The sequence below is a fragment of the Macrotis lagotis genome, chromosome 1, assembly GCF_037893015.1.
Source record: "Macrotis lagotis isolate mMagLag1 chromosome 1, bilby.v1.9.chrom.fasta, whole genome shotgun sequence".
NCBI classification, from domain to species: Eukaryota; Metazoa; Chordata; class Mammalia; order Peramelemorphia; family Peramelidae; genus Macrotis; species Macrotis lagotis.
Genome location: NC_133658.1, coordinates 365620364 through 365764542, shown reverse-complemented (window position 1 = coordinate 365764542; position 144179 = coordinate 365620364). Strand labels below are relative to the sequence as shown.

At 37.7% G+C, this 144179-nt stretch overlaps 1 protein-coding gene across 2 annotated transcripts; it reads left to right on the top strand.

The window, feature by feature from the left end:
- The first annotated feature begins 60204 nt into the window (after positions 1 to 60204).
- SPDYE4 (speedy/RINGO cell cycle regulator family member E4) lies at positions 60205 to 98676 on the top strand. Of its 2 annotated transcripts, XM_074212359.1 has the most exons (10): positions 60205 to 60330; positions 60438 to 60507; positions 67145 to 67333; positions 67664 to 67722; positions 68266 to 68351; positions 69563 to 69731; positions 69892 to 72481; positions 74539 to 74635; positions 75899 to 76032; positions 96796 to 98676. In XM_074212359.1, the coding sequence occupies exons 2-7, from the start codon at positions 60477 to 60479 to the stop codon at positions 69949 to 69951; spliced, it is 594 nt and encodes a 197-aa protein (XP_074068460.1). In that variant the 5' UTR covers positions 60205 to 60330; positions 60438 to 60476; the 3' UTR covers positions 69952 to 72481; positions 74539 to 74635; positions 75899 to 76032; positions 96796 to 98676. The 2 variants fall into 2 exon arrangements, with proteins under 2 accessions (XP_074068460.1, XP_074068459.1); XM_074212358.1 differs by lacking the exon at positions 60205 to 60330 and having other exon boundaries at positions 60399 to 60507.
- The last annotated feature ends 45503 nt before the right edge of the window (positions 98677 to 144179 follow it).

Genomic DNA, 144179 nt, shown 5'->3' with positions numbered 1-144179 from the left:
TGAGAAAAGAAAATTAAATGAGAATCTTTAATGCACAAACCACTTTCTGATATCAAACTTTAGACTAGAAATGACCTTAGAAATCAACTAATTCAGCTTTGTCTTTTCTGTAGGGGAGGGAACATTGGAAAAGGCTATTTGGGAGGAGTGAAGAGCTCCTTGTCACAGGCAGTGTTTAAATAGAAGTTAAAATGAGCACTTGGAGGTGATATAGCAAAGCAGATTCCTGTACTGGTTAAAAGGAGGATTAGGCAACTTCTAATATCCCTTCTCATACTGAGATTTCATGTTTGTGTAATGGTAATGGTGCTGTTGTCCTCTAAACTTCCTCATAAAACTTACTTTTCTTATCTTTAAAGTACTTAATTTATGCTTTTAAAAAACCCATCATTAGTATTTCTCAATGTCTCTCTACTTCTCAATACTTCTTCTAGCAATAGTACTATCATTCATAATAAATTAGTACAGAAAACAAAGAAACAATAAGAGCAACAAAATCCCAAACAAATCAACACATTGACCATATCTTAAAATATTTGTCTTATTTCTCACTGATTGCCCACAATCTGTGGAGAGGTAGCAGACTTGCTTCACTATCAATCTTCTGAAGTCACAAATTATTGCCATTAACACAGCCATTGCTGAAGATTGTTTTTCAGCCAATCAACATCAAATCTTTACTTCACTTTAACCTGTTTTTATTAGGAGTTAAAGAAGGCAGTAATTTAAAGCTCTGCTATTTTGTATTTTGAAGCAGATTTTAATTCCTCCAGTTTTGGTGAATTTCTATGACTAATGAAAATTCACTACTCACTCTGTGGGCAGCTTTTCTGTGATGAGCCTTTTTATAATCAAGTAGGCAGGTACCTCAATTACAAGCATATGTTACTTTAATAATGCTTTCTGCAATAGTAAGACCAGGCCAAAAATTTGGACACACCCCTAGACAGAGCATCTAGGGCCACCTCTTTGACACAATGAGGCAATAGAGGAACTCTTTACTTAAAGTGGAGAAACGTATTAAAATTTAAAATCAGAGTTACTAGTTCTAGGATAAGACATAAGTCTCTTGGAGAAATATGATGAGTAAGAGATATAAATATGAAACAGAAACATATACATTTCATGTCACCCATATACTTTGTGTCCCTCTGTTTAACATTCGAACTGATGAATAAAAATGAATCATTGGTGTGGAATAGAGAATATGTGAGCAATTATGGATGTCTTTGAGGATGAGGGTTACAAGTATACCATGTCAGACCTGACAGAGTTCTTGGAATCCCTTGATGTTATGGATGAAAAAATGAACATTGAGAATTTGAGTGACTTGTTCAAAGGCAACATAATTGTTGACTCTGAAAGGAATATGCCCATTATCCTGTCTAAAATACATTTATAAATTATATATATATATGTATATGTATATGTATATGTATATGTATATGTATATGTATATGTATATATATATATATATATATATATATATATATATATATATAAACAACTTTTCGAAGTATCTAATTAATTCTATTCCCATGGAAGCAGAGGCCCAAAGAGCTGAAGGGACTTGTCTATGTGTGACTCTATTGATAGAGGTGAAATGGTATCCTGGAAGGACCACTTGGTTTAAATCTTGGTTTTGATCCTCACACATTTAAAGTTTTAGATACTTCTCAATTTCCTTATCTATATAATGGTCATACCAGTACATAGAGAGAAAGGAAAGAGAGGAATGTGAATCATCTGACTAGGAGATTTGCTGGTATATCCCTATCTGCTGGTTGGAATATGATTTAAGGACATGGAACAAAGGTTTGTCACTTCTTACTCTCATATATCATTTAAGAATAAGTTTTGGGGCAGCTTGGTGGTGCAGTGGATAGAGCACCGACCCTGGAGTCAGGAGGACCTGAGTTCAAATCTGGCCTCAGAAACCTTATAGTTGCCTAGCTGTATGACCTGGTTAAGTCACTTAACCCCATTGCCTTAGATAAATAAAATTTAATAAAAGAATTTTTCCATTGCTTTAACCACTGAACTCTTTCCCACACTCAATCCTGCTCCTCTTAATTCTCTTCCTTTGCAATTGATGTCTGTATACTTAACAGTGCTGCAGAAGGCACATTTATTGGAATATGTTTTCCCATCAGATTCACACATTGGTTTATACTCAAAAGTGCATAGATTGGACTTTTCTGGTGACAATCTTTCATAACTTTTGCAGTCAACCTGAAAAATCAATAATGTGCATTCTCTCTCTCTCGGGTCATAGAATTTTTTTCAAACTCTAAAGTTTCTAGAAGTTTTGTGGTGCTTACGTCTTTGGGTCTAAAAAGAAAAATGGTCAAGAGATACTTCAATGGTGAATCAGTGAAATAGACTAGGTGCAAAAGCAGGAAATGATTATAGTAATCTGCTGTTTGATAAACCCAAAGAGTCCAGCTATTGGGATAAAAACTCTCTCGTCGATAAAAACTGTTGGGAAAATTGGAAGTTAGAGTATGGTAGAAATTTGGATTAGACTAACACCTCATACCCTATACCGAGATAAGATCAAAATGAATACAAGATTTAGACATAAAAAACAATATTATAAGCAAACTAGGAGATCAAGGAATAGTTTGTCAGATCTATGGAAAGGGAAGCAGTTAGAGATAAACAGCATCATTAAAAACAAACTAGATAATTTTGATTATCTTGGTTTTAAAAATCTTTTGAACAGATGTAACCTCTGTAACCAAGATCAAAAGAAATGTAGTAAATTGGGATAAAAGTTTTACAAATAGTACTTCTGACAAAGGACTCATTTCTAAAATATACAGAAAACTGAGTCAAATTTTTTAAATAAAACAAGCCATTCCCCAATTGACAAATGGTCAAAGGTTATGCAAAGGCAAATTACAGATGAAGAAATCAAAGTGATCCATAGTCATATGAAGAATTGCTCTAAATCACTACTTTTTAGAGAAATGCAAATTAAAGCATCTCTGAGCTACGACCTCACATTGTCTCAGACTGGCCAATCTGACTAAAAAGGACAATTATCAATGCTGGAAGGGATGTAGGAAATCTGGTACACTAATACATTGTTGGTGGAGCTGTGAACTCATCCAACCTTTCTGGAGAGCAATTTGGAATTATGCCCAAAAGGCAACAAAAATGTGCATATCCTTTGATCCAGCAATACCACTACTGGGTCTATACCATGAAGAGATTCCTGCACATGGACTCAAAAAGGCTGGGTTCATTTTCACTCAGGCATGTTTTCTTATTTCTGATCCTGAATAACCTGTCCTATAAAATAGAAATAATACTATTCCTGTTATCTTTTCATGGAGCTAAAGTGATAAGAATGCTTTGGAATTCTTAAATTCTACATTATGTGGACTAATTTCTTTTTATCATATTATCCTTCACTGGTTCTATGATCTCATGTTTGATGTTCATACTTCATTGATGTATCTTAAAAATTCTACCCACCTGTTTGATTAATGAGTTTTGGTTTTGATTCACTCCTACAAAAAGACACACACACCAATTTAAATGATTGATAATGAATTTATTAGACACTGAAGCAAAATTATAATAATTTACGTGGGATAGAACACTTTCTAAAAGCACAGCATAAGCATACAAATAGCAATGAAAATCCCACTACAATAATTAAGGTAACTATAAGCATAGAAGAGAAAGAAAGAGAAAACATCACCAATCGGGGGAGCACCAGCATCTGAATCAACAGTGGCTGGGGAGTTCTGGGGTACAGCCTTCAGAGTCTCAATTGGGGAAATATCCTAGGCAAAGCGTCCTTTCCATGGGTGAAACTCTGAGGGGCTGGCCAATGTTAGGGACTTTTAAGGGGTCCCAGACAAAGGTGACACATTGCCAATAGGCTTATATAAGCTTTTTTGGGCACTTAACCAGGACATGTGAAGAGTACACACATTACCTGGGAAGACCTGCAGCCAAGGTTCTGAAATTAATTAAAAATTGAACCACTGTGGGTAGCAAACCCTCCCAACATTCAACTTCCAGGAATGGCTAGTTCCTAGAGGGAGTATCTGGAACACGCAAACCAAGTTCATGCAACAGTGATGGGGGACCTTGGGTGGGGGAATCAGCATATGGCCTTGACCATGATCAGAATGGGTATTATTAACCCTTCATTTGGACTTGATACTAGAAAGGGCACATGCAGTTCTCACTAATGGAGAAGCATTATGAAAAATTCTTATCTTAACATACATGTAGCAATTACATATAAACAAGAAAATTAATACTAATAATAACAAAAATATAGGAAGAGCTATAGCATTAAAATATCTAGTGGCAATAGGAGAGGAAAACAAGAAATATCAATGATGATTAGTATCAATAGTTACAAGGTGAAAGGTCTCAAGTAGTTTACCAGCAACTATGTGGGTCTGTATTCTATATTCATTAAGAGCTCTTTCATTTTTCTCCAATAGTTGCTTTAGAGAATCAGAATCACTTAATATTTGTATAAGAGGTTCTAAAGGCAAATATATATGGAAGAGGTAAAGATTTGGGTACCCAGTTAAGAGTTACTTCATTCATTTGGTCAGGGGAAAAGTAAAAGAAAATCATTACCCTACCAGTGGAGACATGAACTTCATCCACTTGGTCAGGGGAAAGGTAAAAGAAAATCACCACCCTACCAGTGAAGATATGAAATGTTGAACAGGCAGCCTGAAGAAGGGGCAGTCTGGCCAACAGAAGATGGATCAATTTGAATATTAGAGGTTATACTTCATATAACACAGAGAAATTAGACTGAAGGTATATTGTCGAATCACAGAGATTAGAGGAATGGTCCAAAAGACAGGACTCCATCTGCCATGTAACCATTCCACATACTTCCTGAATTATACACAATACAATCAGCTAGACTATGAATGAAAAGTGATCATATAGCACAAAAGGAATAACATGAAAATTACACATGATTATAGGAGCATTGACCTTAAAATAAGTAATAGTGCCTATACAGGAAGTATAAGTACAATGAGGAGAGGTTACAGATGTTACAATCCAAGGATCTCTACGAAGATAGTTCCTAAAAGCATTTTCCCACAATTTGGCATTTCCTGATTGTAGTAATCATTGAGCATTTTCCTTTTGCAACAGCATGTACATGTCTTCCAGGGAACATCAAGTCCAGTTGAATAGGGCAGAGATATTAGCATCAATATGCAAGTTAACTAAGGTAGAAGCATTAAAAACAGTTAAAAATTGCTTCTCATATCTTAGGGTTAGTTGGTGGAGTAGCACTGTTGTGGTCAACCATTAAGCATTAATTTTCAAAGCCTGAGTGACATCCTGTCCAGCACTGTGCAGTCTGCTGGCCAGGGCCTCAAGATCTACTGATTTTACTAAGCCCAAACCAGTTCCAGCCCTACCAAGTAGGGTATCATACCAAGCATGTTTTTCCCTTTTGCTAGTACAAATCTTTAGTATGGGGAAAGTGATATAATATAAAAAAATTCTGGGAACTTTGAGAACATTAACACAGCTATGGGGAAACTCTAATAATTAAAAGAGGACTTTGTAATGGCTTTTGCCACTATAATAATTTAACATATTCTACATATAGATATCAATTTATAATGTTGGTAGAATTAGTATACACAAGATATTCGTCCTGGTCCTTGGTGAGACTGAATGACAAAATAGTTTCATGGGTAATTACCCATCTAGAACAGTTTTGTATGGCAGTGTCAGTGTGGGGAAATCTAGTCTGTGGGGTAGTAAATTTAACAGCCTTAAGGCAACATGAGGTATTTACCCAATAACGTTATAGGGTTATTGCTTATCAATACAATTCACACAGGGGAAGGTGATTGTCAGAAAGTACAATAGTCCAATTAACAATGTTGCATGGTTGATTGGAAGGACAGGTGAAGTTATCTTGTCTGGAAGATGTGGAGTTCCTCTACCACAAATGGACATGGGTGTGATTGAATCTCAGCAGGGCTCTAGGAGGCCATGAGGCTGATCCATCTAGAAGAAATCACAACAGGAGGCATTCTAAAAAGCACTTCATTCAAGTAAAAACACTTGAGTTAATGGAACAGTATACAATTTATCACTCCCTAAATAACAGATTACAACAGTAATTATCTTTGCCTTTAAATAAGACCCATTATCACTCTGTATTTGCATAGGAGAACCATAATATAAAGTTATAACATCTAATGTTTTACAGGTGTTCTTTTGAGTAGCTCTTCTGTAGGGGCAGGCTATGAGTAGTCCAGAATAGGTGTCCACACAGGTGCAGGCATATTGACATCCTTGACTAAAAGGTAAAGGCCCAATAGAATCAATTTGCCAAATTTGGGCAGGCAGAGTGCCTCTTCCTATTTCCCCAGTAATAGTGTTGGGAATTGGTCTTTCTTTAAATAATTGACATTGGGTACATTGATCAGTAACTTGTCTTAACAGTGAAAAGGGAAATGATATGCTCTGAGCAAGGTCCCACCTGTGAGAGGCTTGGGGTCCTAGATGTCCTGCAGCTACGTCGAGCTGTCTGGCTAAATTCAATAAATCTTCAGGTTCCTCAGTTTCTTTAGGAGCAATGGCAAGATTCCAAACTTTGCCAATCCATCTACATATGCATTGTATTCACATTCCAGAGTGTTCACAATGGCATGGGCATCTATATGAAAGACTGAGACATTAGTATACTGGACGCAAATACATATGTCTTTCCATATTTCATGACCCCAAATTTGTTTCCCATGAAAATTCCAACTTTTTGCATGCCACATAGGCATCTAAGTGGCTAGGTCATTTGTTACTGCCTAGGTGTCTGTAAAAAATATGACATTGTCTCCCCTTCTCCTGTTTCAATACTTGATATACAGCCATCAGTTCTGTTCACCGACTGCTTTCCTGTTCTTTTTAAAACATTATTTGCTACAGCCTTCCAATGTCTAATTTGTCCTAAATATTTAGCAGAGCCATCCATGAACCAAGTATGTTTCTTTTGTTCAGGACTCAAGGCATCAAATCTTTGATTTCATTTGACTGGTGAAACTGCCTTCTGAGGGGTAGTGGTCAGTGGAAATTGCACTGAGTTTATTTCAGATACTTTGTCAAGCAGGGGAGAGATGCAGATTTTCCTGGCTTAACTCTGTTCTGTATGTACCATTTCCATTTAATTATACTGGACTTCTGTGCATGTCCTATCTTATGAAAGACCAGAGTCCCCCATTTATTCAGGTCATAATAGGCATTTGGGGCCTTAACAAAACTTCATGTTTTAAAGGGAGCTGTTCAGTTTCTACTAATGCCCAATATGCAGCTAGCAATTGTTCAAAAGGAGTATAGTTCTCTCCTACAGGTAGCAGTTGAATGTTAAATTTTTAAAATTGCCCCAATCATTTTTAAGAACACATCTCAATTTAGTACAAATCTGGGTTGTACAATCCCAGAAGAAATTCCATAACTTATTAGTTGATTCAGAGCTCTCTATATTTTTTCCTACTTTACACTGATTTTAAATCAATTTTCAAAACTTCCAAAACTAATATCTTATTTAGACAGTCAAACTTGCTCATACGTTCATTCTACATGCTTTAGCTTCCATAAATTTGATATACTTCCAAAAAAAATAAAAGCCAACCTTTTCTATGCCTCTTCATTTTTCCTTGCAACCCTTTCATTATTCTCTTCACAGGTCCTTAAATCCAGTATTCAAAATGCACAACTTGCATTTTCTTTTAACATACTATTTAAACATATTTCAGATTTTATTCAGCCCCCCTTTATTCTTCTTTGATTTTAACACATACTGTTATTGACCAGATCTAATGACTTGTTTAAAATCTTACTTTTACAGCTAAATAGGCATATTTACATGTTCTTGGCAAGATTTTTCTATGTCCCTGATTCCATTGTATACTTAAAATTTTACAGATTGTGATAATCCTTCTACTTTAGCAAGAATAATTTCTCATCAGGAAAATTTAGAGTCATCCCCCCTAAAATGTACTAATATGTACTCTGGGAGAAGGGGAAAAATCATCACTGAGTACCCCTTTTTGGGTAATAACTTGTTTTACCTAAATTTCTTTTCCTTCCAAGCCTGTAATTTTAACAGACATTTCATTTCTAAATATACTAGGATTGCCATACCTCAAAGAGGTCTCACTCTAGTATCAAAACAAAACAAAGCAAACAAACTTTAGTAACAGTTGTGTGTCCCATTTTTCCAATTTATAATTAATTAACCTTATGAGAAGGCCGATAATTCCTCTATCTGATCTCTCTTAATGGGGTTTAGTTCCTATTATTCTCCTTTAAGACAGGTCAAATATGAGAAAAGGGAGGGTGCCAATGGAGTGGCCCTAATTTCTACTTTCTTGTCCTTTCTTCTCCTTATTCATCCTGAACAAGTCAGGAATAGGGAGTCCATCAGTCTTATTCCCATCCACTCCTGCTTGTAGCAGGACAATAAAATCTTTTTGGAACATTCTATTTTTGTATTTATCTTGAGACTGACCAGCAGCATGTTCACCACTCCTATATCAAGTTATTGCCATACTTGCAGTTGCCTGAGTTCTCTAATCAGGTGATTTTGTTCAAAACTTCTGCCAGAGGCTTCCCTGCTTCACTAAACAGCAATGTAATTATCAAATTTTTGTATCCAGAGGGACCCTCTGGCCTAAGGTATTATAGCAGGCCACTCCAACCAAAACCAAATCATATGTATCTACATACCCCACCATAGTGTGAACTTTCTTTCTTTTTTTTTTTTTATCAATTTTCCCTTTTTTCTTCCTATATTTAAACTATGACATTCTAATGGCAGCTTTTTCAGCTACACTCTGATAATTGCATAACTGATCTCCTAAAATAAAGTTCTGACATTGGAGAGTTTCTTCCACAGCCTTATCTCTCTCTGATCCCACCCCCCCCTTCTACAGACTCTTGTCATTCCTTTGCCTTCTTCCACAGTTATTTGCTTCAAACATTCAGTTACTTCTGTGGGAGACCCTTGTTTCATATGGCTTCCCCTATCTTCACATGGCCCCGTGCTATATGCCCATTCTCTAGCAAGGGATGAATATTGTAAATCTTCCCAACCCTGTATATAAATATCTCTTTCTTTTTTCTACATTTTTCTTAAAAAACCCCCAGCATTTTGTAGAGCGATCCTGTTCATGATGCCAATTATGTTTGATTAAGCAGTTTTGGTTTCGATTCACTCCTACAAAATAGCACACACCAATTTAAATGATTGATAATGAATTTATTAAAGACACTGAAGCAAAATCATAATAACATACATGGGATAAAACACTTTCTAAAAGCACAGTAAACATACAAATAGCAACAACAATCCCATTATGATAATTAAGGTAATTATAAGCATAGAGGAGAAAGAAAGAGAAAACACCAATCGGGGACCACCAACATCTGAATCAACAGTGGCTGGGGAGTTCTGGGGTACAGCCTTCAGAGTCACAATTGGGAAACATCCCAGGAAAAGTGTCCTTTCTGTGGGCAAAACTCTGAGGGGCTGGCCAATGTTAGGGACTTTTAAGGGGTCCCAGACAAAGGTGGCACATTGCCAATAGGCTTATATAAGCTTTTTTGGCACTTAACCAGGACATGTGAAGAGTACATGCATGACTATGTGAAGAGTATGTGCATAGCCTGGGAAGACCCACGGCCAAGGTTCTGAAATTAATTAAACATTGAACCTCTGGGGTGGGTAGCCAACCCTCCCAAGATCCAACCTCCAGGAATTTCTAGTTCACATGCAAAGACAACCAAGTTTATGAAAGGTGACGGGGGACCTTGGGTGGGGGAACCAGCTTATGGCCTTGACCATGATCAGAATCTGTATTAACCCTTCACCACCTCATCCAGAGTGATTCCTATCTCAGTAATTTGGAAATCCTCTTTGGGCAATTCACCCAGCAGGCAAGAAATTTCTTTTGATTCTTTAATCATATTCAGGGATCAGTATGTAAGATTTGATCTGAGAGGAGACTATTTCTTATTTTTACTTCATGGTTTACCTCTTCCTTTTCTGATGATAGTTCCCTTTATGTAGATTATGGTCCAAATGGAAGCCATGTTCCATAGATGATAGGTATCATAATTATTTTTAGTGACTATAAAGATGCATCTTTCTTTTTAATTTGTGAAAGAATACTAAATGATGCCTCTATAGTTTTAACAGTTTGTCTCTATTCCACAAATGTTTGGCAAGCATTTATTTGATGAAAAACCATATGTGAGTTTTTTATGCTAAATAGAGAAACAAATAAGTTAATCTTGCCCTCAGAGAATTCTTAATGTTTTTGGGTGAATCTATCCATGGATATGCATAATTTTAAAACGGGGTAGAGGTTGATAAGTTCCTTGATATATCCAGAGGGTATAAGGGAGTTAAGAAAGAGAAAGAAAAGGAGAAAGAGAGATAATACATTTAACCAGCAGTGACAAATCTTCCTAGAGAAGGAAGAATGAACATAATGACTTAGGAAGGACTCTGGACCAGTAATCAGAAAGCATGTATTAGATGAAAAATCATTTGTGAGTTTTTATGATAAATAGCAAAACAAATAAATGAATCTTCTTGCCTTCAGAGAACCCACAAATATTTTGGAAGACAAGTGATTCAACTCATGGATATTCACAATTTTAAAACTGGATAGAGAACGATAAGTGCTCTGACAGATCCAAAGGGTTATAATGGTTCAGAAGAAAGAGAAAGAAAAAGAGAAAGAGAGAATATATTTGACAAATGTAATAGAGAAAATATTAGAGAAAAATGTTATACCAGATATTATTTCCTTCTGTGCTGTCCTTGGGTATCCTGTGGGTATCTGGTTTGCATACCATTGTTATCTAGAATTACTCAGGTACAATGAAAACTAACCTACTAGAAAGGGAGATTAACATGTCATTCCCATCTGGTATCTTTTGATATTCAGATAAAGATATTTGATAAAGATACTGCCAAAGGATATCCCATTAAAATGGGGCATTGAGATGAAAAATAGCTCAACTCTTTTCCAAACTCTCTTCTAAGACTATCACATCAAAAGGGGTACTGAGATGTAAATGTCCAATTCCTTCCCTGTTGTCATTTCAAAGGCTATTCATGAAGAGGGATAAATATCTCATCTCTTTTCCCCATATTGAGATGTAAATCCACTGCAATTATATGAACTCCCTCCCTTAAACTCTGTCCAAGAATAAACAAAATATCTTTTCTTTTTTCTTAAGAATTGACATTCCCTCTTAGTTTTGCTGGATTTTCTTAATAGATCTCCCCCTTATTACTCCTTAATTCACTAAATTCTTTGTGACTTTTAAGCTACTGTAATATGTAATAAAATTTCATGTCTTTGTATTTCTGAGTCAAGAATCTATGTGTGAAGTTCTTTTTGACTTACCAAAGAAACTAGTAATTTTTCTCACCCTCATCACTTGCAGTGACAAATCTCCTTAAAGAAGGAAGTGATGAAGAGGGAACCAATTGAAGAAACTTAAAAATGAGGTTTACAAATATTTTGGAAAATGTTTTTAGGGTGGTCAGGTTTTCAGTTGGAATGTGATGAATTCATGAAAGTACCAGCTTGGACCCACATGCATTTAGGGAAAAAGGTTTAAGTATTGATTGGTTAGAAGAAGCTGATGGAGAGAGAGAGAGAGAGAGAGAGAGAGAGAGAGAGAGAGAGAGAGAGAGAAGCAGGGGCTTGAATGAGGGAATAAGCAGTAAGGAAAGATATGGGACCATGAAAGTTTAGTTTGGGGAATCACACTCCCTTAGAGCAGACTAACTTCACCAAGGAAATTGAGTCACACAAATAATTACTGGGTGAGCATCTAAAGGGGTAGGAAGATGATGTAATTAGGTATATGTAGATGGGAGAGCAGTAGCTCAGAGAATACAGATGAGGTAATGAGGGATATGTAGGTGAGGGACTTAAAAGACTTAATCTTTTCAGTTTAAGGCTGGAATCTATTGTTTTGTTAATAGGGGCTTCTCTTGTGCCTGGGGCTGGGGGGTGGTGGTGTAAGGTTTAGTTAGAATCTTTGCCAGAGTGCAAGGTATTTTACTAAAAGTTCATTGACCTCAACATATATGTTTCCTTGATCACTGGGATAGAGGTCAGTGTTAAATGAGAGATATATGATTAGTGCCAAGGGAACATATCAATTATAGAACATATTTCTCTCAACATTTCCTCTACTTCAGAAGGACCAATAATCAAAAGGCCTGGATTCAATTTTTTTTCTCTAATATTTGATTATCATATGACTTGAAACTCTCTAAGTTCATGGTTTCTGCTTAGTTTTTTTTGTAAAATTTCCATATTCGGAGAAATATATATTTATATTTATATTTATATCTTTATCTATTCTTTAGAAGTCCCATTTAGAAGATATAACTGCTTCTTTTTTAATCTCTAATTTCTCTGGCAGTTTTATCAGTTTTATTTTACCTTTTGAGTTTCTTTTAGATTTATTCATTACTGAAACAGGATCATTGATATATCAAGAAATGGTGTCTATTTCTTCTTGCTTTTTTCCTTTATAAGTTAAGTTGTTAAGGCATTTACAGCATATAAATTTAATATTAATGTTTGTAGAAACCAAGTATCTTAAGAAGAACTCTGAACAACTATTAGTGAAGCACAGAGGATCTATTTATTATTATTATTATTATTATTATTATTATTATTATTATTATTATTTTCTTAAGGTCACTGTACTTCTGTCCAAGATGGTGGAGAGAAGCTTTCCCTCAGAAATAATATGAAAGAAACCTCTTAACAGAAATTCGATTGACAAAACCCAGAAAAAGAAGATAGGAGAATAATGTCTGTCTCAGGAGAGTGTAGGTGAGCTGGGGGCAAAGAGCAGAGAACCAGCCTGGGGCGGTGGGGTGAAGCCAGAGGACAACCTAAGCCACAGAGGTTTTGGCTGTGGGAGCAGTGGTCTGAGGAGCCCCAATGGGGTTGCAGCTGGACATCAATCTGCTTGGCTCTGGGCCATGAGCTCCATACTTTGAACAGAGACTTCCTCTCAGAACAAATACATTAATAGCCCCGCCCCCCCAGCCCCAGGCTCAGGTGGGGGCAACAGAGCTACCTCAGCTGAATAGGGAGATTAACTACCTTGCTCCAGGACTCAGTCCACATTGTTCAAGGATAGCAGTATCCAGCTGTGCCCCCCACCCCCTCCAGACCAAGGGAGTGGACCTCAAATCAAGGTCACAGACACTCCAGAGAAAGCAACCAGCACCCCCTACTGGCCAGCCCATTTGAAGTTATTAAATCCAGTGAGCAAAGCCTCTAGGATTTTCAACACCAAAGATCTGTAAACCAGCCCTTCCCACCAACACAAGATCTTAGGAAAATGAAGAAAGGCCATTAGCAAGGGGGGCCCATTGAAAACTACCTTGAAGGCAAAGATCACAACCTAAGGTGACAGATCTAGAACTTCTGAGGAGAATATGAATTGCTCTTCAGCCCAGAAAGACTTCCTAGAAGAAATCAGGAAGGAACTTAAAAATCAATTGGAAAAATTGGGAAAATAAACTCAAGAGAAACTTGCAAGAGAAAATTAACATCTCACAAAAAGAAAATAAATCCTTGGAAAATACAATTGGACAAATGCAAAAAGAAAATAATTTTCTCAAAATCTCAATTGGGAAAATGCAAAAAAGAAAATAACTCTCTAAACCTCAATTAGGCAAAAGGAAAACTTCAGAAATAGAATTGACCAATTGGAAAAGGAGTTGAAAAAAGTAAATGAAGAAAATTCTTCTCTAAAAAAAGAATGGAATCTGTGGAAACTAATGACATCATGGTTCAAAAAGAATCTGTTAAACAATACCAAAAAATTGAAAGATTAGAAGAAAATGTAAAATACCTCATCAGCAAAACCACTGACCTTGAGAACAGACTCAGGAGAGACAATGTAAGAATCATTGAACTTCCTGAAAACATTGAAAAGAAAAAAAAGCCTGGACTCAATATAGGATTTAGAGAAGGAAAATTGCCCTGATATCATGGACTAGAGGGCAAAATAGTTATTGAAAGAATACACTGATCCCCTCTGGAAAGAGATACTAAAATGAGAACGCCAATGAATATTGTGGCCAAATTCCAGAACTATCAGATAAAAGAGAAAATCCTGTAAGCAGTCAGAAAGAAACAATTCAGATATGAAGCAGCCTAAGGATTACATAGGACCTGGCTGCATCAACATTGAGGGATCTGAAGGACTGGGAATGTGATATTCTAAAGAGCAAGGGATCATGGAATGCAGCCAAGAATTCATTATCTGGCAAAAATTGAGCATTCTCTTCCAGGGGAATAGATAGACATTTGCCGAAATAGGAGACTTCCAATTTTTCATGATGAAAAGATCAGAACTAACTAGAACATTTGGACTTCAGACAGGAGATTCAAGAGATATGTGAAAAGGTTAACAAAAAGATAAAGAAAAAAACTGCTATCCAATAAGATGAAACTGGCTGCCTACCTGTGAGAAAGATTCTCATAACTCTCAAGAACTGTAACTCTATTAGAGAGAATATACTTAGCCAGAAGTAATGTACACTCATGATTTATCCGTGACTCTGATAGAATGATTTTAAAACAATATCTCCTTAAAAAGGGGGGACAGTAAAGAGATGGGAACATGGAAGGGGCAGAGCCAAGCTGGCAGCTTCAAGGCAGCATTTCTGGGGAACTCCTTCCCCCCAAAACTCCAAAAGTTGTCAAATTATGACTCTAACCAAAATTTAGAGGGGTAGAGCCCACAGAAAGACTGAGTCTTAGCTTTTGTCAGTCTAAGATAGCTTAGAAGTTTCACAAGAAAGCTGTGTTTCACAAGGACTGGGAGTTGGAAAAAGCCCTGGTTGCAGTACAGCCCTGGATCAGCTTGAAGGGATGGGGAGAGAATTCTGCTACATCAAAATGAGTGTGGATTTGGATTGAGGGAACACTGGCCATAGAACCTGCAGTGAGAATCTGGAGAAAGAAGCCTGCACCTTTGGAGTCCAGACCACAGATGGTAAAGGGGTCAGGGAGACTGCAGAAATTTCTCTGCTCTCCCTTGGGGCAAGACTTTGTTGTTTGCCCACACACAGATCCAGGTTGCAGTTTGGGCTTCCATAGTAGGATAGCTGAGCAGGACTCCTCCTTGCTGCTCCAGGGCAGAGGGAAGTGCTGTGGTCATCTACACATGAAAGCACAGGCAAGAGAGCATAAGACCTTTGAAGAATAAAGGTCCCGGGTGGCTAGGTGGCATAGTGGATAAAGCACCAACCTTGGAGCCAGGAGTACCTGGGCTCAAATCCGGTCTCAGACACTTAATAATTACCTAGCTGTGTGGCCTTGGGCAAGCCACTTAACCCCATTAGTCTTTCAAAAAAACCTAAAAAAAAAGAATAAAGGTCCCAGTGTCGTTTCCCCTGCCCCCCAAAAAACCCAAAGTCTTAGAAGTGCTGTAAATTAGTGTTGGGCTAAGGAAATGAGTAAACAACAGAAAAAGAAGAATCTGAACATAGAGACTTACTTTAGCCTCATGGAAGATCTAAACACATACTCAGATGATGACAAAATTGAAGCTTCCATATCCAAAACCTTCAAGAGAAATAGAAAATGGGCTCAGACTATGAATGAGCTCATAAAAGACTTTGAAAAGCAATTAAGGGAGGTAGAGGAAAAATTGGGAGGAGAAATGAGAATGATGTAGAAAAATCATGAAAACCAAATCAAAAGCTTGGTGAAAGAAATACAAAAAAATACTGAAGAATATAATATATTGAAAACCAGTTTAGGCCTAATGGGAAAAGCAAAACAAAGGTCAAATGAGAAGAATGCCTTAAAAAGCAGAATTGATCAGCTGGAAAAGGAGATAAAAAAGCTCTTTGAAGAAAATAACTCCTTCAAATGCAGAAGAATGGAACTAAAGGAAGCTGATGACTTTGAAAGAAACCAGGAAGAAATAAAACTCTTTCAAAAAAGCCAAAAATTAGAAGAAAATGTGAAATCTCATTGGAAAAACAACTAATTTTGAAAACAAATACAGAAGAAATAATTTAAAAATTATTGGACTACCTGAAAGCCATAAACAGGAAAAGAGCCTAGATTTCATTTTTCAAGAAATAATACAGCAAAATTGCCCTGAGATCCTAGAAGCAGAGGGTAAAGTAGAAATTGAGGGAATTCACTGGTCACCCCCTGAAAGAGATCCCAAAAGAAAAACTTCCAGGAATATTATAGCCAAATTCCCAAACTCCCAAATCAAAGAGAAAATTCTAAAAGCTGCCAAAAACAAACAATTCAACTACTGAGGCTCCATAGTCAGGATTACACAGGATCTGGCAGCATCTACACTAAGGGCTCGTTGGGATTGGAATATGATATTCTAGAAGGCAAAAAATCTTGGTTTACACAGAGAATCAACTATCCAGAAAAACTGAATATGCTTTTTCAGGGGAAAAGATGGACTTTCAATGAAACAGGGGACTTTCAAACTTTCCTATTGAAACAACCAGAGCTGAACAGAAAGTTTGATTTCCAAGTACAGGACTCTGGTGAACCATAGAGGGGGTGGATGAGGACTAACTATGAGAAACTTAATGATATTAAACTGTTTGTATTCCTGCATGGGAAGAAGGTTGAGCTAATGTAATAAAAATGACAATTCTGCCTAAATTAAACTACTTATTTAGTGCCTTACCAATAAAAATTCCAAAAATTACTTTAATGTGTTAGAAAAAATTGTAAGTAAATTCATTTGGAGAAATAAAAAGTCAAGAATTTCCAGGGACTTAATAGAAAAAAGTGCAAAAGAAGATGGTTTAGCCCACCATATCTAAAATTATATTTTAAAGCATCAGTCATCAAAACTGTCTTGTATTGGATAAGAAATAGATAAGTGGAATAGACTAGTTGCGAAAGAGATAGCAGGATATGATTATTGTAATCTGCTTTTTGATTAAACAACTAGTCCAGCTCCTGGGATAAAAACTTTCTCTTCGATAAAAGCTGTTGGGAAAATTGGAATGGCAGAAACTTGGATTAGACCAACATCTCACACCCTTTACCAAGATAAGATCAAAATGGGTACAGGATTTAGACATAAAAATAATATTATAAGCAAACTAGGAGATCAAGGAATAGTTTACCTGGAAAGCAAAGCAGTCTCTGACCAAGGAAGAGATGGAGAACATCATTAAAAACAAATTAGAGGGGCGGCTAGGTAGCACATTGCATAAAGCACAGGCCCTGGAGTCAGGAATACCTGGGTTCAAATCTGGTCTCAGATACTTAATAATTACCTAGCTGTGTGGCCTTGGGTAAGCCACTTAACCCCATTTGCCTTGCAAAAACCTAAAAACAAAACAAAACAAAACCAAATTATATAATTTTGATTACATTAAATGAAAAGGTTTTTGCACAAACAAAACCACTTAACCAAAATCAAAAGAAATGTAGTAAACTGGGAAACAATTTTTACAACTAGTATTTCTGACAAAGGACTCAATTCTAAAATATATAGAGAGCTGAGTCAAATTTATAAAAAATAAGCCACTCCACAATTGACAAATGGTCAAAGGATATGCAAAGGCAATTTACAGAGGAGGAAATCAAAGTGATCCATAGGCTTATGAAAAATTGCTCTAAATCATTAATGGAAATTAAAGCATCTCTGAGGTACCACCTCACACCACCTCACACTGGTTAATATGAGCCAAAAAGATAATGATCAATATTGGAAGGGATGTGTGAATCTGGGACACTTATACATGGTTGGTGGAGCTGTGAACTCATCCAAACTGCTGGAGAACAATTTGAAATTAACGCCCAAATGGCAATAAAAGTCCTTTGATCCAGCAATACCACTACTAGGTCTATACCCTGAAGAGATTATGAAAAATGGTAAAACTATCACTTGTACAAATATATTCATAGCAGCCTTGTTTTTGGTGGGAACTAATTGGAAATTGAGTGAATGTCTAATAACTGGGGAATGGCTTAATAAACTGTGGAATATGCAAGCAATGAAACTATTAGAAACCAGGAGGGATGTGAATTCAGAGAAGCCTGTAAGGAATTGCATGAACCGATGCTGAGCAAGATGAGCAGAAGCAGAAGGACATTGTACAACCTAACAGCAACATGAGGTTGATGATCAATCTTAATGGACTGGCTCATTTCATCAATGTAACAATCGGGGACAATTTTAGGTTAACTGTGATGGAGAATACCATCTGCATCCAAAGAAAGAATTGTGGAGTTTAAACAAAGACCAAAGAAAGACTATTAGCTTTAATTTAAAAAAAGTTTATTATTTAATTTTGCAATCTCTTATGTTTTATTTTTTCTGAAGGATATGATTTCTCTCTCAATGCATCCAATTTTGATCAATGTATAGCATGGAAACAATGTAAAGACTATCAGACTGCCTTCTGTGGAGGGTGGGAGGAAGGAAGCAAGACTGGGGGGACAATTGTAAAATTCAAAAAACAATGAAAAAGAAAAAAAGAATATGTGACTCTAAAAACAGGGTACATCCTTGGAGCATGAAAGCATAGCCTTTTATCCCTTGTCTGGAAACACAAGTCCCTCCTAAGTCCCTGAATGACTGGATAATATAGAGATCAAAGCTTCTTCAAAGTGTCCAATTCCTTCCCCATGTGGGGCCCCATTCCTTATCAAACCTTGTCTTCCCAATAATTTGGCAAGCCATGTTCTTAGGCTCTTCTGCCATTATTTGGATGTATAACATAGTCATGTGGGATCTCACATCTAGACTGCTACCAGTTTATTACTTAATTCACCTAACATTCTAATTTTATAGTTTCTTGCATTCCTGTAAGTTTACCCACTTCATATGTGAGTTTACCTACTTTTTTTTGAATGATTTGGTTAATAGTTTTTTTAATTATAAAGATTTTATTTATTCGGAGTTTTACAATTTTCCCCCTAATCTTACTTCCACCCCCCCCCCCCCACAGAAGGCAATTTGTCAGTCTTTAAATTGTTTCCAGGATATATATTGATACAAACTGAATGTGATGAGAGCTCATATCCTTAAGGAAGAAACATAAAATATAAGAGAAATCAAGATCAGACAATAAGATATCAGTTTTTTCCCCTAAATTAAAGGTAATAGTCCTTGGTCTTTGTTCAAACTCCACAGTCATTTCTCTGGATACAGATGGTATTCTCCATTGTAGACAGCCCCAAATTGTCCCTGATTGTTGTACTGATGGAATGAGTGAGTCCATTAAGGTTGATCATCACCCCCATGTTGCTGTTAGGCTGTACAGTGTTTTTCTGGTTCTGCTCATCTCACTCAGCATCAGTTCATGCAAATCCCTCCAGGCTTCCCTGAATTCCCATCCCTCCTGGTTTCTAATAGCTCTCCAGAAAGGTTGGATGAGTTCACAGCTCCACCAAAAATCTAATAGAGTCCCAGATTTCCCATATCCCTTCCAACAAGGATCATTGTCCTTCCTGGGAGTTTACCTAATTCTTATCAGTAGAAGTAGATTACTTTGTTTTTTTTTAAATTTATTTTTAGTAAAGATATTATTTGAGTTTTACAATTTTCCCCTCAATCTTACTCCCCTCCCCCCATGTAACCCCATGGAAAGCAAACTGTCAGTCTTTACTTTGCTTCCATTTTGTACCTTGATCAAAATTGGGTGTGATAAGAGAGAAATCATATCTTTAAAGAAGAGACAAGAAGCCTAAGAGGTAACAAGATCAGACAATGAGATATCTGTTTTTTTTTTTTAAATTAAAGGGAATAGTCCTTGAACTTTGTTCCAACTCCACAGCTCCTTATCTGGATATAGATGGCACTCTCCTTTGCAGACAGCCCAAAATTGTTCCCCATTGTTGCACTGATGGAATGAGCGAGTCCTTCAAGGTTGATCATCACTCCCATGTTTCTGTGAAGGTATACAGTGTTTTTCTGGTTCTGCTCATCTCACTCAGCATCAGTTCATGCAAATCCCTCCACGCTTCCCTGAAATCCTGTCCCTCCTGGTTTTTTTTTTTTTTTTTTAGTTTTTTTGCAAGGCAATGGAGTTAAGTGGCTTGCCCAAGGCCACACAGCTATCCCTCCTGGTTTCTAATAGAACAATAGTATTCCATGACATACACATACCACAGTTTGCTAAGCCATTCCCCAATTGAAGGACATTTACTGGATTTCCAATTCTTTGCCACCACAAACAGGGCTGCTCTAAATATTTTTGCACAAGTGATGTTTTTATCCTTTTTCATCATCTCTTCAGGGTATATACCCAGTAGTGGTATTGCTGGGTCAAAGGGTATGCACATTTTTGTTGCCCTTTGGGCATAGTTCCAAATTTCTCTCCAGAAGGGTTGGATGAGTTTACAGCTCCACCAACAGTGTAATAGTGTTCCCAGATTTCCCATAACCCTTCCAACAATGTTCATTATCCTTTCTGGTATATTGGTCAATCTGAGAGGTGTGAGGTGGTACCTCAGAGAAGCTTTAATTTGCATTTCTCTAATAATTAATGATTTAGAGCATTTTTTTCATATGGCTATGGATTGCTTTGATTTTCTCATCTCTCAATTGCCTTCACATATCCTATGACCATTTGTCAATTGGGGAATGGCTTCTTGTTTTAAAAATATGACTCAGTTCTCTGTATATTTTAGAAATGAGTCCTTTGTCAGAATAATTAGTTGTAAAGATTATTTCCCAATTTACTACATTTCTTTTGATCTTGGTTACATTGGTTTTACCTGTGCAAAAGCTTTTTAATTTAATGTAATCAAATTCATCTAATTAGTTTTTGGTGATGTTCTCCAACTCTTCCTTAGTCATGAACTGCTCCCCTTCCCATAGATCTGACAGGTAGACTAGTCCTTGAACTTCTAATTTGCTTATAGTATTGTTTTTTTTTATGTCTAAGTCCTGTAACCATTTGGATCTTATCTTGGTAAAGGGTGTGAGGTGTTGGTCTAATCTAAGTTTCTTCCATACTAACTTCCAATTAACCCAGCAGTTTTTTATCAAAGAGGGAGTTTTTATCCCAATGGCTGGACTCTTTTGGGTTTATCAAACAGCAGATTACTATAATCATTTCCTGCTTTTAGACCTAGACTATTGCACTGGTCCACCACTCTATTTCTTAGCCAATACCAAACAGTTTTGATGACTGATGATATATAATATAATTTTAGATCAGGTAGGGCTAAGCCACCTTCTTTTGCACTTTTTTTCATTAAGCTCCTGGCAATTCTTGACTTTTTCTTTCTCCATATGAAATTACTTACAATTTTTTTCTAAATCATTAAAGTAATTTTTTGGAATTTTGATAGGTAGGGCACTAAGCAGATAGTTTAGTTTTGGTAGAATTGTCATTTTTATTATATTAGCTCTACCTATCCATGAGCAGTTGATATTTGCCCAGTTACTAAAATCTGATTTAATTTGTGAAGTGTTAATTTGATTTAATTTGAGAAGTGTTTTATAATTGTTTTCAAAAAGATTTTGAGTCTGTCTTGGCAAATAGACTCCCAAGTATTTTATATTGTCTGAGGTTACTTTGAATGGGATTTCTCTTTCTAGCTCTTCCTGCTGTTTCTTGTTAGACATATATAGAAAAGTTGAGGATTTATGAGGGTTTATTTTGTAACCTGCAACTTTGCTAGAATTACTAATTGTTTCCAATAGTTTTTTGGATGATTGCTTGGGATTCTCTAGGTAGACCATTATGTCATCTGCAAAGAGTGAGAATTTTGTCTCTTTCTTCCCAGTTCTAATTCAATTTCTTTTTCTTCTCTAATTGCTGATGCTAACATTTCTAATACAATATTGAATAGTAGTGGTGATAATGGGCACCCTTGTTTGACTCCTGATCTTATTGGGAATGCCTCTAGCCTCTCTCCATTGAATATAATGCTTGTTGATGGTTTCAGATTGGTACTGCTAATTATTTTAAGGAACAGTCCATTTATTCCTACACTCTCTAGTGTTTTTAATAGGTATGGATGCTATATTTTGTCAAAAGCTTTTTCAGCATCTATTGATATGATCATATGATTTCTGAGAGGTTTGTTGTTGATATAATTGAGTATACTAACAGTTTTCCTAATATTGAACCATCCCTGCATTCCTGGAATAAATCCTACTTGACCATAATGTATTATCATAATGATAACTTGTTCTAATCATTTTGCTAAGATTTTATTTAACATTTTTGCATCTATATTCATCAGGGAAATAGGTGTATAATTTTCTTTTTCTCTTTTAACTCTTCCTGGTTTAAGTAACAGTACCATATTGGTTTCATAGAAAGAGTTAGGCAGAGTTCCATCTTTCTCTATTTTTCCAAAGAGTTTATATAGAATTGGAACCAATTTTTCCTTGTATGTTTGGTAGAATTCACTTGTGAATCCATCAGGCCCTGGAGATTTTTTCTTAGGGAGTTCAATGATGGCTTGTTGAATTTCTTTTTCTGAGATAGGGTTGTTTAGGTATTTAATCTTTTCTTCATTTAACCTGGGCAACTTATATTTTTTAAATATTCATCCATTTCACTTAGATTATCAAATTTATTGGCATAGAGTTGGGCAAAATAGTTTCAAATTTTTACTTTAATTTCCTCCTCATTGGTGGTGAGTTCACTTTTTTCATTTATGATACTAGCAATTTGGTTTTCGTCTTTCTTTTTTTAATCAAATTGACCAGAGGGTTATTAATTTTATTGTTTTTTTCCTAATACTAACTTTTCATTTCATTTATTAATTCAATAGTTTTTTTGCTTTTGCTTTTATTAATTTCTCGTTTAATTTTTGAATTTCTAATTTGGTATTTATTTGGGGATTTCTGATTTGTTCTTTCTATAATTTTTTTAGCTGTATGTTTAGTTCGTTGATTTCCTCTTTCTCCAATTTATTCATGTAAGCATTTAGAGCTATATACCCTCTGAGCTATATACCCTCTGAGAGTCACTTTGAATGAATCCTATAGGTTTTGGCATGTTGTTTCTTTATTGTCATTATCTAGGATAAAATGGTTAATTATTTCTATAGTTTGTTTTTTGGTCCACTCATTTTTTAAAATGAGGTTATTCAATTTCTAATTTGTTCTGTATCTATATCTCCTTGGCCCAATATTGCATATGACTTTTATTGCATTGTGATCTGAGAAAGATGTATTATCTATTTCTGCCTTTCTGCAGTTGATCCTTAGGTTTTTATGTCCTAATACATGATCAATTTTTGTATAAGTTCCATGTACTGCAGAGAAAAAGGTATAATCCTTTCTATCCCCATTCAGTTTCCTCTGTAAGTCTATCATATCTAATTTTTCTATCAATCTATTTACCTCCTTAACTTCTTTCTTAAAAGTTTTTTTTTTTATGATTCAATTTATCTAGATCTGGGAGCGGGAGGTTGAAGTCTCCCACTAGTAGAGTTTTGCCGTCTATGTCTTCCTGTAGTTCTTTCAGCTTCTCCTCTAAGAATTTGGGTGCTGTCCCACTGGGTGTATATATATTCAGTATTGAAATGACTTTATTGTCTATGGTACCTTTAAGGAGGATAAAGTTTCCTTCCTTATCTCTTTTAACACTATCTATTTTGCTGCTGCTTTGTCTGAGATAAGGAGTGCTACCCCTGCTTTTTTTACTTCAGCTGAAGCAAAATATATTTTGCTCCAACCTTTTACCTTTACTCTATATGTATCTCTCTGCTTCAGATGAGTTTCTTGTAAGCAGCATATTATAGCATTCTGGTTTTTTAATCCAATCTGCTATTTGCTTACATTTTAAGGGAGAGTTCATCTTATTCACATTCAAAGTTATGATTACTAGTTCTTTATTGCCCTCCGTGCCATTTTCCCTCTGTCTGTATTTTACTCCTTTCTCCCCCTTTATCCATATTCCCCAGTATTTTGTTTCTGAATACCACCCCTTTCAGTGTGTTTATCCTCCTATATCACCTCCTCCTCTTTCTTTCCCCTTTCCCTTTTTCCCTTTTTTCCTTCCCTTCATTTTGTTATTTCCCCTTCCCCCCAAAGTCCCCCTCCCTTTCTCCATCCCCCCTCCCATTTTCCCCTTTTAATACTTGAAAGGGTAGATGTTTTATAATTTAACTGAGTATGTGTAGGTTGACTTTAAGCCAAATCTGATGACAAGAAGATTCAGGTGTTTCTCCTCTGCTCCCTTCTTCCCCTCTATTACCATAGTTTTTTTTTGTACCTCTTAGTGTAATGAGATTTACCGCATTCAATCCCCTCCCTCCTCCTGTCTCTTTCCTGTCCCCCTTTTTAAGGAGGTAGTGTTTTTTAGATCATTCTGTCTAAGTCATAGAAAATTCTGAGTGTCTGTCCCTTCTAGTTCAATGTATTCTATCGAATAGAGTTAAAATTCTTGAGAGTTATTAGAGTCTTTCTCCCAAATGTGGTTAAAGCCAGTTATATTTCTTTAAATAGCAGTCTCATGGGTAGGTTATGAATGTTCACCATTTCTGGTTAGGTATATTCTCTCTGTTAGAGTTACAATTCTCAAGATTCATGAGAATCATTTTCCCCATGCTGGCATATAGCCAGTTTCAACTTACTGGATAGCAGTTTTTTTCCTTTTACCGCCCCCCCTTTTGTTTTTAAACTTTTCATGTGTCTTTTGAACCTCCTGTTTGATGTCCAAATTTTCTATTTAGCTCTGGTCTTTTCATCAGGAAATTTTGGAATTCTTCCATTTCATTAAATGTCCATCTTTTCCCCTGGAAGCGAAGGCTGAGCTTTGCAGGAAAGGAGATTCTTGGCTGCATTCCAAGCTCCCTCACGCTTCAAAATATCTTATTCCAGGCCCTTCCATCCCTTAAAGTTGATGCAGCCAGGTCCTGGGTGATCCTTACTGTCGCTCCTTGATATTTAAATTGTTTCTTTCTGGCTGCTTGTAGGATTTTTTCTTTTATCTGATACTTCCGGAATTTGGCCACAACATTCCTTGGTGTTTTCATTTTAGGATCTTTTTTCTGGAGGGGATTTGTGTATTCTATCAATAACTACTTTGCCCTCCAATTCCATGATATCAGGGCAGTTTTCCATCACTAAATCCTGTAATATTAAGTCCAGGTATTTTTTTCTCTTCAATCTTTCCAGGAAGTCCTATCATTTTCAGGTTGTCCCTCCTCAATCTATTCTTGAGGTCAGTGGTTTTGTTGATGAGGTATTTTACATTTTCTTCTATTTTTTATATTTTTTGATTTTGTTTAACTAACTCTTGCTGTCTCTTGGAGTCATTAGTTTCTGTAGACTCCATTCTTTTTTTTTGGGGGGGGGGAAGGAATTTTCTTCATTAACCTTTTGCATCTCCTTTTTCCAATTGGTCAATTCTACTTTTGAAAGAGCTTTCCATTTGACCAACTGAGGTTTTGAGAGAATTATTCTCATTTTGTAATTGTCCAATTGAGGATCTGAGAGATTTATTCTCCTTTTGTATTTGTCCAATGGTACTTTCTAAGGATTTGTTTTCTTGTTGCAAGGTTTTAATTGTCTCTCCTAAATTTTTAAGCTCCTTCCTTATTTCTTCAAGGAAGTCTTTGTGTGCTGACCAGATTGTATTCTCTTCAGAGGTTCTAGGTCTTTCTAAGTTAGGTTCTTTCCCCTCTAAGAATTTTTCTATGGATCCACCTTTCTGCTGTTCCTTCTTCATTTTGCTAAGACCTTGAGTTGGGGAGGGGCTGGTTCACAGGGGCTTGGGATCCTTAGAGGCTTTATTCACTGAATGGAATTTCTCTGGCTGTCCAGTAGGAGGTGTTGGTTGCTTTCTCTGGATTGTCTTTCACCTTGATTGAGGCCTTCTCCCTTTGCTTGAAGGGAGGAGTTGGAGCTAGTGAATTCTTTTGCCTTCAATCAGTGGTGCTATTTACCCTGGCCTGAGGTCAGTTGTCAGCTGGGCTTGTTCTTCTGCTCATACACCTGGGCCTGAGGCAGAATTAGTTTGCAATTGTTTGTTCTGGGAAGAGGTCTGAGCTGTAATGGAGGGTGGAGTCTGTGTTCCTCAGACCAGAGGAGCCCAGTTATGGTGTCCGCAGAACTCCTGCACCAGAACTACCCCCCAGCCCTGTTTGCCAGCTCCCAGGGGACAGCACCAACACCAGTGCCTCTACTCCCTAGTTGACTCAAGCCCCTGCCATCTAGCCCCACCGCTGATCCAGCAGGTCGGGCTCTCCGGTCCTCAGACTCCTAGTTCCAATTCAGCTGTTAATTTGGTTGATCGGGGCTGATCCTCCCTCTGAGCCCAGACTCACCTGCCCAAATTTGTCCAGTGCTGCTGGGGGAGACAAATCCTGAGGTAGATGTTCTTTCTTCTGGCTTTTCTTTATGGCTTTTGTGGGTCGGATTTCTTTTAAGAGGTTTGTTTCATATGATAGATGGGTAAAAATCAGGAGACTTTAGAACTGTGCCTGTCTTCTCTCTGCCATCTTGGCTGAAGTCCCCTAGATTACTTTCTTTATGATTTCTCCCATCCTCTCTGTTTTGCATTAACTTATTTTATATTTTTCTCCATCCTCCCTAGCTGTTTATCTGTAAGACATAGACTCCTTTCCTCAGTTCCTCATAATTGATATAGAAATGAAAACTAATCATTTATAACAATATTCATTTATTGACTATAATTCATTTAGACATAAGGTGTTTTCCTTGTTTATTCTTTTTTATTTTGCTTTACATTTTCTGATAACATGAAAGCAACTTTTACTTCTTTGATTAATTAGATGGAAAATAAATATTTTTTGAGCTTTATTTTTAATTTATTTCTTGCAAGGAACAGATAGTGGAGTTTTTTCCAATTTATCATTCTGTTTTTATTTTCTTGGATTGTTTAATCCATTGATATTTAAAATTATGAGTTGTTTATATTATCTTCAGCTATCTTAAATGTATATATGTATATATATACATATATATATATATATAAACATATATGTATATATTTCCCAATCAAAGACATCTTGCTATGTCTCTTTGGTTATTTTATCTTAATGTGATCACTTTTTCACAGGCTCTTTTCCTCTCATCCTGGACATCTGCCTCTCTTTTCTGTCCCCCTCCCCTGCAATCCACCATCTTCTTCCCCCTTGTTCCTTCTTTCCTCTTTGTTACTTCATCCCTTGGGAATTTTGAGAACTAGCTCTTTTTTTCCTCCATTATTTCTCTATTAAATTATTATCCCCCTACTCCCTCCCAGTTTAGTATTCTAATAGAATCCCCCTTCATATAATTTTGTTTTTATTATTTAAAATGTCGTTTTCTGTCTTTTTCTTTTACAAATGATTCCTTTCACTTCTTATGGGAAATACCATCCACATCCAGAGAAAGAACTATAGAATCTGAATGCAGACTTAAGTATTCTATTTTCACTTTTTGAAACTTATTTTTTTCCCATCTCATGCTCTTTTCCCCTTTGTTCTGATTCTTTTTTGACCAATGATTAATGTCTAATATGGCAATTATGTTTAATATAGTTGTATATATGTAACCTAGTTTTGATTACTTACTGCCAAGGATAGGGGAGAGGGAAAGGAGGAAGGGAGAAAAATGTGGAGCTCAAAATCTTACAAAATATGAATGCTGAAAACTATCTTTACATGTAATTGGAAAAAAATAAAATAAAAAAAGATGAAAAAATCCAAATAATTCCTTTCCTTCATTTTCTTAACTCCTCTTGCTGTCTATTCCAGACTTTTATTCTTTGATTCATGTTCTCTATGCTCATTTAGTCCTTCTTAAGCCTACATATTCCTCATGGAATTCAGGTTTCTAACACACTTGGATTCTTTATTTTAATTTGGTTCTGTTACTCTTTTTTATACTATAACCCAGAATCCTTAATTTTATCTTGTTCCTCACTCATAGAACTAACATCTCCTCTAAAAGATGAAAAGATATTGCCCCAAGGTAGAAATTTTCTATTGCTTTTGATTATATAGTTCACCACTGACCTTTGCCTTTTCTTTGGTCATTTTTTCTCTCTCATTGCTTCCAGATTTCCTCCCAAGGGTCATGTTATCCTAGTCCAATCTGGATGTGAGGTGCCCCCAGGGGCTCTGATTTCCCTTCTTCTGAGGCAGGACGAAATGGTTTCTCTTAAGTATAAAATCTAGATCTCCATCTTGCTTTCTAGAATATTTCTTTTCTCTCATAGGATCATTTATTAGTGGTGCCCTATCTCACCAATGAAAAAAAATTCCATTTCTTTTCTGGCTTTTTCTAGTCCTCCTTTTTATGTTTTCCTAATTTTTTAGGCTATACTTTTCCTGAGAGACAGAAGGAGTTATTCTTCCCTTAACTTAATTAACACACATCATGTATTCCCTTCTGTGTACTTGTCCCATCCCTCCCTTTCTTTCTCCCTCCCTTCCTTTAATTTAGCCTTATCAAAAATAAAAACAATAATACTGACTTTTCTATAGTCAGGGTGTATTGAGATCCAGTGTGAGTCAATTTCTCCACCACAACTTTTTTATTTTGGTTTTCATTCTTAACTCCTCTTGTATATTTAGAAAGAAATCTCAGAATTGTTTCCATTTTTTCAATTGCTGATCTTGGTGGAATCAATTTAACCTTCCTGTATTTCTCTTTTTAGGGGTGTTTGGGAAGGAAAAAATTTTCTCCTGGTCTAGTCTAGTTTTCTTTCTATGAGTATTTTGAATGTCTCTTCTTTAATGAGCATTCATCTTTTTTCATATTTTTAATCTCATATTTAGAGGGTAGGTTCTTTTGGACATAACCCTGAGTTCTTGTGTACTTCCTTCTCTTTTTCTAGCAGGGTCAAGTTTTGTGCCCTGCCAGAAGGGCACAAATTCATGTGTGTGTCAGGAATTTACCTGACTATTGTTCATTTTTAAGATTTTTTTCCTTTGTAGGCTTATTACTGTTACCATGTCCCAAAGACCATTGGGATGATACTCTCTCTCCTAATTGATGCAGGATAATGCTTTGTAGCTGTAAAAGAGACCAAAACTTGCATATAAATATTAGGGTCCTATTTTGCTTCTCCCAACAATGAACAATGATATGAAATTTAGCCTTATCCTGAAAACCACATTCCTTACACTAATATTTAGGGGAACAAATTGTTCCAATTCTGGATTGGTACCTCCTTTCTTTGAAGAGATAATTATGCAGGGAACCACGGGCATAGGGAGTGTTGAGACCAGATGGAAACAAATTTTGTCTCTTGGCATCCAGATCAATTCATTATTGGATTGGGTCAAATAGACTGCTCCTCCCTCAAGAGTCTTCTCGGCTTACTTGGACTATGAGGGTAAGGGTTCCAGTTCCAGGCTTCTAGTGGGTCTTCCAACTTCTCAACTCTCTTGAGATCATAATCTAGCCTATTCTGACTCCTACACTCATTTGCCTAAGAATAGGAAAGAATAAAATCAGAGATGGGAAAATCAGCAATGCCAAGCTTCATGTGACCTTTGTGGAGACATAATAATTGTATCACCTGCTACTTTTCTCCTATCTTGAGATGTATCTAACTCTTCATGATCTCATTTGGGGTTTTCTTGGCAATGATACTGGAATAGTTGTCCATTTCCTTCTACAATTCATTTTACAGATGAAATAACTGAGGCAAATTATGACTTGCACAGGGACACACTTGTCTGAGGTCATATTAGATCTTAGTAATATGAATCTTCTTGACTCCAGACCTGGTGCTCTATGTACTATGGTACCACTCAGCCCCTGGCAGCTATTTTCTTCTCCCTTGCTAGTACCGTGTTCCAAGGGGAAAAAATCTTTACTACATAGGGGAGAGCTCTGCTTGGGAAAGCATCAAGAGCCAAGAATCCGGGGCACTGTCCACAAAGAGACAAATCACACATCCTGAGTGAAGCCCTGAGAGCTTTGACTGATACCCTTGATTGCTTTCAGTTGTTGTCTAGTGCACATAAAAGCTAGGTCAAGGGCATGTTTGTTGAAACATTTAAATAGGTTCCTACTGCCATGGTCATTCACTGGTGTAACTTCTAATATTATTGTTAACTTTAAATAATTAAAAAAAATCCCAGACAATAAACTCTGCAAGGACCAGGACCATGTGTCAAGCTATACTTTCTATCTTCCCTTGTAACTTTTAACTGGCATTGTACTCACATAGTAGGCACTTGGTAAATGTTGGTTGAACATGTTGAACAAAAATTGAACAACATGAACAGTTGAACAAAACGGGGACACTATAGGCTCTTCAGCCTATTGGAGCCCAGGTTCCATTTTCTTTCTTTCTTTCTTTTTTTCTTTCTTTCTGTCTTTCTCTCTCTCTCTCTCTCTCTCTCTCTCTCTCTCTCTCTCTCTCTCTCTCTCTCTCTCTCTCTCTCTCTTTCTTTCTTTCTTTCCAGGGCAATGGGGTTAAGTGACTTGCCCAAAGTCACACAATTAGGCAATTATTAAGTGTCTGAGGCCAGATTTGAACTCAAGTACTCCTGACTCCAGGGTCGGTGCTCTATCCACTGTGCCACCTAGCTGCCCCAGGTTCCATTTTCAAATAAAAAAAAAATGAAGATGCAAAGTATCTTTATTGAAAAATCTAGTGCGGAGCAGAGAACATGCCATTCACACAGCTGCCCTCAAGGAATAGAATGCGATGAAAAAATGAGCTCTTCAGGGGTGGGGGAAACATCACCATATCCTTACCCTTCAGTTTAACTGAAGAAGGAATTTTATTCATGTAGGTTCTTATTGAATACTGATTGAAGGATGAGGGTGATGACAGCAATAGTGAAAAGCAAAATGGTGTACCGGAAAGGTATAGCCTTGGAATCATAATGTTGCCACTGGGACCTGGGGGTTACCAGATAAGCATAGGAATTTAGGGGCCATTGAAAAGCAAAGGAATTTGCACACTTCCTCTGGGATGTTAAAACTGTTCAGGATTTTCTTATGAAATATAACAAGGTAGGTAGGTAAAAAAAACCCCAAAAACTTTTCCTCCTGGTAGAGACAGTGAGAGGGAGATAAGGAAAGACAGAGAGAGAGAGAGCTGATTGGACCAGAGAGAGCAAGAGCTGGCCCTAAGTAGAGGTTCAGTTCAGGTTTTATAGCCTTACCCTTTATTTGGGCACTGATGGCAAAAGAGGAAACCAGTTGGCTAGGCGTTGGGAATGAGGAGACAGGATACAAATTTTAAATTATACAATTAAACAATGGAAGTCAATTTACATCTCAAGAGCAAGGAACTTCTACCCATTTAACAAGCTTTAACAGCATTAAGATTACAGAATTTGTTTCTGACAGTAAATTTTTTACATTCATAATTCTCTATATCATAAAACCATGGAATTTACAGCTGGAAGGACTTTCAGTGATTATCTAGTTCTGAATCCCTCATTTCAGTGAGATAAACTTTGGTTCTGAAAGGCGAAATTAGTTGCCAAATATCACACAGTTGGTGAGCAGTAGAACCAGTTGCAGGCCAAGTGACTCCAAATCCTGTATTCTTTCAGTCACTCTGACTCAGGAGACCTTGATGACTATGGGAATTTCACGTCTTTTCTCTTAACCTCAGTTTTCTCATCTGTAAAATGGGGATGTCTTACAAACTTCTTGTAAAGGAAGTTCTGTCTGAATCTTAGAGAACTATAAAAAGAGGATCTAAAATTTTATTGTGCTGATTAAAAGAGGGAGAAATTTACAACTGTTTCTTTCCTGTGTCCTAATAATATAAAGGAAACATTGATGGCCTTTCTCTTTAACTTCCCATGTAAGGTGTGGCAATTTCCTTTATTGTGAAGACCAAGTTTTCCTTTACTTTTCCTGAAAAGAAAAATAGGGAGAGGGGAAATTTCAATAATTGTACAATCATGTGTTTTTAGAAACATCATCTACAGTATTAGGCCAATTATCCTTCTAATTGATCTTCCTACCTCAAATCTATCTCCTAGCTGTTAAAGTGATTTTCCCAGTGTTTGGCCAAATTATATTGCCTCTGATTCAATAAACTACAGTGACTCCATATTACTTCTAGGATCAAATATAAAATGCTCTGTCATTAAAAGCCCAGAACAACGTGGTCCCTTCTTATCATTGCATGTCTCTCAAATATGTGCCTTTCTCTTCTTTGTCACTGTCACCATTCTAGTGCAGATTTTCTTCACCTCACACCTGAATTATTGTAGTAACCTACTAGTGGGTCTACCTGTTTCAAGTTTCTCCCAATTCCAGTCTCTCTTCCATTCAGCTACTAAAGTTGTTTTTCTAAAGTACAAGCTTGACCAAGTAACTCACCTGTACAATAAGCTCTAGCTAGAACTTGCCTCCAGCAGGCAAACCTTTTGTTTAATATTCAAAACTAAATAAGACACTCTGTCTCCTGGCTCTGGACATTTTTTCCATTTGTGGCCCATACCTGGAATGCTCTCCTTCATCATTTCAAGCAACTACCTTCTATAAGTTCCTTCAAGTTCAAACTAAAACCTCATCTTCTACAGGGAACCTTTGCCAACCTCTCAAATCCAGTACCTTCCCTGTATTATTTTATATTTATCCTTTGTATTTTGCAATGTATATAATTGTTTTGCATATTGTCTCCAATAGATTATAAACTCTTTGAGGGCAGATACTGTCTTTTGTCTCTTTTTGTATCTCTGGTGCTTAGTACAGTGTCTGACCTTTAGCAAGCATTTAAAGTTTATTGATTGACTGTTAGAATGGAGGCTCTATGATTGGTTGGGGAGACATTCAAAAAGGCCTATTGCCTTCAGCTACTTCCTCTTTGCCTCGTTTGGAAGTTTTGGCATATCTGCCTATGAATTTGTTGATACCAAGACTTTTTAGGGACTGAACTAAGTTCAGTCTACTCTTCCTAGAGATTGTTTGCATAGAGGACAGTGTGACCCCAGTGTTAGAGGTGGGAAGAGAGGGATGTTTATAATTCAAACTTGCTATTTGTTTGAAGTAAATATCCTTTTGTAAAAGCCAATATATAGTAAGATGTTAATTAGAACTGAGGACCTAGTCAGGAGCCTGTTAGCAATGGATAGAACATAGCTAGAACAGACTTAAACCAATGGCAGTAGAGAAGAAACACTCCCAAATCCTCAGGTTACTCTCTGGACCCCTAAGGAGCAGATTTAACAGCCTTGCTTGGGGACTGGGAACCAGAGCATACTCTCTAAACTTTAAGGAAAGAAAAACAATTCAACCAGTGAACCAATCAGCTCCCAGGCAGAGACAAGAGAAATCACTGACATAACCTATAGCAAGTTCTGAAAATGGTGCCACTCATGAGTTGCAGTCTTTTACACACATAGCCTCTGAGGGTTATCCACAACATTCAGCATGGTATTATGGAAGGAGAGCTAGTATTAGTCGCTGTCTTTAAATATTTGAAAAATTCTCTTGCCCCAAATTGATGAGATTTGTTCTGTTTGGGTACAGAGAGCAAAATAAGGAGCAGTGTGCAAGGAAGATTTTGCACAAGGACAAGGAAACATTTTTGATAATTAGTATTAATCAGCTGGTGTCAGCTGTTTCTGTAAATAATGGCCTCATAAGGTTCATAGACTTACACCTGAAAAGGACTTCAGACGTTATTGAATTCATTCCCCTCATTATTTTATCAAGGAAGAAACTAAAGTACAGAGAGGGTTATTGACTTGCCTAAGACTTCACAAGGAATAAGTAGAAGAGCTAAGATTCAAAAAGAGGTCCTCTTACTTCAAATATATATGATGTTCTTTCCTTGACTTCATGCTCTCTATCATTGAATATTATCAAATGAGTTGTCAGGATTTAGAAATAAGAGAGACCTAAGAACCCACTAATCAAACTACTTCAAACCACCCAGGAAGTCAAGGCCCAGAGAAAACTTACAGGATCTTATGTTTAGTGCTGGAAAGAACCATCTACCCCTAGTTTATTATTTTGCAAATGAAGGTGGTGTGAGTTGTCCAGAGTCACAGAAATAGCAAGTAGTTAGGGCTAGAATTTGGTACTAAGTCTACTGATGTCATATTATCTTCCTTCAGAAAGTGAATTTGAACACCCATCAAAGAGCCTGTCTCAGATAGGAAGCTGGCCTTGAAAGACTTTGAGGTGCTTTTCAGGTTTATTTTTTTTCTTCAGTGTTTATTGGCTTCAGCTGCTTTCTCTTTGCTTTCCTTCTTCTAGAGCTTACCCCCTTACCTGATCTTAATACACAGTTGACATGGGTTTTCATAGCTTATTCTATCAGTGTCACACATTGGGAAAGAGATCAGATCACAGTACCTCACCTGGAATGGATGGAGTGTATTATACCTCTTACAATCCAGCTGTAAAAAAAGGCATTGGATATTTCTGGCAGTCTCTCATTTTTGACTAAGAAACCATAACAAAATGGCACCACCTGCTGGTTGTCTATTCATCCTTAGTTGCTTTAATGAAAAAAGGAAAGGCATTTGATGATTTCTATAATGGACTTGATTCCTATTGACTCATCAGTAAAAAAAAAAACACAACATTTTCCAAGGACTTAACCATACACAAAATAATATTCTAATCACTGTGGAGAGATAAGAATAATTTCCAATTCTTTAGAATTTTATGGTTTAAAAAATATTTCCCTCATGACAATCCCATAAGGCAAGCAGCATAAATATAATTATCCTCATTTTTGAAACTGAGGCAAATGAAGCTTAGAGAAATGAAGTCATTTAGGTAAGTATTGGATACAAGGCATCATAGTTTCAGATCTAGCACACTCTTGTTACTACTACTTACTGATCAAGTCAAGATTTTTCTAATAAGGAAGAGCAGAGACTTATCCAAGATTACAACATAGTGAGTTAATGGCAATGGCAGGATTCATATTTGCATCTTCTGACTAGAGCTGTTCTCCATTTTCCACATGAATCTATTTTTCTTAGGTTGAATTGTAAAAGACAGAAAATAAAGGTTATCATTCTATTTTTCTGTTATTTGTCCATATTTGTGCATCGTAGGGTCTTAAATGAAGTTAGTATTAGGATGGTAGCCAGGAAATCAAATTATAACTTTTTAATTTCACTTATGGATTTGGATTATTGTTTTACATTCTGGAGATACAAAGTTTGAGGGGCAGTTAGGTGGCACAATGGATAGAGTACCAGTCCTAGAGTCAGGAGGACCTGAATTCAACTCAGCCTCAGACAATAATTACCTAGCCATGTGACCTTGGGCAAATCACTTAACCCCATTGCCTGGCAAAAGCCAAAAAAAAATCTATAAAAAAAGTTTGAAAATAATCCCTACAAAAACACAATCCCTCTTTTCAAGATCTTTACATTTGATAATATGTACATATACAATTATGTATCTATTTTCTAACTTGTGCTTGAATAATTTGGGAGAAGTGATTTTTTTTTTCTTTGTGCATTGGAAATTCCAATAGAGAAACTTCCTGAGTCTTAAGTAGCACCCTTCAAAAATAGTAGAAAAGAGAGAAGTAGAAAAGAAAGTGATGAACTGGTTCCACACATGTTTAGATGATGCAGATGTGGAGGAGATTGAAAGCTATTCCATGTGACTAAATTTAAGAAAATGGGAATGTTTATCCTGGAAAAGAGAAGACTTGAACTTATTTCAAGACAAGGTTGTTGTCTTGTGCAAGTCTACTAGTATGTGACTCTTCCTGCCTCAGTTGCCCATCATCTTCAAAACGACCCACCTGATGGGAAGATAGCATGAAAGCATCAACCATGCAATTGCTGATTATTAAAGCAAGAGACCAGATTGCATGCGACTTACTGGAAAAGACCAGGACACATGGCTATGCCTACCATTTCACTTGACATGATTCTCACTATATATACATAATATTTAGGAGGAAGTAGCAAACAGTAATCACTAGTAGCACCAGGAAAGGTTTCCCATTGAAAATAGCATTGAATAATGTGATTTAAAGGAAGGCAAGGATTTAAAGGACTTGGGTTGGGCAGAACTGTACTCCAAACATGGGGGAAAAGTTTTGAAAGAGCAGAACGGAGATGGAATGCTAAGTTTATGAAACAGAAAATAGGCTGGAATATAGAATGTATATATGTATATGAATGATGAGTATGAAAAAATCTAGAGACACATGTCAGAGCTGGAAAATGACAATCTTTAAATGTCAAGGTGGGGAATTTGTATTTATCCTAGGAACAATAGGGAGCCACTGAAGGTTTTTGAGCAGAAGAATCATAGACTAGGAAAATTCATTTGGAGGAAAAATTTGAGAGGCAAGAGGCTAGAAGCAGATGACAAGTTAGTAGACTGCAGTATTACAGTAGTATTGTAGTCAAGAGTTGTGAATTCTAAATTAAGATGGTGACTGAATTCTTGGAGGGAAGGGGACAGGTTTAAGAGATTAGGACAATAATAAATTGGAGTTGTATACACCTACATACACACACATATACACACATACATATATGTGTATAATAGAGAAATGAAGTCATTTAGGTATATATATATATGTATATATATACATATATATATGTATGCATATCAGAAGCTTTGTTAACAAAGAACAATCCTTCATCTGATTTTAGACCTCTCATGTTCTGCTAAGCCTGTCCTTTGAGGGTAGAGGATGGTGTACTCCATTCCATGATGACCATTCTCACACCTGGTCATTACCTTTCACATTCTGGTAATTATGAACTCCTGTAGATCAATATCCAACCCCATCCATACTCCCTCCAATACCTGATTCATCATTCTCATTCTTCTCAATCCTCCTACCCTAAAGTTTCTTCCTAATTCCGCTGTGTCTTTCCACTGAGCCTTCTGGGATCTTGTTCCATAAACAATAAACAAATCTTCCCCTCCTATTCTTCCCATTCTGCTAGCTTTTATTAAAACCTGATGACACAGGTTTCCTAGTCACCTTTCCAACTACTAGTAGCAGCTTCACTCATTCTCCAGTCAGGATAGAGAAATTGGAACATTCTTTGCTTCTCATTGCCACTTCCAAGTTCTCCCCTTTCCTTCAACACTCAGTATCCTTTATTACTTTTGAGGTTCATGATTATCATATCTATCACTCAATCAAAATCCTAACTGTTGTATACTGATCTCCAAATCACTCTCCTTTCCTCAATGAGTTTGATACCTGTTTCATAAATTTTTTCTCCTCCCCAACTTCTGCTGTTCTCTTATTAGATTTACTCTCTCTCTCTCTCTCTCTCTCTCTCTCTCTCTCTCTCTCTCTCTCTCTCTCTCTCTCTCTCTCTCTCTCATTGATTCTTACTGAAGTACCTTAACCACTCAGTTCCTTAACTTACTTGCCTCCATGAACTACTTCTTCACCCAACACACAAAGATGGTCATACTCTTGATGTTGTCATATACATCTCTCTGTCATAGAATTCTATAATCCTTTTATCCAATCATAATCTATTAGCTTTTCACCTCTTCCTTTATTTGCAAAACCTTATCCTTCATTGGCACCATGACTTCCAAATCTTTGACATCTCCCTTGCATTAACCATCTTTCCTTTTCTCCTCATCTTGATCCCTTGGTGAGCCAATTCAACTTTAGTTCCCTTATGATAACACTTATTATACTTTGGTAAACCTCAGCTTTGAATCACTCTCTCCATTTATACACTATGTTACTTCACATATCCTGCTAAACAAAGGTGGAGAAAGCCAGACATATGTTCTTTTTTTTTTTTTGCAAGGCAATGGGGTTAAGTGGCCTGCCCAAGTCCATACTACTAGGTAATTCTTAAGTGTCTGAGGCCAGATTTAAACTCAGGTACTCCTGACTCCAAGGCTGGTGCTCTATCTACTGTACCTCCTAGTTGCCCCCAGACATATGTTCTTAATAGTTCCCTTGTAAATCTCAGCTGGGATCTCATTAAGCTAGACAATTTGGATTACTGTTTAGTAATCTTATGCTAGGAGATCTTATGATACTTTCCTTATCAACTTGCTATCCCTTTCTTCACAGCTGTTTTTCCAAAACTTTTCATTCCTCCTCAAACCTCTCATTGCTCCCCCTAATGTTACTCTCCCAACTGAGAATTTTACCTCATATTTTATGAAAAAAATTGAGACTATTATACTGTGAACTTTCTCTCCTCACCTTTTTCTTATTTCCTGTCATCTGGTGCCTTTGGTCATGCTCTCTTCCTTCACTGAAGTGACTTTACTCCTTAATAAAGCTGACCTCTCTACTTGATCCTGTTCTATCCTGTCTCTTCCAACAGATTGTCTCCATTGTTCATTTATTTTGAACCTTTCCCTATCTAATGATTTATTTCCTACTGCCTACGAACAGATCCATTTCCCTACCCTGAAAAAACAAACAGTCTTTACTTGATTCTCCCATCTTCACTATCATTCTACCTCTTACACTTTTCTTAACTGGGCTTTTCTCTATACTCATCATCCTTGAAAGCTTTATAGCCTTTGACACTATTGACTACTCTTGTCCCCTTGATTCTCTTTTCTTTCTAGTCTTTCATGACAGCAATCTTCCTTACCTTTTTTCCTCCCTATCTGACCACTTCTTTCCCTACTTCCCCATCCAATCAGTTCTTAAGATCTCTTGATTTCACCTTTGTGACCCCTTCTAATCTTTGATACTACCTCACGCCTGGATTATTAAAATGACCTCCTGGCAGGTTTAAGTTTCTCCTGATTCTGGTTCATCCTTCATTCAGTCACCAAAATGATTTTCCTAAAGCATAAGTCTAAACACATCACCCTCCCCCCCCATTGAGGATTAATAAATCCCAATGGCTCCCTGTTGCCTGTAGGATTAAATTCTGTCATTCAAATTCTTTCATAAACTAGCCCTCTCTTACCTTTCCAATCTGCTCAAACATTACTACCAGACATTTTCTCTCTGATCTTGTGATACGGTTCTCCTGGTTGTTTCAGTATACTCTCTTTTTTTGACTCTGGGCATTTTCTCTGGCTATTCCTAATGCCTGAAGCTCTACTTCTTGTACTCTAACAATTGAACTTGACTTTTTTGAAGTCCCATTTAAATTCTCACTTTTTTAAAATTCTCACTTTCTATAGAAAGACTTCTTCAACACCTCTTAATTCCAATGCCTTTCCTCTATTAACTATTCCTTCTTATTGTGTTTATAGATTGATTTGTATATATATATATATATACATATATATATATATATATGTATATATATATATATATATATATATATATATTATATATATATTTGGTATGTTGTCTCCCCCTTTATAGACTGTAAGTTCCTTGGAGACAGAGCCTATCTTACTTCTTTTTGTATTCCTATTGCTCAGCATAGTATCTGACATGGAATAGATGCTTAATAACTTTTATTGTTTGATTGATTGATTGAATTTTGCCTCATGTCTCTTTTTTTTGCTGAAATTTTTTTCTTTTGTCTTAGTGCTGAATATTTTGTGCCAAATTTGGTCAAAATACAAACTATACAAGGAATCAATTATAATTGTAATTTATGTTAGTTTATTCCTATAAATGAACCTAAAACAACTAAATAACAAATAAACTTTCAGAAAACATGTATTTTTCATCATAACATGTTTCCACACCAAAAGAGATTTTTTTTTATCATTTCAGGTTTTTTTTTTTTTGCAAGGCAAATGGGGTTAAAGTGGCTTGTCCAAGGCCACACAGCTAGGTAATTATTAAGTGTCTGAAGTCAGATTTTAACTCAGGTACTCCTGACTCTAGGGCTGGTGCTCTAGCCACTGCTCCACCTAGCCACCTCCAAAAGAGATATTTTATGTAGTTGCCATTGGTCCCTAGGGATGTCTCCTCAGATATTACCTCTTACATGAGGCTTTTCCTGATATCCTTGTTCTTAGTTCTTTCTCCTTCTTGAAATTTTATTGTGTTATTTTGTACTTACTTTTTTATATGTAGTTTAATCCCTTCCCCATTAGAATGTAAGCTCCAAGAGGCTCATCAGTAGAAGCAGAATTTCCAGCTTGAGGGAGTTGACAGTTATCTCACTATTAATCTTGGAGCAGACTCCACTAGAATCCTGTGTCTAGGTGCCAAAGCTTCAGTTTAAGAGAATTTCTGATATCAGAAATTGGTCTAAAGGAAGACAAATGAGATGGAGGACAGCAAATTCTGCCATAAGAAGATAAGGTAAAGGAATTGGAAAAGTTAAGATCGGGAAAGGGAAGAACTGGGAGGTTCATGATTATTGTCTTCAAGTATTTTTGGAAGATCTTCAATGAGAAAGAGAGATTAGAATTTTTTTTTTTGCTTTATCTTATTTATAAGGGAGAGCTAGAAAGAGAAATGAAAGTGTTGGATTTTGGTTAGGGCAGTTGGAAAGTGGAATAGGCTGCTCTCCGTTACTGGTGATATTCAAAAGGAGGTTGTATTATCAATTGAAAATTAAGCTAGATGCCACAGTGTATAGAGCATTGGGTCTGAGAGTCAGAAAGATTTGGGTTCCTGATCTCAAATCTTGTCTCAGACACTTACTACTGGTGTGCCCCTTGGCAAGTCACTTAAAACCTACTTTCTTCAGTTCTTTATTTGTAAAATGAATTACAGAAGGAAATGGCAAATCACTTTAATATCTTTGCCAAGAAAATAGGGTTACAGAGATTCAGAACTGACTAAACAACAAATTCTGAATTGGTAGGGTAATGCTCCAGAGGTAGTGGTTTGAGTAAATCACCTTTCCATTAACTTCTCACTCTGAGCTCTTGTGATTTTTTAAAATATAAATTAATTTATCTGAAGATCAAATTGTTCCTTCTCCCATCCTAACCCCCCAGGGTAGGGTTTGAGATCTTTTTTCATATCTAGGATCTTCTTCAGAAACTTTTCCATTGAATTTGTTCTTGATAGGCAATGGATACAAGAAATAGACTCACCTTGTTTTGTGCATGAGGAAGAACATCTAAAAATAAAAGAGAAGGTATTCAATGAATAAAGACATATACAAAGTCAAAGGATATGAATGTATTATATAATATCAAAGTCCAATTCTGTTGTTTGGTTATTTTGCAAATTACTTTCCACATAACCTGGATTTAGGGACATACTACTAGAATGTCATAATTGGAAAACACTTTATATTTAATGAACTTCTAGGAACATAGACTGAATTGAAAAAGACCTTAGAAAGTCATCTATTCACTCCCCAGTCTTTTTTGAATTCTTTTGCTATTTAAGTTGCAATTAAAATTCATTCCTTCTCACAACAACTAATCAGATAAGTGGTAAAAGTACAAGTTTTGGAATTAGAAGGTCTGGCTTAAAATTGCAGTTCTGCTAATGACCTGTGGGCACTTAGGTAAGTTGTTGAATTGCTCTGGACCTCTGTTTCCTTATATGTCAAATTAAATAATTGAACTAGGTTTAGGTATATTTTTTTCTCTTATATTCATTCTTTTTTAATTTCTATCCCAGGACTACCATTTTATCTCAATTTTCCTTTAAGTTCATCTAAACCAGTGCAAGTGATAGTGAGAGTTAAGTGAGCCACATTGACTCTATCTTGTTATTTAGTTCTGGAGTTGACTCAGTTTCTACTTGTCTGAGAAACTGGACCACCCTACCTGCTGTTTAGAGACCCTTATCCGAAGACCTAAGTTATGCTGACCAGCAACCTAACTAGATGCCAAAACTGAAGCAATTAGTTTTATCACAATTATACATCTTCAAACAGTTATTGTTTCCATGTTTCTTTGACTGAATACAGACACTTGTGGGGAATGGAGTACCTCTTTTTTCTGATTTAAGGGAATTGCACCTATTTGCTCTTTCTCCTTCCCATTTGAGTTGTTCCTAATTTTCTTCCAACTAGAAATCAGATTACCTAATTTCTGTATTTAAGTTAATTGTTTTTTCATTAATTTGTCTTATTTGATTGTTTTTAAGGAATAAATATTTGTCTTCTTCTGAATTCAGGGTTCCATGCTAAAATTGAGGAAATGATTGGTAATGCAACTAGAATGTATTGCTTAAAAATTGATGTACTTGGAATCTTGAACCTTTGTTTCCTCATTCATTTCATTTTTACCTACCATAGTGTCAAACTGAAATAGAAATGGCAGTCATAAAATTGTACAGAAGAATTCTTGTAGAAGTGTAGATTTTTAAAAACAACATCTTAACATTGTTTTATTGTACTTTAATTTATTTTATTAAAATTACATTCTGATCTGGATCTGATCACACTCAATCTAGACTGTCTAATGAATTAACCTTATGCCTCTTCTCTTCCTCCAACATATCTCCCATAGACTGCTAGTCATCTTCCTAATGTATTGGTATTTTTAAATGCCACTTTCCTGCTCCAGGGATTCTCCATTGCCCCCTGAATGAAGTCTATTGTCAGTCTGTAATTCAAACTTCTTTGTAATCTGAACAATTCTTAGCCAGTTCTACCATTTTGCCTTTTTCATTCTACACACTTTGATCCTCATTTTCTTTACCTTTGAATCTTGGAGTTCTGCCTATATTTGAAGAGCCAGCTCAATTGATCTCTTTTCCATGAAGCCCTCTCTTAATCTTTCCAGAGGTCTCTCTTTCACTTACTAATTTACTACCTGGGTATCAGTTTTTCATCTACAAAATGAAGGGGTTGTACTAGATTGCATCTTAGGCCCCTTCCAACTCTATTTATAATTCATTATGACTGAGTTCAGTTATCATCTCTGATACTTAATGCACATATGATCTCTGACAAGTCACTTGCCTTCCTCAGGTCTCAGTTTCCTCAATTGTGAGGGTAAAGGATTGGACTGGATGGCATCTAAGTTTCCTTTAAGCTCTATATCTGTGATTCTATAGCATGTCTTCTCTCTTCCTTTACCTAATAGACCCACCACTAAGAATGCCTTGATACTGGGACCAGATATTTTTATTAATCTTTTCAATCCTTCCATGCTATCTATTACAGTGATAGTGAAAAGAACACTAGCCCTGGAGTCAGAAGATCTACCTTTAAGTATATGCCATTTAACTTCTTGACCCAGCTACTTCCCTTCTCTCAGTCTCAAATTCCCAAAATGTAAAATAAAAGGGTAGGACTTGATGTCCTCTAAGTCATTTCCTTCCAACTCTGTGATGGTGGTCTGAGGGTTAAACTAGAAGGACTACTAGGGTCATTGAGCTAGAGCTGAGAAAAAATTGGTTCAGGTCCTAGAATGGTAAATAGTTTAATCATATTGCTGGTAACTGAAGAGAAGTGGTGATGACTGATCTTTCCAGCCTCCATTTGGTGGGGATTGTGGCAATCGACCCTCTAAAAATTGTTTACTCTTCCTTTGGGACTTAAGGCAGACTGCTCTGGAATAGGGTGAGTTACCCTGGAGGAATTTAAGAGAAATCATCTCAGGAACAGATATCAAAGATGAATTATAGCTCTTGCTAATACATTAGGGAAACTGGGTTACTAGGACAGGGGGAGGCTCTGAAGTAAATCCCAGTTTTGTAAAGCAACTGTACTCAGGTAAAAAGGAATTATTTTAGGGGCCAGACTGGGAGAGGAGTGGATTTAGGTCTGGAAGAGACCTGAGTAGGATGATTCAAGTACAGAGAAGAGAAAGAGGAAGAAATAGAGAGCATTACTTCCCTATTTATTAATGAACTCTCTTCTGAGATGGATTTTACAAGTTACAGGTTTTGAGAGGGAAAAATGAACTATGCTTTGTCCAGGAATATCCAGTTAGTAAAAGCTAATTCCTAGGAAAGTCAAGGACTTAGAGACATTTGAAAAAGAGCTCTGTTCTGAGCAGGGACATAGTTATTCACCCAAGATCATAGAAGGGTTAGAGTGAAGAAAACAGACAGATGGGGTCATCATGATGGAAGGAACTGCTGCTTCCTGAATGCTCCTTGAAATCTTCTGTTTGTGTGGACCTTGAGACTGACAGCAAATTTAGATGTACTGATGCTATCATGAGGGGTGTGAAACATTTTTATTCATTTGCTACTGACCTGGGACCACTGCCAGGAAGGGGCAGTCCCTGGGCTGGGCTCCCATTCACCAGCAGTGAACCAGCTTTGTGCAGTAGAGTGAAAAAGTGTGCAGTTAGACTATTGTATGTGGTCAGTGTTAGTTCAGCACTATGTTGCTATATGTTAACAATTCCAGTTAATAAGATTTTAGGTGGCTGAAACATGAAGGCCAGAGTTCCATATCCCTTGACCAGACTACCTTTGGAGAAGTTGTGTCTGGTTCTGGGCATCCATGGCAGGAATGATTATGATAAAAGCAATAATTTCAAATTCTACAACACTTTAAGGCTGTCAAGCCTCTTTCTTCATTACAAATAGGTATTATATAGTCCTGTTTTACAGATGAGGAAATTGAAGTGAAGTTTTTATCCAAAATCACTAAAGTTTCAAAGCCAGAGTTTGAATCTATTTGCCCCAGGATTAGTGTTTATTCTATGACCTGGGGTATGGGGGGAGAAAGGGAATGAGAAGTAAGAATACACATTTATGGGAAGTTAAGTGGCATATTGGAAAGAATACTGACCTTGGATTCAGGAGGACTTGAGTCCAAATTCACTTCAGACATTTAATAATGGGCATGTCCCTTAACCCCATTACTTTGCAAAAAAACCCCCAAAAAGTTGAATTAAAAAATACACATTTATTTAATACCTTTTCAGGCAGTGTGATAAGTACTTCTATCAAACCAAAATGCTTTTATGATACTCTGAAGGCTATTTATGGGCCGAAGACCTATGATGCATCTCAACTACTCAGTGCTGATGGATACACATTGATTAATGATAGGTACATGATCCTAGAGAGATGGGCTGAGCACTTCTATAGTGTCCTTAACAGATCATCATAAATCAATGCAGAAGCCATTGACCATTTATCTCTAGTTGAAGTCATTCAGTCCCTAGCTGAAGTTCCAACTGAAGAAGAGGTTTTGAAAGTCATAGGCTTCTTTCGAGTGGCAAAGCACCTGGTGCTGATTTTATTTGAGCTGAGATCTGCAAGGTGAGGGTCCAATGCTCATTCAAAAACTGACTGAAATTTTCCAGGTTAGATGGCATGAAGAGGTTATTACCTCAAGAATTCAAGGATGCCTCCATTGTGCATCTCTCTAAAGGTAAAAGGAATAAATTGTCCTGTGGCAATCACAGAGGTATTACTCTTTTAGTCATTGCTGGTAAGAATCATGCCAGAGGTCTTCTCAATAGACTGATCCTTCATCTGGAAGATGGTCACCTCCCTGAGAGTTAATGTGGCTTCAGAAAGGGTTGAGGAACAGTCGACAGGGTGTTTGCTGTGCCACAATTGCAGGTAAAATGCCAGGAACAAAACAGAGGTCTGTATACAACATTTGTAGAACTGACCAAGACCTTTGATGTCATCAATTGTGAGGGTTTATGGAAAATCATGTCCAAATTTGGTTGCCCAGAAAAGTTCATCAGTATCGAATGCCAATTTCATGATGGTGTGATAGTTCAGGTTCTGGATAGTGGATGATGCTCTCGAGATTTCCCAGTCACCAATGGAGTAAAACAAGGATGTGTCCTTACTCCCATACTTTTTACTATGATATTTTCAGCTATGTTATCCAATGCCTTCACTGATGAACATGGGCTCAAGGTCAGCTACTGAATTGATGGCAAATTCTTCAATTTGAAAAGGCTACAAGCCAAGACCAAAGTGGAGAGAATCTTGGTGCATGATCTTCTTTTTGCAGATGATTGTGCACTCAGTACGGCCTCTGGAGCTGAGATGCACCAAAGTATGTATCGATTCTCTGCTGCTTGAGCTAATTTTGGTCTAACAATTAACACCAAGAAAATACAGGTGCTCCATCAGCAACATCACACCTTCCATATGTAGAATCATTGATTACAGGAAATGGAGAAGTTTTGGGTACTGCGGACAAGTTCACTTACTTTGTCAGTGTTCTTTCTAGAGAGGTACACATTGACAATGAGGTTGACACACATTGCCAGAGCTAGCTGTGTTTGGGAAGCTCTGAAAGAAAGTGTGGGAGAGAAGAGGCATTAGACTGACTACCAAACTGAAGGTCTATAGAGCTGTTGTGTTGACCTCATTGCTACATGCCTGTGAAACCTTGGACTGTCTACCAGCGTTATATCAGGAAACTGAATTGTTTCCATTTAAACTGTCTTAGGAAGATTCTGAAAATCACTTGGCAGGAGAAGATACCAGACCCTGAGGACCTTTCTTGAGCTAAACTGCCTAGCATTCCAACATTACTATGGAGAGTGCAATTATGATGGGTTGGTCAGGTTGTAAGAATGCCAGAAGTAAGCTTGCCAAAAAGACTATTCTATGGAGAACTCACAAAGAGCAAGTGCTCACAAAGGGGTCAGAGGAAGCAATACCAGGACACCCTGAAGGTGTCACTTAAGAATCTGGGGCAACTAGGTGGCTCAGTGGATAGAGCACCAACTCCGGAGTCAAGAGTACTTGAGTTTAAAGTCGGCCTCAGACACTTAATAATTACCTAGCTGTGTGACCTTGGGCAAGTCACTCAATGCCATCGCCTTTGCAAAAAAACAAAAAGAACCCAAAGAACTTTGGAAATGATTGTGCAGCATGGGGCACAAGACTGCCTAGCATGGCATGCCCCTCATCAGTGAGAGTGCAGTACTCTTTGAGAAGGGGAGAATTGAAGCAGTTCTAAGGAAATATAACATACATAAATTTAGAATACCCACCCCAAGTGTTCACATAGACTATTTGTGACCAAACTGTGGTAGAGCATTCTGAGCTCATTTTGGCTGATCAGCCAGTCAGACACACTATAATTTATCTCAAATATGTCATTTTGGTCTTCCTTGATAATAAAGGACAAGAATCAACCAACCAACCAACCTACAAATATTATTTCATTTGATCTTTATAATAAATTGTGAGAAGTGCTAAAATGATCCTCATTTTACAGTTGATGAAACTGAGGCAAAAAGAGTTAAATGACTTTCCAGGGTCACACACTTAGTAAATATCCAAGGCTGGATTTGAACTTAGGTCTTTCTGATTCCAGGTTCAGCTCTATCTAGTTGCCTCTGATGCAATGGATATCTCTTCCAACACAGCATCATTGCTGCTAGGGAGCTTAGAGCTTGTTAGCATAAAGACATCTGTTTAGCATATAAGGTTAGGTTGAAGGAATTGGGTATATTTAACTTGGAAGAGAGAGATGGCATATTTGATCACTTTGTGATGTAACTGAGGAATTACCATGAGGAAGAGGGGATCAAACTTTCTATTTGTCTCCAGAAGGAACAAGGACCAGTTATAGGGATGTTTTGAATGACTGAACCCAGTCATAGGATTGAGTTCTAGAGGGGACCTTGGACCCAGTCTTACTTCTTCATTTTACAGATAAGAATGTTGCTGCTGGGATTTTTGGGGGTCACCAGATAAGTATAGGAAATTGGGGGGTCATTGAAAAGCAAAAGAATTTGCACTTCTCTTGGATATTAAAAGTAATCAGGATTTTATTATAACAAATTATTACAGATATACAAGTTAAAACTCTTAGAAAAGCAGTAACCATTTTAAGAATAGGCTAGGTGAAGTAGTTTGAGTGAGATTGAGAGAAGAGAGAGGGAGAGAGGGAGATAGATAGATAGATAGATAGATAGAGAGAGAGAGAGAGAGAGAGAGAGAGAGAAGCAGCCCCAGTTACATGGCATGAGGGCACATGGGGGTGGCCTTTGGGGAATGGTTTTGCAAGTTGGGCCAGGTTTCTTCCAATGCCAAGCTACATACTGGTCTTTCCTGTCCCAAGGTGCACGACCCCTAAGTTCAACACGTCATTTCTGGTCAGTTTAGTGTTCCTGGGAAGATGAGATGAAGTGGAAATCCCTCCCCTTTACATGATCAGGACCAGGTAGAGGGTTGAAGACTCAGGGTTGGAAATGAAGAGAGAGGATACAAATTTTACATTAAACAATGAAACCAAAGGAATCAATTTATATCTGAAGAGCAAAGACTCTCCACCCATTTAACAAGATTTAACAGCCTCAAGGTTATAGAATTTGTTTCTGCTACATTCTTATTTCTCTACATCAAGAAGACTGAGGCCAAAAGAAATTATTTCTCAGAGGCCTCTCCAGAACAAGAAGTTGAGAACTTATTAATGCTTTGCCAATTGTAGAATCATAGATTAAAGGGTCAAAAGGATTTTGAGATCACTTCGATCAACCTTTTTAACTAAAAGTTAAAGAAAGTGAAGTCCAGATACTCAATTTCCACAGATAGAAAGTAGCAGAGTAAGATTTTGAGCCAAGAGCCCCTGACTCCAGATCTAACACTATTCCCACTGAACAATTTAATTTAAACAGGATACCTAATCTTTTGTAAACTTTTGATTATCCATATACATTCATAGGAAGTGAACCTGAGAAATGATCTAACTTAATTTCTTATTTTAGAGATGGGAAACTGATGCCTATAGAGAAGAAATGTTCTGTTTAGGTTAATACAAATGGGAAAGCTTGATCAAAGCTTCAGATTTCTTGCAAGCTCTGGATCTATGACCAGAAGTCATGTGTCCTCTGTCTAAGCATAGTGCTCTTTTTTGTGACATCAGATTTTCCCTAGAGATAACTTCAGTGTTGGTCATTACCCATAAATAAAATAGTTGAATCCATATCCTAGTTCAGATAGGTTTTAGAACTGAAAAGAACCATTGAGACTGTCTGATCCAGCCCTGGGTGGGTTTTGCAGGTGAATAAACTGCTCATAATTCTCAAAACCCAGCCTGAATATACATTTTGCATTTTCAACAGTGTCTCAAACTGGAAGTCCTATAGAGATCTTAAATTTAACATGTTCCAAACTGAATTTATGATCTTTTCCCCAAATCTTCCTAACTCTCCTATTATTCTTTTTTTAAATTAATATTTTGTTTAATTATTTTTCCAACTACATGAAAAGATAGTTTTCAACAATCATTTTTTGTAAGATTTTGAGCTTCATATTTTTTTACCTCTTTCTCCTCCCTCACTTCCCCCTTCCTCCTCCCCTACCCCAGCAAGAAATTTAATATAGGTTTTACAAGTTTAACTATATTAACTATATATCCTTATTAATCATGTTGTAAAAAAGAATCAAATCAAAAAGGGCAAAAAAAATTAAAGGGGGAAAAGCATAATACATAAAACAACTTTTAAAAATTAAAAATGGTAAACTTTGGCCTACATTCAAACTCCATAGTTCCTCCTCTGGATGAGAATGGTATTTTCCATCACAAAGTCTTTTAGAAATGTCTTTGATTGTTATACTGCTGAAATGAGCAAGTTCATCCATCATAGTTGATCATCATACGATGTTGCTCTTAGTGTATGCAATGTTCTTATGGGTCAATTCACTTCACTAAGCATCAGTTCATGCAAGTCTTTCCAAGCTTTTCTGAAGTCCCGTCTTTCATTATTTCTTATAGAATAATAGTGTCCTATCACATTCATATACCACAATTTTTTCAACCATTCCCAATTGCTAGGCATCTATTCAATTTTAATTCTTTGCACTACAAAAAGAACTGCTATAAATGTTTTTGTTCATTGCATTTTTAAACCCTTTTTTGTGATCTCTCTGGGATACAGACTTAGTAGTGGCATTATTGGATTAAAGAGTTTGCATAGTTTTATTCCCTGTGGGCTTCCCTATTATTTTTTATTAATTTTATTTTTTATTATTTTTATAGGGCAATGGGGTTAAGTAACTTGCCCAAGATCACACAGCTAAGTTAGTATTAAGTATCTGAGGCTGGATTTAAACTCAGGTCCTCCTGACTCCAGGGCCAATGCTCTATCTACTATGCCACCTAGCTGCCCCTTTTCCTATTATTCTTAAGGGTACTACAATACTTTTTTGTTTTTCAAATCCTTTTTGAATTTTTAATTTACAAAAAAACACAAGCATTTCCCAAAACATAGAATTTTAAAAAGATGATTTTGTTGTGGAAGGGAATGGGGTTGTCAAATGAAGATTGATAGTGAAAGTGAAAGAATTCATCTACATCCTAGGAATTTAAACTGCCCAGGACTTATTTACATATACAGATAAAAAAAAAAAACTTTTCTCCTCCTAGAAAAGTAGTAAGCACTTTGAGGACAGACTAGGTGAGGTGAGTGAGATAAAGAGAGAGAGAGAGAGAGAGAGAGAGAGAGAGAGAGAGAGAGAGAGAGAGTGAGTGTCAAACTTACAAGGTGAAGGTAGGGTCAAGAAGAGACAGGCCCTTTTGTTCTAGACTTAAATGCACATCTATACTGGCTTGGACAAGGGTGCCATTTGGGGAGTGGTCCTGTCACACCAGTGTAAGCTTGACTTGGTCAGTTAGTTGGCAACTGGAAGGGGAATTGGGAATGAGGAGAGGTACAAATTTTAGATTTAACAATGGAACAACAGACACAGGAGCAGATAGCATTTTGCAAAATTTAACAGTATAAAAAATTACAAAAATTACAAAAAATTACAAAATCTGCTTCCAATTACAAATCTCCCATTCCTGCATCACAGTGACACTGCCCCCTTGTTATTCCTTGCACAAGACATTCCTGCCATTTTCACTTGCTGTCACTCATGATGTAAAGAATCATGAATATAGAAAATTTGTAATTAGAAGCAAATTTTGTAATTCTTTTTCTGTTAAATTTTGTAAAAATGTAAAATGTTATCTGCTCCTGGGATGTAAATTGACTCCTATTATTCCACTGCTACGTGATGAACTTAAAGATCACACACCTTGGGACAGAAAGGACCAGTTTGTAGCTTGCCTATTGAAGAACACCTGGAGCCAGGTGCTAGACCACTCCTCAAACCCTACCCTTTGTCCAACTCTCTACAGAAGTGCATTTAAATCAGGAAGAGAACGGTCGGGCTCTTCTCTTCTTCTTGGCCCCATCTTCATTTTGTAAGGATGACTCTCTCTCTCTCTCTCTCTCTCTCTCTCTCTCTCTCTCTCTCTCTCTCTCTCTCTGTGCCACATGCTCCTGGCCTCTTTGTCTCTTTCTTTCACTCAAATCTTACCTAGCCTTTATTATTCACTTCCGTCCTCAAACTGCCTGTTGCTTTTCTAGAAGAAGAAAAGTTTTTAATCTGTATACTTTGTTGCCTTCTATAAAAATTCTGAGCAGTTTTAAATCCCAGGGATGCACATCAATTCATTCACTATTCAAGGTTGCTCAATCTTTATTTGGAGACTCCAAACGCCCTTCCAAAGCTCCCATACCTGGAATCCTTTTCCTCCTCATCTTGGCCATTTGGATTTCTTCAAGTCTCAACCCAAATCTCATCTTCTGCAGGAAACCTTACTTAGTGACCTTTAAAACATATGCCTTTTCTCTCTTGATTATCTTTACTTTATCCTACATAATTCTTATTTGTACACTGCATATTGCTCCCCCTTTAGAGTTCCTTGAGAGTAGAGACTGCCTTTTTTCCTTTCTTTGTATCTTGAATGTTTAGAACAATGCTTGCCATAGAGTAGGCACTTAAGTGTTTTTGTATTCAGGTCCTCTGATTCTAAGTCCTGGGTTCTTTTGACTTCACCATGTTGTTACTGTTGCTACTTAACTCTACATACTTTTATTCATGAAGAATCAATGGTGCTCCAAATTTATCAATAACTAGCACAGATCAACGCTCTCTAGTCTGCAGTCGGTTTGAGTAAGAATAGAATTCTGAAGGAGTCAAGATATCATTAATATTAAACAATTTCTGGGTCTCAGTTTCCCCATGCATAAAATGACAATGAAAGATTGAAACTAGATAATCTTGTTTACTCCATGCTTTTAAACTTATGAAATAAAAACATTAATAGAGATCAATGTAAAGGTACTTGGGTCCTAACAATCAATCATGCAAATACAATATTGGGTGCATAGGTAGAGGATGATGGAATCAGGAAGACAAAGGATTTTCTAGAAAGTAGTATTTTTTAAAAATTAAAATTCTGATAGATTTTAGTGGAATGAAAGTTTAACATGAGTCAGTAATTTTATACAGAAATCCAAAAGCCAATGTCATTTGAAATTTCATGTACAAAAGATTCTATTAATACAAAGTGTCTGGAACTAGTGATTGAATAGTCATGCTCTTCTGTATTCAGGTAAGGTCACTTTTGTATTATTTTACCCAATTTTGGACAAATTTTAGTAGGGACATAGCCAAGTTGAAAAGCATTCTAAATATGGTAACCAGAATGGTGAAGAAGAGGATCTCTTTGTGTTAGATAAAGGACAAGTAGCATGAAAAACTTCTCTTCTTGATGACTCAGATGCTTTCTGTCATTATTCCTCCTTCATTGCTTTTCTAGCTTTTTCAAGGTACTACTCTTTTCTGGTTCTCCTCCTACCTGTCTGAATGCTCCTTCCCAGACTTCTTTGCTAGGTCTTCATTCAGATCACACCCACTAACCATAACCTGGACCTTTACTTGATCTCATCAACTCCCATGGATTTAATGATCCTCTCTGGTCTTAGACTTGTCTGTTGATTTTAGTTCATATATCTCTCTCTACTGGATATCTCAAACTGGATTTCTTTTTTTAAATTTTATTTTTCTAATATTTTTCCCAGTTACATATAAAAACAATGTTTAATGTTTGTTTTTAAAACTGAGTTCTAGGGGCAGCTAGGTGACACAGTAGATAGAGCACTAACCTGGAGTGAGGTGAACCTGAGTTCAATTCCAGACTCAGAGACTTAAAAATTGCCTAGCTGTGTGACCTTGGGCAAGTCACTTAATCTCATTGCCTTAAATAAAAATTAAAATATCAAAACAAAACCCTGAATTCTAAATTTTCCTCCCCCATTGAGAAAGCAAGCAATTTGATATGGGTTATAAATGTGTAGTCATGTAAGCATAACCATATTAGTCATATAATGAAGAAAACATAGACCCCCACCTACACACAAAAAAAAGAAACAAGAAAAATAAAGTAAAAAAAGTATGCTTCAATTTGTATTCAAACACTATCAGCTCAGAATTGTCTTGGGCCATAGTATTGCTGAGAGAAGCTAAGTCATTCATAGTCCTACATTATTGTTGCTACTTTGTACACAGTATATTTCACTTTGCATCAGCTCTTATAAATCTTTCCAGGTTTTTTTAAGAGTATAATCTATTCATCACTTGTTATAGCAGAATAATATTCTATCATAATCACTTACCACAATTTGTTCAACCATTCCCCCATGATAGGCATCCCTTCAACTTCCAATTCCTTGCCAACAGAAAAGAGCTATTATAAATGTCCTTGTACATATAAGTTCTTTTTCTTTGCATCAAACTAGATTTCAGGAGCATTTTAAATTTGATAGCTGAACTTATTTTCTTTCCCCTTGGCCAAAGCCTTCCCTCTTTCAGACATTCATATTCCTGTCAGGACCGCTATCATATAACCAGCCCCTCAGGGTTGAAGTCTAGGTGTCATTCCTAATATCGCTCATCCACCACATCCAATCTATTGCCAAGAACTATCTTTTCACCTTTTCAACGTCTCTCAAATATGCCCCCCTTCTCTTCTCTGATATTGCCATCACTTTGGTAAAGACCTCTAATCTCCTCACACTGCGACTATTGCAATAACCTGTTTGTTGATCCTCTTGCCACAAATCTTTCCCCACTTCAGTCCATTCTCCAACTAGCTGTCAAAGTTATTTTTCTAAGGGGCAAGTCTAACCATGTCCCCTTCCTAGGCAATAAACCCTAGTCCTGTCATCTCTAAGATAAATATAAAATCCTCTGGCAAGAAAAACCCTTCATAAATTACCTTCCTCATATCTTTCTGGTTTTCTTATATCATATATTCTCTTCCTAAAACCCTAACATGTGTAATTTCATCCAGTGAAACTGACCTCCTTTGTTGTTCCCTGATCAAAACTTGTATCTTGACTCTGGGCATTTTCTTGGCTATCACTCCTCTCATTCTTTTTTTGTCTCCTGGATTTTGTGGTTTCTTCCAAGTCCTAGTAAAATTCACATCCTAAAGGAAGTTTCCAAACCTTAATGAATTTAATATTTTCCCTCTGCTAATTATTTCCTATTTATACTATATATGACATTTTTGGGTATACATACATACATATATATATATATATATATATATATATATATATATATATATATGTTTGCATGTTGTATCTTCCATTACATTGTAAGCTCCATGAGGGCAGTGATTGCATTTTACTTTCTTTGTACCCTCAGTTCATGGCACAGTGATTGGCACAAAGTCACTACTCAATATATATTTATTGACTGATTGGCTTAACTTGGAGAGGAGAAGGTGGGGGAGAAGAAATTGGGCATGATTCATAACTTAAAATATCTTCACTTTTGTCATGGTTTAATTTATTATGTTTGGGCTCAGAGGGCATACTGAGGATCAGTAAGGGAAGATTATAGAAAGGCTGATGTTATCTCAGTATAAGGAAGAACTTGCAAATAATTAAAGTTGTCCTCAAATTGAATGGGCAGCTGTCACTGGAGGAGTAAAATCTAGGGTGATTACTTATCAGAGATGTTAAAGTTGGGATTCATGATTTAGAGAGTGGTTGGGCTATAGGACTCTGAAAACTCTTCTAACTCTGAAATGCTATGAGTGGAAAGACTACCATAGCTAAAAGGGTTTTGTGGAGATGGTGGGATGTAAAAAGAGCATTGAAGAATAAAAAGCATATTTACCTAACATTCATCAAATTGGCAAAGAAGACAAAAAAGTAAGAAGAAGCAGATTACAGAGGTTGTAGGGAAATATGAACACTTGCATTATAGAAGCTGTAAAATGCCATTCTGCAAAGCAATGTTGAATTGTACTCCTCAAAATTACTAAAATCCATATATGTACTTTGACCATGTAATACCACCAATAGAATTATACCTCAAAGAAATCAAAGAAAGTGGAAAAAGTAGAGGAAAATTAATGTTATACTATTATAATAATCAATTATTTATTTGTGATTCAACCTTTTTTCCTCCTATTTTTTCAAGATCCCTAATTTATGAAGGTCAAGAAGTTTTGTTTTTGTTTTTGTTTTTCTTTGTAGGGAGGAAATTAGATGCTTTCTTTTTTTTTGTCCTTGTTATTCCCCTCATCAAAAGATAGACTAAACAAATAAAAGTTATATTGAGAAGGCTAATGTATTTCTGGTCAAGTTTGCTAGAGGTAAGCTGGGTTTCATAATGAATTATTATTATTATTATTATTATTATTATTATTATTATTATTGTATTTATCCTTCATTCTGAAAGAAGACCATGACATCAGGGAGGTGATGCCTAACAAGCAAATGGAATGGATTTGAGTGAGGGGCTGCTGTACTAAGTCACTAACCTCACTTTCTATTCCAAAGCCATCTGGGTCCAGTGACCAGTTGTGAATCAGGACGACTGGAGATGGCCCTGTATGTGAGGCAAATGGGTTTAAATGACTTGTCTAAGGTCACATAGATAGTGTTAAGTGTCTGAGGTTGGATTTAACCTCCAGTTGTCCTGACTCCAAGGTCAAGGCTCTATCTACTGCTCTACCTAGCTGTCCCTAACCTGGCTGACATTCCATTCCTTAAGTGCCACAGTGGTGAGGGTCAGCTACATTTGAAAATCATTTTCCATAGTTGCAGATAAACCTGAGGATCATTCTTTCCCACTCCCAATGATGAAATAATGAGAATCTCTAAACTCTTGACCCATCTCCTCATTTAAATACCCACTAATTAGGGTTGCCTTTCATTTGCCAGGAGAGGCCCAAATTATGGATTGTTAGGCTAATCAGAAGAAAGACACACCAAGGTAGAAAAGGTGAGTGAGGTCTGCCCTCTCTCTCCCATCTTTTGGCAACAAATGGAGACAAAATAATAATATCCCTCTATTACATAACAGGTTGTATGACCCTGCTAATAAAGGATAACTCACTCAGAGAATTTTTTCTGTTTGCCCTTTGTTAAATTTTGGTCTCTACAAAGTCATATATATATATATGTGTGTGTGTGTGTGTGTGTGTGTGTGTGTACATATATATATATACCACAAAGTCACATATATACACACATATATATATATACATACAAAGTCATATATATGCATATATATGTATACACACATAGACACACACACATACACATATAAATAACTCTGTGCCAGGCACCATGTTAACAATTTTATGTTTGTTATCTTGTTTGATTCTCATAACACCCTTTCATTATTCTCATTTTGCAGTTGAGGAAACTGAGGCCCAGAGAAGTTGATTAACCTTTACAAGTTTATGTGATATGATAGGAGGAATATTTTCTGAAACCCTCAAATGTTGTTCAGGTTGGCTTTCTTATGAACCTGCTCTAAAGAAGTTGAATTAGTTCATTTCCCTAATAAGGTATTGAGCATCTGATCTCAGACACTTGACACTTACTATCTGTTACACCTTGGGCAAGCTACTTAACACTGATTGCCTCACATCCAGGGCCATCTCCAGTCATCCTGATTCATATCTGGTCACTGGATCTAAATGGCTCTGGAGGAGAAGGTGAGGCTGGTGACTCTGCCCAGCTCTTGTGCTTGTCATGGCATCACATCCCTGATGTCATGGTCTTCTTTGAAAGCAAAGGACAAACATCACCATCATCATCATCATCATCATCATCATCATCGAGACTTGATTGTCTAAGGGGACAAACTCATGTCCATGACATGTCTTCTTAATCACTCTAGTACAGAGGCCACAAAAAACTCCAGTGCACTCTTTGGAAATACTAGCACTGAGAAACAATGCTTAGCTGAATCAATGTGATTACTCTCACTCCCTGTTTTTTCTGAGTGACTTTTTTTATGACTAAATAAACCTCTTTTAGTTAACCATTGAATGAGTTGAGTCTCATTAATTCCACTATTGTTGTTGTTCAGATAGTTCATTCATGTTCTACTCTTCATGAGTGCTTGCCATTTCCTTCTCCAGTTCATTTTACAGATGAGGAAACTGATTTGTACAGAGTTAAGTGACTTGCTCAGTGTCACACAGCTAATAAATATTTGAGGCCGAATTTGAACTCATGAAGATGATTCTTCCCGACTCCAGTCCTAGTACTCTATCCACTTGCCACCTAGCTTGTCCATTTATTTAACTATCATGCCTAAATTTCCAGGAAATGAACTTGAGTTATGCCTAGCTCAAAATCCATCAGTAGTAAGAAGGAGAGCCAGAGAATAGAATGAGAAACCATGAGGAGATATTATGGAAAGACTGATATTGATTTAATATAAGGAAGAAGTTTTAATAATATTTCAAAGGCGAGTGGACAGCTCTCACTGAAGGAAACATTAGCTAGATTACTTCATGTCAGAGAAATTCAAGTAGTATTCAAATAACAGAAATGATTTTAAATCCAATGCTTTTTCTGCTACTCTAAGTTGCATTTGTGTAGAACAGCTTAGATAGTTAGATTTTTTCATTCTTCACATTATTTGATTCTCCCAAAGAGTTATTAGACAAGTAAAGGTTTATTTTAGATTTGGAACTAGGGAATCAAGTCAAATGAAATCAACAAGCAATTATTAGGCACTTATTATTTAGATGAGATGCACCTACTGATTAGATGCTGATTATTAGATGCACCTACTGATTAGATACTGCCCTGCAGATGGTGTTTTAACTTAGAATTTAAAGAAATCAGGAAGCCAGGAGATAGAAATGAGGAGGAAGAGAGTTCCAGTTGGGGAACAGACTTTGAAAATGCATGAAGTTGGGAGACTGAGTGTCTGTGTGAGAAAGAACCAAGAGCCTGGTATTATGGGACAAAAAAAATACATTGAGGGGATTTAAGGTATAAAAAGACTGGGGAAAATGGGAAATGATTCAGTCTTTCAGTCATGCAGAGGGAGTGGCTAGGTGGTATACCAGCCCTGGAGTCAAGAGTACCTGAGTTCAAATCTGGCCTCAGACATTTAATAATTACCTAGCTGCATGACCTTGGACAAGTCAATTAGTCCCATTGCCTTGCAAAAACCAAAAAAGAAAAAGTCATGCAGAGGAATTTATATGTGATTCTGGAGATGATAAGAAGCCAATAGAATTTATTGAATAGTGGAGAGGTGACATGGTCAGACCTGAGCTTTAGGAAAATCATCTTGACAACTGAGTAGAAGATGGCTTGGACTGAAAAGATACTTGAGTCTGGGAAACCAACCAGCAGTTGACTTCAATAATCCAAGTATGAAATGATGGAGGGCCTATGCCAAAATGAATCAAAGGCAGTGTCAAAGAAGAGAAGAATAGGGGATAAGGAACTGGAGTATAGGATACTGGGATGCTTCTCTCTCTCTATTCCCAGAAGAAAGGGAGTTCTAGACATGTGTCCTTTAAACTAATTTTCCATCAGCAAAGGAATATAGGTTTTCCAAGAGGAAACCTGTCTGCTCATAGATTTTGTATTTCTATAGGGACTAGATCTTAAAAAACATAAAGATTTCAATAAGTAAAGGCATAGAAGTAAAGGCCTTTAAAAATGTAGGTAGGAGAGGACAGTGTGAGAATGGGGATTAGAAAGTCATCTAATTTGGCTGAAACCAAGTGTATGAGGAGTGAGGGAGAAGATGGCATAAATATTAGGAAATGAGATCACACAGGTAGATTATTCATAGCTTTAGTCACAAGATTAGGATGTTTGTATTTTGTTTATAGACAATGGTGGGAGAGGGGATGGTTGGGTTGAGTGCTGACTTTCAATGCAAAAAATACCATGATTAGATCTGAGCACTGAGAAGAGCTTTCTGATGTTATTATGAAGGGAGGGGAAAATCTGGGGATAGTGAAATCAGTTAGTAACATCATAAATAACCTAGGTGAAAGGAGGTGAGGCATAAGATTAGGCTGACTGGAATATGTGTAAAGATATTGTTTGGGGCAGAATTGGTAGGCTTTGACAATTAATTAGAACTTGACAATAAAGGAGAAGAAAGAAGTAATAGTGACTTAAATGACAATCCTTAGTGACCAAAAGAGGAATTCAAATAGCAGAAGGGATGTTGGAAGGAGAAGAAGGTATAAGGGAGAGGATGATGAATGAGATAAAATTTGAACATGCCAAGATTGAAATGATAGAGGGCTATTCAGTGGAAGCAGTGAAAGAAGTGGGATTAGAGTTCGGGGTGATTTTGGGGCTAGACACATAGATTTAAGAATCATCTGTCTAGAGAAATCTAGAGAGCATCATCAAGAAGCCAGAATGGAGAAAGAGTATGAGGATAGGCCTGTGGGAGATAACTCACGTATATTGGGTGAAAAAAATGAGGAAGCAGTGAAGGATTATATACTTTTAGAATTAGAAAACACCTTGGGGATCAACAAATCCTGTCTCTCATTGTACAGTAAGAAAGAAAGGAAGGAAATAATCATTTATACAGTGTACTAAATATTTTATACACATCTCATTTGATCTTCACAACAACCCTTAGAGGATAGATGCTGTAATTATCTCCATTTTCCAGTTGAGGAAACTTGAGTAGGCAGAAATAAGAGACTTACCCAGGGTCACACAGCAGTGTAGTGTTATATTCATATTGCCACCTGTCTGACTTGCCCAAGGGATAGGATTAGGATTTTAACACCGATATTTTGACTCTAAAATCCAGAATTCTTTACACTCTTACTTACCTACCTCACAGGATTGTTTGAGCCAGAGTACTTTTGAAAACTTTAAGGCACTACATAACCCGAATCTATTGTTGTTATAGTCTAAAACCCATGATTATAGGATTTGGAGTTGGAAGTCACCTCAGAGGTCATTTAGTGTAAACTCTTCATTTGTACAGATGAAGAATCTGAGGCCCAGTCATGTTAAGTAGTGATCAAGATCACATGGTTAGAAAACATCAGAGATGAAATCTGACTCCTTTCATTGCAGATTCCAAGCTCTTTCTTGGTACCTACTCCATTATTATTTTTATTATCTCAGTCTTCCTGTTGAGAAAGATTTATCAATCAGTTGGGGGAGAATTAGGTAAAATTAAAGTACAATTGGTGTAATTTAACAGTTTGGAAGAAGTTAAATACATGAAATTAATGTAGGGAACAAACGAGAAGTTCATGCTTCTGTTTCACTGCCCCCCAAGAAAGAATTCTGCAGTCTGATGGTTCTATGCATTTTCCTTCAAACTGGTTGCCAGGGTGGAATCGATGATGTCACCAGGGTTTTGTAGCTGCTACTTGGTGCCCTGGAGCTCAGTGAGAACTGAGTCTTGGAGCTGTGCAGTCACATCTCCACTGAGCTTGGTTACTCTTATTCTCGGAGCGGAGGATACTGATTGGAAAAAAAAATTCCCATTTGGAAACCGCCAGGGGAGGTTGCTGAGAGGCTAAAGTTTTGGTGGTGAGAGGGAGGGAAGTGGAGCTGAGGGGTGGGTGGGTGGGTGGGGGAAGGACGTTTCTGGGGAGATCATGGCCAGGTGTTTGCCTTTCTCTAAATCTGTGGACCAGAGCACCTCCACTGTCTCCCAAAAGCCATCTCCAGCACTGATGATCAAAGAAGAAGTTCCTGGACCTTCAGGTAAGGAGGCTGGTGGGAATAGTAATGAAGAGATGATGGGATTAGGTAGGACAGGAAGATTGAGGATACAGATCATTGGCAGAAAGAGGGTGTGGGAGAGAGTGTGATTAAGAGACAGGTAAAAGAAAAGAGTAGCTAAAGGAAAAGAGATGTAGGATCAGAACTATGTCCTACACAGTGCCATGGTACCGAATAAGTTATTTTTACTCTGATTCTCTTTATTCCCCCATAAACAAGTGGGTATGATAAATGATGTCTAACTATCTTTAAACTTTAAAATCCTAAAAAGAAGCAGGTGCTAGTGGGGTGAGGTATCATAGGCAGGGGAAATAGGATAAATTTCCTCAGGAATTCACAGAGGAAGGAGGAACTAATAAGAGGGGGGAGGAAGGGAGGAAGGGGAAAAAGAGGGGGGAGGGAGGAGAGAGGAGAGTGAGAGATCCTGACCCCTTAGGGCAAGACTGGAGACAGGAAAAAGTAGAGGTCAAACTGTGATGGAGCAGAAGTAGCCACAGGAGAAGGAATGGGAGGATAAAAATGTTGTGAAGGAAAATAGAAACAGTTGAGAGAGGATGAGATTATAGAAAAGGAGATAGAGAGGTTAGAGGGAAGGATTGGAAAAAGGAGAAAGAATCAGAGTGAAGGAAAATATAGGAAAAGGTGGGAGAGAGGTGTATTGAAGGTAGAGGTATTGAAGATCAGAAGGTAGAGGTGTAGAGAGGAATGGTCGGGGGGGAAATAGATGGGACCACAAGATAATAAGTGGAGGAGGAGTTGGAGGGAGTGTTGGAGGAGGAAGATGATTGGAGCTGGAGTTCTAGAAGACAGGGAACCAAGATGGAGGAGAGTCTCATGCCATATGAAGAACAGTTAAAGAAAATGGGAATGTTTAGCCTGGAGAAGAAAAAGCTTAGGGGAAATATGATATGTGATTTAAAGTATTTGTACTTCAAGGACTATTATGGTACCAAAAGGCCAAACCAAGAGCAATGGAAGATGTTGTAGAGTAGTAGATTTCAGTTCAATGTAATAATTGAAATCTGGAAATGGAATATATTACCTCAGGAAATTGTGAATTCTCCATCATGAGAGGTCTTCATTCAGAGGCATACTTGTGGATAATATGTAGAATCAATTCCTATAAAGATAAGAATTAGATTAAAATATTTTTCCATTTCTGAGATTTGATGATTCTGTGGAGAAGATGATGAGAGAATTTAAAGAGGGGCCAAGAGTAGAGCTGATGGTGTTTGAATACAGACTGAAGCATACTTTTTTTTTTTCACTTTATTTTTCTTGAGATTTCTCTTTCTTTGTGTGTGGGGAGGAGAGGGTTATTTTTTTCCCTTTTTTTCCTTGTTATTGAAATTTTAATTCATTTTCCCATTTATATATAAAGGTAGTTTTCAACATTCATTCATTTACAAGTTTATGAATTCCACATTTTTCCTACCACCTTTCCTTCCCTTCCCTTCCCTCCCCCCCTCACCATGGTGGCAAACAATCTGGTAAAAGTTGTACTTAACATATTTCCAACATATTTCCATATTAGTCATACTGTGAATGAGGAATTAGAATTAAGGTGAAAGGAAAAACGTAAATGAAGTTTTTTTTTCAATTATATGGTTTTATCTTGGTAGAACTTTATTTTTATATAATTCAATTCATCTTTATTTCCCAGTGATTTCTTAGTGTCCTTGATTATTAGAGATGACTTTTTAATTTATTTTTTCCATTATATAAATATTTTATTTGTTTTCCAATTACACACAATGGTAGTTTCTACCAACCTTTTTTTTCTGGCAAGGTTTTGAATTTTACAATTTTTATCTTCCTCCCTCCTTTCCCGTCCGCTTCCCCCCAACAGAAGAAAATCTGATATAATCTTTACATTTGTGTCAATGATATGCATAGATCAAAATTGAATGTGTTGTAAAATAAGAAATAGTTCCAAAAGGAAGAAAGAAAATATTAGAGATAGTAAAATTACATAATGCATAAGACAACTTTAAAAATTAAAGATAAGAAGCTTTGGTCTTTGTTTAAATTCCAGTTCCTTTTCTGGATACAGATGGCATTCTCCATTACAGATCCCCTTAAATTGTCCCTGATTATTATTGCATTAATGGGGTGAGCAGATTCATCAATGTTGATCATCACCCCATGTTGTGGTTACAGTTGTGTGTTTCTGCTCATCTCACTCAGCATCAATTCATGCAAGTCTTTCCAGGCTTTTCTGAAATCTTGTCCCTCATGATTTATTATAGAACAATAGTGCTCCAATACATACATATACTACAATTTATTCAGCTACTCCCCAATTGATGGGTATCCCCACAATTTCCAGTTCTTTGCCTCTACAAACAGAGGTGCTATGAATATTTTTGTACACAAGGGATTTTTTACCCTTTTTCATAATCTCTTCAGGGTATAGACCCAGTAGTGGTATTGATAGATCAAAGAGTATGCACATTTTTATTGCCCTTTGGGCATAATTCCAAATTGCTTTACAGAAAGATTGATCAGTTCACAACTCTACCAACAATGTATTAGTGCCCCACATTTCCCATATCCCCCCCAACTTTGGAAATTTTTCTTTCTGGTCATATTGGCCAATCAGAGATGTGAGGTGGTACCTTAGAGAAACTTTAATTTGCATTTCTCTAATCAATAAATTAGAACAATTTTTTATATGACTATAGATAGTTTTGGTTTCCTTGTCTGAGAGTTACCTTTGCATATCTTGGCCATTTGTCAATTGGGGAATGACTTGTCCTTTTTATAAATTTGAATCAGTTCTCTATATATTTTAGAAACAAGTCCTTAGTCAGAAACATTAGTTGTAAAAATTACTTACCAATTTACTATATTCCTTTTGATCTTTTGATCTTGGTTACAGGGGTTTTGTTTGTGCAAAGCCCTTTTAATTTAATGTAATCAAAATTATCCAGTTTGTTTTTATATTCTCTATTTCTAATTTGGTCATAAACTGCTCCTCTTTCCACAGATCTGACAGGTGAACTATTTCTTGTTCTCCTAATCTACTTTTAATATTGTCTTTTATGTCTATTCTGCACCCATTTTGACCTTACCTTAATAAAGGGTGTGAGATATTCTGATCCTAGTTTTTGCCATACTATCTTCCAGTTTTCCCAACAGTTTTTAATCAAATAGTGAGTTCTTATCTCAGAAACTGAACTCTAAGTTTACCAAACAATATATTACTATATCAGTTCCTGCTGTCTCTTTTGCACCTAATCTATTCCATTGATCCACCACTCTGTTTCTTAACCAGTACTAGACAGTTTTGATAACTGATGCTTTATAATATAATTTTAGATCTGGTATGGCTAGGCCATCTTCTTTTGCATTTTTTTTCATCAATTCCCTTGATAAATTTTTCTTTCTTATGAATTTAGTTACTATTTTTTCTAGTTCACTAAAGTAATTTTTTGGAGGTTTAATTGGTATGGCATTAAATAAGTACTTTAATTTAGGTAGAATTGTCATTTTAGTATATTAGCTCTACCTATCCATGAGCAATTGAAATTTATCCAGTTGTTTAGATCTGATTTTATTTGTGTGAAAGATGTTTTATTATTGTTTTCTTAGAGTTTCTGAGTCTGCCTAGGCAGGTAGACTCCCAAGTATTATATACTGTCCTGAAGTTATTTTGTTGTATTTTATTTTATTTTTAGGTTTCTGCAAGACAAATGGGGTTAAGTGGTTTGCCCAAGGCCACACAGCTAGGTAATTATTATGTGTCTGAGGCTGGCTTTGAACTCAGGTACTCCTGACTCCAGGGCCAGTGCTCTATCCACTGCTTCACCTAGCTGCCCCCTGAAGTTATTTTAAATGGGATTTCTATTTCTCTCTCTTGCTGTTGTATCTTATTAGTATATAAATGCTGAGGATTTATGTGGATTTATTTTATATCCTGCAATTTTGCTAAAGTTGCTACTTGTTTCTAGTAGTTTTTAGATGATTTCTTTAGTGTTCTCTAAGTATACCATCACATCTGCAAAGAGTGAGAGTTTTGTTTCTTCATTTACAATTCTAATTCCTTCAATTGTTTTTCTTCTCTTACTGCTAAAGCTAACATTTCTAATATGATGTTGAGTAGTAGTGGTGATAACTAGCATTCCTGTTTCACCCCTGATCTTAGTGGGTATTCTTTTAACTTATCCCCCTTGTATATAATGCTTTTTGATGGTTCAGATAGATGCTGCTTATCATTTTAAGGAACAATCCGTTTATTCCTGTGCTCTCTAGTGTTTTTACTAGGAGTGGGAGCTGTATTTTGTCAAAAGGTTTTTCAACATCTATTGAGATAATAACATTTCTGTTGGTTTTGTTGTTGATATGGTCAATTATGCTGATAGTTTTCCTAATATTGAACCAACCCTCCATCTTGGTATAAATAATATTTGATCATAGTGTATTATCCTGGTGATAACTTGCTGTAATTGCTTTGCTAATACTTTAAAATTTTTGCATCCATAGTCATTAGGGAAAGGGATCTATACTTTTCTTTCTGTTTTGACCCCTCCTAGGTTAATTATCAACACCATATTGGTGTCATAGAAGGAATTAGACACAGTTCCACCTTCATCTATTTTTTCAAATAATTTATATAGAATCGGAACCAATTGTTCCTTGAATGTTTGTTAGAATTTTTGTGAATATATCTGGCCTGGAGATTTTTTCTGAGGGAATTAATTGATGGCTTGTTGAATTTCTGCTTCTGAGACAGGGCTATTTAGGTATTAATTTCCTCTTTTTTTAACCTAGGCAACCTATCTTTTTTTGTAAATATTCATCCATTTCACTTAGATTATCAAATTTATTGGTATACAATTGGGCAAAATAGTTCCAAATTATTACTTTAATTTCCTCCTTATTGGTGGTGAGTTCACCTTTTTGATAATCATTTTCACTTCTTAAATCAAATTAACCAAAGGTTTATCTATTTTGTTTGTTTTTTCATAAAGCCAACTTTTGGTTTTATTTATTTGTTCAATAATTTTTTTTGCTTTCAATTTTATTAATTTTACCTTTAATTATCAGGATTTCTAATTTGTTATTTAAATGGGGATTTTTAACTTGTTCTTTCTCTAACCTTTATAGTTGCATGCCCAGTTTATTGATTTTCTCTTTTTATATTTTATTTATGCATTTAGAGATAATATATAACCCCTAATAACTGCTTTGACTGTATTCCATAAGTTTGGGTATGTTGTCTTGTTATTGTCATTGTCTTGGATGAAATCATTAATTCTTTTTATGATTTGTTGCTTGATCCATTCATTCTTTAAAATTAGGTTACTAGTTTCCAATTAGTTTTAGGTTTATCTCTCCATGACCCTTTATTGCATATGATTTTTATTTATCATGATCTGAGAAGGAATCATTCAATATTTCTGCCTTTCTGATTATGAGGTTTCTATGCTCTAATAATGGTCAGTTTTTGTGTAGTGTCATGTTCTGCAGAAAAGAAGGTATATTCCCTTCCATCTCCATTAAATTTTCTCCAGATGTCTATCATATCTTAAATTTTCTAACATTCTCTTCACTGTGTTTTCTTTTATTATAATAATGTTTTTCATGGCTATACCAAATAATTTGCTTTCTCAATGGAGAGAGTAGAGTGGGAGGAAGGGAGAGAATTTGGAATTCAAGGTTTTTGAAATAAATGTTGAAAGTTGCTTTTGCATGTAGCTGGGGGAAAAATTAAAAAATAAAAAATTTAGAAAAAATAAAAATTGGAAGAAATATTTGACATATATATATATCTTTTTTTCAAAAGATCTGCTATCTAGAATCCATAAGAATGTAACCTGATTGTCCATGAGATAGAGAGAAACACATGATGAGAACTGAAATTTCACTATGCCCAAAGGGCTATAAAACTCTGCATACCCTTTGCTCTAGTAATGCCATTATTAGATCTGTATCTCAAAGAGATCATAAAAAAGGAGAAAATACCCACATAAGCAAAAATATTTATAGTAGCTCTTTATTGTGGTGGTAAGGAATCAGAAATTGAAGGGATGTCCACTATCTGGGAATGGCTGAACAAATTGTGTATAAGAATGAAATGGAATATTATTGTTCTATAAGAAGTGATGAGCAGGGGCGGCTAGGTGGTGCAGTGAATAAAGCACCAGCCCTGGAGTCAGGAGTACCTGGGTTCAAATCTGGTCTCAGACACTTAATAATTACCTAGCTGTGTGGCCTTGGGCAAGCCACTTAACCCCATTTGCCTTACAAAAACCTAAAAAAAAGAAGTGATGAGCAGAAGAATTTCAGAAAAACCTTACATGATCTGATGCTGAATGAAGTAAGCAGAATCAGGAGAACATTGTGCAGTAACAGCAACATTATTCAATGATCAACTAGGATAGACTTAGCTATGCACATTCAGAGAAAGAACTATGGAGCCTGAAGATTAAAGCATACTATTTTTTCTTTTTTTGTTTTTCTGTCTCATGGTTTTGCCCTTTTGGTTTGATTCTTCTTTTACAATATGATTAAAAATATATTTAACATGATTATGCATGTAAAAACTATAAAGAGGGCCAAGAGAAGGCAACCAAAGAGATAGCTTGCTAATGGATTCTGGTCATCTCTCTTCCAGCTACCTGGATACCTTCTAGTTCATTTTCCAGGATTCAAGGTATAAAAAGGAAATATTCAGATGTGATGCCCACAGAAACTCAGGACAGGTGGTCTGTGAAGGGCATAGTTGGTCTCAAAATGCAGCTGAAGAGACGCAGGGTATCCATAGTGAGGCCTGAGGATCACAAGGCCTTCAACAGACTACTAGGTAGGAATGGAGCTAGCTCCTCTATTATGCCTAAAACCTTCAAACCATCTTTCCCCAATTATCTTAACAATGAAAACTCTTCAACAATGGAACCTGAAGTTTTAAGAGACTGGTTATTAGAACCCCATCATTGGAGGTGTCCAAGTAGAGATTGATAAACTCATAGGGATTCCAGAGAGGCTTATTCCCCTTTGGTTCCAGTTTTGGGTCCCTCACATTGTCCCTTTTCCAAGAGGGGGAAATACTAGGGGGAATAGCTTCTTCTCTTGGTTTTAGTCAACTATTCTTCATTTCTAGCCTAATGGAATGTCCCTCTATCTCTCTCCACAGGGGACCCTGTTGTCCAGAACTTCCTGGCCTGGGACACAAAACTTCGAGTGTCAGACAAGGTAAAGCTCTCACCCATGCTTGGTCTGGGTTATCCATGTACATCATTTGTTTTAGAAAACTCTGATCCTCTCCAATTATCCTCCAAATTATCCTCTGCCCTATTCTCCCTATTCCTATTTCAGATGGATTGGAGGTCCTAATTTTTTGGCTTCAATCCAAGGAAGGCCCAACTCTGAATTCTCTCCTACCCCTAAGAATCAGAGCCTAGAGTCCCCAAATTGCCACTGCCCAAAATGAGCCCCCCAAAACTTGTCTTCTTCCTTCATATTTGTATCTTTATCTCATTCTTCCTTTGCTCCAGGCCTTGTTTTCTCTAAGATCACAGGTATGTCTATAGATCAGATGGAAACTGTCCCACAGTCCCCTCTTTTCTCTCCATTTTGGTAACCCATCCTCCCCAACCTAGTGTCTTGTCCTGCCTTCAACCAAACCTCCCCTATCCAGATTTTTCCCAATTCTATCTCCTCCTGAGTCTACCCACTCTGTAGATGTCTATCTCCTTCCCTACCTGACTATGACTCTCTTCTCTTTCTGTTCATCAGTACCTCCTATCAATGATCATAGCCTACTTTGCTCGAGCTGGCCGTCCTCCCTATCAATATCAGCGCCTCCATTTCTTCCTGGCTCTGTGAGTGATTTCTCATTACCTTTATTCAAAAAGCCCCCTCTCTTATCAGAACAACTATACTCCATCTACTAATGTTTTATGGGATTTGGGGCAAAGCACTTTGACCACTCTGAGCCTTAATTCATTTTATCTGCTAGTCAACAATCCATTTATTAAGAGATGACTATGTGTCAGGAGATAAAATGAAATGTTAAGTGTTCCCAACATTGCCACAGATTTGATTTATAAACTTGGATAGTGTCCTCCTAGCTCTGGCATGCAATGACTTCTCTGCTGTCAGAATTCTGAATGACCTTCCTAGTACAAAATTTTCCTCCCATTATCTTTGCTAAGTTGATCACACCAAAGAGGATGGGAAGAAAGGGACCACAGCTGTATAAGCTCTCCTCAAAGCAAGAGAGAGGTGCTAATTTAGTGAGACTCCTCCTACAGCAGTGTGGCCAGGATGATGAAGGAATTTAGAGACCATGGCCTACTGAAGATTAGTTAATGACCAGGATGATTTATTCTAGAGAAAGATAGACTTGGGAGCATGATCACTGCCTTCTAGGGTCATTTCTCAATGTAAAATACTGTAATTCTATTTTAAAAGCAATCATGCAGAAAAGAGTTGTTTTTTTTTCCTGCTTGATATAGGGAATAGAGTTAGGAGTCATGGGGAGAAAATTATAAAAAAAAATTGGCAGATTTCATCTGTATAGAAAATTCTGTTAACAATAAATTGACTTTGGGGGCGTCTAGGTAGAGCAGTGGATAGAGCACCAGCCCTGGAGTCAGGAGTACCTGAGTTCAAATCCGACCTCAGACAATAATTACCTAGCTGTGTGGCCTTGGGAAATCCACTTGACCCCATTTTCCCTGGAAAAACCTAAAAAAAATCTCCAACCCCCCCAAACCCCAATAAATTGACTTGGGGGATGGTGAGTTCTCAGTCAATGGATACTTTTAAATAGAAACTGGTGGACAGCTGGCTAGAGATATTATAAGAGGGACTCAATTTTATATGGAACCAGGATAGCCTGTCCTATTCTGAGATCCTAGGATTCTGTGGGTCTAACGAAGGAGGAGCTGAGATGTTGCACAGGTGAAGCTCTCTGACTTCATAGGAAGTAGGGGGCAGCTAGACAGCAATCTAGTGAAGATCTAAAACCTCACTAAATGGGAAAGTGGGATTAAGATTAAACCACATTCCCCCTCTTGACCTTCCACAGCTACCTAGCCAATGACATGGAGGAAGATCGACAAGGGCCAAAACATAGCATGTTTGCATTTCTCTTTGGCCAAGATCACACCCAGCGTGTCAAGTTCCAGTGGCTTCGGGCTCAGCTCTTCCGGGCCATTGGTTGGAAGGCATGGGTTACCCGAGAGGAGTGTGAGGAGGTAGGATCTTCTGGGGAGAGGAGATGGGATTAGGAGTACTAGTTATGGGGAATCTGTGGCTGGGCTTTAGGGCTATGAGAAAGTATAGAACTCAGATTTGCAAGGATTCAATTTATCTACATGGTCCTATCTTATTTTGTTTCATTTTATTCCTTTACAGATTCAGGCATATCAGCCTAATCATTGGGTATGGAAGCGTGATCGGGACCTCCTTCAGTAGAGCTCCTAAGTTAGGAGCCTATGAATAGTGGTTGGAGGCAGAAATAGCAGAGGAAGGTCCTCATAAGAGTGGAACAGAGATGAGATGGTTCATTCCAGAGTGTGTAGGAGCTGTCACTCCTTCTGCTTATTGCTTAAGAGGTTCTCACCTAACCAACCTTATAGCATCAGATAAACCTAGTCAGCCTCAGACAGAGCTTGTAAGCCTAGACAGATCCAACCAGTCATATACATATAGATACATTTGAAGAAGTCAAATACAACTAGTCCAGAGCTATAAGAATTTTGATATCTAGGGCAGGGTAGAATGGTATATACTTGAAGACATGTGTATATACTTGCATGTATGTGTGTGTTTATATAACTTTATCTGGGCTATAACTGACATAGGGAAGAAGTATGCTCTGGTACATTGTATTTGTCATCCTTTTAATCTTGGCAGCCTTGATTTAGTTATAGCTCAGAGAATGTCAATCATACACAATAAATCATAGACCAAAAGGCCCAGTCAGATATAGAGACATAGGAAATAAAATAAAAAGACATGACAGATCAAGTCACACACACACACACACACACACACACACACACACACATGCAGACAAGCATGGAAAAAAAACGTCAGTCAGATGTGATTAGTCAGGCTGCCTGTAGTCAAGGTAGACCCAGGCAGATAGATCCAAGTACAAACTGACAAGTAACACCCAGGCATCTAGGCGGTCAGAGGCAGTGGGACAAACACAGAGAGAGAAGTAGATCTGGTGTTATTCAGCTGGAAAGATATGCTTAGTCACAGATAATAAAGCACACAGAAGTGTGTGAGAAGTACATTATGGATTATATACATAAAAGGTTTATTGGACATGATTCAATAATTTAAGAATCTTATTTTCATCAGTGTGAGGCAGACCTCATCCTGACACTGATGACAGCTTGATGGGCCTTGGTAGTCCACCTGGTGGGCTGGCTTCTAGAGTCAGCCTTTCTGAAAGGCTTAATCTGGAAGGCACACACAGTCTGAGCCCTTCCAGCTCTGGAGCTTTGCCAGATATTCTAGACCTTGCCAGAGCTTTCATTGCCTTCACCAACACCCCCCCCCCCCACGGTTGCTTCCATGTTATGTTGAGTCTTTGGTGGAGGATTATGGTTAGGCCTAAATCTCTTAATCTTTTTATCACAGTAACTGTATACACTAGAACCTAAATGCTTTTTGGAGGAGATTTGATATGGATGTGAAGAATACCAAGTCTTAGAGACCTTGGGGAAAAAAAAAGACCAAGCTATTTTAATGAAGAAGAAGAGGAGGGAAGCAGGGAGGACAGTGGGAATGTGAATGGAAAGGGCAATCAAAAGGGAAGAGAGTTAAAAGGAAGTATATGGAGAAAGAATGAAATAAAAAAGAAACAGTAGAGAGAAAGATAAAAAAAGACAGGAGAAAAGCACAGAAAGAGAAGGGACCAAAGTTTTAGACTGTTATTCTAACCTTCAAACCTGTAAGTATGATCCATTTTTCCTTCCAAACTGGTAAGTTGCTTTATTGTGCTTTTGTTGGGGATGGGTGGTGGGGGGAACCTATACATACGTAGAAAATTTTGGTTGGTAGAGGTTTATTACCAAGTACTAAAGGTTGGGAAACACTGATTTAAAATGTTCCCAGATAGCTAGTTTAGGGGCAGAATTAGGGTTAAAGGTTAGGGAAAGGGATATTAAAGGAATGATTAATTAAAGGTTAAGACTTGAGACTTCCCATTAATGTCAGGTTTTAGGATTCACACTATGTTGAAAGTGATGTCTTAGCCCATTATTCAGAATTGAACCTTGGTGGTAACATATAAGGGATGAGTCATATTTGGGATTTGGAGTACAGATTTAGGATTAGGATTGTTAAGATAAGGATGATAAGTTTTAAGAGATATGGTTAATAGTTAAGATTTAGATTATCATTAGAATTATGGTTTGTGTATAAATTGGAATTGGGGAGAAAGGGACATACATAAGTGTTTCTGAAAAATTAGGATTAGGATTCAATCTCAATTTACAAGTTAGCACAATGATTATTATCTAGGCTGAAGAATATGGTTAAATAATATGGCAGTGTTTTTCAATCCTTTTCATTCCTAGTGTCTTTTCACCCACTATTATCATTATTATAAACATGTGGAACTTCATTTTCAAATATCTGTCTAGCAGACTTAGTTGTTCCAATTTAAATCAGTAGCCAACTTTGACTCATCCTTGGTCACGTAACAGATATGCTCCCCCCCGCACCCCCCCCCCCCATTCCTTTCAACCACAAAATCCAACCAGATCCCCTTCCAGGAGTTTCCAACCCCTGAGATTTCTGCTGATCCAGGTGTTGATTGAGAGGGAAATAGATGCAAGAGTAGAGTGTGGTTGACTACTCTTTGCATATTTTAGGTGGAGTTCTGTGAGATACCAAGTTCATTTTATATACATTGAAAATATTCTGCAATAGTTCCATGAAGAATTTGGGAAGAAGACAGAATCCCCAGCATTGGATTTATTTCTATGTATCTATATCTATATCTATATATCTATATCTATATATCTATCTCTATCTATCTCTATCTCTATCTCTATCTCTATCTCTATCTATATCTATATCTATATCTATCTATATATACCTATATATATCAATCCATCCATTCATACACAAATCATAGATGTAAAATAAGATATATAACTATATATATAAAACTACATATGTATATGTAGTTATACATATCTGTATTAAATACATACCTGCTACTTTCACCCAAGGAAAATGACAGTTCCTACAGATATTGATATGACTGTGAAGCAATGACAGGTCTTTATAACCAATGACTACATCTTTCAATGATGTGGTAGGGAAGGTACAGGATTATAGTCACTTAACGTTGAAGCTATGGATGTTCTAAGCCACTGACACATGGACTGACCTCTAAAGTCTGAAATTTTCTGTGACCTCCACTGAGTGGAGATTTTTGTAGACAAATCTGGATAAGAGTTTGAGCAAATTACTGTTAGAAAAATAGTAGGAACTTTGGAAGCATAAAATGTTAGCCAAAAATATCTTGCTGACTAAATCTTTATTGATTAAAATAAAAAGAGGGAAGGTGGAAGGAGAGAGATGTAAGAAAAGGAGTTGAAAAAGTAAGGATAAGGGAAGAAAAGAAGACCCAAAAAAGAAAAAGAAAAAAAAGGGTTCGAAGAAAGAAAAAAGATTAGGAAATAAAAAAATGAGAAAAGAAGCAGAGAGGATAAGAGAGTGTAGGGTATGTACAGGAGAGAAAAAAGGAACAGGATGGGGGAAACAAGAGAAGAGCAAAAGATAATAGGATTATGGATTTAGAGATTAAAAGTGCCATCTAGTTTATTCACTTCATAAAATATTTGAAGCCCAGAGAAGATAGTTTCCATGAGTAGTAATAGTAGCAGATTCACATGTTAATCCTATGACTCCAAATGTGCTCCCCTTTTTTGAAGAGACTGAGAAAAAGAGCAAGAGTGGAGGAAGACACTGGAGAAATAAGATAAAATGAGACAGGGAAAGAAGAGTCCTAGTGGAGAAAATTTCCTCTCCCTGTTCAATTTAGCTTTTCCTTATCTTCACCATCTACTCTCAAAACTAGGAAATCAGCAGACACAATATTATACCTGCTATGAGAAGGGTTCACAAGAGAAATCTCTCCTGCCCACCTGAAAAGCTAAAAGGGAAAAGGCTGATAAAAGAAGTTGGGGTTGGGGAGAAGAAAGGGACTTAAAAGAGATGCCCAAAAGGGAGTCTCATTCTCTGATTCTGCCATTAGACCAAAAAATTTAGGGGTTAGGATGGAAAGATGGTATGGAAATCATGGAGGGTGAGGTCTTTGGAGATGGTTCAGAACCTAATCTGAATATAAACAAAACTGTACAATGTAGATTTTCTAGCTAGTGCCTGATCTCCCAGTGAATCTAGAAAAGCTTGAAATGGGGGACAGCACAGAATCAGACTAAGAAGTTGAGAGGACTTCAACATGGCAAAAAATTAGCCATTTCAGAGTGAGAAGGGCATGAATGGAGACTTGTCATTTAGAGTCAAAGGAAAAAATGTAAATGGGAGATGAGGAAATAATTCTTCACACAGGAGCCCCAGGAAAAGGAGCTGAGTTGGGTGTGTATTTGGTGAATTCAATGGGACAATTACTAAAATAAAGGTATAGATCTTTCAGCAGGAGAAGCTGATGAGAGGAAGAGAGACAAAAGGAGATAGAATAAAAGAGAAAGAGGGAGGGTGAAGGAGAAAAAAGAGGGTAAATTCAGAGACAGGGATCAGAGATGAAAATGAGATAAGAAAAGACATGATAAGCAAAGGATGGGGAAAAAGAAGAAAAAGACATATAGAATAGCTAACAGAAGGAAGTTGCTACAGCAAATAAGTAAATAGTGGATCTATAGAATTTCATGAAGTGGAGAGAGAATCTCTATGAAAGTGGGATAGATGCAATTTGAAGGCAAGAAGGATGGGAATTCAAAAACAAATCAAGGAATAAAATCATTGTTTTTTGTATCCTCATTGTTATCTTCTTGCTCACTCCAAATTCAGGTCTAGCAAGAAGGGATTTTGAGAAATGGAAAGACAGAGAACAGCAGAAGATATGAGGAAAATCTGAAGAGCATCATATGAAAGCATATGTCCAGAGGTAAAAAACCCCCCTAAAAACAAGCAATACAAGCAAAAGATGTTGAAGTACCTAAAGAAAATGCCCAAGGAAATGGGAGCAACTTGGGCTAGATGTAAAATAAGAGGAAAACAAATCTGTAAATGAACAGCTGAACTATTAAGAAACATATAAGAGAAGGGAACTGTGGGAGAGATGAAAGCCACTGAAGAGAGAAGTACCAGAGATTTGAAAAACTAGAGGGGTGCAGGAAAAGTTAGCCTGAGGGACTCATCTGAAGTGCTGACAGCAGCTACCATGTGAGGAACAAAAAAATAGGGATTGACTGAGGCATAGCTGAGGAACTGTGAATCATTTTTTTTGGACTGTGTCTCTCTATCTAAACCAGGTGGGAAGTAAAGTGGCTCATGATCCTGACCCCTTTACTGGTTAGCCTAGGAGCTTTTGAAATACTCCATTTCTACCCTGGACTGATTTAACCTGGTAGAGCCCTATTCGGGGTGGGGGTAATCACATTGGTGCTGACTGGTGAATATCTGATTGGATTTTGTGAAGGTTCATGAAAAAACATTATAAAAGGAGAAATGAAAGCTTCTGAGGAGGTAGAAAAAAGAGAAAAGCAGGTGAAAGGAGGGAAATAGCACTGAATCTCAGGAGTAGAAGAAAGCAAAGAATTATGATTAAAAGACCTGAGCTGGAAGGACAAAGCAGATCATACAGGATCCAGGGAGATGGAATGTTCTGTAGGATTTAAAAAACAAAGGAGCCAAAAAGGACAAATGGAAGACTGAAGCAAAGAGTTGGCAGGGGTTGGGGGGTGGTAGGGGGAAGGGGGGAGACAAAAAACAGAATTGGAGAAAAATAGGTAGTTGAAGCAGGAGATGAAAGCAGCTAAGGAGCTGTGTACAACTGAGAAGAAAATTTGGAAATTCTGGGGGGGAAAAACAAGGAAAAGGAGGGAGAAGAGGAGGGAGTTGGGAGTAGCCAAAGAGCCAGAACAGGAGAACTTTGTTCCACTGAGGAGGAGCAGAAGCTGAGGGAAGTAGAAAATGAGCACAGTTAAAGAGTTGTGAATAAGAAGAGCTGAGGAGGAAGAAGGAGCAGTGAGGACAAAAGCAGGTGAAGCAGTTTGGGGAATGGGAAATGAGAAACCCAGCTGAAGAAGATGAAATCCTAGAGTAGACTGAATTAGGGTGAATTAGACAGTGAAGAGATCTGAGAAATAGAACCATTGAGGAGAAAGTCCACAAAAACATATATTTATTAATCAAGTTTTTGTTCCAGGAACTTTGATAAGGGCTGAGGATAAAATGAAAGGGAGAAAAAGAGGAAGGAAAAAAATGAATTAGTGAAGACAACCAAAGAAGATAGCAAATGATGAATCATCATAATAGAGGAAAGAGCAGCTGAAGAAAAAGGTAAACAAAGTAGGATAATAATGGCAACCAAAGAGTGATGGAAAAATGGAGGTGAGCAAAATGGGGATCCTAAGGAGACTGCAGGAGGGAAATGGCCACAATAATAGATCAATAAAAAAACCTAAGAGAAGCTGTTGAGGGCAAAGGAGAAGTTGGGAGGAAGTGGAGCAAGGACATGGGAACAGCTGAAGAGTTGTGAAAAGAGGCCATTGAGGAAGAAGAAATGGTAAAGATTAAAATAGGGTTAAGAGCTGTGAAAATCTGGAGAGGATCTGAGCAAAATGGAGAAAAAGAGAAAAGGAAGATAGGAGTCGAGAAGTTCCCCCCCAAAACAGAGCAATTGAGGAGAAAGGAGCAGCAGAGAAAAACAGAGCAGAAAGACAATAGCAGATGAAAAGAACTAAGTAATGGATGAAAGAAAATCTATAGAGAAAGGGAGAGCATAGACTTCTGGAAACAGAATCCTGGGAACAGCCACAGAACTAAGAATAGAAGAGAGGAGAGATGATGTGAGCAACAGGGAAGCTATTAAAGTAAAAGGAGAAGCAATGAAGAGTTGGAACAGAGATGTGTAGAATACTTGAATAAGATGAAATTTAGGACAGACAAGCATGGAAATAGGAGCTGTGAAAGAACCAAGTATGATGAGAACAACAGCTGAGAAGAAAGGAGAAGCTAACCTTAACAGAAGTGGGAAATGTAAGTGACTGGGGATTGACTGCTACTTTGGCCCAAGAAAAATGATGAGTCCCTGCAGATATTGATATGGTAGTGAAGCAGTGGAAGTTGTTTACAGTCGATGACTATTTCTTTGTTTTCTTTTTAGGTTTTTTCAAGGCAAATGGGGTTAAGTGGCTTGCCCAAGGCCACACAGCTAGGTAATTATTAAGTGTCTGAGACTGGATTTGAACCCAGGTACTCCTGACTCCAATGCCGGTGCTTTATCCACTGCTCCACCTAGCTGCCCTGACTATATCTTTCAATGATGTGATACAGAGGGTACAGGGTTACAGTCATTCAGTAGGTGTAGATGTTTTAAGCCACTGACACTTGAAATAGGCTCTAAAGTCTGAACTTTTCTGTGACTTCCACTGAGTTTGGTGATGTTCTGTGGATAAGTCTGGATAGGAGTATGGGTAAATTGCTGAGAGGAAAATAATAGGAAATTTGAAAGCATAAAAAACTAGCCAAAACATATCTTACTGACTAAATCTTGATTGATTAAAATAGAGGGAAGGTAGAAGGAGAGAGAGAGAGAGAGATGTAAGAAAAGAGTTGAAAAAGTAAGGATAAGGAAGGAAAAGAAGACCCAAAAAAGAATAAAAGGGTTTGAAGAAAGAAAAAGATAAGGAAATACAAAGAAAGAGAAAAGAGGAAGCTGAGAGGATAAGAGGGTAAAGAGTATGAAAAAGAGAGAAAAAAGGGACAGGAGAATGGAAAACAGAAGAGCAAAAGATGATTAAGATTATAGATTCAGAGATGAAAGATGCCATTTAGATTAATCCTTTCATTTTATAGATAAAATATCTGAGACCTGGAGAAAATATTTCCTGAAGTAGTAGCAGAGTCACATGTTAATCCTTTGACAACAAGTGTGCTTGCTTTTTGAAGATATCCAGAAAAGAACAAGAGTGGAGGAAGACACTGTGCAGAAAAAGAGAAAAAGATATTGGGAAAATTCCAGTAGAGAAAAATTTCCCCTCCTTGTTCAATTTAACTTTTCCTTTTCCTCACCATCCACTCTTAAAACCAGAAAATATCAATAGACACAACCTTATAGCTGCTATGAGAAGGGGTAACAAGAAATCTCTCCTGCCCCCCTGGAAAAGCCAACCTTTTTCCTGTGGTAGTTTAATTTCCCATTCTCATATTTTAATTGTCTTTCCTAGGCATCAAACTTCCATAGTCTCCCACAAGATAAGAAATGGGTTGTCAAAAAAAGGGTAATAATAGAAAATGTGGTAGGTAGAAAGGACTTTATTATAAAGAGATGCTCAAAAGGGAGTCTAATTCTTTGATTCTTACTTTAAACCGAAAAGTTAAAGGGGTTAGCTTGGAAAGGTTTGTGATGGAAACCATGGAGGGAGAGGCCTTTGGAGATGATACAGAATCCAATCTGAATATAAACAAACTGTATAATGTAGATTCTCTAAGAGAGTGCTTGATCTTCCAGTGCATCTAGGAAAGCTTGAAATGGGGCACACCCAAAGTCAAGCTAAGAACATGGAGGGGACTTCAGCATGACAATGAGTCAGCCATCTCAGAGTGAAGAGATGGGCAGGAATGGAGACATGTCATTTAGCATTGAGAAAATCTGAATAGGAGATGAGGAAATAATTCTTTCCATTTAAAAACAAAGGAGTCCCAGAGGAAAAAAAAAGAACTGAGTTGGGTGTGAGTTTGGTGAATTGGATTAGATAATTCCTAAAATAAGGGTATAGATCTTTGAGCAGGAGAAGCTGATTGAAATATTGAGAGAAGAAAGGCAGAAAGAGAAGAGGATGGGTAAAGGAGAAAAAGAGAATAAATTCAGAGATAGGGACCAGAGATAGAAATAGGGAGATAAGAAAGACAAATAGAGGGACAGACATGGTAGGTGAAGGATGGGGAAAAAAGGAAAAATATGTGCTGAAGAGATACAAAAGGAAGTCTATAGGGAAAATAGGTAAGCTATGTGATCTGTAGAATGATTTCATTGGATAGAGAGAACTTCAATGGAGATGGGATAGATGGAACTTGAAGGCAAAACAAGGAATAATGTGTTTTCTATACCCTCAACGTTATATTCTTGGTCACTCCAAACTCAGGTCTCACAAGAAGGGATATTGAAAAAGGGAAAGACACCTGAAGAAAGAGCATGGGAATATATGAAAAAAAATGAAGAGCACCACAGAAAAGCATATGTCTGGAGGCAAAAAACCCCAAAACTTTTAAGTAATAAGAGCAAATAATGTTAAAGCAGCTAAAGAAAATGAAGTGACCAAGGAAAGGGGAGCAACTTAGGCATGACTTGAAGATCAGAGAAGGGAACCTAAGATGTAAAGTAAGAATAAAGCAAATCTGTAAATGAGCAGCTGAACTATTAAGAAAAGTGGAGAAGAGGGCCACTGAAGAAGAAATGGAAGTCACTAAAGAAACTACTAGAGATTTGAAAAACCAGAGAGGCAGGAGAGGTTGCCTGAGTGATTCATTTGAGGTGCTGCAGCAACCCTTTTTTTTTTTTTGGCAAGGCAATGGGGTTAAAGTGGCTTGCCCAAGGCCACACAGCTAGGTAATTAAGTGTCTGAGGCTGGATTTGAACATTTGAACACAGGTACTCCTGACTCCAGGGTCCGTGCTCTATCCACTGCGCCACCTAGCTGCCCCTGCAGCAGCAGCCCTCTTAAGGAGGAACAAAATCTCTGGGATTGACTGAGGCATAGTTGAGGAAGTGTGAATCATTTTTCCCCCCACTGGGGTGTCTGTCTAAACCAGGTGGGAAATAAAGTGGCTCATAATTCCAACCCCTCTACTGGGTAGCCTAAGAGCTTTTGAAATGTCCCATTTCTACCCTGGACTGATTTAGCTTGGTAGAGCCCTATTCTAGGATGTTTATCATAGTGACGCTGATTTTTGGACACCTGATTGGACTTCTGGATTCATGGATCCATGTTCATCAGCCTCCCTAGGAACTTTATAATACGTGTGCACTATCACATCTAGATAAGAAAGAGGCTCCTAAACGATTAGTAGAGGAGACTAAGTTTTGGATATAGGAACAGAATATTTGAGCCATGAAAACAGAGAAGAGTAGTTTGAAAAAATACTGAAGATATTGAAACTAGGAGATGAATAAAATGTTATGAATGAAAAAAAAGTGACCACTGAGAAGGTTGCAAGCATGGATAATGGAACTCTTTATAACAGAAATGAAAGAGGTGCACAGAACAAAAGGAGAAGTAGAGAAGATTGGAGCAGAAAGATGGTAGCTGCGTGGGAAAATTTCTGAGGAGAAAGAAGCAAGGGATACTGAAGTGGAGAGATGTTAATGTCATGAAAAGAGAAGTGGAGAGGAGAATAAAGATGGGACCACCTAGGGATAATAAGCAGAAAACTAGAGAAAGAAAAAATCTCTAAAGAGCTGTGAACAATAAAGAGGAAGAGAAGGAGATAAAAGGAAACTGAAATAATCCATATAAACAGAGAAAGGAGCAGATTTATGGAAATATCTAGAGACACACAAAAAAATAGAAAAGACAAGGAAGAGGGAGTAGGAAACATTCAAACCCCTATAAACCACAGAGTAGATAAGAATAGCAGATGAGAGCAGAGGAGGCTGGAGAGAAGAAAGTGTGAGAAATAACAAAAAAGATAAAACAGCCAAAGAAGATATGAATGGCTGGGACATATAAAGGGTCAGGAAAAAATTTAATAAAGAAGTAGGAGAAGAAATGGTTTCTGAGGAGCTAGGAAAAAAAAGCAAAGCAGGTGAAAGGAGGAAAATAGCACGGCAATCCAGAGGTAGGAAAAGGCAAAGAATCATGATTAAAAAAACTGAGTTGGAAAGAAAAATATCATACAGGACCCAGGGAGTTGGGAGCTTCTGCAAGTCTTTGATAAAAGAGAAAGGAGAGACTAAAGACAAATGGGAGATTGAAGCAAAGAGCTATGGGAGAAAATGACAAAAACAGAATTGGAGAAATGGGGTTGGAGCAGGAAGATGAAAGCACTAAGGAGCTGTGTACAACAGAGAAGGCAATTTGGAAATCCTGGAGAAAAATTGGGGAGAAGCTCAGGAGATTGGATGAGGGATATGGGAGCAGCCAAAGAATCAGAACAAGAAAACAAAGCAACACTGAAGAGGAGCAGAGGCTGTGGAACTAGAAAATGAATACAAAATTCTATGAACAGAAGAGCTAATGAGGAAGAAGTAGTAGTGAAGACAAAAGCAGGTGAAGTAGTATGGGGAATGGGGGCAGGAATGAGAAGCAGAGCTGAGGAGGATGAAAAAGACTGAATTTGGATGAATTAGACAGTTGAAGGGGTCTGAGAATTGGAATGGCTGAGGAGAAAATCTACAAAAACAAACATTAAGGAACTCTTATGTTCCAGGGACTCTGCTTCAGGCTAAAGACCAAAAGAAAGGGAGGAAAAAAAGGAAGAAAGAAGAATAAGTGAAGATGAATAGAGAAGGTAGCAATTGAAGAATCAGCAAAAATAGAGGAAGGGAAGAAAGAGCAGCTGAAGGAAATGGTCACCAAAGCAGGAGGATAAGAGCAGTCAAAGAGTTATGAAAAATAAAGTAGAGTTGTCATTAAGGAACTCTTATGTTCCAGGGACTCTGCTTCAGGCTAAAGACCAAAAGAAAGGGAGGAAAAAAAGGAAGAAACAAGAATTAGTGAAGATGAATAGAGAAGGTAGCAATTGAAGAATCAGTAAAAATAGAGGAAGGGAAGAAAGAGCAGCTGAAGGAAATGGTCACCAAAGCAGGAGGATAAGAGCAGTCAAAGAGTTATGAAAAATAAAGTAGAGTTGTGTAAAATGGAGACCTAAAGGAGGTTGCAGGAAGAAAATATCAAAAAACCAAGAGAAAATACTGAGGGCAAAGAAGAAGTTGGGAGAAGGTGGAGCAAGGACATGGCAATAGCTGAGGAGTTAGGGAAAAAAAGAACATTATGGAGGAAGAAATAGAAAAGATTAAATAGAACTAGGAGCTGTGAAAATCAGGAGAGGAGCTGAGAAAATGGAGAAACAAAAGAGAAAAAGAAATGAAGATGGGAGCCATTGAGAAGTTCCCTAAAACAGAGCACCTGAGGAGAAAAAGGGGAAGCAGAGAAAAATGGAACAGAAAGACAGTAGTAGAGAACAGGGAAGCATAGACTCCTGGAAACGATCCTGGGAATAGCCATAGAACCAAGAGTAGAAGGCAGTTGTTTACAGTTGACAACTAACTTTCAGTGAAGACAGAGAGGGTATGGGTACAGGGTAAAGTCTTCTTCTACAGCTGTAGAAGTTCTCAGCCACTGACTCTTGGAGCAGCCTCTGAAGTCAACTTTTCTGTGATATCCACTGAGCTTGAAGATGTTCTGTGGATTAATTTTGGTAAGAATTTGTCTAAATTGCTATTAGGAAAATAATAAGAATTTTGGAAGCATAAAATGCTAGCCAAAATATCTTGCTGACTAAATCTTGATTGACTAAAATGAAGAAAGGGAATGAGAGATATATAAGAAAATGAGTTTCAAAAGTAAGAATAAGGGGGGTACTACCCAAAAAAGATTAAGGAAAACAGCTTTGAAGAAAAAAGATAAGGAAATACAAAGAATGAGACAAGAGGAAGGGGAGAGGATAAGAGGGTGTGGGGCATAGAAAGGAGGGGGGGGAAGGGGGACAGGAGAAGGAAAACAGAAGAGCAAAAGATAATAGGATTATAGATTTAGAGATGAAAGATGCCATTTTGTTTAACCTATTCATTTAATAGATAAAATATCTGAGGCCCAGAGAAGATATTTCCACAAATAGCAGAAATAGCAGACTCACGTTAATACTTTGACTCCAAATCTGAATCCCCTTTTTGATGAGGCAAAAGAGCAAGAGTGCAGGAACACATTGTGGAGAAATAGACAAAATGATACTGGGAAAGAGAGATCTAAGAGAGATTTTTCCTCTCCCTGTTCAATTTGGTCTTCTCTTTTTCCTCACCATCCACTCTAAAGATTGGTGGAAATCAGGAGACACAACCTTATAGCTGCTATAAGAAGGAGTCACAAGAAATCTCTCCTGCTCCCTGAAATAGCCAACCTTTTTCCCATTTCAGTGGGGGCTCTTCTTCAATTTCCTATTTTCACATTCTGATTTTCTCATGTAGACATGCAACTTCCAAAACTACCTCCCTCAAAGCAAGAAATGGATTGTCAAAAAGGTTAATAATAGAAGTTGGGGTTGGGGAGAAAGGAATTTTATAAAGAGATGCCCAAAAGGAGTCTCATTCTCTGATTCTGACATTAGACGAAAAATGTAAAGGGTTAGCTTGGAAAGATCATGATGGAAACAATGGGGGGGGAGGGTCTTTGGAGATGATGGAGGCCCCAATCTGAATATAAACAACACTGTTCAGTATAGATTTTTCAGGTAGTGCCTGACCTACCATTACAGCTAGCAAAGTTTGAAATGGGGAACAGCACAGAATCAGGCTAAGAACTTGGAGGGGACTTCAGCATTACAAAGAATGAGGCAAGACATCTTTTAGTGAGGAGAAAGTCATTAATGGAGACTTGTCATTTAGAGTCAAGGAGAAAAAAAATTGAATAGGAGATAAGGAAATAATTCTTTCCACTTAAAAGAGGTAAAGCAAAGGAGCCCAGAGGCAAAGGAACTAAGCTGGGTGTGAGTTTGATGAATTGGATGAGACAATAATTGAAATAAGGAGAATTGAGCAGGAGAAGCTGAATTACTGAGATAGGAAGTCAAAAAGTGCTAGAATAGAAGAGGAAGGGTAAAGGAGAAAAAAAAGGGTAAATTCAGAGATAGGGGTCAGAAATAGAAATCAAAGAGAGGGAAAGATATGATAGGGAAATGATAGGAAAAGATGAGAAATGAAAAAATATAAACAGAAGAGATACAGTAGGAAGTCTATAGGACATATAGGTAAGCTATGAGATCTATAGAGTGGAGGGAAGGAATGAATCTCATGGTGGGATAGCATCTTGAAGGCAGGAAGGATGGGAACTCAAAAGACAAAGAAAGGAATAAGAGCATGCTTTCTATACCCTCATTCTTGCTCACTCCAAACTCAGATCTCACAAGAAGGGATATTGATACAGGGAAAGACACCTGAACAGAGAACAGGTTAATATATGAGAAAAATTGGAGAATCACATGAAAGCATATTCCAGAGGCAAAAAAAATATTAAAAAAGCAATAAAATGGAAGATGAAGTAATTGAAGTGACCAAGGAATTGGGAGCATAGGCATGGCATGAAGATGAAAGAAGGGAACCTAAGATGTGAAATAAGAGGAAAGCAAATTTGTAAATAAGCAGCTGAATGATTAAGTGGAGGAGAAGGGCACTGTAGGGGAAAGGGAAGCTTCTGAAGAAACAAGTACTAGAGATTTGACAAACTAGAGAAGCAGGAGCAGCTGGTCTCAGGGATGGATCAGCAACCTTAAGTAATGACTGCATCCACTCCTTAAGGAAGAAAAAAAACAACCTTGTTTTTTTTTTAAAGATTGTATTCATTTTGACAATTTTTCCCCTAGTCTTACTTCCCTCCCCCTCCCCCCCCCAGAAGGCAATTTGCCAATCTACATTGTTTCCATGGTGTACATTGATCCAAATTGAATGTGATGAGAGAGAAATCATATCCTTTAGGAAGAAACGTAAAGTATAAGAGATAGAAAGATCAGACAATAAGATATCAGTTTCTTTGCTAAATTAAAGTTAATAGTCCTTGGTCTTTGTTCAAACTCCACAGTTCTTTCTCTGGATATAGATGGTATTCTCCATTACAGACAGCCCCAAATTGTCCCTGATTGTTGCACTGATGGAGTGAGTGAGTCCATCAAGGTTGATCATTGCCCCCATGTTGCTGTTAGGGTGTACAGTGTTTTCTGGTTCTGCTTATCTCACTCAGCATCAGTTCATACAAATCCCTCCAGGCTTCCCTGAATTCCCATCCCTCCTGGTTTCTAATAGAATAATAGTGTTCCATGACATACATATACCACAGTTTGCCAAGCCATTTCCCAGTTGAAGAACATTTACTTGATTTCCAGTTCTTTGCCACCACAAACAGGGCTGCTATGAATATTTTTGTAGAAGTGATGTTTTTACCCTTTTTCATTATCTCTTCAGGGTATAGACCCAGTAGTGGTATTGCTGGATCAAAGGGTATGCACATTTTTTTTTGTCCTTTGGGCGCAGTTCCAAATTGCTCTCCAGAAAAGTTGGATCATCACAGCTCCACCAACATTGTAATAACATCCCAGATTTCTCACAGCCCTTCCACCAATGATAATTATCCTTTCTGGTCATATTGGCCAGTCTGAGAGGTGTGAGGTGGTACCTTAGAGAACCTTTAATTTACACTTCTCTAATAAGTAATGATTTAGGGAAATTTTTCATATGACTATGGATTGCTTTGATCTCCTCTGTAAATTGCCTTTGCATATCCTTTGACCATTTGTCAATTGGGGAATGACTTTTTTTTTTAATTTGACTCAGTTCTCTGTATATTTTAGAAATGAGTCCTTTGTCAGAAACATTAGTTGTAAAGATTGTTTCCTAATTTATTACATTTCTTTTGATCTTGTTTACGGTGGTTTTTGTCTGTGCAACAGTTTTTCAATTTAATGTAATTGAAATCATCTAGTTTGTTTTTAGTGATGTTCTCCATCCCTTCCTTGGTCATAAACTGCTTCCCTTTGACAGGTAAACTACTCCTTGATCTTCTAGTTTGCTTATAGTATTTTTTTATGTCCTGTAACTTAAGTCCTGTAACTATTTGGATTTTATCTTGGTATAGGGTGTGAGGTGTTGGTCTAATCTAAGTTTCTTCCATACCCTTCCAATTTCCCCAGCAGTTTTTATCAAAGAGAGAGTTTTTATCTCAATAGTTGGACTCTTTGGGTTTATCAAACAGCAGATTACTATAATGATTTCCTGCTATTACATGTAGTCTATTCCTCTGGTCCACCACTCTGTTTCTTAGCCAATACCAGACAGTTTTGATGACTGATGCTTTATAATATAATTTCAGATCAGGTAGGGCTAAGCCACCTTCTTTTGCACTTTTAGGGAAAAACAACCTTGGATAGACTGAGGCATAGCTGTGGAATTGTGAATCTTTTCTTTTTGGGCTGGATTTCCCTATCTATACTAGGTGGGAAAGTGACTCTTATGCCTGACCCACTACTGATTAGTCTGGGAGCTTTTGAAATGCTCCATTTCTGCCCTGGTATGATTCAACCAGGTAAATTTGATTCCAGGGAGCTACTTTTGAACTTAGTGTGTATACTGATTGGACTTAACTTAGAACTTAAGGATTCAGAAGATCCCCCTTCATCAGCCTCCATAGGAACAGTATAATAGTTGTGCACTATCACACACAGTCAGAAGTGCAGCTTTGGTTCTGGGAACAGAATATTTGGGCCATGAAAACAGAACAGTTTTAAAAAAAATTGAATAGACTGAAACTAGATAAGAATAGCTATAGAGTTATGAATAATAGTGACAGCTGAGGAGACTGTTTCATGGATGTCAGAACTATCACAGAAATAAGTGATCCAAAAAAAGGCCAAAGGAAAGAGATAGTAGCTGTGTGGATTTAAATTTCTGAGGAGAAAGAAGCAAATGATACTAAAGTGGGGAGATGCTGAAGTAGTAAAAGAGAAAAATGGAACTTTTGAAAATGGAAGCAGCTAGGTATAATAGAGAAAAAGAAAGCTAGTGGAAAAGAAAAATCTCTAAAGAACTGTGAACAATAGGAAGGAAAAGGAGATGCACAGGAGATTGGAATCAGAATAACAATGGAGAAAGGAGAAGATTTCTGTAAATATCTAGAGCCACAAACAAAAAGATAGAAAGGTAGGGAGTAGGAAATATCTAAGCAACTTTAAACACAGAGAAGATAAAAATAGCAGGTGAGAGTAGGGGAGGCTGGAGAGAGATTTTGAAACAGTGTGAGCAACAAGCAGAAGAGAAAAATGCCATGGCAGGGGCATATGAAGGGTCATGAAAAAATTTAATAAATGAGAAATGCAGGTTTTTGAGGGGTTGAGGGGAAAAAGCAGGTGAAAGGAGGGAAATAGCATGGAAACCCAGAAGTGGAAGTTAAGGAATCATGATTAAAAGATCTGAGAAGGAAAAAGATCATACAGGGCCCAGGAAGATGGGAGCTTCTGCAGGTCTTTGAAAACAGAAAGGAGGGACTAAGGACAAATGGGAGATAGAAGCAAAGAACAAGAGGAAAAAGACACAAACAGATTTGGAGAAGTTTAGTGTGTTGGAACAGGAAAATGAAAGTAACTAGTGGGTTATGTACCATAGAGGAAAGCAATTTGGAAATCTTGTGAAAAAACAAACAAGAAGCTCAGGAGACTGCATTAGAGAGAGATGGGAGCATCTAAAGAACCAGAACAAGAGAACAAAGCTGCATTGAAGAGGATCAGAGGCTATGGAACTAGAAAATGAATAGTCAAAACACTGTGAACAACATAAGATATGCTGAGGAGGAGAAAAGAACAGTGATGACAGTAACAGGCAAAGTAATATGGGGAATGTGTGTGTGTGGGGGGATGAGAAACATAACTGAGGAAGTTGAAAAAGTAGAGTAGACTAAATATGTGTGAATTACTTGAAGGGGTATGAGAAACAGAACAGCTGAGGAGAAAGTCCAGAAAAGCAGGCATTTATTAATCAACTGTTATGTACCAGAAACTCTTCTATGAACTAAGGACAAAAAGGGAGGAAAAAAAGCAAGAAAGAAGAGGGATGAGTGAATAAATGGAGAAGGTAGCAACCGAGGAATCATTAATAACAGAGGAAAGGGAGGAAAGAGAAGCTGAAGGAAAAAGATCACCAAAGGAGAGTGATGAGAAGTCAAAGAGTTATAAAAAACAAAGGACCTGAGTAAAATGGAGACATAAAGGAGGCTGCAGGAAAGAAATGGAAGCAGTAATAGAAACATACAAAAAAACCAAGAGAAGCTGCTGAGGACAAAGGAGAAGTTGGGAGAAGGTAGAGCAAGGACATAGGAACAGTTGAAGAGTTGTGAAAAAAGGCCATTGAGGAAAAAGTTGTTAAGTTTATATTGGGCTAAGAGCTGTGAATATCAGGAGAGGACCTGAGGAAAAAATGGAAAAACAAAGGAGAAAAGGAAAAGGAAAAAGGGAGCCCTTGAGAAGCTCCCCAAAACAGTACAACTTAGTTGGAAGGAGTAGTAGAGAAAAATGGAGCAAAAGGACAGTAGATGAAGAGATCTAAGTAATAGATGAAAGAAAACCTATAGAAAAAGGGGAAGCATAGACTCCTGGAAACAGGATTCTGGGAACAGCCACAGAACCAGGAGTAGAATAGATGCTGAGGAGAAGTGATGAGAACAGCAGCAAAGCTATTAAAACAAAAGGAGAAGCAATGAAGAGTTAATTAGGTAATGTTTTGGGATAACAGATGTGTAGAATTCTTGACTAAAATGAAATTTTAGAAAAGACAAGCATAGAAATGGGAGGAGGGAAAGAACCAGGTATGAGGAATAGAACAGGTGAGGAGAAAGAGGTAGTCAAGAATAACACAATAGGGAAGTGGCAGCTTTTTCTCCCCCAAGGAGAATGACTGTCCCTATAGATATTGCTAAGATCTGATATTTACAATTGATGACTACAACTTTCAGTGATGTGACAGAGGGTACAGGGTTATTCTCATTCAATAGCTATAAAAGTTCTCAGTCACTGACACTTGGATCAGCTTCTAAGTCTGATCTTTCTTCTGACATCTACCAAGTTTGGAGATTTTCATTGGATAAACCTGGATAGGAATTTGGGTAAATTGCTGATAGGAAAATGATAGGAATTTTGGAAGCATAACATGTCAGCCAAAAATACCTAGCTGACTAAATCTTGATTAAAATAAAAAAAGTGAAGGAGGAAGGAGAGAGATGTAAGAAAATGAGTTTCAAAAGGAAGAATATGGGGTGTAAAGATTGCCCAAAAAGATGAAGAAAAATAGGTTTGAAGAAAGAAAAGGTAAGGAAATACAAAGAATAAGAAAAGAGGAAGGGGAGAGGATAAGAGAGTGTAAGGCATGGAAAGAAGGGGGGAAATGTGATAGAAGGGAAAACAAAAGAGCAAAAGATAACAAGCTTATAGAGTTAGAGATGAAAGGTGCCATTTGGATTAATACTTTCATTTTATAGATAAAATATCTGAAGCCCAGAGAAGATATTTCCACAAATAGCATTAGTAGTAGTAGAAGACTGACATGTTAATCCTTTGACTTCAAATCTGCTTCCTTTTTTGATGAGAAAAGGGCAAGAGTGGAGGAACACACTGTGAGAAAAGAGACAAAAAAAAGACAATAAATTTTCAGGGGAGAAAATTTTTCCCTTTGTTCAATTTAATCTTTTCCTTTTCCTCACCATCCACTCTCTAAATTGGAGGAAATCCCGTATAGCTGCTGTGAAAAGGGGTCAGAAGAAATCTCTCCGGCTGTCCTGAAAAAGCCAACCTTTTTCCTGGTGCATGGGAGGCCCTTCTTCATTTTCCCATTTTCCCATTCCACTTGTCTTTTCTAGGCATCCAACTTCCAAAACCACTTACCTTAAAGGAGAAATGGATCACCAAAAAATTCTAATAATAGAAGTTGGGGTTGCGCAGAAGAAAGAGATTTTTTGCCCAAAAGGGAGTCTTATTCTCTGATTCTTAAATCAAAAAGTTAAAGGGATTAGCTTAGAAAGATGGTGATAGAAACCATGGAGTGAGAGGCCTTTGGATATGGTTCAGAACCCAATGTGAATATTAATTAATCTCTATACTGTAGATTTCCTAAGCTAGTGCCTGATGATCTAGGAATACTTGAAATGTGGGACAGTAGAGAATCAGGCAGAGAACATGGAGGGTACTTCAGCATGACAAAGAATGAGTTAGGCCATCTCAGAGTGAGAAGGAGGGTATGAATGGAGATGTGTAAGTTAGAGTCAAGGGAAAAAAATGAATTGGAGATGAGAAAATAATCCCATTTAAAAGAGTAAAAGCAAAGGGGCCCCCGGAAAAGGAGCTAAATTAGGTGTGAATTTGGGGAATTGGATGTGGTAATTACTGAAATAAAGGTAGAGATATTTGAGCTGGAGAAGCTGATTGAAATATTGAGAGGGGCAGAAAGACAAAAAAGTGAATTGACAAGAAGCAAGGGTAAAGGAGAAAAAGGATAAATTCAGAGATAGGGATCAGAGAGAAATGAGATAAGAAAAAAGACAAAAAGTGGGAAGGACATGACAAAAAGGATAGGAAAAGAGAAAAAAATATAAACAGAAGAGATACAGAAGAAAGTCTAAAAAGCAAATAGGTATGCTGTGGGAGCTATAGAATTTTAGTGGAGGGGGGTGATATGAAGGTGGGGCAGAAGCATCTTGAAGGCAGGAAGGACAGGAACTCAAAAGACCAAAGAATAAAAGCATTGTTTTTTATATCCTCATTCTTTCTCACTCCAAACTCGGGTCTCACAAGAAGGGATATCAAGAAATTGAAGACATCTGAAGAGAGAGCATGGGAATGTATGAGAAAAATAGAAGAGCATCACATGAAAGCATTTATCTAGAAGCAACCCCCCCCAAAAAAAACCATGTTGAAGTAGCTAAAGAAAATGAAGTGAGCAACTTAGGCATTAATCAGAGAATGGAAAGTAGTATATGAAATAAGAGGAAAGCAAATCTGTAAATGAGTAGTTAAATGATTAAGAATAATGGAGGATAAGGACACTGCAGGAAAAAGGGAAGCCCCTCAAGTGCCAGAGATTTGACAAACTATAGAGGTAGGAGAAGCTGGTCTGAGGGATTCATTTGAGGTTCTTATAAGTTACCTCCAGTGTTGACAGCATCTATCCCTTAAGGAGGAAGGAAAAACCTGGGATGATGATTTTTTTTTTTTGTCTGGGACTCCCTATCTAAACTAGGTGGGAAATACAATGACTCATATGCCTGACTCCACTACTGATTAATCTGGGTGCTTTAGAAATATTCCATTTCTGCCCTGGGCTGATTTAGTCAGGTAGACCCTATTCCAGAACTTAGTATGAATGCCTCATTGGAACTTCTGGTTTCAATGGATCCACCAACAGCCTCACTAGGAACAGTATAATAGATATGTACCATTTGACTCATGAAAACAAAGAATAGTAGTTTAAAGGGAAAATTGAAGAGATTGAAAATTAGGAGCTAAGAACAGCCAGAAAGTTATGAATGACAGGAAAGAATGATAGCAGAGGCATTTGTAGCATGTATGATGGAACTGTATACAGAAACGAAAAAGCTACTTAGGACAAAAGCAGATGGTAGCTGTGTGGATCTAAATTTCTAAGGAGAAAGAAAGTACACTTAAGTGGGGAGATGCTGAAGTCATGAAAAGAACAGTGGAGAGAATGAAGATGGGACAAACTAGGGATAAATGATAAATAGAAAACTAGAGAAAACAAATCTCTAAAGAACTGTGAACAATAGGACACAAAAAGAGATGCACAGTAGACTGGAATAGCTCATATAAATGAACAGGTTTATGCAACTATCTAGAGCCAGAATAAATAGAAAAAGAAAGAAAAAAAGGAACAGGGAGTAGGGTTTTCCAAGCAGCTGTAAAACAGAAGATAAAAGCAGGTGAGGGTAGAGGAAGCTGGAGAGAGATAATGAAACAGTATGAGCAACTGCAAAAGAAAATGGCTAAAGACGTGGGCAGGGGCATATGAAGGCATATAAGTAATAAAGGAGAAATGAAGGTTTCTGAGGAGGTAGGGGGAAAAAAGCTGGTGAAAGTATTGAAGAATTGAAGTCCAGTGTAAGAGCAGGCAATCATGATTAAAAGAACCCGGATGGAAAATGATCATATAGGATCCAGGGAGATGGGAGTTTTCTGCTGGCCTTTTAAACCACAGAGAGATGAAGGACAAATGGGAGATTGAAGAAAAGAGCTACCGGGAAAAAGACAAACAGATTTGGAGAAGCATAGGGAGTTGGAGCAGTAAGATGAAAGCAAAGTAACTACAAAAGAGAAGGCAATTTGGAAATTTTGGAGAAAAACAAGATGAGTGAGAAGCTCAGAAGATTAGTTTATGCAGATGGGAGAAGCCAAAGAATCAGAACAAGAGAATAAAGCTCTACTGAGGAGCAGAGAGTGTGGAACTAGAAAATGAATAGTCAAAATGCTGTGAACAATAGAGAAGAGCTCAGGAGGAAGGAAAGAGCAGTGAAGACAAACAGTGAAGTAGTATGGGGAATGAGGGGGGATGAAAAGCAGATTGAATTGGGGTAAATTAAACAGTTGAAGGGGTCTGAGAAATAGAACAGCTGAGGAGAAAGTCTAAAGCAACTCTTATGTTCCAGAAACTCTGCTATGGGCTAAAGACAAAGAGAGGGAGAAAAAGGAGAGAAAAAAAGAGGAATTGGTGAAGACAATCAGAGAAGGTAGTAAATGAAGAATCAATTACAGAGGAAGGGGAGAAAAAGAGCAGTTGAAGAAAAAGGCCACCAAAGCAGGATGATAAGGGCAGCCAAAGAAATATGAAAAATAGAGGTACTAAGTAAAATGGAGACCTAAAGGAAGCTGTAGGAAGGAAATGAAAGCAGTATTAGAACCATCAAATAGAACCATAAAAAAGCAAGAAAAGCTGCTGAGGTCAGAGGAGAAGTTGGGAGAAGGTGGAGCAAGGACATGGGAACAGCTGAGGAGTTGTGAGAAAAGGCCCTTGAAGAGGAAAAAATTTAAATTAGGCTAAGAGCTGTGAATATCAGAAGCAGAGCTGAAAAAAAATGGAGAAACAGTAAAAGAAAAGATGGGAACCATTGAGAAGTCCCCCAAAACAGAGCAACTTCAGGGAAAGGAGAATCAGAGAAAAATGCAGCAGAAAGACAGTAGCAGATGAAGAATAGATTCTAAGTAATAGATGAAAGAAAATCTATAGAGAAAGGGGAAGCATAGACTTCTGGAAAGAGGATCCTGGGAACATCCAGAGAACTAAGAGTAGAAGAGCTGCTGACAAAAGGTTATGGGAACAGCAGAGAAACTGTTAACATAAAAGGAGAATCAATGAAGAGTTAATTAGGTAATGTTTGTGGAACAATAGAGAATAATGTAGAATGCTTGACCAACATGAAATTTTAGAAAAGACAAGCATGGAAATGGGAGGAGTGAAAGAAGCAAGTATGACGAATAGAACAACTGAGGAGAAAGGAGAAGCCAAGGATACCATAGCAGGGAAATGGGAAGTGATTGCTTCTATCACCCAAGAAGAATGACTGAAACTGCAGATATTGATAGACTGTGAAACAGGCAGATGTTTGCAAATGATGACTACAACTTTAAATTATATGACTGAAAGGGTACAGGGTTACAGTTTTTCAACAACTGTGGATGTTCTAAGCCATTGACAATTGGAAAACCTCTAAGTCTGGACTTTTCTCTTACCTCCACTGAATTTGGAGATTTTCTATGGATAAATCTGGGTAGGAATTTGGGCAAAATGCTGATAGGAAAATAATATGAATTTTGGAAGCCAACATGTCAGCCAAAAATATCTTACTAAATCTTGATTGAGTAAAATAATAAAAGGGAAGGAGAAAGGAGAGACATGTAGGAAAAAAGTTAAAACAATAAGGGAGGTAAAGAAGATCAAAAAAAGAAAAAACCCAGGTTTGACTAAAGAAAAAGATAAGGAAATAAAAGGAATGAGAAAAGGGGAGAGGATATGAGGGTGTAGGACATGGAAAGGAGGAGAGAGAAGGGACAGGAGAAGAGAAAAGGAGCAAAAGATAATAGGTCTATAGATTGAGTTAAAAGATATTATCTAGTTCAATCCATTTTATAAATATTTGAGACCCAGAGAAGTTATTTAGATGAACAGTAAAAGTATCAGACTCATGTTATTCCTTTTATTCCAAAGCTGCTCCTTTTTTTGATGAGACAGGGAAAAGAGGAAGAGTGAAGGAACATGCAGTGGAGAAAGACAAAAAAAAACCGACTGGAAAAAGAGAGATCCAGTAGAGAAAATTTTCTTCTCCCTGTTCAATTTAGTCTTTTCCTTTTTCCTCACTGTCCACTCTTAAAATTGGTGGAAATCAGGTAACACAAACTCTTAGCTGCTATGAGAAGGGGTCATAAATCTCCCCTGTCCCCTCCCCTCGAATTTCAGGGGAGGCCCTTCTTCAATTTCCAACTTCCTAAACTACCTTCCTCAAAGCAAGAGATGGGTTCTCAAAAAAGACTAAGAAGTTGGGGTTGTGGAGAAGAAAGGGACTTATAAAGAGATGCCCAAAAGGGAGTCTAATTCTCTGATCTTAGATCAAAAAGCTAAAGGGGTTAAGAAAAATGGTGATGGAAACCATGGATGGAGAGGCCTTTGGAGTTGGTTCAGAACCCAATTTGAATAGGAATAAAACTACAGTGTAGATTTCCTATGCTAGTGCCCGACCTCCCAGAACATTTAGGAAAGCTTGAAATGTGGGACAGCAGAAAATTGGGCTAAGACCACGGAGGGGACTTCAGCATGCCACAGAATGAAGCAGGACCTTATGGTGAGGTCATGAATGGAGACCTGTCATTCTGAGTGAAGGAAAAAATTGAATAGAAGGTGAGGAAACAATAGTCCACTTAAAAGAATATAAGCAAAGGAGCCCCAGGAAAAGGAGCTAAATTGGGTGTGAGTTTGGGAAATTGGAAGAGACAATTATTGAAACAACATATAGATCATTGAGCAAGAGAAGCCTAAAGACAAAAGGTGATAGAATAGAAATAGGAGATAAAAATTGGAAAAAAAAGAAAAGATAGAGAAGGAAGTCTTTAGGGCAAATAGTTAAGACTGTGTCTCTAGAATGATTTCAGTGAAGAGAGGGAATATTTATGAAGATGGGATAGAAGCATCTTTAAGGTTGGAAGGGTGGGAACTCAAGAATAAAAGCATTATTTTCTTTACCCTCATTATCTTCCTGCTCATTCCAAACTCACAAGAAGGGATATTGAGAAAGGGAAAGACCCTTGAAAAGAGAAAAGATTATATGAAAAAAACTTAAGAGCATCAAAGGAAAGCATAAACTCAGAGGCAAAAATCAAACCAAACAAAAAAATAATGGATATTTATGTACCTAAAGAAAATGAAGTGACCAAGGAAATGGGAACAATTCCAGCATTACTTGAAGATCAGAGAAGGGAACCTAAAATGTGAAATAAGAGGAAAGCAAATCTGTAAATGAGCAGCTGAATGATTATGAAAAGTGGAAAAGGACACTGCAGCAGAAATGGAAGACACTGAAAGATGTACCAGAGATTTGACAAAAGAAAGGGGTAGGAGAAGCTGGCCTAATCGACATATAAGGTTCTGACAGCAGCTACCTCCTTAAGTGTTGACATCATCTACTCCTTAAGGAGGAAGAAAAAACCTGAGATTAACTGAGGCATAGCAGAACTGTAAATCTTTTTTTCCCCACTGGATCTCCATATCTAAACTAGGGAAGTAAAATGACTTAAAAGCCTGACCCCACTACTGATTAGTCTGATAGTTTTTGAAATGCTCCATTTCAAATGCTCCTGGACTGATTTCGCAAGGTAGATGCTATTGTAAGGGGCTCATCATATTGGTGCTGAACTTAGCAATGATACCAGATTGGATTTAACCAATTTAGAACTTCTGGATTCAATAAATCCACCTTTATCAGCCTCCCTAGGAACAATATAATGTGCATTATCACGCCCAGTCAAGAGAGCAGCTTCTAAAGGATCAGTAGAGGAGACTCTTTTGGATAGGGAAAGAGAACATTTGAGTCATGAAAACAGAGGAGTAGTTTAAAAGCAAAATTGAAGAGATTGAAACTAGGAGATAAGAACAGATAGAGTTATGAATAATGAAGAGAGTGGCAGCTGAGAAGATTTGTAGCATGGATGTTGGAACTGTCTATAACAGAAATGACAGCTTTTCAGAAAAAAGCAGAGAGATCGTAGCTATGTGGATTTAAATTTCTGAGTAGAAAGGATGCTGAAGTGGGGACGTGCTGAAGTCATTAAAAGTGAGAAGTGGAGAGGAAAATGAAGATGCAAGCAGCTAGGGAGAACAGAGAAATATAACTAGAGAAAAAAAGTCCCTAAAGAACTGTCAACAATGGACAGGAAGAAAAAGGAGATACACAGTAGACTGGAATAAGTCATATAAACAGAGAAAGCAACAGGTTTATGGAAATATTGAGGGCCAGAAAAGACAAGGAGAGAAAATAAGAACCAAGTAAAAACATCCAAACTTCTGTAAATCACAGAGAAGATAAGAACAGCAGGTGGGAGCAGGGAGAGAGATTTTAAACACTGTGAGCAACAGCAAAAAGAACACAGACAAAGAACATATGAATGGGAGGGATATATGAAGGGTCATGAAAAAAATGTAAAATAAAGAAAGGAGAAATGAAGGTTTTTAAAGGAGCTAGGAAAAAGAAAAAACAGGTGAAAGAATGGAAATGGCATGGATACCCAGGGGTAGGAGAAGGTAAAGAATCATGATAAATAGAACTAAGCTGGAAAGAAAAGGATCACAAAGGACCCAGGAAAATGGGAGTTTCTGCAGGATTTTGAAAACAGAAAAGAAAAGGGAGACTGAAGCAAAGAACAAGATGGATTGGAGAATAGGAGGTTGGAGCAGGAAGATGAAAGCAGCTAAGGAGTTATGTAAAACAGAGAAGGTAATTTGAAAATGTTAACAAAGAAAAGGGAAAGCTCGGGAGGCTGGGTTAGTCAGATTGGAGCAGCCAAAGAACCAGAACTAGAGAACAAAGCTCTATTGAGCAGGAGCAGAGGCTGTGGAACTAGAAAATGAATAGTCAAAAAGCTGGATAAGAGAGAAGAAGAGCTAAGGAGGAGAAAGGAACAGGGAAGAAAAACACAGGTGACATAAGGGCATTGTGGGAGGGTTTAGAATCATAACTGAGAAAGTTATAAAAGTAGAGTGGACTGAATTAGGGTGAATTAGATAGTTGCAGGGATCTGAGGAATAGAACAGCTGAGGAGAAAGTCTAGACAAACATTTATTAAACAAATCTTATGTTCCAGGAACTCTGTAATGGGCTAAGGACAAAAAGAAAGTGAGAAGGAGGAGGAAAGAATTAGTGAAGACAACAAGAGAAGCAGGCTTTTGAAGAATCATTAATAACAGAGGAAAGAGCAGTTGAAGAAAAAGATCACCAAACCAGGATCATAAGGGCAGTTATGAAAAATAAAGCAGAGGACCTGAGTAAAATGGAGACTTAAAGGAGGCTGCAGAAAGAAAATGGCAGCAGAAATATAAACATCAAAAAACCAAGATAAGTTCCTGAGGACAATGGAGAAGTTGGGAGAAAGTGGAGCAAGGATATGGGAACAGCTGAGAAGATGTGAAAAGAAACCATTAAGGATGAAAATTAAATTGGGCTAAGAAAATCAGGAGAGGAGGTGAAAAGAATGGAGAAGCAAAGGAGAAAAGGAAAAGGAAGATGGGAACACTTGAGAAGTCCCCCAAAACAGAGCAACTGAGGATAAAGAAGCAGCAGAGAAAAAGGAGCAGAAAGATAGTAGCAGATGAAGAGACCTAAGTAGTGGATGAAAGAAAACCTATAGAACAAGGGGACTCCTGGAAACAGGATCTTGAGAACAGCCACAGAATCAAGAGTAGAAGAGATGCTGAGGAGAGATGATTGGAACAGCAGAGAAGTTATTAAATCAAAAGGAGAAGCAATGAAGAATTAATTAGGTAATGCTTTTGGAACAACAGAGATGTGTAGAGTGCTTGACCAACATGAAATTTTAGAAAAGACAAGCATGGAAATGGGAGAAGTGAAAGAAGCAAATATGGTGAAAGAACAGCTGAGGAGAAAGGAGAAGGCCAAGAATACCATAGCAGGGAATGGGGACTTGACTGGGAAGTGACTGCTTCTTTCACCCAAGGAGAATGGCTGTCCCTGAAGATATTGATATGACTGAAATAGAGGCAGCTGTTTTCAACTGATGACTACAACTTTCAGTGTTGTGACAGAGAGGGTAGAGGGATACAATTTTTCAACAGCTGTGGATGTTCTAAGCCATTGAAAATTGGAGGAGTCTCTAAGTCTGACCTTTTTATGACTTCCTCTGAGTTTGGAGATTTTCTGTGGATAAATCTGAGTAGGAATTGGGGCAAATTGCCAATAGGGAAATAATAGAAAGTTTGGAAGCCAAAATATCAGCCAAAAATATCTTGCTGACTAACTCTAGATTGACTAAAACAAAAGAGAAGGAAGGAGAAAGGAGAGAGATATTAAAAAATGAGTTAAAAATAAGAATAAGGGAAGTAAAGAAAACTCAAAAAAAGAAGAAAAAGTTGGAAGACAGAAAAAGATGATGAAATACAAAGAACAAGAGGAAGGGGAGAGGATAAGAGGGTATAGGGCATGGAAAGGAGGTGAGAAAAGTGACAGAAGAAGGGAAAACAGAAGAGGAAAAGATAATAGGATTATAGATTTAGAGATGAAAGATGCCATCTAGTTGAATCCATTCATTTTGTAGATAAGATATCTGATGCCCAGTGAAGATATTTCCATAAATAGTAGAAGTAGTAGACTCTTATGTTAAGTCTTTGACTCCAAGTCTGCTCCCTTTTTTGATCAGACAAAGAGCAAGAGTGGAGGAACATACTGTGGAGAAATGGACTGGGAAAGAAAGAGATCCAGTAGAGAAAATTTTCCTCTCATCAATTATTTCCTTTTTCCTCACTACCCATTTTCAAAATTTGAGGAAATCAGGAGACACAACCTTATAACTGCTATGACAAGGGGTCACAGGAAATCTCTCCTTTCCCTGAAAAAGCCAATCTTTTCCAGGTGCAAGGGAGGCCCTTCTTCAACTTCTCATTTTCACATTCCAATTGTCCTTCCTAGGCATCCAACTTAAAAAAAAAAACTACCTCCCAAGAGCAAGAAAGGGGTTGTCAAAAAAGGCTAATAATAGAAGTTGGGGTTGGGGAGAGGGTAGGGACTTTATAAAGTAATGACCAAAAGGAATCTCATTCTAATTTTGACTTTAGACTAAAAGGTTATAGGATTAACCTGGAAACATGGTGTTGGAAACACTGGCAAGAGGAGCCTTTAGAGATTGCTCAGGACCCAATTGGAATATAAACAAAACTATACAGTGTTGATTTTCTAAGCTAGTCCCTGACCTTCCAGTGCAGCTACGAAAGATTGAAATAGGGGACTGCACAGAATCAAGCTATAAACTTGGAGGGGATTCAACATGACAAAGAATGGGGCAAGACATCTCACAGTGAGGAGACAGTTATGAATGGAGACTTGTCATTTAATGAGAGTCAAGGAGAAAAATATGAATGAGCTGAGCAATAATTCATCAAAGAGGTAAAGCAAAGGAGCTTCAGGAAAAGGAGCTAAGTTTGGTGTGAATTTGGCAAATTGAAACATTAATTGAAATAAAGGTGTAGTTCTTTAAGCAGGAGAAACTTATTGAAATATTGAAAGAGGAAGAAAGACAAAAGGTGTTAGAATAGAAAAGAAAGAGGAAGGGTAAAGGAGAAAAGGAGGATAAATTTAGAGATACAAATGAGATAAGAAAGGTCAGAAAAAGAGGATAGGGAAAGGATGACAAAAGAATAAGATGCAGAAGGAAGTCTATAGAGGAAATAGGCAAACTATGGTATCTATGGAATGATTTCAGTGGAGGGAGGGAATCTTTAAGAAGGTGGGATACATCTTGAAGCAGGAAGGATGGGATCTCAAAGACAAAATTAAAAACATTGTGTTTTTATATCTTCATTCTTGCTCACTCAAAACTCAAGTCACACAAAAATGGGATATTGAGAAAGAGGCATCTTAAGAAAAAGCAAGGGAATAAATGAGAAAAACTGAAGAGCATTATATGAAAGCATGTATCTAGAGGCAAAGAAAAAAAAAGCAAAACGGAAATTGAAGTAGCTAAAGAAAATGAAGTGACCAAGGAAATGAGAGCAACATAGGCATGGCTTGAAGATTAGAGAAGGGAAAGTAAAATGTAAAATGAGGCAATCAAATGTGTAAATGAGCAATTGAATGATTAAGAAAAGTGGAGGAGAAGGGCACTGTTGGGGAAATGGAAACCACTGAAGAAGTATCATTGATTTGGCAACTTAAGGCAGGAGAAGCTGGCTTGATAGACTCATTTGAGGTTGTGACAGCAGCTAGCTCCTTAAGTGATGACAGCCTCAACTGAGGCACAGCTGAGGAACTGAATTTTTTTTTTTTTTTTTACTGGATCTCCATATCTAAACTATGTGGGAAGTAAAGTGACTCATAGACTTGACTCCACTGCTGATTGGTCTCAGGGCTTTTGAAATGATCCATTTCTTCCCTGGACTGATTTAATCAGGTAGACCCTATTCTAGGAGCTCATCAAATTAAATTAATGCTGAACTTAGTGTGAATACCTGATTGGACTTAGCCAACTTAGAACTTCTGGATTCAATGAATCTACATTCATCATTTCCATAAGAACAGTAAAATAGATGTGCACTATCACACCCTGTCAAGAGAGCAGCTTCTAAACAGTCAGTAGAGGAGACAAGTTTTGGATATTGGAAGAGAATATTTGAGCCATGAAAACAAAGAAGAATATTTTAAAAGCAAAATTGAAGAGATGTAACTAGGAGATAAAAACAGAGAATTATGAAAAATGAAGATAGAGCTGAGAAGACTGAAGTAGGGATGTCAGAACTGTCTATAACAGAAATGAAAGAGTGATCCAGAAAAAAGGAGAGAGACAGAGAGGGTAACTTTATGCATTTAAATTTCTGAGTAGAAAGAAACAAAGGATACTAAGTGGGGAAATGCTGAAGTCATGAAAAGTGGGAAGTGGAGAGGAGAATGAATGAAGATGCAAGCAGCTAGGGAGAACAGAGAAAAACATAACTGGGAAAAAAACCAAATCTCTAAAGAACTCTGAACAATAGAGAGGAAGGAAACGGAGATGCACTGGAGCCTGGAATAACTCATAATCAACAGAGAAAGGAGAAGATTTATGGAAATATCTAGGAAAAAATAGAAAGGACAAGGAGAGAAGATAAGAAAGAAGAGGGAGTAAGGAACATCCTAGCTACTGTAAACCACAGAAAAGAATAGCAGGTGAGAGCAGAGGAGGCTGGAGAGAAATTTTGAAGCCATGTGAGCAACAGCAAAAAAGGGAAAACAGCCAATGAAGATATGAATGGTGGGGGTGTTTGAAGGGTCATGAAAAATAAAAGTAATAAAGTAGGAGAAATGAAACTTTCTGAGGGGATAGGAAAAAGTAGGTAAAAGGAGGAAAATTGCATGGAAACCCAAAGGTAGGCAAAGTTTAAGAATCATGAATAACAAAACTGTGTTGGAAGTCAAAAGGGGAGATAGGAGCTTCAGCAGGTCTTTGAAAAACGAAGGAGGAGAGACTAAGGACAAATAAGAAAAGAGCTAAGGGGACAAAGACAAAAGCAGAATTTGAGAAGTATAGGAGGTTGGAGTAGGAAGGTGAAAGCGGCTAAGGAGCTGTGTACAAGAGAGGGCAATTTAGACATTTTGGAGAAAAACAAGAGGGGGGAGCCCAGGAGTCTGGTTTAGGGAGATGATAGCAGCCAAAGAACCAGAACAAGAAAACAAAGCTCCTCTTTGGTGGAGCAGAGGCTGTGGAAGTAGAAAATGAATACAGTCAAAGTTCTATGAACAGCAGAGAAGAGCTGAGAAGGAGGAAGGAGCAGTGAAGACAAAAGCAGGTGAGGTAGTATGGGGAATTTGGGGGGGGAGGAGAAGCATAACTGAGGAGGATGAAAAAGTAGAGTAGACTGAATTAGGCTGAATTGGAGAAAGCTGAGGAGAAAGTCCACAAAAGGAAACATAAAGTAATTCATGTTACAGGAACTGTTTTGTGGTCTAAGAACAAAAAAGAAAAGGAGAAAAAGAGCAAGAAAGAATAAAAGAGGAATTAGTGAAGACAGAGAAGGTAGCAGCTGGAGAATCAATAACAGAGGAAAGAGCAGTTAAAGAAAAAAATCACCAAAGCAGGATAATAAGGCTAGTGAAAGAGTTATGAAAAATTGAGGACCTGAGTAAAATGGAGACATAAAGGAGGCTGCAGGAAGGAAATGGCTGTAGTAATATAAGCATCAAAAACCCAAGAGGATAAAGGATAAAGGAGAAGTTGGGAGAAGGTGGAACAAGGACATGGGAACATCTGAGGAGCTGTGAAAAGATGTCATTGAGGAGGAAGAAGTGGTAAAGATTAAATTGGGCTAAGAATCCTTTGAAAATCAGGAGTGGAGCTGAGAAAAATGGAGGAACAAAGAAAAAAAGGCAGAGGAAGAAGGGAAACCTAGAGAAGTCCCCCAAAATAGAGCAACTAAGGAGTAAGAAGAAGCATAGAAAAATGCAGCAGAACGACAATAGCAGATGAAGACACCTAAGTAATGGATGAAAATAAATCTATAGAACAAGGGGAAGCCTAGACTCTTGGAAACAGGATCCTGGAAAAAGCCACAGAACCAAGAGATGCTAAGGAGAGGTGATGGTAACAGGAGAGAAGCTATTAAAGTAAAAGGAGAAGCAATGAACAGTTAGTTGGGTAATGTTTTTGGAACAATAGACATGTGTGTAATGTTTGACCAATATGAAATCTTGGAAAAGACAAGTGTGGGAATGGGAACAATGAAAGAATATTAAATAGAACTCCCCAGGGAGAAAGGAGAAGCCAAGAACAACAGAAAGGATAATGGGAATTGACTGGGAAGTGACTTCATTTTGCCCCCAAGGAGAATGCCTGTCCCTGAAGATATTGCTATGACTATGAAACACAGGCACATATTTACAAGTGATGATACAGGGTTACAGTCTTTCAACAGCTGTAGAGATTCTAAACCTCTTCCACTTGGACAGACCTCTAAGTCTGAACTTTTCTCTGACATCCACTGAGTTTAGAGATTTTCTGTGGATAAATCTGGGTAGGAATTAGGGCAAATTGCTGATAGGAAAATAATAAGAATTTTGGAAGCATAAAATGTTAGCCAAAAATATCTTGCTAACTCTTGATTGACTAAAATGAAAAGAAGGAACAAGGAAGGAGAGAGATGTAAGAGAAAGAATTACAAAAGTAGGAGTAAGGGTGTAAAAGAAGACCCAAAAAAGAACCAGAAAGGGTTTGAAGAAAGAAAAAGATAAGGAAATACAGTTGAATGAGAAAAGAGGATTAGATGGCATAGGGCATGGAAGGGGGGGAGAGACAGAACAAGGGAAAATGAGAGGAGAAAAAGATAATAGGATTATACATTTAGAGATGAAAGGTGCAACCAGTTTAATCTATTTTTTCAGATAAAACATCTGAGAGAAGATATTTCCCCAAATAGTAGTAGTAGTAGTAGTAGTAGTAGTAGTAGTAGTAGTAGTAGTAGTAGTAGTAGTAGTAGATGCACATTTTACTCTTTGGACTCCAAATCTGCTCCCCTTTTTGATTAGACTAGGACAATAGAGTGGAGGAATAAACTATTGAGAAATAGACAAAAATAGACTGGGAAAGAAAGAGATCCAGTAGAGAAAAATGTCCTCTCCCTGTTCAGTACAGTCTTTTCCTTTTCCTCACCATCCACTCTAAATTGGAGGCAATCCTTTATAGCTACTATGAGAAGGGGTCAGAAGAAATCTCTCCAGCCCCCTGCAAAAGCCAACATTTTTCCTGGTGCAGGGGAGGCCCTTCTTTTCAATTTCCCATTTTTCACATTCTAATTCTCTTTCCTCAACCTCCAACTTCCAAAACCTCTTCCCCAATGAAAGAAATGGTTTGTCAATAAAAGGCTTAAATATAAGAAGTTAGGGTTGGAGAGAAGGGGACTTTATAAAGAGATACCCAGAAGGGTGTCTCATTGTCTGATTAGTACATTAGGTCAAAAAATTAATAAAGTTAACTTGGAAAGATGGCGATGGAAATCATGGAGTGAGAGACTTTTAGAAATGGTTTGGAACCCAATCTAAATATTAAAACAACAGTGTAGATTTCCTAGGATAGTGCCTGATCTCCCAGTGCAATTAGGAAAGTTTGAAATGTGGAACAGTAGAGAATTGGGCTAGAATATGGAGGGGATTTCAGCATGACAAAGAATGAGACAGGTCATCCCAGAGGTAGGAGAAGGGTATGAATGGAGACTTGTCATTTAGAGTCAATGGAAAAAATGAATAGGAGATAAGGATATAATTGTTTTCACTTAGAGTAAAAGCAAAGGAGTCCCAGGAAAAGGATCTAAACTGGTTGTGAGTTTGGGGAATTAAATAAGACAATAACTGAAATAAGGGAATTGATCTTTAAGCAAGAGAAGCTAATTGAAATAGTGAGTGAGGAAGAAAGACATTGTGCTAGAAGACAAAGAAGAATGGTAAAGGGGAACAGGATTTAGGGATAGGGATCAGAAAAAAAAGGAGATAAGAAATGGAAAAGAGAAAAATATATAGAAGAGATAAAGAAGGAAGCCTCTAGATCAATAGGTAAGCTATGGTATCTATACAATGATTTCAGTGGATGGAGGGAATAGAATGAAGGTGGGATAGAAGAAGCATCCTGAGGACAGGAAGACTGGGATCTCAAAGACAAAGCTAGGAACAAAAGCATTTTGTTTTCTATACCCTCTGTATTATCTTCTTGCTCACTCCAAATCCAGGACTCACAAGAAGGAATAGTGAGAAAGACACCTGCAGAGAGAGCAGGGGAATATATGAGAAAAAATTAAGAGCATCACATGAAAGTACATGTCCAGAGGCAAAAAAACATAAAAAGCAGTAATAACTGAAGTTTGAAGTATGTAAAGAAGATGAAATGATCAAGGAAATGGGAGCAACTTAGGAATAGCATGAAGATCAGAGAAGGGAAAGAGCAATCTGAAGTAAGGGGAAAGCAAATATATAAACAAGCAGCTGAATGAGTAAGAAGAGAAGGGCACTACAGGAGAAATGGAAGCCTCTGAAGAGAGTAGTAGCAAAGATTTGACAAACTAGAGAGGCAGGAGAAGATGACTGAAATATTGAGAGAGGCAGAAAGTCAAAACGGGATAGAAGAGAGGAAGGGAAAGGTGGAAAACATAAATTCAGAGATAGGGATCAGATATAAAAATGGAGATAATTGGAAAAAAGACATATACAGAAGGAAGTCTTTAGGGTAAATAAGTGGAACTATAGAATGATTTCAGTGGAGGGAGGGAATAGAGTGAAGGTGGGAAAGATGCAGCTTGAGAGCAGGAAGAATGGAATCTCAAAGCAAAAAAAATACAAGTTTTGTGGTTTTTTGTTACCATCTTACTCAGTCCAAACTCAGGTCTCACAAGAAGTGATATTGAGAGGGAAAGATGCCTGAAGTGAGAATGGGAATATATGAGAAAAAAACCTCCCAAGAAAAAAGGCTGCTGAAGTAGCTTAAAAAATGAAGTGAACAAGGAAATGGGTGCAACTTAGGCATGGCTTGAAGATCAGAGGAGGGAAAGTAAGGTGTGAAATAAGAGAAAAGCAAATCTGTACATGAGCAGCTGAATGATTAAGAAAACTGGAGGACACTACAAGAGAAATGGAAGCTACTGAAGAAAGAAGTAGCAGAGAGTTGACAAACTAGAGAGGCAGAGAAACTGGCCCAAGGGACTCAACTGAAGTTCTGAAAGCAGCTATCCCTTAAGGAGGAAGAAAAAACTTGGGATTGACAGAGGCATTACTGAGGAACTGTGAAACTTTTTTTTTATGATCTACATATCTAAACTTGGTGGAAAGTAAAGTGACTCATAAGCATGACACCACTAACTGATTAATCTGCAAGTATTTGAAATGCTCCGTTTCTGCCCTGAGCTCATCAAATTTGTTCTGATCTAAGTGTGAATAACTGGACCTAGCCAACTTAGAACTTTGGTATTCAATGGATGCATCTTCATCATTTTCCCTAAGAACAGTAAAATAGATGTGCACTATCACACTCAGTCATGAGAGCAACTTCTAAACAATCACTAGAGTAGTCTTAAGTTTTGGCTATGGGAAGAGAACATTTGAACCATGAAAATAGAGTACTTTAAAAGCAAAATTGAAGAGATTGAAATTAGGAGATTAGCTCAAGAGTTATGAATAATGAAGAGAATGACAGCTGAGACTATTGTAGCAGGAATGTTGGAATTGTCTATAACAGAAATGAAAAAGTGATCCAGAAAAAAGAAGCAAAGAGAGGGTAACTTTGTGAATTTAAATTTCTGAGGAGAAAGAAGCAAAAGATACTTAAGTAGCCAGATGCTGAATTCATGAAAAGACAGAAGTGGAGAGAATGATTGAAAATGGGAGCATCAGGAATAACAGAAACTAGAGGAAAAAAATCTCAAGAGGTGTGAACAATAGGAAGGAAATGATGCACAGGAGACCGGAATAACTCATATAAACAACAGAGAAACAAGCAGGCTTATGGAAATATCTAGAACCAGAAAAAAAGGACAAGTGAAGATAAGAAAGAACAGGGAGCAGCTGTAAATTACAGAGATAAGAATAGCAGGTGAGAGCAGAGGAGTCTAGAGAGAGGTTTTGAAACTGTGAGCAACAGCAAAAACAGAACACAGCCAAAGAAGACATGAATGGTAGTGGTATATGAAGAGTTATGAAAATATGTAATAAAGGAGAAATGAAGGTTTTTGAGGAGCTAGGGAAAAAAAGAAAAAAAATAGGTGAAAGGATAGATATGGCATGGAAACCTAAAGGTAGAACAAAGTAAAGAATCATAATTAAAAGAACTGAGCTTGAAAGAAATGGATCATACAGGATCCAGGAAAATGGGAGTTTCTGCAGGCCTTTGAAATAGGAGGCAATTTGGAAATCTTAATAAGGGGAGATGGGAGCAGCCAAAAAACCAGAAGAGAACAAATCTCCACTGAGGAGGAGCAGAGGCTGTGGAACTAGAGAATGAATACAGTCAAAAAACTGTGAACAGAGAAGATATGCTGAGGAGGAGAAAAAAGCATCGATTACAATAGGTGAAGTAGAATGCAGAATGTATGGTGGGAATGAGAATCATAAGCGAAGTTGAAAAAGTAGAGTAGACTGAATTAGGGTGACTTAGACAGTTGAAAGAATCTGAGAAGAACTGAGGAGAAAGTCTTCAAAAACAACCATTTATTAAACAACTTTTATCTTCCAGGGACTCTGCTATTGCCTAAGGACAAAAAAGAAAGGGAGAAAGAGGAAGAAAAGGAATTAGTGAAGACAACCAGAGAAGGAGGCAATTGAAGAATCATTAATAACAAAGGAGGAAAGAGAGGCTGAAGAAAAAGATCACCAAAGCAGGATGATAAGGGCAGCCAAAGAGTTATGAAAAATAAATTAGACCACCTGAGTAAAATGGAGACCTAAAGGAGACTACAGGAAGGAAATAGCAGCAGTAATAGAAACTTCAAAAATAGAAGCTGCTGAGGAAAAGAAGTTGGGAGAAGGTGGAACAAGGATATGGGAATAACTGAGGAGTTGTGAAAAGAGGTCATTGAGGAAGCAGTAAAGATTAAATTGGGCTAAGAATCCTTTGAAAATCAGGAGAGGAGCTGAGAAAAAAGGAGAAACAAAGGAGAAAGGGAAAAGGAAGAAGGGAGCCCTTGAGAACTCCCCCCAACATAGAGCAACTGAGGAGAAAGAAGCAGCAGAGAAAAATGGAGCAGAAAGACAGTAACAGGTGAAGAGACCCAAATAATGGACAGGAAAAAAGTCTATAGAGCAAAGGGAAACATGTACATCTCCTGGAAACATGTACCTGGGAATAGCCATAGGACCAAGAGCAGAAGAGCTACTGTGGAGAGGTGATGGAAACAGCAGAGAAGCTATTAACTTAAAAGGAGAAGTAGTGAACAGGTAATGCTTTTGGAACAACAGAGATTGTAGAATGCTTGATCAACATGAAATTTTAGAAGAAATAAGCATGGAAATGGGCACAGTGAAAAAATGAATAGAGCAGCTGAGGAGAAAGGAGAAGCTAAGTATAACATATGGGGAATGGGGAATGGGGAATGACTGGGACTTGACTGCTGCTTTCATCCAAGGAGAATGGCTGCACCTGCAGATACTGGTATGACTGTGAAACAGCGGCAGGTGTTTACAATTGATGGCTGCCACTTCCAGTGATGTGACAGAGATGGCATAGGGTTGCAGTATTTCAACAGCTGTAGATATTCTAAGCTAATAACACTTGGATGAGCCTCTAAGTCTGAATTTTATTTTGACATCCACCGAGTTCAGATTTTCTGTGGATAAATCTTGGTAGGAATTTGGGCAAAGGACTAGAAAAATAATAGGAATTTTGGAAGCATAAAATGTCTCCTCAAAATATCTTGTTGATTGAATTTTGATTGACTATAAGAAAAAGATGGAAGGTGGAAGGAGAAAGATGTAAGAAAAAAAGAATTGCCAAAGTTAGAATGAGGGTGTTAGGGGTGGCTAGGTGGTGCAGTGGGATAGAGCACTGGCCACCTCAGTGACTTAATAATTGCCTAGCTGTGTGGCCTTGGGCAAGCCACTTAACCCCATTGCCTTGCAAAAACTAAAAAAAAAGAATGAGGGTGTTGAGATCTAAAAAAGAGGGAAAAAATTTTTTTGAACAAAGAAAAAGAAAAGGAAATACAAAGAATGAGAAAAGAGGAGGAGGGGAGGAAAAGGTGTAGGGCATGGAAAGGGGGGGGGAAAGGATAAAAAAGGAGAACAGAAGGGAAGAGCAAAAGATACTAGGATTAGAGATTTAGAGGTTGAAGATGCCATCTAGTTTAATCTATTCATTTTATAACTAAAACAACTGAGGTCCAAAGAAGATATTTCCCCAAGTAGTAGTAGTAGTAGTAGTAGTAGTAGTAGTAGTAGTAGTAGTAGTAGTAGTAGTAGTAGCAGCAGCAGCAGCAGACTCAAATGTTAATCCATTGACTCCAAATCTGCCCCCTCTTTTTTGCTGAGAACAGGAAAAAAGCAAGAATGTAGGAACACACAATGGAGAAATAGGCAAAAAGAGACTAGGAAAGAGATCCAGTAGAGAAAATTTGCCTCTCCTTGTTCAAAAGCTTTTCCTTTTCCTCACCATCTACTCTCTCAATTGGAGACAACTGCCAACATTTTTCCTGGTGCAGGGGAGGCCCTTTTCAATTTTCCATTTTCACAATCAAGTTCTCTTTTCCTCAGCATCCAACTTCTAAAACCTCTTCCCTCAAAGCAATAACTGCGTTGTCAAAAAAGGCTAATAGAAATTGGGGTTGTGGAGAAGAAAGGGATCTTATAAAGAGATGCCTAAAAGGGAGTTTCATTCTCTGATTCTTGCATTATACCAAAAAGTTAAAGGGGTTAACTTAGAAAGATTGTTATGGAAACCATGGAGTGAGAGACCTTTGGAGATGATTCAGAACCTAATTTGAATATTAATCTGTTCAGTGTAGATTTCTTAAGATAGTGCCTGATCTCCCGATACATCTAGGAAATCTTGAAATGTGGGACAGCAGAGAATCAGGCCAAGAACATGGAGGGGACTTGAGCATGACAAAGAATAAGACAGGCCATCTCAGAGTGAGAAGAAAAAGGTATGAATGGAGGCTTGTCTTTTAGAGTCAAGAAAAAATAATGAATATGAGATAAGGAAATAATTGTTTCCGCTTAAAAGAGTAAAAGCAACAGAGCCCCAGGGTGTGAGTTTGGGGAATTAGATGAGACAATTACTGAATTAAGGGTATTGATCTTTAAGCAGGAGAAGCTAATTGAGATATTGTGAGAGGAAGAAAGACAAATGATGCTAGACCAGAAGAAAAAGAGGAAGGGTAAAGTAGAAAACGCCATCAACAGGGAAAGGGTTCAGAGGCAGAAATAAGGAGATAAATGGAAAAAGGAAAAAAATATAAAGGGATACATAAGATAGTCTCTAGGTCAATGGCAGGAAGGATGGGATCTCAAAGACAAAGCAAGAAACAACATTTTGTTGTCTATACCCTCCTTCTTAACTTCTTGTTCACTTCAAAAAAAGAGAGAGAAAAAGACACCTGAGAACAGGAGAATATATGAGAAAAAAGTATCACATGAAAGTATATATCCAGAAGCAAAAAAAAAAAAAAAAAGAAATAATGGAATTTGAGGTATGTAAAGAAAATGAAGTCACCAAGGAAATGGGAGCAACTTAGGCATGACTTGAAAATCAGAGAAGGAAAAGATGAAATAAGAGGAAAGCAAATCTGTAAATGAGCAGCTGAATGATTAAGAAAGGTGGAAGAAATTTTAAGAATGTAGTATTAAAAATTTGACAAAGTAGAGAGGGTGGAGAAGATGATTAAAACAAAGTCAAAGGTAATAGAAGAGAAAGATGAAGGGTAAAAGCAAAAAATTCAAGAGAGGGATCAGATATACATATACACAGAAGGACGTCTTTAGGGTAAATAAGGTAGGGGATCTATAGAATGATTTCAATGGAGGGAGGGAATAGAATGAAGATGGGATAGAAGCATCCTGAGGGCAGGAAGGATGCGATCTCAAAGACATCTTGCTCACTCCAAACTCAGGTCTCACAAGAAGTGATAATTGAGAAAGAGAAAGATTACTGAAATCCTGAAGGGAGCAGTGGAATATATGAGAAAAACTGAAGAGCATCATATGAAAGCATATGTCCAGAGGCAAAAACCAAATCAAACAAAAAAAAATGGATGTTGATGTAGCTAAAGAAAATGAAGTGAACACGGAAATGTGAGAAACTTATGAACAGCTGAGCCTATGGTATCATGAATGTTGTAACTGTATAATAGAAGTGAAAAAGCAATTCAGGAAAGAAAAGCAGAGGAGTGGTAGTTTTGTGGATTTAAATTTCTGAGAAGAAGCAAAGGATACTGAAGTGGGGAGATGCTGAAGTCATGAAAAGAGAAGTGGGGAGGAGAATGATTGAAGATGGGAGCAGCTAGGGATAACAGAAACAGAAAATCAGAGAAAAACATCTTTAAAGAGCTGTTTAGAAGGAAGGGCAGATGCACAAGAGACTGGAATAAGTCATATAAACAAAATGGAAAGCAGGTTTATGGAAATATCTAGAGCCAGAAAAATAAGGACAAGGAAAGAAGATAAGAACAGGGACTATGGAACATCCAAACAGCTGTAAATCAGAAGAATAGCAGGTGAGCAGAGGGGGTTGGAGAGATTTTGAAAGTGTGAGCAACAGCAAAAATGGAACACAAGGTCATGAAAATATTAATAAAAAAGGGAGAAATGAAGGTTTTTTGAGGGGCTAGGAAAAAGAAAAAAAGGTGAAAGGTGAAAGGAAAGAGCATGGAAACTCAGAGATAGGAGAAGGTAAAGAATAATGATTAAAAGAACTGAGCTAGAAAAAAAGATCATAAACGACCCAGGAAAATGGGAGCTTCTGTAGGCCTTTGAAAACAGAGAAAGGAGAGAATAAGGATAAAAGAGAGATTGAAGCAAAGAACCGGGGTGGGGGCAAACAACTGGAGAAGCATAGGAAGTTGGAGCAGAAAGATGAAAGCAGTTAAAGAACTAGTACAATAGAGAAGGCAATTTAGACATCTTGGAGAAACCCAAGAGGAGGGAGAAAATCAGGAGCCTAGATTAGGCAGATGGAAGCAACAAGGAATCAGTACAAGAGAACAAAGCTCCACTAAGGAACAGAGGCTTTGGAACTAGAAAATGAATAAGGCGAAAGCAATGTGAACAACAGAGAAAACAAGCTAGGAGAAGAAAAGAGCAGTGAAGATAAAAGCAGGTGAAGTAGTATGGGGAATGTGGTGGGGAGGAATGAGAATCATAGCCGAGGAAGTTGAAAAATTGAGTAGACCGAATTAGAATGAATTAGATAGTTGAAATGGTCTAAGAAATAGAACAGCTGAGGGAAAAGTCCAGAAGAACAACCATTTATTAAGCAGCTCTTATGATCCAGGAATTGTGCTATGGGATAAGGACAAAAAGAAAGAAAGAAAAAGTGGAAGAAGAAAGTGGAATTAGTGAAGAAAATCAGAAGAGGAGGCAACTGAAGAATAACAGAGGAGAGAGTAGCTGAAGAAAAAGATCACCAAAGCAAGATGATAAGGGCAGCCAAAGAGATGAAAAATAAGAGGACCTGAATAAAATGGAGACCTAAAGGAAAGAAATAGCAGCAGTAATAGAAACATCAAAACCCCAAGATAGGCATCTGAGAAAAAAAAAAGTTGGAAGAAGGTGGAGCAAGCACATGGGAATAGCTGAGGAGTTGTGAAGAGGCCATTGAGGAGGAAGAAGTGGCAAAGATTACATTGGGCTAAGGAATACTTTGAAAATTAGTAGAGGAGCTGAGAAAAATGGAGAAACAAAGGAGAAAAGGAAAAGGAAGAAGGGAGCCCTGGAGAACCCCTCCAAAATAGAGCAACTGAGGAGAAAGAGAAAAATGGAGCAGAATGACAGTAGCAGGTGAAGAGATCTAAATAATGGATGAAAGAAAATCTATAGGGAAAGAGGAAGCATAGACTCCTAGAAATAGGATCCTGGGAGCAGCCATAGAACCAAGAGTAGAAGAGCTGCTGAGGAGAGGTGATAGGAACAGCAGAGAAACTATTAACAGAAAAGGAAAAGCATTGAGTTAATTAGGTAATGCTTTTGGAATAGCATAGATGTACAGAATGCTTGATCAACATGAAATTTTAGAAAAGACAATCATGGAAATGGGCAAAGTGAAAGAATGATGAACAGAGCAGCTGAGGAAAAAGGAGAAGCCAAGAATAACATAGCAGGGAAATGAGCAGTGACTGGGAAGTGAGTGCTTCTTTCACCCAAGATAATGACTGTCCCTGAAGATATTTCCATGACTGTGCAACAGAGGCAGATGTCTTCAATCTTTTAGTGATGTGACAGAGAGGGGTTTAGAGTTAGTCTTTCAACATCTGTGGATGTACTAAGCCACTGACACTTGGGTGAGTCTCCGTCAGAACTTTTGTCATACCTCCACTGAGTTTGGAGATTTGCTGTAGATAAATCTGGTTAGGAATTTAGGCAAATTGCTGATAAGAAAATAATAGGGCATTTTGGAAGCATAAAATGCTAGCAAAAAAATATCTTGCTAACTAAATCTTTACTAACATAAAAAGAGGAAAGAGGGAAAGAGATATAAGAAAAAAATTGAAAACAGTAGATTAAGGGAGGAAACCCCCCCCCCAAAAAAAAGAATAATAAAAAAAAAACAAGTGTAAAAAAGAAAAAGAAAAGGAAATAGAAAGAATGAGAAAAGAAGGGGAGAGGATTAGATGGAATAGGGCATGGAAAGCAGGGGGGCAGCTAGGTGGTGCAGTGGATAGAGCACTGGCCCTGGAGTCAGGAGTACCTGGGTTCAAATCCAGTCTCAGACACTTAATAATTATCTAGCTGTGTGGCCTTGGACAAGTCACTTAACCCCATTGCCTTGCAAAAACTAAAAAAGAAGGTGGGGGGGAAGGGATAGGAGAAGGGAAAATAGAATAGCAAAAGATAATAGGATTATAGATTTAGAGATGAAAGATGCTATCTAGTTTAATCCATTTTACAAATAAAATATCTGTGGCCCAGAGAAGATATTTCCATAAATAGCAGACTCTCATGTTAATCTTTGACTCCAAATCTGCTCCCCTTTTTGATGAGACAAGGAAAAGAGCAAGAGTGGAGGAACACATTGTGGAGAAATAGACAAAAAAAGACTGGGTAAGAAAGAGATCAGTAGAGAAAATTTTCCTCTCCCCTCCCTGTCTTTTCCTTTTCCTCACCATCCTCTCATCCTCTTTTCCTTACTCACTGATCTGGAAGATATCAGGAGACACAACCTTATAGCTGCTATGAGAAGGGGTCACAAGAAATCTCTCCTGCCCTCCCCCCAATAGCCAACCTTTCACCTTTTTCAATGGAGGCCCTTCTTCAATTTCCCATTTTCACATTCCAATTGTCTTAGTAGACATCCAACTTCTAAAACTATCTACCTCAAAGCAAGAATTAGGTTGTCAAAAAAAGCTAATAATAGAAGTTGGGGTTGAGGAGGAGAAAGGGATTTCATAAAGAGATGACCAAAAAGTATCTCCTTCCTGATTCTGACATTAGAACAAACTTAAGAGGTTAGCTTGGAAAGGTAGTGATGGAAATCATGGAGGGTGAGACCTTTGGAGATGGTTCAGGACCCAATCTGAATATAAACAAAACTCTACAGAGTAGATTTTCTAAGCTAGTGCCTGACCTCCCAGTGCAGCTAGCAAAGTGTGAAATGGAGCCAGCACAGAATCAGGCTAAAAAACTTGGAGAGAACTTCAACATATGAGGCAGGACATCTCATAGAAGGTCATGGAGACTTGTCATTTAGAGTAAAGGAGAAAATTGTGAATAGATGATGAGGAAATAATTCTTTCCACTTAAAAGAGGTAAGCCGAGAAGACTGTAGCATGGATGTTGGAACTGCAACAGAAATGAAAAAGCAATATAGAGAAAAGAGATGGTAGCTGTGTGGATTTAAATTTCTGAGGATATAGAAGCAAAAGATACATACTGAAGTGGAGAGATGTTGAAGTCGTGAAGAAGTGGAGAGGAAAATAGGAGCAGCTAGGGATAACAAACAGAAAATTAGAAAAAAATATCTCTAAAGAGCTGTAAATAATAGTAAGGAAAAGGAGATACACAGGAACTTGGAATTACTATTAACAACAAAGGAGCAAAGTTATGGAAATAATGTAGAGCCACAAAAAAATTTGAAAAAGTAGGGAGAGAAGATAAAGGAACAGGGAGTAGGGAGCATCTAAGTAGCTGTAAAACAGAGCAGATAAGAATAGCAGATGAGAGCAGAGGAGGCTGGAGAGAAATTTTGAAACAATGTGAGCAACAGCAAAAAGAGAAAATAGCCAAAGAAGATATGAATGGCAAGGGTATATGAAGGGTACTGAACAATATAAGTCATAAAGGAAAAATGAAATTTTCTGAGGAACTTGGAAAAAGAAAAAAAACAGGTGAACACATGGAAGGAAATAGTATGGAAACCCAGAGGTAGGAGAAGGTAAAGAATAATGATTAAAAAAATTACAAGGAAAAAGATAACACAAGACCCAGGGGGCTGGGAGCTTTTGCAGGCCTTTGAAAACACAAGAGAGACTAAGGACAAATGGGTAAATGAAGCAAAGAGCTGGGGGGAAAAGACAATTGGAGAAGCTTAGGAGGTTAGAGCAGGAAGATGAAAGCAGCTAAGGAGCTATGTACGAGAGAAGGAAATTTAGAAATCTTGGCAAAAAAAAAGAAGAGGGAGAATCTCAGGAAACTGGATGAGGGATATAGGAACAGCCAAAGAACCAGAACAAGAAAACAAATCTCCACTGAGGAACAGCAGAGCCTGTGGAAGTAGAAAATGAATACAGTCAAAGTGCTGTGAACAACAAAGAAGAGCTGAGGAAGAGGAAGAAGTGAAGACAAAAGCAGGTGAAGTAGTATGGGGAATGTGGTGGGGAGGAAGAGGAGCATCTGAGGGGGGAGGAAAAAATAGAGCAGACTAAAATAGGGTGAATTTGACAGTTGAAGGGGTCTGAGAAATAGAACACCTGAGGAGAAAGTCTAGAAAAGCACACATCCAGACAGCCAGAAACTCTTCTATGACAAAAAGAAAAAAGGAAAAAAGAGGAATTAATGAAGACAACCAGAGAAGGTAGCAATTGAAGAATCATCAATAACACAGGAAAGGGAGGAAAAAACAGCTGAACAAAAAGATCACCAAAATAGGATGATAAAGCTAGCCAAAGAGTTATGAAAAATAGAGGACCTGAGTAAAATGGAGACCTCAAAGGAGGATGCAGGAAGGAAACGGCAGCAGAAAATGAAACATCAAAAAAACCAAGAGAAGCTGCTGAGGACAAAGGAGAAGTTGAGAGGAGGTGAATCAAGGACATGGGAGCAGTTGAGGAGTTAGGAAGAAAATGCCATTGAGGAAAAAGTGGTTAAGCTAAGAGTCTTTGAAAATCAGGAGAGGAGCTGAAAAAAATGGAGGAAACAAAGGAGAAAAGGAAAAGGAAGAAGGGAACCCCTTAAGAAGTCCCCTAAAACAGAAAAACAGAGGAGAAAAAAGTGGTGGATAAAAATGGAACAGAAAGACATTAGCAGATGAAGAGACTAAGTAATGTATGAAAGAAAATCTACAGAACAAGGGGAAACATAGACTCTTGGAAACAGGAAACTGGAAACAAACATAGAGCCAAGAGTGGAAGAATTTCTGAGAAGAAGTGATGGAAGCAACAGAGCAGCTATTAAAGTAAAAGTAGAAACATTGAAGAATTAATTAGGTAATGTTTATGGAACAATAGAGATGTGCAGAATGCTTGACCAACATGAAAATTTAGAAAACACCAGGATTGAAATGGGAGCAGTGAAGGACTAAGTATGCTGAATAGAACAGCTGAGAAGAAAGGAGGAGCCAAGAATAATATAGCAGGGAAATGGGAAGTGACTGGGAAGTTATTGCTTTTTTCACCCAAGGAGAATGACTGTCCCTGTAGATATTGATATAACTGTGAAATAGAGGCAAATGTTTGACCTCCACTGAATCCTCTCAGTCTGAACTTTTTTCTGAACTCCATGTGAATCTGGAGATTTTCTGTGGATAAATCTGTATAGGAATTTGGGCAAATTGCTGGTAGGAAAATAATAGGAATTTGGGGAGCACAAAATATCAGCGAAAAATATCTTCCTGACTAAATCTTGATTGACTAGAATAAAAATAGGGAAGGAGGAAGGAGAGAGATATAAAAAAATGAGTTAAAAAAGTAAGATTGGAGGAAAAAATGACCCCCCCCAAGAAGAAAAACATAACTTGAAGAAAGAAAAAAGATAAATACAAAGAGAAAGGGGAAAAGATAAGAGTGTGTAGAACATGGAAAGTCTGGTGAAAAAGGAGCAGGGGAAGGGAAAGCAATAGAAGAGCAAAAGATAATAGGATTAGAGATTTAGAGATGAAATATGCCATCTAGTTTAATCTACTTTATAGATAAAACATCTGAGGCCCAAAGAAGATATTTTCACAAGTAGTAGTAGTAGCAGTAGTAGAAGTAGTAATAGTAGTAGCAGACTCATATATTAATCTTTTGACTCTAAATCTGCTTCCTTTTTTGATGAGACAAGGCAAAGAGCAATAATGGAGGAACATACTATGGAGAAATAGACAAAGAGAAACTGGGAAACAGAGATTCAGTAGAGAAAACATTCTTCTCCCTGTTCAATATAAATCTTCCTTTTCTTTACCATCCACCCTCTAAATTGGAGGAAATCCCTTATAGCTATTATGAGAAGGGATCAGAAGAAATCTCTTCTGCCTCCCTGAAAAAGCCAAATTATTTTCTTGGTGCAGGGGAGACCCTTCTTTTCCATTTCCCATTTTCCCAATTCTGACTGCCTTTCCTAGTCATCCAACTTCCACAACCTCTTCCCCCAAGGAAGAAAAGGGTTGACAATAAAAGGTTACTAATAGAAGATAGGGTTGTGACTTTATAAAGAGATGCCCAAAAGGGAGTCACATTCTCTGATTCTTACAATAGACCAAAAAGTTAAAGGGGTTTACTTAGAAAAATGGTCATGGAAACCATGGTGTGAAAGGCCTTTGGAGATGGTTCAGAATTCAATCTGAATATTATTAAGCCTGTACAGTGTAGTTTTCTGGAGATAGTGCCTGATCTTCCAGTGCAATTAGGAAAGCTTGAAATGAGGGACAATGGAGAATCAGGCTAAGAACATGGAGGGGACTTCAGCATGACAATGAGACAGTCCATCCCAGAGGGAGGAGAGGGGTATGAATAGAGACATCATCTAGAGTCAAGGAAAAAATTGAATAGGAGATGAGGAAATCTTTCCACTTAAAAGAATAAAAGCATAGGAGGCCCAAGAAAGGAAGGAACTAAATTGGGTTTGAGTTTGGTGAATTGTATGAGAATAACTGAAATGAGGGTATAGATCTTTGAGCAGGAAAAATTGACTGAAATACTGAGAAAAAGAGACAAAAGAGAAAGAGGAAGGGCAAAGGAGAAAAAAGATAGGGATAGGAATCAGATAGAAATACAGAGATAAGAAATGGGAAAAGAAAAGACAAATATATACAGAAGAGATAAAGAAGGAAGTCTTTTTTTTGCAAGGCAAATGGAGTTAAGTGACTTGCCCAAGGCCACACAGCTAGGGTTGGATTTGAACTCAGGTACTTCTGACTCCAGGGCCAGTGCTCTATCCACTGTGCCACCTAGCCACCCCTAGAAGGAAGTCTTAAAGGGGAAATAGGTAAGGTATGGGATTTAGAGAATGATTTCAGTGGAGGGAAGGAATCTCTCTGAAGGTGGGATAAAAGCATCTTAAAAGGCTGGAAGTATGCAAATTCAAAGCAAGGAATTATGTTTTCTAAATCCTCATTGCTCACTCCAAACTCAGATCTCACAAGAAGATACATTGAAAATGGAAAAGACACCTGAAAAGAGAGCTGGGGAATACATTAGAAAAACTGAATAGCATCACATTAAATGTCCAGAGGCAAAAAATTAAAAAAAAATAAACAATAACTGAAGTTGATTAGCATAAAGAAAATGAAGTGACCAAGGAAATGGGAGCATATGACATGTTACTTGATGATCAGAGAATGGAAAGTAAGATATAAAATAAGAGGAAAGCAAATCTGCAAATGAGCAGCTGAATGATTAAGAAAAGAGAAGGACACTGCAGGAGAAATGGAAGCTTCTGAAGTACCAGAGATTTGACAAACTAGACAGGCAGGAGAAGTTGGCCTGAGGGACTCATTGGAGAGCAGCTATCTCCTTAAGTGCTGACAGCAGCTACCCCTTAAGGGGGAAGGAAAAAACCTGGGATCAACTGAGGCCTAGCTGAGGTACTATGAATTTTTTTTTGGTTTGGAACTCCCTATCTAAACTAGGTGTAAAGTGACTTATAAGCCTGATTCCACTACTGATTAGTCTGGGAGATTTTGGAAGGTTCCATTTCTGCCCTGGACTGATTTACAGAGACAGTATTCCAGGGGGCTCCTCATATTGGTGCTAAAATTAGTGTGAGTATCTGATTGGACTTAGCCAACTTAAAACTTCTGGATTCAATGGATCCATTTTCCTCAGCCTCCCTAGGAACAGTATAATAGATGTGCACTATTTGAGTCATGAATTGAAAACTATACATAAAAACAGCTAAAAAAGTTATGAATGACAGAAAAGAGTGACAGCAGAGAAGTCTGCAGCATGGATGATGAAACTAAGAGAAAAAGCTATGTAGAAAACAGAGATGTTAGATGCATAGATCTAAATTTCTGAGGATAAAGAAACAAAGGAATGAGGAGATGCTAAAATCATGAAAAAAGAGAAGAGAGGAGAATGATTGAAGATAGGATCAACTAGGGAGAACTGAAAACCAGAAAACTAGATAAACAGTAAAGAGCTGTGATTAATAGGACAAAAAAAAGGACATGCACAGGAGACAGGAATAATTTGCATAAACAACAAAGTAAGGAGCAGGTATATGGAAATGTCTCAAGCCAGGAAAAAAATAGGGAAGACAAGAAAAGAACAAGGAATAGGGAACATCCAAGCAACTGTAAATCACAGAGAAAAGATGAGTACAGAGGAGGCTGGGGAGAGGTTTTGGAGCAGGGTGAGCAACAGCAAAATGAGAAAACAGCCAAAGAAGACAAGAATGGCAGGGGCATATGAAGGGCTATGAAATAATGTAATAAAAAAGAAAGGTTTCTGAGGAGGTAAGAAAAAGAGCAAAGCAGGTGAAAGGAGCATTGAAAGTGAGTTGTAAGAGCAAGCAAAGAGTCTTGATTAAAAGAACTGAGTTGGAAGGAAAAAGATCATACTGGGCCTAGGGAAATGGCAGCTTCTGCAGGCCTTTGAAAACAGAGGAAGGAGACAAAAGACAAATGGGAAGTTGAAGCAAAGAGCAAGGGGGAAATGACAAAAACAGAATTGCAAAAGCATAGAGGTCTTGAAGCAGGAAGATGAAAGCAACTAAGAAGCAGGGTGTAACAGAAGACAATTTCGAAATCTTGGAGAAAATCAGAGAAGATGGAGAATCTCAGGAGACTGGAATTGGGAGATGGGAGCAGCCAAAGAACCAGAAAAAGAAACAAAGCTCCATTGAATAAGAGCAGAGGCTGTGGGACTAGAAAATGAGTAGAGTTAGTGTTAACAACAGAGAAGACAACCTGGGAAGGAGGAAAGAGTAACGAAAACAAAAGTAGTATGGGGAATGTTGGGGGGGGAGGAACGAAACAGCTGAGGAGGATGAAAGAGCAGAGCAGAATGAATTAGGGTGAATTAGATAGTTGAAGGGATCTGAGAAATAGAACAGGCAAAGAGAAAGTCCACAAAAGCAAACATTTATTAAGCAACTCTTACGTTACAGGAACTGTGCTATGGGCTAAGGACAGAAAGGGAGAGAGACAACCAGAGAAGGTGGCACCTGAAGAATCATCAATAACAGAAGAAAGGAGGAAAGAACAGCTGAATAAAAAGGTCATCAAAGCAAGGCAGCCAAAGAGTTATGAAAAGTAGAGGAGAGTAAAATGGAGACCTAAAGGAGACTGCAGGAGGGAAATGGAAGCAGTAAAAGAACCATAAAAAACCAAGAGAAGCTGCTAAAGACAAAGGATAAGTTGGGAGAAGGTGGAGAACAGCTGAGAAGTTGTGAAAAAAGACCATTGTGTAGGAAGTGGTTAAGATCAAATTGGATTAAGATAATTAGGTAGCTGTGTGACCTTGGGTAAGTCATTGAACTCCACTGCCTTGCCCCCCCCCAAAAAAAATTAGGTTAAGAGCTGTGAAAATAACAAGAAAAGCTGAGAAAAATGAAAAAAAAAACAAAGGAGAAAAGGAAATGGAAATTGCCCTTGAGAAGTGCCCCAAAACAGAGCATCTGAAGAGAAAGAAGCAGAGAAAAATGGAGCAGAAAGACATTAGCAGATGAAGAGCCTTAAGTAATGAATGCAAGAAAATATATAGAGAAAGGGGAAGCATAGATTCTTGGAAACAGGCTCCTGGGAGCAACCATAAAAATCAAGAGTAGAAGAACTACTGAGGAGAGGTGAGGTGATGTGAACAGTGGAGAATTAATGAAGACTTAATTAGGTAATATTTTGGAGCAACAGAGATGGATAGAATTCTTGAACAACATGGATTTTTAGAAAAGACAAGCATTTAGAAATGGTATCAGTGAAAGAACCAAGTATGATGAATAGAACAGCTGAGGTGAAAACAGAAGCCAAGAATTATAAAACAGGGAAATGGATAGTCACTGGGAAATAGGATAATGACATGGGGAATGACTGTCTCTGCAGATATTGTTGTAACTATGAAACAGAGGCAGCAGTTTACAGTTGATAACTACAACTACCAGTGATGTGACAGAGAGTAGGAGACAGTTGGAGCAGCCTCTACAGTCTGAACTTTTTTGTGACCTCATCAAGTTTGAAGATTTTCTTTGGATATATATGGATAGGAATTTTGGCAAAATTCTGACAGTCAAATAATAGGAATTTTGGAAGCATAAGATACTTGCTAAAATATCTATCTTGATTGACTAAATTAAAAAGAGGGAAGGAGGAAGGAGAAGAGATGGAAGAAAAAGAATTGCAAGAGTAAGACCACCCAAAAAGAATAAGAAAAAACTGGTTTGAAGGAAGAGAAAGTATAGGAATTACAAAGAATAAGAAGAGAGGAAGGGGATAGGATAAAAGGGTGTAGGGCATGGAAATAAGGGACAGGAGAAGGGAAAACAGAAGAGAAGAGCAATAGATAATAGGATAATAGATTTAGAGATGAAAGATGCCATTTAGTTTTTATAAATAAAATATGAGATCCCGAGAAGATATTCCACAAATAATAGTAGTAATAGTAGTAGTAGTAGTAGTAGTAGTAGTAGTAGTAGTAGTAGTAGTAGTAGTAACAGACTCACATATTAATCATTTGACTCCAAATCTCCTCCCTTTTTTGATGAGATGAGGAAAAGTCTAAGAGTGGAGGAACACACTATGGAAAAATTGACAAAAAGAGACTTGAAAAGAGATGCAGTAGAGAAAATTTTCTCTCCCTGATCATTTAGTCTCTTCCTTTTCCTCATCATCCACTCTCAAAACTGGAGGAAATCAGCAGACACAATCTTATAGCTGCTATATGAAGTGGTCACAAGAAATCTCTCCTGTTCCCCTGAAAAAAACCTTTTTTTTTTCCTGGGGCAGGAAGATCCTTTTCTTCTTCCAATTTCACATTCTAATTGTATTTCCTAGGCATCTTAACATTCAAAACCACCTCTCCCCCAAAGTAAGAAATAGGTTGTCAAAGAAAGGCTAATAATAGAAGTTGGGGTTATGGAGAAGGGACATCATAAAGAGATGCCCAAAGGGAGTCTCATTTTCTGATTCTTACATTAGACCAAAAAGTTAAAGGGGTTAGCTTAGAAAGATGGTGATGGAAACCACGGAGTGAGAGGTCTTTGGAGATGGTTCAGAACCCAATCTGAATATTAATAAAATTGTACAGTGTAGATTTTCCAAGATAGTGTCTGATTTTCCGTGCATCTAGGAAAGTTTGAAATGTGGGATAGAAGAGAATCAGGCTAAGAACAAGTGGGGACTTCAGCATGTCAAAGAATAAGATGGGTCATCTCAGAGTGAGAAGGATATGAATGAAGACCTGTCTTTTAGAGTCATGGAAAAAATGAATAAGAAATGAGGAAATAATTCTTTCTACTTAAAAGAGTAAAAGCAAAAGGGCCCCAGGAAAAGGAGCTAAATTCGGTGTGAGTTTGGTGAATTGGATGAGACAATTATTGAAATAAGGCTACAGATCTTTGAGCAGGAGAAGCTGATTGAAATATTGTGAGAGGAAGAAAGACAAAAGGTGATAGAATAAAAAAGAGGAGGGGTAAAGAAAAAACAGCATAAATTGAGAGAGGGATTTGAGAAAGAAATGAGATAAGAAATGGGAAAAGAAAAGGATACACATACACACACAAGAGATACAGAAGGAAGTCTAATAGTTAAACCTATAGTATCTATAGAATCATGTGGAGGGAATAGAATGAAGTTGGGATAGAAGCATCTTGAAGATGGGAAGGATGGGAACTCATTGACAAAGCAAGTGATAAAAGCATGATGTTTTCCATACTGTCCTTGTTATTTTCTTGCTCTCTCCAAAACTCAGGTTTCAAGAAGGGATATTGAGAAAGGGAAAAACACCTGAAGAGTGCAAGGGAATATATGAGAAAAAACTGAAGCTCATCACATGAAAAAATGTGTCCAGAAGAAAAAAAATAACAAAAAGCAATAATAATGGAAGATGAAGTATAAAAAGAAAATGAAATGACCAAGGAAATGGGAACAACTTGGGGCATGGCTTGAAGATCAGAGAAAGGAAAGTTAGATGTGAAACAAGAGGAAAGCAAATCTGTAAATGACAGGTGAATGATTAAGAAAAGTGGAGGAGAAGGCCACGACAGGAGAAACAGAAGCCTCTAAAGAAAGTAGTACCAGGGATCTGACAAAATAGAAAGGCAGGAGGAGCTGGCCTGAGGGACTCATCTGAGGTTCTGATAGCAGGTACCCCTTAAGGAGGAGGAAAACAATCATAGAATTGACTGAGTCATAGCTTTGGAACTGTGATTCCTTTTTTTTTTTTTTTTTTGGTCTGGGACTCCATATCTAAACTAGTTGGGAAGTAAATTGACTCATAAGCTTGATTCCACTACTGATTAGTCTGGGAGGTTTTGAAATGCTCCATTTCTGCCCTAGATTGATTTAGCCAGGAAGACCCCCTTCCATGGGGATCATCATATTGGTGCGGAACATAATGTGACTACCTGATTGGACTTAACCAACTTAGAACATCTAGATTCAATATATCCACCTTCATCAGCCTACCTTGGAACAGTATAATAGATGTGCACTATTTGAGCTATAGAAACAGAGAAGAGAAGTTTAAAAGGAGAAGAGACTGAAAACTAGAAGATAAGAACAACTAAAGAGTTTGAATGACAGAAAGGAGTGACAGCAGAGAAATTTCTGAGGACTAAGAAGCAAAGGATATTTGCTAAAGCAGGGAGATGCTGGAGTCATGAAAAGAGAGAAGTAGAGAGGAGAATGGTTGAAGATCTGATTAGTTAAGGATAACAGAATCAAAACTTCTCTAGTTTTTGTTTCTCTAACAAAAATATCTAAAGGACTGTGAACACCAGGATGAAAAGGAGACACACAGTAGAAATGAGCAGGTTTATGAAATATCTAGAGCCAGGAAACAGTGAAAAAGACAAGGAGAGAATATAAGAAAGGAACAGGGATTAAGGAACATCCAAGAAACTGTAAAACACAGAGAAGATAAAAATGGTAGATGAGAGAAGAGAAGGCTGGAGAGGGATTTTGAAACTGTGAGGAATAGTAAAAAGAGAAAACAAAGAGATGACATGAATAGTACAGGCAAATGAATGATCATAAATAACAAAAAAGAAAAGAAAATTTCTGACAAGCTAAAAAAAGAAAGGTGAAAGGAGTGAAGTAGCATTGAAACCCAGGGGTAGGAGAAGGCAAAGAATCATGATTTATAAAACCTGATTTAGAAGAGAAACATAGATCACCACAGGACCAAGGAAGATGGGAGCTTCTGTAGGCCTTTGGAAACAGAAAGTAGAGACTAAAGAAAAAGGGAGATTATAACAATGGGCTAGTGGAACAAAAGAAAAAGACAGAATTGGAGAAGCACAGGGCATTGAAACAAGAAGTTGAAAGCAGCTAAGGAGCTGTGTACAATGGAGAAGGCAATTTGGAAATCCTGGAGAAAAGTAAGGAAGAAGAGGGAGGTCAGGACACTGGACTAGGAATATGGGAGCAGCCAATGAACATAGAGTAGAAGAGTTGATGAGAAAGACATAGCAGTGAAGGCAAAAGCTGGTGAAGTTGCATGGGCAATGGGGAATGATGAGATGCAGAGCTGAGGAAGATGAGGAAGCAGCAGATTGAATTAGGGTGAATTAGACATTTGAAGAGGACTGAAAAATAGAACAGCTGAGGAAAAAGTTCACAAAAATAAACATTAAAGTACTCTTGTTCAGGAACTGTGCTATGTGCTAAGGTTTAAAAAAAAGGAGAAAAAGAAAGAAGAGGGATTAGTGAAGACAAGGGAAAGAAGCAACTGAAGAATGTATAATAAAGGTAAGGGAGGGAAGAGCAGCTGAAGATAAAGATCATCGAAGTAGGATGACAAGGGCAACCAAAGAGTTATAAAGAAGTAGAGGAGCTGAGTAAAATGGGGAGGTGGTAGGAGGCAATTATAGAATCATAAAAAAAATGAAGAGAAACTTAAGGACAAAGAAGCTGGGAGAAGGTGGGCAAGGACATGGAAACAGCAGAATAGTTGTGGAAAAAGGCCATTGAGTGGCAAAGATTAAATTGGGCTAAGAGCTATGAAAATCAGGAAATGAGGAGGAAATGAGAAGAAACAAAAGTGAAAAGGAAAAGGAGGATGGGAGCCAGTGAGAAGTCCTCCAAAATAGAGCAACTGAGGAGAAAGGGAAAGCAGAGAAAAATGGAGCAGAAAGACAGTGGCAGATAGAGACCTAAGTAATGGATGAAAGAAAATCTATAAAGAAAGAAGAATAGACTTATGGAAACAGTATCATGGGAACAGCCATGGAACCAAAAGTAGAACTCTTGTGGAGAAGTGATGGGAGCAGCAGAGAAGCTATTAAAGTAAAAGGAGAAGCAATGAAGAGTTAATTTGGCAATGTTTTAAAACTACAGAGATATGTGGAATACTTGAATAAAATGAAATTTAATACAGACAAGCATGGAAATGGGAGCAGTGAAAGAACCAAGCATAATGAGTAGAACAGTTGAGAAAAAAGAAGCCAAGTTTAACAGAAGAGGAAAATGGGAAGTCACTGGGAAGTGACTGCTGCTTTCACTCAAGGAAAATGTTGGTCCCTGCAGATATTGATTGATATGGCAATGAAGCAGTGACAGTTGTTTACAGTCAATGACTACATCTTTCAATAATGTGACAGGGTACAGGGTTACAGTCATTCAACAACTGTAGATGTTCTAAGCCATTGACACTGAACAACCTCTTAATTTTGAACTTTTCTGTGACTTCCACTGAGTTTGTAGATTCCCTGTGGATATCTTGGTAGGAATTTAGGTAAATTGTTGATAGGAAAATTATGGGAATTTTATATGCATACAATGCTAGTCAAATATATCTTGCTGATTCTATCTTGATTGACTAAAATAAAAAGAGGGAAAGGAAGATAGATATGTAAGAAAAAGAGTTGAAAAAGTAATGATAAAGGAGGAAAAGAAGACCCAACAAAGGAGAAGAATAAAATGGGTTGAAAAAAGAAAGAGATGAGGAAATACAAAGAATGAGAAAAGAGAAAGGTGAGAGGATAAGAGGATGTAGGGTATGGAAAGGAGAGAAAAAAGGGACAGGAGAAGGGTAAACAGAAGAAAAAAGATAATAGGATTATAGATTTAGAGATGAAAGATGCCATCTAGTTTAATCCATTTCATTTTATAGATAAAACATCTGAGGTCCAGAGAAGACAATTTCCACAAGTAGTAGGAGATTGTTAATCTTTTGACTCCAAATCTGTTCCCTTTTTTGAAGAGACTGAGGAAAAGAACAAGAGTGGAGGAACACAATGTAGAGAAATAGAGACTGAGACAGAAGAATTACAGTAGAGAAAATTTTCCTTTCCTTGTTCAATTTATCTTTTCTTTTTCCTTATCGTCCATTCTCAAAACTGGAGGAAATCAACACAATCTTAGAGCTGCTATGAGAAGAGGTCACAAGAAATCTCTTCTGCCTCCCTGAAAAAATCAATCTTTTTTTCCCCCTCATGCGGGGAAGCCTTTCTTCAATTTGCCCTTTTCCCATTCTAATTGTCTTTCCGAGGCATCCAACTTCCATAGCCTCCTCCCCTAAGACAAGAAATAGGTTGTCAAAAAATAGCTAATAATAGAAGTTGGGGTTGGGGACAGGGGCTTGGGTCCATGGGGAAGCAGAGGCGCTGGTGTTGGTGCTGCCCAGCTGGAACTTGGGGTCCAGGCTAGGGAGAGTTCTGGTGCAGGAGAGCTGCGGACACCATCGCTGGGCTCCTTGGGTCTGAGAGACTCTGAGTCCACACCTCCATTGCAAAGAGGCCTCTTCCCAAACAAACAAATGCAAACTACTTCTGACTCAGGCCCAGGTGTGTGAGCAGAAGAACCAGCCCAGCTGAGGAATGACCTCAGGCCAGGGTAAAGCCCACCATTGATTGAAGGCAAAAGAATTCAATAGCTCCAACACCTCCCTTCAAGCAAAGGGAGAAGGCCTCTCAACCAAGGTCACAGACACTCCAGAGAAAGCAACCAGCACCCTCTACTGGCCAGCCAGAGAACTGCACTCAGCAAACCATTTAGCGATCCCAAGCCCAGGTGAACCAGCCCCCCCCCCCCCAACTTAAGGTCTTAGCATAATGAAGAAGGGTCAGTGGAAAGGTGGATCCATAGAAAAATTCCTGGAAGGGAAAGACCCCAACTCAGAGAGACCTGGAACCACTGAGGAGAATACAATCTGGACTCCAGCACAGAAACACTTCCTTGAAAAAATAAGGAAGGAGCTTAAAAATTTGGGAGAGACAATACCTTGAAACAAGAAAACAAAACCTTAGAAAGTACAATTGGACAAACACAAAAGGAGAATAAATCTCTCAGATCATCAATTGGACAATTACAAAATGAGAATAATTCTCTCAGATCCTCAAATGAGCAAATGCAAAAAGAAATTAATTCTCTCAAAACCTCAATTGGTCAAATGGAAAGCTATTTCAAAAGTAGAATTGACCAACTGGAAAAGGAGTTGCAAAAGGTTAATGAAGAAAACTCTTCCCCCCCAAAAAAGAATGGAGTCTACAGAAACTAATGATTCCATGAGACAGCAAGAGTCAGTTAAACAAAATCAAAAAATAGGAAAAATAGAACCAAATGTAAAATACTTCAGCAACAAAACCACTGACCTCGAGAACAGATCGAGGAGGGGCAACCTGAAAATTATAGGACTTCCTGAAAACATTGAAGAGAAAAAAAGCCTGGACTTAATATTACAGGATCTAGTGATGGAAAACTACCCTGATATCATGGAACTGGAGGGTAAAGTAGTTACTGAAAGAGTACATTGATCCCCACCAGAAAAAGATCCTAAAATGAAAACACCAAGGAATGCTGTGGCCAAACTCCAGAACTATCAGATAAAAGAGAAAATCCTGCAAGCAGCCAGAAAGAAACAATTTAAATATGAAGGAGCCACAGTAAGGATCATGCAGGACCTTGGCTGCATCAACATTAAGGGATCGAAGGGCCTGGAACGAGATATTTCAAAGAGCACAGGAGCTTGGAATGCAGCCAAGAATCTACTTTCCCGCAAAGCTGAGCCTTCTCTTCCAGGGAAAAAGATGGACACTTAATGAAATGGAAGAATTCCAAAAATTTCTGATGAAAAGACCAGAGCTAAACAGAAACTTTGGACATCAAATAGGAGGTTCAAGAGACATGTGAAAAGGTAAAAAAAAGGCGGGAGGCGGTAAAAGGAAAAAAAATGCAATCCAGTAAGTTGAAACTGGCTATATCCCAGTATGGGGGGAAAAACAGATTCTCATAAATCTTGAGAAATGTAACTCTAACAGAGAGAATACACCTAGCCAGTAATGATGGACATTCATGACCTATCCATGAGAGTACTATCTAATGGGATGAAACTGGCTTTAACCCCACTTGGGAGAAAGACTCTAATAACTCTCAGGAATTTTGACTCTATTCAATATAATATACTGAACAAGAAGGGACAGACACTCAGAATTTTCTATGACTTAGATAGAATGATCTAAAAAAAAATTACCTCCCTAAAAAGGGTGACAGGAAAGAGACTGGAGGAGGGAGGGGATTGAATGGGCTAAATCTCATTACATTAAGAGGTAAAAAAAAACCTATGGTAATAGTGGGGAAGAAGGGAGCAGAGGAGAAACACCTGAATCTTCTTCTCATCAGACTTGGTTTAAAGTCAACCTACACATACTCAGTTAACTCATAAAACATCTAACATTTCAAGTATTAGAAGGGGAAGAGGGGAGGGGGGATGGAGAAAGGGAAGGGGGAGTGGGAGAAATAAGGGGAAATGAAAGGAAAGGAAGGGAAAAGGGAAAAAGGGAAAGGGAAAAGAAAGGGGAGGGTGTGACTGAAGGGGGTGGTATTCAGAAACAAAAGACCGGGGAATATGGATAAAAAGGGGGGAAAGGGGGAAAATACAAACAGAGGGAAGATAGCATGGTGGGCAATAAAGAATTAGTAATCATAACCTTGAATGTGAATGGGATGAACTCTTCCTAAAAATGTAAGCAAATAGCAGAGTGGATTAAAAACCAGAATCCTACAATATGCTGCTTACAAGAAACTCATTTGAAGCAGAGAGATACATATAGAGTAAAGGTAAAAGGTTGGAGCAAAATATATTTTGCTTCAGCTGAAGTAAAAAAAAATCAGGGGTAGCAATCCTCATCTCAGACAAAACAGCAACAAAAATAGATAGCGTTAAAAGAGATAGGGAAGGAAACTTTAACCTCCTAAAAGGTACCATAGACAATAAAGTCATTTCAATATTGAATATATATGCACCCAGTGAGACAGCACCCAAATTCTTAGAGGAGAAGCTGAAAGAACTATAGGAAGACATAGACAGCAAAACTCTACTTGTGGGAGACCTCAACCTCCCACTATCAGATCTAGATACATCGAATCATAAAACAAGAAAGAAATTAGGGAGGTAAATAGATTGTTAGAAAAATTAGATATGGTAGACTTATGGAGGAAACTGGGAATAGAAAGGAATATACCTTTTTCTCTGCAGTACATGGAACTTATACAAAAATTGACCATGTATTAGGACATAAAAACCTAATAATCAATTGCAGAAAGGAAGAAATAGTGCATACATCTTTCTCGGATGACAATGCAATAAAAGTCATATGCAATACTGGGCCAAGGAGATATAGATCCAGAACAAATTGGAAATTGAATAACCTCATTTTAAAAAATGAGTGGACCAAAAAACAAATTATAGAAAGAATTAACCATTTTATCCTATATAATGATAATAATGAAACAACATAACAAAAACTATAGCATTCATTCAAAGTGACTCTCAGGGGATATATTATAGCTCTAAATGCTTACATGAATAAATTGGAGAAAGAAGAAATCAATGAACTAAACATGGAACCAAAAAAATTAGAGAAAGAACAAATCAAAAATCCCCAATTAAATACCAAATTAGAAATTCTAAAAATTAAAGGAGAAATTAATAAAATTGAAAGCAAAAAACTATTGAATTAATAAATGAGACCAAAAGTTGGTATTATGAAAAAACCAATAAAATTGATAAACCTCTGGTCAATTTGATTAAAAAAAAGAAAGAAGAAAACCAAATTGCTAGTATCATAAATGAAAAAAGTGAACTTACCACAAATGAGGAGGAAATTAAAGTAATAATTTGAAATTACTTTGCCCAACTCTATGCCAATAAATTTGATAATCTAAGTGAAATGGACGAATGTTTACAAAAATAAAAGTTGCTCAGGTTAAATGAAGAAGAGATTAAATACCTAAACAACCCTATCTCAGAAAAATTCAACAAGCCATTATTGAACTCCCTAAAAAAAATCTCCAGGGCCTGATGGATTCACAAGTGAATTCTACCAAACATTTAAGGAACAATGGGTTCTAATCCTATATAAACTCTTTGGAAAAATAGGGAAAGATGGAACTCTGCTTAACTCTTTCTATGAAACCAATATGGTACTGTTACCTAAACCAGGAAGAGTTAAAACAGAGAAAAAAAATTATAGACCTATATCCCTGATGAATATAGATGCAAAAATCCTACATAAAATCTTAGCAAAATGATTACAACAAGTCATCACTAGGATAATACATTATGTTCAAGTAGGATTTATTCCAGGAATGCAGGGTTGGTTCAATATTAGGAAAACTGTTAGTATACTCAATTATATCAAAAACAAACCTATCAGAAATCATATGATCATATCAATAGATGCTGAAAAAGCTTTTGACAAAATATAGCATCCATTCCTATTAAAAACACTAGAGAGTGTAGGAATAAATGGACTGTTCCTTAAAATAATTAGCAGTATCTATCTGAAACTATCAACAAGCATTATATTCAATGGGGAGAGGCTAGAGGCATTCCCAACAAGATCAGGGGTGAAACAAGGGTGCTCATTATCACCACTACCATTCAATATTGTATTAGAAATGTTAGCATAAGCAATTAGAGAAGAAAAAGAAATTGAAGGAATTAGAATTGGGAAGGAAGAGACAAAACTCTCACTCTTTGCAGATGACATGATGGTCTACCTAGAGAATGCCAAGAAATCATCCAAAAAATACTGGAAACAATTACCAATTTTAGCAAAGTTGCAGGTTAAAAAATAAACCCTCATAAATCCTCAACTTTTCTATATATGTCTAGCAAGAAACAGCAGGAAGAGCTAGAAAGAGAAATCCCATTCAAAGTAACCTCAGACAATATAAAATATTTGGGAGTCTATTTGCCAAGACAGACTCAGAATCTTTTTGAAAACTATTATAAAACACTTCTCACACAAATTAAATCAGATTTAAATAACTGGGCAAATATCAACTGCTCATGGATAGGTAGAGCTAATATAATAAAAATGACAAAACTAAACTATCTGTTTAGTGCCCTACCAATCAAAATTCCAAAAAATTACTTTCATGAGTTAGAAAAAATTGTAAGTAAATTCATATGGAGAAATAAAAACTCAAGAATTGCCTGGAGCTTAATGAAAAAAAGTGCAAAAGAAGGTGGCTTAGCTCTACCCGATTTAAAATTATATTATAAAACATCAGTCATCAAAACTGTTTGGTATTGGCTAAGAAATAGAGTGGTGGACCAGTAGAATAGACTAGGTGTAAAAGCAGGATATGATTATAGTAATCTGCTGTTTGATAAACCCAAAGATTCCGGCCATTGGGATAAAAACTCCCTCTTTGATAAAAATTGCTGGGATAATTGGAAGTTAGTATGGAAGAAACTTAGATTAGACCAACACCTCACACCCTTTACCAAGATAAGATCCAAATGGTTACATGACATAGACATAAAAACAATACTATAAGCAAATTAGAAGATCAAGGACTAGTCTACCTGTCAGATCTGTGGAAAGAGGAACAGTTTATGACTAAGGAAGAGTTGGAGAACATCACCAAAACCAATTAGATGATTTCGATTACATTAAATTAAAAAGCTTTTGCACAGATAAAACCAATGTAACCAAGATCAAAAGAAATGTAGTAAATTGGGAAACAATCTTTACAACTAATGACTCTGACAAAGGACTCATTTCTACAATATATAGAGAACTGAGTCATATTTTTAAAAGAAAAAGCCATTCCCCAATTGACAAATGGTCAAAGGATATGCAAAGGCAATTTACAGATGAGGAGATCAAAGTAATCCATAGCCATATGAAAAAATGCTCTAAATCATTATTAGAGAAATGCAAATTAAAGCTTCTCTGAAGTACCACTTCACACCTCTCAGATTGGCCAGTATGACCAGGAAGGATAATGATCATTGTTGGAATGGATGTGGGAAATTTGGGACACTATTACACTGTTGGTGGAGCTATGAACTCATCCAACCCTTCTGGAGAACTATTTGGAACTATGCCCAAAGGGCAAAAAAAATGTGCATACCCTTTGACCCAGCAATACCACTACTGAGTCTATACCCTGAGGAGATGAGGTAAAAGGGTAAAAACATTACTTGTACAAAAATATTTATAGCAGCCCTGTTTGTGGTGGCAAAGAATTGGAAATCAAGTAAATGTCCTTCAATTGGGGAATGGCTGAGCAAACTGTTGTATATGTATGTCATGGAACACTTTTGTTCTATTAGAAACTAGGAGGGATGGGATTTCAGGGAAACCTGGAGGTATTTGCATGAACTGATACTGAGTGAGATGAGCAGAACCAGAAAAACACTGTACACCCTAACAGCAACATGGGAGTGATGTCCAACCTTGAAGGTCTTGCTCATTCCATCAGTGCAACAATCGGGAAAAATTTTGTGCTGTCTGCAAAGGAGAGTACCTTATTTATCCCGATAAGGAGCTGTGGAGTTTGACCAAAGTGCAAGGACTATTCCCTTTAATTCAGAAAAACAGATATTTTATTGTCTGATCTTGTTACCTCTTAGACTTCTCTTTAAGGATATGATTTCTCTCTCATTACACCCAATGTGGATCAAGGTACAACATGGAAACAAAGTAAAGACTGAAAGAGTGCTTTCTGTTGGGGGGGGTGGGGGAGGGAAGCAAGATTGGGGGAAATTGTAAAACTCAAATAAATCTTTAATATAAATGAATTTAAAAAAAAGTAACGGGACCTTTAAAGCCACAAACTTTGGTGACAGAAGCAAAGGCTTAAAAACCACTGGAGGAAAGAAGAATGAGAAACTAATGCTTCATATAAGTACAGAAGGAAAGAAATTTGTATTGTGTGAAGAACCTCTTGGAGCCCTTCCCTTCAATATCTCACTCCTTCAACCTCCACCTAGACAAAGGGGGCCTCCTTCAGAGGTTTTGATAGAGGACAGTCCTCTTAGCATTAGCTACCCTTGTTTTTCTGATTGTCAGAGTGACTTGACACTAATCTCACTCCCTTGACCTCAACATGCCAAAGAACCCAAAGCAGAATTTTCCTCACAGCTTTTCCTTCTTGAGGGAGCAAATGAGAACTGAAGAGAGGGCTTGGTCTCCTGTTTTTTGATTTTCTTGTCTACACTCCATCTTCTGCTTCCAACTACCTATATATGTCTATTTTTTAAGGTGTTCATATTTTTCATCTATTTGATCCTCTTCTCTTTCAACTCTTCCCATATAATTACCCAAGATGTAGTTCCTACATCCCCTGCTGCTCTCAACTATCGTTTCTCTTTCATAAATTCAGTATTGGTTCAAATAATTACATTTTCTACATTTCTTTGACACCTGCTGTTTGTCTTCTGTTTCCATTGCTTTAATGGTTGCCTCTGTTGTACTTCTCTACCTTCTGCCAGGTCTGTCCTCTTTGCTGACCCACCAGCAACTTCTTAATTCCTCTTTTCTAAGCTTATCTCTTTCCAGAAGTTGTTCTTGTTTTTGTAGTTTCTCAAATCTGTCCCCCAAAGTTGTATTCTAATGCTTCATTAGGGCAGGGAGGTCAGTCTTGGTTTTTAAAGACTGTACTGGAAGGGTACAAAGTCTGATAGGTTCTTTCAAGTTCAAATATGCTTCCAGCAGAAAATAATTTGCTTTTCAGGGATCAACCAAGTTCTATGAGTAGGAAATGAAAAGCTGAGGATTTGCAGACTACAGAACCCTATGTATTATGAATGTATTTTACAAGAAGAAATACTAAATGACTAAAGATTGACATGAATTTTAATAACCAAGTAATGAAAGTTGTTGCTTAATCAGCTCTGTTTACAGTGAAATACTTAGAAGAAACAAAAATTTGATATCCTGTTACAAAAAAGAATACAAATTAAAGGAGGTACACTGAAACAATGCCATATAAATTATTGTTGCTACAGATGAGAAATGAGTCAATGAATAAAGATTAAAACACATTATTTCTGAAAGAAATTTATCTGCTATATATTTCTTAGCATTATGTGACCAAAACAGGCTGGAAACAGCTTCAGCCAGCAGACATTTGATCTCTTAGCCAAGAGATCAGAATAATAGTTTGTAAAAACCTTATGAGTTAAGGATGGTATGATGAAAAATAGTGGCTTATAATACAGAAGCAGTGAAAAAAGCATTGCAAAGACAATGATGAATGTAACTGAAAGGACGATGGGAAAAAATTGAAAAGTGCAAACTACAAAGATGACAAACTCTTCATCAAGGACAGCCACCCCATGTGGTCATTTTAGGAATCAGTGATAGTCATAACTTATTAAAGCAAACACGAGGGGGGCAGAGCCAAGATGGCTACAAAAAGCGATCAAGTCTTAGGAGCTCTCTGATAAAACTCATAAGCTAAGGACTCTAACTAAACTTTCGAGAGACAGAACCCACAAAGGGACCCAGTGAGGTAGTTCTACTCAAGGTAACCTGTAAAAGAGCAGAAAGGCTCTGCTCCCCGGGTCAGGGGTGGCCTGCCAGAGCGAAAGAACTTCAGCCTCCTGGAGGCAGCCCCAGGGCACTGGGTGCCGTGGCTCGCAGCAGCAGGGATGTCTCCTGAGCTGCACCCCGGGGAGCACTGGGCACAAAGTGGGGGGACAGCGGGGGGACCTCTGCCAGAGAGAGCAGGAGCATATGGAGCCCAGCCCTCAGGGCACACAGCCAGCAGCTTGGTCTTTCCCCAGCCCTGATCCAGGAAACAGAAGCAGGCGGAGCCAGTAAGCAGGAGCCCCCAGGGCATGAGCCCATTGAGCTGAGGGAGGGGAGTGAAGAGAGACTGCAGAGCTCTTCTGTCCTCTGCCTCTGGAACAGGACTCTAGGGCTCTGACCACATTCAGATCCTGATCCCAGTCTAGGCCCCCCCATAGAACAGCAGTGGGGCCCCCCCACCTCAGCCCGTGGCAGAGGGGGGCGCTTATGGTCATTCACAGACCAGGAGGGAGGACAGAGCCTCACACACTGAGACCCTTGTGGGAGTGTCCCAAAAGCTCAGGAAGCACCCCAAAACCAGGCCCAGGCTGGGAAAATGAGCAAGCAGAGAAACAAAAGGAAGACTATTGAGAAATATTTTGCAAATGAGCCCAAGAAGGATCAAAATACTCAGTCTGAAGACGAGGAAGCACAAGCTCCTGCATCTAAAGACTCCAAGAAAAAAAGAAATTGGGCTCAGGCTATGACAGAGCTCAAAAAAGACTTTGAAAATCAAATGGAGTTGGAAGAAAAACTGGGAAAAGAAAGGAGAGAGATGCAGGAAAGACATGAAAATGAAGTCAGCAGCTTAGTCAAGGAAATCCAAAAGAATGCCAAAGAAAACAGCATGCTAAAAACCAGCTTAGGTCAAATGGATAAAACAGTTCAAAAAGTTATTGAGAAGAATACTTTAAAAAGCAAAATTAGCCAGATGGTAAAAGAGATAAGAAAACTTTCTGAGAACAAATCCTTCAGACAAAGAATAGAATTCAGGGAGATTGATGAATTTACCAGAAATCAGGAATCAATACTTCAAAACCAAAAAAATGAAAAATTAGAAGAAAATGTGAAATATCTCATTGAAAAAACAATTGATATGGAAAACAGACTTAGAAAAGATAATTTAAAAATTATTGGAATACCTGAAAGTCATGATTGGGAGAAGAGCCTTGACATCATTGTCAAAGAATTACTACAGGAAAATTGCCCTGGTATTCTAGAAGAAGAGGGCAAAATAGACATGGAGAGAATCCACCGATCCCCCTGAGAAAGAGATCCCAAAAAACCAACCCCTAGGAATATTATAGCCAAATTCCAGAACTCCCAAGTCAAAGAGAAAATATTACAAGCAGCCAGAAGGACACAGTTCAAATATCGTGCAGCTGCAGTCAGGATCACACAGGACTTAGCAGCAACTACATTGGAAGCTTGTAGGGCTTGGAATACAATATACCGGAAGGCAAAAGAGCTTAGAATGCAGCCAAGAATGAACTACCCAGCAAGGCTGAATGTCCTCTTCCAGGGAAAAAGATGGACTTTCAATGAACCAAGGGAATTTCAAATGTTCCTTTTGGAATGGCCAGAGCTGAACAGAAGGTTTGATTTTCAGATACAGGATTCAGGTGAAGCATGGAGATTGGAGGAGAGGGGGGAAATATGAGGGACTTAATGAGGATGAACTGCATATATTCCTGCATAGAAAAATGACACTGATAATACTCATATGAACCTTCTTAGCTAATAGAGCAGGTAGAGAGAGCTTTTATAGTTGAAGCACAGGAGAAAGCTGATTTCGAAGACAAAATATGGTGTAAAAATGGAGTCAATAGAAAAAAGGGAAATGTAATGGGAGAAATAAGGAGAGGGGGAATAGTCCAAGCTATTTCACATAAGATTTTTTATTACAATGAGCTATTGCAATGATATGGAAGTGGTAAGGCAAGGGGGAATGAGGGATCCTTTGCTCTCATCAGAGGTGGCTAGGAGAGGAAACAGCATATATACTCAATGGGGTATAGACAACTGGAGTAAGAAGGAGGGGGGAGCAGGGGGAAGGGGTGGGGATGTGAATAAAGGAGGAGAGGATGGACCATGGGGGGAGAGTGGTCAGATATAACACATTTTCTTTTTTACTTCTTGCAAGGGGCTGGGATTGGAAGGCCTGTCCAGGACCATAGGGCCAGGTGGATTTTGGGCCTAAGGGGTGGTATGGGGCTCAGGGCTTCTTGGCCCCAGGACCAGGGATCTGTCTGCTGCACCATTCAGTGACCCTACAGTAGAGTCATAGTGAAAGGAGAGCGAAAATAGAGTACATGGTAGTGGAGAAATAAGAAAGGAGGGAGTTGCGATCAGCAATGGCAATGTTGGAAAAATATGGAAGTAACTTTTGTGATGGACTTATCATAAAGAATGTGATCCACCCATGACAGAGTTGTTGGTGTTGGAACAAAGACTGAAGCACATTTTTTGTTATTATTTGGGGAGGGTGCAGGGCAAGTGGGGCTGGGTGGCCTGCATGGGGCCACATAGCAGGGGGATCTTTGGGTGTCTGGGGCCAGATTTGGATCCAGGTGTTCCTGGCTCAAGGGCCAATGCTCTGTCTGCCACCCAGCCACCCCTACTATTATTGCTATTTTATTTTGGGTCTTTTTTTTCTTCTTTTTGGTTTTTGCAGGGCAGTGGGGATTGGGTGGCTTGCATGTCACACGGCTGGGTGATTGTTGGGTTTACGAGGCTGGATATGGGCTCAGGTACTTGTGGCTCCAGGGCTGGTGCTCTGTCCATTGTGCCACCTGGCCATGCCTACAATTATTACTTGTTTTTTTAATTTTAATTTTTTTTCTCTCCCTGTTACTTTTTTCGCCCAAGCAAGTCTATCTGTGTTGATGGGGGGAGGGGTATTTTGTTTACTTGTAAACAAGAATATTTTATTTATGTAAAACATTTGTACAAAATGAGAATAAAAAATAAATTAAAAACTCAGCTAAGGGGGCAGCTGGATCCTGCCTAGCCTGAAAAGAATAAAGCTTTGAGCTCCTCCCCTTCATCAATAAATCCCTTTTACCTCATCTCTGCTCTCTGAGCTACCCACCCTCCCACCCTCAACCAGATTTTCCTATGTCTTCATCAAAAGCTCACCCTCTGCTCAGTAAAGCTGCTTTTCTTCCAATGAAGGTAACCCACTCGAGTGTGATCCCACAGGTAACTTGTCATACTCTTATACCTTTCCTTACTATTCATCCTCTCATGGTACCTTATGTTCTTGCTGCTGCTGCTGCTAATCCCCTTGGGGGATCAGTGGCTTCCAACTGTCTTTACTCTCTTTCTCCTAGCTTCTGGTAATCATAACAATATTTAAATAAACCTTTTGTCCCCCCCCCCCAAAGAAAAAAGCAAACACGAAAACCAATACCAAAATAAAAGGCAAAAATGGTGCACAGCTGAAACAAGACAACTAATCTACTGTTTGGTAAAGTGTTTTGCAATATTTTTAAACAGCAGCAGTAACAACTTTAGCCAGAAAACAAAGGATCTAGACAACTGGCTTAGAATAAACAGTTTGTCAAATCTTAAATGATAATGTTCCTAAATGATTATGTTTTGAGAAATAATGACTCATAAAACAAGCAGTGAAGAAAGACATTTAATTTTTTTTTAAGGCAATGGGGTTAAGTGACTTGCTCATTGTCACACAACTAGGTAGGCAATTAAGTATCTGTGGTCACATTTGAACTCAGGTCCTCCTGACTCCAGAGCTGGTGCTCTATTCACTGTACTTAGGAAAGATAATTTAAAAATTATTGGAATACCTGAAAGTCATGATCAGGAAAAGAGCCTTTACATCATTTTCAAAGAATTACTACAGGAAAATTGCCCTCATATTCTAGAAGCAGAGGGCAAAATAGACATGGAGAGAATCCACCGATCCCCCCGAGAAAGATCCCAAAAAACCAACCCCTAGGAATATTATAGCCAAGTTCCAGAACTCCCAAGTCAAAGAGAAAATATTACAAGCAGCCAGAAGGACAGAGTTCAAATATCATGGAGCTGCAGTGAGGATCACACAGGACTTAGCAGCAGCTCGTAGGGCTTGGAATATAATATACCGGAAGGCAAAAGAGCTTAGAATGCAACCGAGATTCAACTACCCAACCAAAATGAATGTCCTCTTCCAGGGAAAAAGATGGACTTTCAATGAACCAGGGGAATTTCAAATGTTCCTGTTGGAATGTCCAGAGCTGAACAGAAGGTTTGATCTTCAGATACAGGACTCAGGTGAAGCATAGAGATTGGAGCAGAGGGGGGAAATATGAGGGACTTAATGATGACGAACTGCATGTATTCCTGCATAAAAATGACACTGATAATACTCATATGAACCTTCTCAGTTAATAGAGCAGGTAGAGGGAGCTTTTATAGTTGAAGCACAGGAGAAAGCTGAATTCGAAGATAAAATATGTAGTAAAAATGGAGTCAATAGAAAAAAGGGAAATGTAATGGGAGAAAAAGGAGACGGGAATAGGCCACAATATTTCATGTAATAAGATTTTTATTACAATGAGCTACTGCAGTGATATGGAAGGGGGGAAGGCAAGGGGGAATGAGGGAATCTTCCCTCTCATCAGAGGTGGCTAGGAGAGTAAACAGCATATATCCTCAATGGGGTATAGGCATATGGAGTAAGAAGGACAGGGGGGACAGGGGGAAGGGGTGGGGAGTGGTCAGAGATAACACATTTTCTTTTTTACTTCTTTCAAGGGGCTGGGATTAGATGGCCTGTCCAGGACTGTGGGGCCAGGTGGATGCTGGGCCTAAGGGGTGGTATGGGGGCTCAGGGCCTCTTGGCCCCGGGGGCCAGTGATCTGTCTTCTGCACCACTCAGGTACCCTACAGCAGAGACAGAGTGAAAGGAGAGAGAAAAATATAGTACATGGTAGTGGAGAAATATGAAAATAGGGAGTTGCGATCAGCAATGGCAACAGTGGAAAAATATGGAAATAACTTTTGCCATGGACTTATCATAAAGAATGTGACCCACTTGCAACAGGGTTGTTGGTGTCGGAACAGAGACTCAAGCACATTTTTTATTATTTTTTTTTGGGGGGGATGGAAGGCAAATGGGGGTGGGTGGCCCACCTGGGGCTGCATAGCAGGGTGATCGTTGGGTGTCTGAGGCTGGATTTGGACCCAAGTGCTCCTGGCTCAAGGGCCAATGCTCTGTCCACCACCTAGCTACCCCTACTATTATTACTATTTTATTTTATTTTGGGTTTTTTAAATTTTTTTTTGGTTTTTGCAGGGCAGTGGGGTTCAGGTGGCTTGCATGTCACACGGCTGGGTGATTATTGGGTGTACAGGGCCAGATGTGGGCTTGGGTGCTCATGACTCCAGGGCTGGTGCTCCGTCCACTGCACCACCTGGCCATATCTACAATTATTACTATTTTTTTAAATTTTAATTTTTTTCTCTCCCCATTACTTTATCACTCAAGTAAGTCTATATTTTTTTGGGGGAAGTGGGTATTTTGTTTACTCTTAAACAAAAATATTTTATTAATGCATAAAAATATTTGTACAAAATGAGAATAAATAAATATTAAATATTAAAAAAATAAAAAAGATGCTCCAAAAAAAAGAAGCTTTGACACCCAACTTCACTCTGAAACAAAGGCCTATTTTTAAATCAATATTCTTCAGTGATGTGTTGTGACTCTGAGGCATGCCATGCCACAATCTTTGAAAAATAAAGTTGCAGACTATGAAACTGGCAATGGAGAATGCATTGAAAGGATGAAGACTGCATCTTATTACCAGTGAGAGAGTGAAATAAAGTGGTGTAAAAGGTATCATCAGAGAGATGTATGACTGAAGAAAAGACTCAGCCTGGTCATGTGGCAAAATGGAGATAAATCTGATAGCCTAGGGAAAGATCTGAGAAAAGCTTCCTTTTCCCAGTCATAAGTTTCATAGTAATCCTGTGGAGAATTTTTGGAAGGACATAGACAAGAATTGTGCTGAATGAAATGTGTGGATAGGCTGAAAATTGCACCATTAGAGTCTTGACATCAAATAGACTTCTCTCATAATCTAACATCTTTTTTGGTCCTTTCTTTTGCTTCCATCTCCTTTGATTCTCAACTAATCTTTTTTGGTCTACTTGCCTTTGTAATTCTCTTTTACTTTTCTCCCTTAAGATACTCTTTTGCCTTCATTTATTTCCTTTCATCTCTTTTGCTACTATCATATTAGTTTTATTCATCCCCCTTCTCTCTGTCTTCCCTCTTCCCATTTTCTCTTTAAATCCCTCTCCCCCCTTCACTCTTTCTCTTCTTAACCTCTTTTCTCTATCGCTACTATTCTCCATTCCTCTTCTTTTCTCTCCCTTCTTCTCTAGTCTCTTTCTCTCTTCCTTTTTCTCCCTCCCCTTTCTCTCCCTTCCCTTCTCTCTGTCTCTCTCCCCTCTTCTCTTTCCCCACTCCTCTCTTTCCCTCTACCTTTTCCCCTCTTCCCTGCTTCATTCTCTCCCTCTCATCTCTCTCTCTTTTCTCTGTCTTCACTTCTCTGCCTTTTCCTTTCTCTCTCATCCCTTCTTTCCTCCCTCCTTTCCTTTCCTCTTTCTCTCCCCTACTCCCACCCTAGTAGTATATTTTCTCTTTAACTTGAGGCATCAGAGTCTTTTCATTTCAGCTTTTCCTCTGCTTTAGGCAATCTCTTTCACATCAGCTCCTTTCTTATAAGTTTGTATCTTGTCATTTCTATCTATATCCCATTTTTACTTCTACTCTATTTCTATCACCATAATGGATTCACTGCTTGTATTATCATTTTCTCAATCCCCTGCTTACCTGGAACTGTCTTCAAGCTCTCACTTCATTATTTCTAACTAAATTATGTGCTTTTAAATTGTACCCATTACTAAAATTGTTTCTGGTTTCTCAGTTACTTCTCTTAATCAACCTGCTTCCATGTCTTAATTTTTCCTTTCAGATTTTCCTATTTCCTCTGCTCCAGGTTCTTCTCTAGCTACTCTAATTTCTTATAATTCTTACCCTTCAGCTCTTCCCATATACTCAGTTCTAAGTTCCTTAACTTTTTCCATCTCTTTAATTTCTTCTTTCTTTCTATATTCTTAATTTTTTTCCAGCTACTTCCATTTACTCACTTTCTCCTCTAGATTTTCCCTTCAGTTCTTGCTATTTAACTCTCCCCAGCACTTGTCTTTTTCTCTATCTATCTGGTAGCTCCTCCATCACTTACCTCAGAAGATTCTACCTCAGATAATCTTGTTTCTTATTTTTCCAAATACTTTGTCCTATTACCTCAATTTCTCCTACCATTTCCTTAGCTTTTCCATTCCCCTCAATCCCTAGTCTTGTAACTCTCTCTCATCAAATCCTTCCATATCCTTAGCAGTTTTTATCACCTCATCTGTCATACTGTCACATATTGCTTACACTCCAAACGCTTCCCCCCATAGACATTCCTCATAATACTGCCCATTATTTTCCCTTATCTCCTTTGATCTCTGCTACTCTCATTTCAGCTGCTCCTCTCTCTTCTACTGCTTCCATTTCTTTAATTTCTCTCATTTTGAATTTTTTAAATTCCTAAACTATTCACCATTCTAGTATTTCACTTCTAGACTTCTAGATCAACAGCTTCTTTGTCCATCTCTTTTGTAACTCCCTGGATCCATTACCTATCTTTTTGTCTCTCTCTGTCTCTGTTTCTCTCTCTGTCTCTCTGTCTCTCTCTCTCTGTCTCTCTCTCTCTCTCTGTCTGTCTGTCTCTCTCTGTCTATCTGTCTGTCTGTCTGTCTGTCTCTCTCTCCTCTCTCCTCTTTTTCTTAACAGCTTGTCCCATTCCTATATCCCTTCTCTTTGTTCTTCTTACTCCTTTATTATTCCCTTCTTAGCTATTTAAAATAAGCTGCCCCTATATCCCATTTTTTCTTTCTGTTTTTGTCTTTGCTATTTTCCTCTTTGTCGTTCTTATCACCCCATCTCGGAGGTATAATAGGTATGGGTGACTAGGTCTTTTCCCCAGAATGAAAAATACAGAAAGCATAAAATTTAAATGGGACAAAAATGCAACATGGGTAATATACAAAGATAAGGGAATGATTTCAGATACTAAGGATCAAAGGTATTGGGGAGTAGGAGGAAGAGAAGCTTTGGATTTCAGATAGATGTGGGGATGGAAGACAGCAGCCATCTGTTAGTTTTCCCCTTGTTTCTTGTCCTATAAAGTAATCTCAACCCACTTCACACTATTCCTCCCTAGATTTCCTCTTTTCAGACAGATCAGTAGTATCAACTCCTACCCCCCCCCCCATAAGTATGTGAAATGACCTCAGTGCTGATTTCTTTCATGAATTTGGGATTTACTCCTCTTTGATGGAGTATAAAAGAGTATGGAGCTCTAAATGAGTTGTAATGACATGACCTTGAAGGTCCCTTTTAAATCTGAGAGTCTCTTTTCCTAAGCTATTATACAGGAAAAAAGATCTCCCATTCAATTTAATGCTGTAATTATTTCTGTATTTTCATATTATGAATTAGTGTGTTTATTTGATACCACATGTCTTGCTCTAGCTGGCGATTTTCTTGGGGAAGCAATTTCCTTTAGCATCCCATCTATCTTTGTAACTTCTCTCTCAGCTCACTTCCTAGACTGATTGTCTTAATACTTTCTATTCTTCCTCTCTTCTTAATTCATTAACTTCTTAGTTTCCTCCATTCTTGAAGCTACTTCTGGTTTCTTAGCTGTTCCTGACTCTAGGAAGACCTTATCTACTTCCACATAATCTCCCATTCCTCAGTTTCCCAGACTACTACAATTGCTTACATTTCTTCAGCCCCCATTGCTTTTAAATTCCTCTAACCTCAACTTTTTCCATCTCCTCAGCTTCTTTCACCTCATTTTCTCCACATTCCTTCAAATCGCTTAAATCTTTTTCAACTCCTTACATATTCTCCCACCTGTTTAACTGTACCCTTTTACTTAGCTACCTCAGTCCTCTTAACCTTACCTTACCCCATATCCCAGACCATCACTTCTCACCTTAACATGGGGGGGGTTAAAACTATTTTTCTCTCTGTTGATTACTAATCTTTGGTCATAGGTATATAAGAAAGTTGATGAGTTTCAGAAAATGGTTAGCCATCTAAGATGTCTTCTTACAGTGTGCCCATCAAAACTTTCTTGA

Bases quoted from the DNA above. Each gene is read 5' to 3' on its own strand.
- SPDYE4 (XM_074212358.1), top strand. From the start codon at position 60,399: ATGGCCAGGTGTTTGCCTTTCTCTAAATCTGTGGACCAGAGCACCTCC. The intron at 60,508-67,144 runs GTAAGGAGGCTG...TCTCTCTTCCAG, and splicing joins AGAAGTTCCTGGACCTTCAG to CTACCTGGATACCTTCTAGT. The intron at 67,334-67,663 runs GTAGGAATGGAG...CTCTCTCCACAG, and splicing joins GGCCTTCAACAGACTACTAG to GGGACCCTGTTGTCCAGAAC.